This window comes from Dama dama, chromosome 19, assembly GCF_033118175.1.
Source record: "Dama dama isolate Ldn47 chromosome 19, ASM3311817v1, whole genome shotgun sequence".
Lineage (NCBI taxonomy): Eukaryota > Metazoa > Chordata > Mammalia > Artiodactyla > Cervidae > Dama > Dama dama.
In genome coordinates, this window is record NC_083699.1 from 75046429 (window position 1) to 75167873 (window position 121445).

General features: G+C 48.5%; 2 protein-coding genes across 4 annotated transcripts; one reads left to right on the plus strand and one right to left on the minus strand.

Moving 5' to 3' along the window:
• Window positions 1-1917: 1917 nt before the first annotated feature.
• Window positions 1918-73674, minus strand: SLC37A1 (solute carrier family 37 member 1). Of its 3 annotated transcripts, none has more exons than XM_061167525.1 (21): window positions 73606-73674; window positions 68536-68724; window positions 57222-57303; window positions 48460-48592; window positions 47265-47343; window positions 47052-47150; window positions 43772-43907; window positions 41943-42019; window positions 40198-40364; window positions 35168-35205; window positions 28519-28590; window positions 22744-22875; window positions 19784-19874; window positions 16566-16628; window positions 16113-16198; window positions 15015-15063; window positions 13771-13844; window positions 11669-11747; window positions 7232-7329; window positions 2450-2514; window positions 1918-2025 (listed from the first exon to the last, which is right to left on the minus strand). In XM_061167525.1, the coding sequence occupies exons 2-21, from the start codon at window positions 68589-68591 to the stop codon at window positions 2010-2012; spliced, it is 1692 nt and encodes a 563-aa protein (XP_061023508.1). In that variant the 5' UTR covers window positions 68592-68724; window positions 73606-73674; the 3' UTR covers window positions 1918-2009. The 3 variants fall into 3 exon arrangements, with proteins under 3 accessions (XP_061023508.1, XP_061023507.1, XP_061023509.1); XM_061167524.1 differs by lacking the exon at window positions 73606-73674 and adding an exon at window positions 72881-73157; XM_061167526.1 differs by lacking the exons at window positions 47052-47150; window positions 73606-73674 and adding an exon at window positions 72881-73151.
• Window positions 73675-96942: 23268 nt separating this feature from the next.
• RSPH1 (radial spoke head component 1) lies at window positions 96943-110488 on the plus strand. The gene is made up of 9 exons (XM_061167987.1): window positions 96943-97190; window positions 98947-99060; window positions 99163-99268; window positions 100683-100773; window positions 101253-101388; window positions 105320-105391; window positions 108376-108535; window positions 109484-109618; window positions 110412-110488. Exons 1-9 carry the CDS (start codon window positions 97137-97139, stop codon window positions 110462-110464), a joined length of 921 nt encoding a protein of 306 aa, XP_061023970.1. The 5' UTR covers window positions 96943-97136; the 3' UTR covers window positions 110465-110488.
• Window positions 110489-121445: the final 10957 nt, after the last annotated feature.

Sequence of the window (121445 nt, forward strand, 5' to 3'; positions counted from 1 at the left end):
CTCCTGGAGTTGCCTCAAATTCACGTCCACTGGGTCTGTGAGGCTATCCAACCGTCTCATCCTCTGTCATCCCCTTCTCCTCCTGCCTTCAATCTTTCTCAGCAGCAGCGTCTTTCCCAATGAATCAGCTCTTTGCATCAGGTGGCCAAAGTAATGGAGCTTCAGCTTCAGCATCAGTCCTTCCAAAGAATATTCAGGACTGATTTCCTTTAGGATGGACTGGTTTGATCTCCTTGCAGCCCAAGGGACTCTCAAGAGTCTTCTCCAACATTTTAACAAATGGGAATGTTATCTTTAGTAGAAGGAAACCTACCAAGTGTGTAAGTTTTGTTAATAAAATAGCAAACCTCCTTGTGAGGACTTCTGCATTCAGAAGAACCCTCACCTTGCCTCCCTTCCCTGGAGAGTGGGGACCATGTGCAGACTGGGGGCTGTCCCCGAGCAGGGTTGATACTGACCAGGGTTCTTGGCCTCCCATGATCAATACAAATTGACTAGAGGCCAGACAAGAAACTCAGGCAAGGCTTTATTGGAGCTCCTGCTACAGCAGTGGGAAGTGAGAACAGTTAACATGTTCCCTGATTGCTTGCTGCTTTCTTATTTGGGGTGAGGGGAGGGGGACAGGTGTGTCCGAGGCTTAGGCTAGAGGGGCGGCTTAGGTGGCTTGCTCAGCCCTTAGGTGGTGTTGAGTGCAGGGGCATGCTCAATCCTCCTTTGGCTCCCTGCTCTTCAGAAGTGGCGATTGGGTTTTTTGGTCTTTTTTTATCTTTTGTCCAGAATTTGCCCCAGCTGCACACGCACACAGTTACTTTTAGTTCCTTATAGTTTCTCTGTGTTGTTTCTGGAGGAGAGGTTCGCCCAGGTGCAAGCTCTGCAGCAAAGGGTCCCAGGTCCCAGCCCGTCTCTGGATGACCCCTTCTCTGCTGGAAATGGCCTCCACTTCCAGCTGCAAAACCACAGACTGAATCCAACCCTGAGAAAACCAAGGAAACGCGCTCTCCCTGGAAGTTTTCTTTTTTGAATATAACGGCGATGTGAGTAGAAATAACCAACATTCTGCTTGAGGTTTTGTTTTTTTTTAAACATTTTATTTCAAAGGGCAACAACTGAGGAAACAAGTGGCCAGAGAACAACCGGAGTTTGTCTTAATAAATAACAAGGCGCCACTTGCATCTCCTAAGCTTCTATAATACCTCACACATTTCAATAAATAAATCCGCTCCAGTGCTGAGTCTCCGAGGACAGGCCCAGGTCTGCAGTGTGGGGGGGACAGAGGGCTGGGCGGAGGGACCGGCCAGTTCCAGCCCCAGGCCTGACCTCATGTGTCCTTCTGGCAATCCCTCATGGGGCCAGTGGAGTCATGGCCTTTGGGGCTCCAGCGACAGGAACCTCTGGGGTTCCGTGGTGGCCCATCTGCCCTCCAGCCTGTCCGAAGTCTTTGATGATTTCACCGTAGTCCACCCTGGACCGTTTCCGGGTGGGCGAAGAGCAGGAAGAAGTGCTGGGGACATCCTTGGTCTGAGCTCCGCGTTGGTGTGAACGCAGGTGTCAGCTCTGTCCTTGCAGAGGCGTCTCTGCTGCCTGCTCTCCCACCACGTGCAGCGTCCCTACTGTCCCCCGGCGTGTTCCTGTTGTCAGAGCTCCACCTGCTCCGACATCAGTGCTGTAATACCTGAGAGAGACCAGGGCTGGCCTGGCTGCCACACCAGTCCTGGCCGCTGTCACTCTGGACGCGGAGCGGCCGCCCAGCGCCTGGGAGGTGTCTGCTTGAGAGACTCAGTGGGTGGCAGCCAGCACTGCCCATGGGCTCCCCTCCCGTGGCCCGAACCCCACGGCCCAGCTGACACGGTACCAGGAATTCTCAAGGTAGCTTGTGTGTCTTTTCCAGGTTAATGTGCAAAAGGCAAGGGTAAATCATTCTTTTCAACACAGGATCCTTTATTTGAACTTTTTCTTGAAAAACAGTTTGTGAAGGATGGGCCCAGCCTTCCTTCATGGGACTCGAGGGCTCAGTGCTCCTTAAACCTGGAAGAGGAGGAAGAAAAAGCAGCTGATTACCCGGCCCGCGGCACTCAATTCACCGCCAAAGCGCAGAGCCCAGGTGCCCGCTTCTCCCCCTCTGCCAGGGACTCCTGAGGCCTCCCATTCCCCCGGCCTTGGGGAGAGGGGAGGGGACAGGACACAGGAAGGGGGGCAGAGCCAGACAGAGCCCGGGAGCTGCCGTTTGTCCCAAAGCTGCAGCCCAGAGACAAGAACAACTGAATCAACTCCCCATACCTTTCACTCTATTTTGAGAAAAGCTTTACCTGGATCGCACCCCCACCAGGTATTTATTAGGAAAGGAGAAATGAGAGTGAGTGAAGTATAGAGTGCCAGGGACCATGGGTGAGGTGTGGCAGTGGGCAGTAAGCGATGGGCATGGGTGGGGTGCGAGTGGGGGGACACTTACGGAACCTGGTCTCCTGTCGCCGACCCTGGGCAGCTCAGCTCCTTGTGTATGAGGCGAATCAGAAACTGCACGTGCCCAAAGCAAAGAGAAGACCACATTATTGCTGGGAGACCCTGGGCGGGCGCCCTGCTGTCACTCTGCCAGTCCCCTCTGCCCAACAAGCTCGGCATTCAAGTTCCAGTTCGTCATGTCTGCGGTTCCCTATGTCACATGATGGGGAAGGGGGGCTGCCCCGTGCCTCTGAATGTAAAATTCTAAAGGAGTGCAGTGGGCGTCCCCGACCCCCACTTCAGGCACAGCTGCCTGCAGGCCTGGTCTCAGGGCAGGGCAGATGATCACACAGTCCCGTGCGTCATGGTGGAGGCCGTGCTCCTGGGCATAAGGCCCTTAGGCCAGATTTCAGCCAGAAGGATGCCTGTTTAAATGAAACCAGACCAGTCATAAAATATCCAAGGGAAAAAAAGGACAAGGCGACCCATCGTCACAGTGACACTGGGGGGACTGGGGGGAGTCTGAGGCCAGGCGAGTGCTCACTGGCCACTGTCATCAGAGGCCCCTGCCGCCCCTGGGGAAGCTCCCGGGACAGCTGGGCCCCAGCCCCAGGCCTGTGCTTACCCCGCGGTCTCAGGGTAGACCCAGAACAGCTCTGCCTTCGTCTCCCTCACGGCCCTCGCCTGCCAAGACGACGGACTCCGTGTATACATCCCAACCTGCGGTGAGGTCTTGCCCTCAGTCTGCAGGTGCAGACCTAGTCTTTCTCTAAGTGCTGTGCACCCCCCACCCCCCTGGAGGAACCCCCACGATGTGAGTTGCTCACGGCTGCGAGAGGGGCTCCCGAGGAAGTCCTGGCTCTCCTGGCCCCTTCTCTAGGGAAGCTGCAGGCGCCCCGAGCTCAGGAGGCCCTGGCAGTGGGGAGGCTGGAGGAGCATTTGAGGGGCTCCTTCAATAAAACATGAGCTGCTAAGTGCCAAGTCTACCGGCAGACTCTGGGAGCAGAAACGTTTGTTTTCTTAGACTCAGAAGATTCAGGAAGGAGCTTAGTCGTGCCTCGTATGGTGGCCGTGCAGGTTGAAGACAACGGGTGTTTCTCCTTGAGGACTGACCTACACGCGGGGCTCCTGGGATCTCGGTGGCCGAGCCAGAGGGTGGGGACTTGACAGATGCTCCAAGCAGTCTGGGTGGCTACGTCACACTCCGGCTAAAGACACCGATCCTGTGAACTTGAACCTCTAGACCCCACGGTTTAGCACTGCCTTGCTGAGTTTGAGCTGGAGTCTCCTCAATACGAATTCAAATATGTGCAATATGTCCAATATGTGCAAAACTGTAGCAGGGAGGGCCCGTGACCACAGAAAGCAGATCCTTAAGAGGACGGAGATGAGGAAGGACAAGCGAGTGTTTGCTCTGGGCCAGGGTGCCTGTGAGCCACAGTGACAATTCTGAAGGGTAAACACCACCTTCTCAGACAGGACGAAAGTGGCCTCTGTGTGCAATGCCTGCAGTGAGTGGACCTGCCAGGCCCAGAGCCCACCTGGGTGGCCACAGTTCCATGGGACCAAAGTTGGAGACTGAGGAGCAGGCCCGAGGCTTGGGGAGCATGGCCCCCAGGTGTGAGTGCGGCTGGACAGTCCTCAGGTCCCCAGGGTGACCTGCTGGATCCACTGCGGTCCAGCCTCAGACCTGCAAGGAGGGGAAACTGGCCTGTGGCCCCGCAAAGAAAGGAGGCATGTCTGATCTTTCAGGCTGAAGACGTGTCCTCGGTGACCCGCTGAGCCGCCTGCTGAAGCCCTCTCTCTCTCCTGCAGTGATTGTGGCTTTCTCATCTAACCTGGCTGGTCCCTCGGTCTCAAAGTTATTATTTGCCTGTCGTGTGTGTGTGAGTCTTCCCTTTCGTCCTCTCTGTTTTGACATTTCAGGTGTGTCTGTTGTAGTTGGGGTCCGGGTTTCCAAGCCCGTCTTCTGTCAGCTGGTAGGGGTCCATCAGCCAGCCTGCACATCTGCTTGGATCCTCCCCCAGCGTCCTTGGCACCCAGTCCATGTCTGCACATCGCCGCAGGGGCTGCTTTTGTTCTCAGCTCTTTTCAGAGTCCTGGCCTCTGCAGTCTCCTCCTTTAGAGTTCCTCCCAGGTGGCACAGGGCCTCCAGGCTCTGTCTGCTCTCCAGTGTTTTCCATCTCTTTCTGGGCTGCATTCTGGATGATCTCCTTACACCTGCATCTCACCAGCTCTGCCTTCTTTAGCTCTTGTTCTTTTGAATGAATTTGGTTTCTTCTTTGCCATCTTTAGTAATGTTTTCTTGTTTTTCTCATCTTTTAAAAATTGAAGTATGATCCCTGGGTCAGGAAGATCCCCTGGAGGAGGGCATGGCAACTCACTCCAGTATTCTTGCCTGGACAATCCCATGGACAGAGGAGCCTGGAGGGCTAAAGTCGGACACTACTGAAGCGACTGAGCACGCGCGCATGTAGCTGGTTTACAATGTTGTGCCGGTCTCTGATGTGCAGTAAAGTGACTCAGTTTATACACATATATTCTTTTTTAATATTCTTCTCCATTATGGCTTGTCCCAGAAGACTGAATACAGTTCCCTGTGCTATACGGTAGGACCTTGTTGTTTATCTGTCTTCTACATAAGAGTTTGCCTCTGCTAATCCCAGACTCCCAATCCTTGCCTCCCACCACTGCTCCTTGGCAACCACATGTCTGTTCTCTGTGTCTGTGAGTCCATTTCTGTTTCATAGATAGGTCATTTATGTTGTATTTTAGATTCCACATATAAATGATATCATATGGTATCTATCCTTCTCTTTCTGACTTACTTCAAACTCGGTATGATAATCCTAGTGGTTTAGTTGCTAAGTCGTATCCGACTCTTTGCGACCCCACTGACTGTAACCCGCTAGGTTCCTCTGTCAAGGGATTTCCCAGGCAAGAATACCGGAGTGGGCTGCCATTCCCTTTTTCAGGGGATCTTTCTGACCCAGGGATTGAACCTAGGTCTCCTGCATTGCAGGCAGATTCTTTACCAAATGAGCCACCAGGGAAATGCTAAGTATGTTTATTTTTATATTATCTGGTGACCCTTTTACCCGTGTATTTTTTGCGGGGGGTCTGTCGTGCCTGTCACCCCATCACAGCAGACTGTTTCCTACTGTTTCCTGATTTGGGGTGTGAGCCTGTCTGCAGCGGGGTGACAGCTGTGGGACCCCGGGCCACTGGGGCGAGGTTTGTCTTTCTCAGTTGACTTGGGATTTGCTTCTGCCAAAGAACCGGGTATATCAGCATTCCGGGACCAATTTTACTCATTCTTTGTAATACTCATTTTTTGAGTATTTTAATACACAGTTTTTACTCATTTTTTGGTAATATTACATACTCATTGTGTAATATTTACACAATATAAGTTAAAAAGTTGAAGGTTACTATAGGCAGGCCTGTGGCTAAAAGTTCTCCAGGATTTCCCCCCAGTCTGGGGAGCAGGCTAAGAAGTCACAGATCCCGGTTCTGTTCTGGGCCAGTGTGCATGTGTGTTTATGCTTTCACTGCACCCAGAGGTCCCTGAGGGTTCACGCTTGAGGAGGGGGTCTCCACTTCCAGCTCCCCATCCTGGGCCAGCCCAGCACCTGGGGGTAGGGACCGTGGTGGGGGAGGTATAACCACCCAGCATCAGTTTGGGTACATATTTCATGTAATCTCTACATTTCTGGGTCCTGGGGATGTCCCTTCCTTTCTAACGAGTTTAGTTGTGCAGTAAAAGGAAGTTTGATGTATGTATGTGTACATATATATATATATGTATGTATATATATGCACACACATCATTTCTGAAATAGAAGAATATTCTGTCTTTAAATAGCCATAATTATGGAAGTTTCACTGCTACCTGGCAGAAATGATCTAGGGGCTTAACTGAGGAACTGCTTTGCATACCTCACAGGTTCATAAGCTGAGAGCTGGTATCTGATTGTGTATAAAGTTGGGGAGCTGTGACTTAGGGCTTCTGGGAATGAAAATATAAACTTCCAAGGTGTTCAACTCATTTGTGCTGGGGTAAATGTTCACTTATCCAGGTGACTTGAGAGGAGACGGTGGCTTCAGGTCTGGACCTGGTGTGGGGTGAGCGGTAAGGGTGAGCGTGGTGGCCGCTCTAACAGGTAGCCCCCGCAGGACTGTGCTGTGGGGACGGGTCTTTGCCATCCCCAGGAAACCCTCCGATCTTCTCACGCAGGAGTGGACAGGTCATGGGGCCCAGAGAGCGGAATGCTCAGTGCTGCCTGAGCAGCCCCGGTTCCTCTTCTGACCAGAGGTCCTCTGGGTGCGGGAATCAGGCGCTTCCCCAGCACAGCTGATCGCGGGCAGGAGGGATGTGGGAATGGCCAGGGTACCGGGTGGGACTTTAATCCCCACAGTAACACAGTGATCCTGTCCCTGGTGTCCCCCTGCCGGCCACTTCACAGGCGGACGCTTGGGAGCAGAGGGGCTCAGGGACCACCAAGTCATACACGAACCCAACCACTCACAGCTGACGGGCTCAGGATCCGAGGCCAGGGAGCCCCTGCTCTTGACCTCTCGCCCATCCTGCTGGAAACTACCTGCTGCTACTCTGGATGCATCAAAACCAGAGGGAGAAAAAGCCCTGGGCCAGGAACACTGAGGGACACATCACCGGCCCAAAGTCCCCCGGGAGTGGCAGGAATCCGCAGGAAAAAGTGTCCCCAGCGTTTGACTGTGACAACCACAGAGACACTTGTGAAAGCCTTGGAGGAAAAGCTAGGCGACTCACCAGTAAGGCACAGGCGTCTGCGAACATGAGCATGTAGAACACGTTGTTCCATCCTGATGGGGAGATGAGCCCTGCCAGCAGCGGGCCCAGCGCTGCTCCTGGAATGAGGAAATGGACACGTGTGGTGCTGTGTGCAGAGGACGCTGGACCGCGACCACCCAAATACCCAGGCCCAGTAAACACAAGGGAGTCCCCAGCACCTTACTCGTAATTAACACACACACACACACACACACACACACACACACACACACATTAAGGGGACTTCCCTGTGGTCCTGTGGTTAAGACTCTATGTTTCCATTGCAGGGGCATAGGTTCGATCCCTGGTTGGAGAACTAAGATCCTTCACACCGTCCCCTCCCTCACAACAGCAGGAATGCTGGGGCACACCCCCAGGGGTACTGGGGGTCTCCTCCTCCAGACCCCACTCAGACCCCAAAGACCAACAGTTTACACACTCCCCCATGCCTGCTGCGCAGAAAAGCCTTTTAATGAGTGATTAAGCTCTGTCTTAAACATGAATACACGAGGGGACAGCCAAGGTTCACTCGTATCAGAGGAAAGCCTCGACAAGAAAGAAAACAATCTGGTTTGAGGGGAACCTGGAGGAAATAAACAAACCGGGGAGAAAAACATTCCTAGGAAAGTGTGTCACACCCATGAGAACCACAGAGAATGAAGTTGAAACGTGTGAAACCCCCGTGTCTATGTCTGAAAACCATCTAACACCAGCAACTGCCCAGGATTCAATCTCATAGCACCGCATCCAAGAAGAAAGAACAGGAGGGATTAAAAGGGCAGAATGACACCAACGAATAGAACACTGTGACGGTGAAGATAAAAAGTCAGTGAGGAAGCGGGAAAGGAAAGCCAAGAGGCTCTCTGAGAAGATGGAGGAAAAGAACAAAGACACAGGCAAAGAAAAGAGAACTGAAGGATGACCCCAGAAAGCTAAACATTGTCCGCTATGTTTTCCAGGAAGACAGTGGAGGAAACTTGTCAAAAACACACCACAGTTTCCCAGGGATCAAGGGCATCTGTTTCCAGGCTGGGTGGGAGCAGGGATGCAGAGAGGCTACAGAGATACAGGGAGCTGGGGACCTCTGAGGGGGAAGACCAGAGGTCAGAGATGGAGTTCTTGCTAAGGGTGACAAGAGGCTTTCCTGTGGTGATGACAGAGCTAAAAGACCCTGACTCTGGAGACAATTCTGGAGGGTGGCGTGGGCAGGCAACTATCATTTTAAATTTAGTGCAGTTTCTAAGTTCAGATATTTTCTTAGATAGTTTCCAAGTTTAGACTGAGGATAGTTTCTAAGGCTATCTGGTTTCTCAAGTGACATCATGTGTTACTTCGAGAAAATGAAAATGAACTTGAAGAACGTCAGGGCTCTAATGAATTGCATAAACATATAGAAAGAACCAGCTTGCAGCCCCTGGGGTGCAGTGCTCAGCACTATGAACACATCATACACATCCCTGGAACCGTCAGCTCCGGTAAACTGCAAGAAGGCGTTCCGCTCATGAGGCTTCCCCGATGGTTCAGCGGGTAAAGAGACCGAAGGTGATGCAGGCGACACAGTGGACCCGGGTTCGATCCCTGGGTCGGGAATATCTCCTGGAGGAGGAACTGGAAACCCACTCTAGTATTTTTGCCTGGAAAATTCCATGGACAGAGGAGCCTGGTGGCTACAGTCCATGTGGCCGCAAAGAGTCAGACATGACTGGGCAGGCTAGCACTTTTGGCTCATTTATAATCAATCAAACTCTGCCTCCAAAGGAACCAACATTTACGACATTTAACAAACATATCTGGGCATATGCCCTTGAGAACCGGAATTTTGCTGAAACTGTGTGTTCCCACTTGAGCCTTGCTCGGCTTGGGTGTCCTTGGGCAGCACTTGAGCAGAGAAACGACGAGGCAGACGCAGTGGTGGACGAGCCTGCGTGCCGTTTCCATGGCGACCACCTCCAGGGTCCTTGTGCACTGGGGCTGGCACAGCCTGGGGGAGTTCGAGTCCAGCCAGACCCTGACACACGGGTGGGAGTGATGGCTCTGGATGGTCAGCACTGAACACAGAGGAGCGTAGAGGTTGAGGTGGTCTGAGTCGCCCCCTGCCGTCCTTCCGTGGGGGTGGGAGGAGTTCACAGCTGGGCTTTGGTTTCTCCTGCGGCTCAGAGCTGCCCCAGTGCATGGATGCTGAGCCTCCACCCTGGGCCAAGGACTTCTGCTTCCCTCTTGTTTTGGGAAGGAAATCAAGAAATACGTGGCCTTCCAGCTGCTTCATCATTTCCTCTTTTTCAACCCTTCATCTCCTGCTTTAAAATCAGTCAGCACCGCCAGCTGAGCTCTGTCTGCTTTCAGAAAAGGGTGTCACAGTGGCAGCAGGAGCTGGACTCAGACAGAGGGCTCTGCAGATGAAGCAGGGAGGATGCTGCGGGGTTGCTCAGCCCCCGAGAACCACGCTCGGCCCACGAGTCTCCTGATGACCTCATGTCTTCCAGCATGCAGAAGCTTTTCGTGTGCTGCGTGAGCCGGGATAGCAGGCTCGTGGGTCACGGACATCTGTCACATGACACGGCCCCGCCCCCACAGCGCTTTCCTCAGACTCCTCCCAAAGGCTGCAAGAGGAGCCCCCAAAGGGAATGGTCTCCGGGCAAACACTGGAGTGGTGACCATTGTCACAGTGTGGCAGGAGTAGGAGCTGGGGGGCCCTGTCCCCATGAGCAGTGAGGGCTGAGGGGGGCCCAGGCCTCTGTCCCCTGAGCCCTCACTTGCAAACCCAGCAGCCTGGATGGGAGACCTTCTCCCCACCCCCCAGACCTGCCTGTGATCTCCTGCCTTAGAGCCACCCAGCAATGCCCTCCTTGACCACTCTGAGCGCCCGCTCCATCCTGGGCACCGCCTGGGGGTTGAGAACACAGCAGAAAACGAAACCAGCCCCTGTCCTGGGGCTTCCCACCAGGAGCGGGGAGAGGACAGTCCAGAACAGACAGTGGATGGGCCCCGGAGGAGGGTAGGCCACGAGAGAGGCCCTGAGCCTGCGTGGGAAGGGGTCTGCAGGCCCCAGACAAGGAGGGCCGAAGAGAGGCCAGTGTTTGGCAGAGCTATGCTCACAGAGCCACCTTTATCCAGCAAAGGCTTGTTTTACTGCTAGAGGGTGTTTCAGGCCCCCAGGGCCTGCCCCACCTGGCCTGCCCTCTCTCTCACTGCCCCTTGGCATCAGGCACTAGTGGTGGGAAGGGACACGCCAGGATGCAACCTGAGACCTCCCGGAGAAGCCGTGCGGGCCACACCAGCCCACCTCCCGCCTCCAGTTCCAGGCTCCGCAGAGCACAGGCAGCTTCGGGGTCTTGGCAGGAGTGGTCCCAGAGCACGTGCTCCCCAACTGAGCCTCGGGAAGGTTCAAGGACATCGCTGTCAGCTTCCTGACTCTCGGATCAGGACAGGCTTGCTGTCACGAGGTCACGTGGGCCCAGCTCACAGAGGCCAGGGGCTTGCTTCACCCACTTTCTTTCCTCAGAACACGCTGCTGTGTTCTCTCCAAGACCCCTGATGGGGCTGGTGACACTTGTCTCATGAGCTTTGGGACCCACAGCTCACCTGTCATTTACCTTTCAGTAAGATTCTATCTGAGCTTTCCAGGTGGCGCTAGTGGTAAAGAACCTGCTTGTCAATGCAGGACATGTAAGAGAAAGATGCAGATTGGATTCCTGGATTGGGAAGATCCCCTAGAGGAGGGCAGGCTACCCACTCCAGTATTCTTGCTTGGAGAATCCCCATGGACAGAGGAGCCTGGCGGGCTATAATCTATAGGGTCGCAAAGAGTTGGACACAACTGAAGCGGCTTAGCCCACATGCACTCATGCAAGAATTCTATCCCCCTTGAAACGGCAGTGATAAACAGTCAGCAGACCAGTGGCCTGTGGGCCAGTGTTCCCACTGCTGGCTTGGAGGAAAACCTGGGGCCATGTCCTCTCATGCTGAAGAAACCTTGACCTGCCAGCCACACACCACGTCTCCTCTGGCAGCCTCCCACCAAAGACGATTGGCAGGGCCAGCGGCTCACTTTCCAGGGCTGGCATGTGCTTTGCATCTGCTCACGTTTTAAGAAGGACTGGGACTTTCCTGGTGGTCCAGTGGTTAAAACGCCACACTCCCAATGCAGAAGGCCCAAGTTCAATTCCTGGTCAGGGAACCAGATCCCACAGCTAAATGCCACAATTAGATGCTGCGACTAAAGACCCTGCATGCCACAGCTAACACCTGGCACAGCCAAACAAATAAATATTAAAAAAATAAGAGAAAAGAAAAGAAGGCCAGCTGATCCTGATAACACAAAAGCAATTGGAATCCTGGGTGTCTCCTAGCTAGATGTGATGACATGATTTCCCCTTGGACCATGATGAATCTCCTTGGGCTAAAACATCCACGTACCTACAGACCCGGTTCCATCGATGATGGCGGTCACGGTGGCCAGGGCATGGGAGTTTCCCTTCAGGCTTTTGTGCGTCCCCTGGAGAAGAAGGAACATCAGTGTGAAACACACCCCAGCAATGGCAGAGTGCAAAATAAACTTACGCCTCCTGCACGACAATCCACCCAAATCACTGTGCAAAGCAAAACGTGGGGTCTTTCCATTAGGAGATTGAAGCTCTACTCCATCCCATACTCATCTTGGAAAAGCATGCAAAGCTTCAAATGTTTTTAATAGTAAAAAACCATCAGAGATATTACTTGTCCAAGTGCATTCTGGTTTCCCTGGTAGTTCAGACAGTAAAGAATCTGACTGTAATACAGGAGACCCAGGTTTGACCCCTGGTTCGTGAAGATCCCCGGTCCCCACTCCAGTATTCTTGCCTGGACAATCCCATGGACAGAGGAGCCTGGTGGGCTACAGTCAGTGGGGGTCACAAAGAGTTGGACATGACTGACAGACTAACACTTTCAAGTGTATTTTAGTTAAAAGAACTCTTAGAATTCTCTTCAATAAACAAGTCTTTCCTTGGCACCATCACTGAGGCACCGTATCATCCAACATGGAAAATGAAAAGATGATTGGTGCTCGTCCTATCCCCAAGCTAACCACTGGAGCTGGCAGAAAAGATCGAGGGTGCTCGGGAGCTGGTGTGGGGAAGGGATGCTGGACAGACGGCTGAGAAGCCTGGCCTCCCTCCCACAAGTCTGTACACATGCAGGGAACTGCTTGTGGTTTTAAATAAGCTTTTAATTTAGAACAATCTTAGATTCACAGAAAATGTGCACAGAGATGACAGAGCTGTTACAAGCTCTGCACCCACTTTGCCCTGTGTTAACACCTTGCACTGTTGGGCTACATTTAGCATGATGAACGACCTGATACTGATGCCTCACTCACGAAAATCCATGCTTTTTTCAGACCCCTGGCTTTTTATCTAGTGTCTAACTGAATCTGTGTCCCAGGAGCCCACCCAGGACATTTAGTCCATGTGTCTCCCAGGGCTCCTCTTGGCTGTGACAGCTTCGCAGATGTTGTTTCTGGGACTTTCCTTGTTTCCCGTGATTGGATGGATGTGGGTTCTGGGAGGGAGACCACGGAGGTGACGGACTGTGGGCATCACCTCTCACCCTGCATCCATGCATCAGCTTGATGCCTCCCTGCTGGTGCTGACTGTGACCCTGGTGGAAGGGGGGGCTGTTGGCTTTCTCCCCTGAGAAGTTACTTGATCCCCTCTCCCCACACTGTTCTCTGCAGGAGGACATCTCTGCTCAGCCCGCCCCTGAGGACAGGGGAGGTGGGCTCCCTGCCCCCGGGCAGAGGACCTGCCTACGCCCTTCTGTACAGGACACTGCCTCTCCTCTCCCAGTTATTTATGGACACTACTTCCTATCAGGGGACTTTGTACTTCAGTGCAGTGCGTGTATCCTGTGATGTCCACACGTGGCTCCCATGTGACATGTCTTGTCTTTCCTGTCAGGTAGATGAGACGGCCCTGTCGCCTCTGGGTCCCTCTGGCCTGGAGTCAAAGCCCATCTGTCAGCAGTGCTTCCTCCTGGAGCCCCCGTGGATCCCTAGGCCCGGGACGGCCCCACATGGAATTCAGCACCCTGTGCAGTAAACATTTCTTTACTATGCTGGCCTCCTCTCTGGAGCACATCCTCCCAGAGCCAGGACGCCGCCTGGCTTGTCCCTGCAGTCCCCAGGACCAGCAGAGGGCTAGGCACAGTGGGACACTCACGACGGGCTGGACTCGGCTGAGGCTCTAAGGGAGGTCTCCAGGGGTCACGGCCACTGGCTTCCAGGGCTGCCAGAGTGGCTCAGAGAAGCAAGCTAGATGCTGGCATCAGGCCTTGGGCCACTGGTTTATAGGACAGGGCGGCCATGTTCCCTTATCTGCTTCAGAAGACTCTTAGCATCCTTACTGGCCGTCTGGACAAGAGTGCTCAAAGGAACAGACCATCTCACTATCACAGACCACCCATCACAACAGTTGTGATGGAAGAGGTGGCTGCCCCGCCAGCGTCTGGCCCCGGCTCTGTGACGAGCTTCGTGTACTCACCAGGTCGGCAGACACGGCAGTCGTGATGAGCGCGTACGGCCCGCTGACCAGGGCCCCGCTGAGGAGCAGCATGGCTGCAGGAAGCAGAGACCAAGAGGGGGAATCAGCGAGCAGAACAGACCCCTGGGGGAGCTTCCGCCATCTAAGCTTCTCCCTTTTGGGCATCCTGGCATTGCACGCTGGCCCTGCCCTGAGCTGGACACGGGCCGGTCCTGGGAAGATGCCCACACCACCAGGGAGTGGCCACGGCTGGAGCAAGCGTCATAAACATCTTCCGTTAAACTTGCCCCGAGATGGCTGTAGGTCTAATCACACTTTCCCAAAGACTCAAACCATGTTCAGAGAACCTGGCCCCTGTTTCCTTGAACCTGGAGAGCAGAAGCCGTGCTGAGAGGAAGTGAGAACCCCGACATTTGAGCACAGACGTGACCACAGGCGTGATGTGTGTGACCACCTGATGCTGCCACCACCACAGCCTCGCCTGCAGCAGACAGGACATCCTCTCTTTGCCCACAGCCGCTGACAGCCACTCCCAGGAAACCTGGGGCCCCAGCACAGCTCAGTCCCCGATGGGTGGGACCACTGTGCCCACTCCAGAAATGGTCTCCTAACCTGACCCCAGGTTCACTTTCCCGAACCACCCTCTGGGTCACATTGCTCTGTGTGGAAGCTCCTGGACTAATGGGTCACTTCATGGGCCCCTTGCATCTAGAATTTGCCCTCTGGGTAACTTTTAATGGCATCCCCATCAATCCCCTCTGCTGGGTTGTGAGACCAAAAGCAGCATTTACTCAGTGTCAGAGCCTTAATGTGATAGAGCTGCTTGTGGAAAGTTAAAAACAGAGACTGTGCCGAGTGGCAGCTGACAGCAGCTCAGAGGGGAGGCCGCACCCGGGCTTGTGATGCTGGGGGTGCAGGACTTGGGGACCACAGCTCCGCCTGCTGCCTTCCAGGGGATGTGGGCTTCTCTGAGTGGCTCCTGCACTGGGCACCCAGGACTTCTCACGGGCCAGCCCCGGGACCTGCACTCTCCCTCACTGGCCCTTAAGCCTGCGGCCTCAGTTCTGCAGGCAGGATCCCCATGGGCTCCTCTGAAAGTACCCCCTCTAAGGAGGAACACAGGGATGATTTTAGCCACAGTGCACAAGCTGCATCTTTGCTTCTTTGCTGATTTTTCAGTTCATCTTACAAAGCTGTGTGGACCAAAAAAATGTCTGAAGGAAAGACAGACCTCATAGACTCACCTATGGTGGCTTCCAGCCCCATTTTGCTGATGGAGGAGAACGTGTAGAGCTGTGAATGGTGTCAAAACAGGAGAGGAACAAAGGTTTACTATGAGTAGCTGAGAGATTTTCCAGGAACGTGTATTTCTGAAAAGTGACTCTTGGGCAGCAACCAGACAGTGGAAGGAAGGCCATGCTGCCCTGGCAGGCTGTCCAAAGACAGGTGTCCAGATGCTTGCAAACTGTCCCCAGGCTGGACACAGACATGTAGGGTCTGATTGCCCAGTGAGCTGGAAACCCAGGAGCACCCCACCCTGAGCTCCTGGGGGAGGACCCTGGGTTTGGGGCAACTCTCCTTGAGCCCCATGTCCTCTCCTGGGCCATAATCCCTGAACGTCAGGGCCTGGTGAGGGGCCCTGGTGAGGAGATCCCAGTCAGTGCTTCTGCGTCAAGGTTCTTGGAGTGTCTGTGCTGGGCAGTGTCCAGGGCCCCAGGACAACTGAAGACTGGGTTCTGTTCGGCCCAGTGGGGTGGCAGATGGGCAAAGGAGTTAGTGCAAGTTGATGAGCAATAATACTATGTATGATGTTGTTGTGGAAACAGTGATGGTATAACCATGTTCCCCTTGACCCTCACCTTCACCCTGTGAGGAGCTGCTGCCGGCATCCTCATTTTTCAGATGAGGAAACTGGGGCTCAGAGGGAGAGTCATCTGCCCAAGGTCACACACAACTAAACACTTGAAAAGCAGTGGAACCTGGGTTATGGGGGGAGGGGTGGCGCTCCCTGGAAGCGGGTAGGGCAGCCACAGTGGGGGTGCTACAAGTGAGCAGGAGCCTGCTGGGGGGAGGGGAGCGGAGGGGGGGAAGGGCACCCCAAAGAGACCAGCCCACACACACGCACATGTGAAGGCAGGGAGGAGGTGTGCTGGTGCGCAGCGTGCAGGGGGCTGGGGGAGGGGGAGGCTGAGTGGGGGGCACTGAGCGGGCTGGAGGTGACACCAGGTCCCAGAGCCCTGAGAGGAGCTGCGCTGGCAGCTGCAGGTGTGCGGGTGGGAGGACAGGGGGGCTGTTCCGGAGGTGCGGGGGCTGTGATGAGGCGGAGGGGCTGCTGGGCTTACCGTCGGGGCCGCGAGCAGCAGCATCAGGCCGCAGGTGGAGGCCCTTTTCTCCAGGCGATCGGAGATCACACCTGCCAGGATCCCACCTGCAAGGCAGAGGGAGGGTCCTGAGGGGTGTACCTGCCCAGCGGGGCCCCATGGGGAGGAAGCAGGGCCCGCCCTGCTGCAGCAGCAAGGAGCGGAGGACCTCTTCCTTGGGCCCTTTCCACCCCTTGAGCAGGTTGGCCCCAAAGCCCCTTTGCCTGGGAGCATCCTAGCATCACCAGTCTGTCGCCCACCAGGTAGCCTGGTCCCCAGGGAGCCCAGGATGGGGAGGGACCTGCTATCAGAGGCCAGGCACCGGGGGCCTCCCAGTAGGAAGTCAAGTCAAACAGCGTCCAGGCTGAGGGTGTCCATGCATCACCTCGGTGGTGAAGGCTTTTGTCAAAGTAGGACAAGAGGAAACAAACTCACCGAAGATCCCACCCACGTCGAACAAGGTGGAGAGCTCCCCGGCCTTCTTGACATCAAGGTGATCTATTAGAATGACAGCAGGGTGTTTAAAGTGATAACCAAGAAGGACCTATTGTATAGCACAGGGAATGCGGCTCAATGTCCTGTGACAGCCTGGATAGGAGGGGAGTTTGGGGGAGAATGGATACAAGTGGCTGAGTCCCTTTGCTGTTCATCTGAAACTGTCACAGTATTGTTAATCGGCTATACTCCAATACAAAATTAAAAGTTTAAAAAAAAAAATGATGGCAGAATGTCACCGTGAGAAGGCCGCAGCAGTGTACAAGCCACACACAACATTCTTCTGTTTCACCAGCATGATTTAAACCAAGCAGCAATTATGAGATACATGATCAGATTAGCGGAGAAGGCAATGGCAACCCACTCCAGTACTCTTGCCTGGGAAATCCCATGGACGGAGGAGCCTGGCAGGCTACAGTCTATGGGGTCGCTAAGAGTCGGACACGACTGAGCAACTTCACTTTCACTTTTCACTTTCATGCACTGGAGAAGGAAATGGTAACCCACTCCAGTGTTCTTGCCTGGAGAATCCTAGGGACGGGGGAGCCTGGTGGGCTGCCGTCTCTGGGGTCACACAGAGTTGGACACAAGTGAAGTGACTTAGCAGCAGCAGCAGATCAGATTAGCATTAAAATAGTAATTATCAGAGTAGATGAAAAAAAAGGAGTGCCCTTTGTGGGCGGACACACAGGAAGTGTGAGAGATGAACCCTCCTAACCAAAAGGTAAGGGTTCACCTGGCTCTGCCTAGGTGTCACTCTGCCTTTGCTCGGGGTCCCCTCAGGGCAGCTGCGAGGTCAGACTCAGGGATGGGGGACATGGCCTGGGGGAAGGGCTGGCCGATGGGAGCCCCTCGACACAGACCATATGACTCCCCGGCTTTCAGACCTGGGAGGGGCTGGAACCTTCTCCCCCAGAGAAGGAGGCCGAGGTCTCAGGATGCTCAGCACAGGAGTCTGTGTCCCCAAACCCCACCTAGACTGGGTCTTGGCTGACGCTGGATGGTCCCCTCGCTGCCTCCGACTCCCATCCTGAGAAACTCTGCCCTCCGGCCTCGGGCTCACGTCCCTCTCTGCTGGTCCTTACAACACTGCTAGTGAAACGGAGCAGGGCCTTATGGTCCTTCCCCCACCCCGTGTCCTCCACCTGTCTTCTGTCTGCCGAAAAGCTTTAGCCAAAGAGTAAGTTTAATCTTACTTAAAGAGCAGTGAGAAAATTCAGAAACAAAAGAACACAGTCAAATGAGACCAAACAATAATAATGTAGCTATTAAGCAAAGTCAAGGACCTCCTCAAGGGCTATAGATAATATCGGGGCCATCTCCTGTGAGCTGTCTTATAGACACTGAAACCCCCACCAGGTGGAAGAAGTTAATTGCATGGTGACCAGGCTGTAGTTGTGACACAAGCTGCCACAGTTACAAGAACCGGCCTCAAGGACACGGGAACAAACTGATCCTGGAACTGAAGATTCAGTTTGGTTCAGTCACTCAGTCGTGTCTGACTCTTTGCGACCCCATGAACCGCAGCACGCCAGGCCTCCCTGTCCATCACCAACTCCCAGAGTCCACCCAAACCCATGCCCATTGAGTCGGTGATGCCATCCAACCATCTCATCCTCTGTCGTCCCCTTCTTCTCCTGCCCTCAATCTTTCCCAGCATCAGGGTCTTTTCAAATGAGTCAGCTCTTCACATCAGGTGGCCGAAGTATTGGAATTTCAGCTTCAACATCAGTCTTTTGAATGAACACCCAGGACTGATCTCCTTTAGGATGGACTGGTTGGAGCTCCTTGCAGTCCAAGGGACTCTCAAGAGTCTTCTCCAACACCACAGTTCAAAAGCATCAATTCTTCGGTGCTCAGCTTTCTTTATAGTCCCACTCTCACATCTATACATGACCACTGGAAAAACCATAGCCTTGACTAAATGGACCTTTAACTGAAGATTAACTGCACTGAAAACAATCAAGATGACCCTGGTCAGACCACCAATGACCAGTATCCAGATGACTGTCAGAGCTGACTGTGCTGTTTCTGCATGTAGCCCCTCCTCCATCTATAAAAACTCTTGCCCACTGGCTGGCCATCAATGGGGGGAAGTTGGCCTTTGGACAGGCAACTCCCCCACCCCACCCCTGTTGCCAGCATCCAAAATAGAACAAACTTTCCTTTCCACCAACCTTGCCTCTTTATTAGCTTTTGCACAGTGAGCATCCCCACTCCGCTTTCAGTTACACTGGGGACATGTGGTCTGTGCTCTGGAGCCCCCATGTCCCAAATTTCTCCTCTTTTCACATTCACTAGAGCACGCACCTCCCAGGGACCCTGGCTTCTTTGCTTTGTCCTCTAAATCCCTGACTCTGGGGCCCAGAGGCCCTCCTGCCTGTCTGGATCCCTGTTCAGTTGTGGCTGCAGCCCACACACAGGGACCTCTCCTCTGAGAACTGCTGGTCCTTCCCATCTTCTCCTGCAGTCAGCCCAGGACACAGGGGCTGTTACTACAAATGGGTCTGCTATGTAGCAACCTACAGCTTTAGGCCCTGCTGGACTTCTGAAATGCAGGACAAGCTGTCTGCTCCCCCAGAGTTAAAGCTCAGCTCCAGGAAGCGATTTCCAGGTCAGTCATGAAGGCTGTATTATCTGAGATCCCCACGGCCTCTCTCCCTGCTCACCAGCTGCTGTGACCAAGTCAGATGCAGCCTAAATTTAAAAGCAGGCTGCCCCAGATAGGAAGCCCCCTGGGTAACCAGTAGCCACAGCTGGGGTACACCATGTCAACCCTTTAAACTCCATCTAGGTTCTCATCATGGCAATAAAACATTCCTATATGAATTCTCTTTGTCTGTGCTGTTCAGTTGCTAAGTTGGGTCTGACTCTTCGCGGCCCCACAGACTGCAGCATGCCAGGCTCCTCTGTCCTCTACTTTCTCCCAGAGTTTGCTCAGATTCTTGTCCACTGAGTTGGTGATGCCATGTAGCCATCTCATTGTCTCCACATCTACCTCTCTTTGTCTACACATTTCTACTACTCATGCTATGTGATTCAAGAGCATCACGCATCTCTCTCCTTCCCAAGTTTATAGACACCGGTGGATAAAAGGGAGTCCTGGTCACAGCCCTTGCACAGAACTTCCCAGCTGTGCTGCTAGCAACGGTACTCACCTACATTTGTGATGTAGAGTGGAAGCCAGAAAAGGAACGTGTAGCTGACCAGTTTCGCAAACAGCAGACACAGAGAGAACTCTATCACGCCCTGAAAGAGAGGGAGGGACAGAAGACGGACCTTGGCCCATGACCCCATAGAACTGGAGTGATGTTCTGACAAGTGAGGATTTGTAAGCAGCTTTTGGCAGGGAGGAGCTCTCTGCAGGAGGCCCCTTTTGTCTTGTCCCTTTAGCAAAGCTATAACGTGTTGTTATTGGTGTTGTTCAGTCCTAAGTCATGTCCGACTCCTTGGACAGTAATCTGCCAGGCTTCCCTGTCCTTCACTATCTCCCAGAGTTTGCTCAAACTCATGTCCATTGAGTCAGTGATGCCATCCAACCATCTTATCCTCTGCTGCCCACTATTCCTCCTGCTCTCAACCTTTCCTAGCATCAGAATCTTTTCCAATGAGTCTGCTCTTCACATCAGGTGGCCAAAGGATTGGAGTTTCAGCTTCAACATCAGTCCTTACAATGAGTATTCAAGACTAATTTCCTTTAGGATGGACTGGTCCTTGCAATCCAAGGAATTCTCAAGAGTCTTCTCCAACACCACAATTCAAAAGCATCAATTCTTCAGCGCTCAGACTTCTTTATGGTCCAACTCTCACATCCACACATGACTACCAGGAAAACCATAGCTTTGACTATATGGACCTTTGTCAGCAAAGCAATGCGTCAGCTTTTTTAATATGCCGTCTAGGTTTGTCATAGCTTTTCTTCCAAGGAGCAAGCGTTTTTTAATTTCATGGCTGCAGTCACTGTCCACCACATTTTAACTAAACTTAAACCAGTTACTCGCATACTCTACTCATTTCTGGCCAGGGCCAGATCTTTCAAATCTTTTGCTCACACAATACTTTGCCTAATTGGTCAGTTCTTTCCTAGATCAAAGAAGTAAAAATGAAGAATAAATAATTAACAGATGACCAGATCTCCTCCTTGGCTTCCCCTTCAGTAATCTCACAAGCAAACTGTGTGAACAATACAGCATCTGGAGGAAGATCACGGAAAGTCGATAAGCCTGCAGGCAGTGGGAGTGATGATAGCCCTGATCCTTCATCTTGGTGATTAACCGAGATTACTCTTTTTCTCTTTAAAAACTTTTGTGGCCTCTTCGGAGTTGGTTTTGGGGACACAAGTCCTCCTCTCTGATTGCTGGTACTCTGGTTAAAGCAACTTTCCTTTCTATCAGCATTTGCTTCTCAAGTGTTGAATTCAAGCAGCAAGCAGCTGGACAGTGATACCCAGAAGAGAAATGTAGATTCTGATGAGGAAACTGAGGTTTGGGGTCTCGTGGCTATTGAGAAATGCTTATATGTTCCATTTTGTGTTTACGTTTAGAAAGAGGCGGCCCTTGTGAGATAGCAAGTCCAGGTGTCACTTGGGAAATGAGCGTGAGAAATCGGGTAACACTGAGGAACCGACCCCTTGACTGCTTCTCCCAGGCTATCACAGTGCATAGCTGTGAACACCCTTCAAATCCAAGCAGAGGACACAATATGCAATTCATGCCAGTGCTCTGGAAATTACACAACGTTTTCACAGTCACACCCAGTATGGGAGGTATGTATAATGTACTTCACGCTCACCAGGTGTGTGACCTTGTGCCTGTTGTGTAGCTAATGACCTCATTTGACCCCAAGAACAGCACTAGCTAGTTGTGCAGCCGCCGAGCCTGCACTACAGGTGAGGAAGCAGAGGCCTAGAGTGGTGACCACCTGCACCGGGCATGCCCAGCCCGCCTGTGGCAGGGCCAGACCAGGGCTCTGAAGCCTGTTCTCGCCTCCACCCAACTTCTACTAATGGTGGGCACCTTAATTTTAGCAACAGTATTTGACCCAGCTACACAATAAAGTAAGAACAGAAAAGTCACTACTTGTTATTAACAACATTTAAAAAATAACTTTTATTTAGAACTAGCATCTCCTCCAGGCCAAACCCCCAGAGATCTTTGTTAGGGACTCTGGAGAGTCCAGGCCGGACCTTCAATGTCTCTTCTGGCAGGAGACCGGCTCCTGGGTCCTCAGCAGCCCAGTTTCATTTGGGAGCTGGCAGAATTTTCTGTTTAAAGCAGCAGTTCTCAGTTCCTTCACTGTGTGCCATGATGCTGAGGTTCTGGGTGCACTGTTGGGTTTCGAGCTCAGCACAGTTGCTATGGAGCCTCTGGGTTCCCTCTTCCAATTCTCCCTGAGGCCAGCATGAGGGAAGTGCCCTTGCCTGCATCTATTCCCCTAAACAGGCACCCAACGGCAGGAGCCAGGTATTCTAGAGAGTGGCCCCCAGGGGCCAGTGTGCTCTCCCCCTCCTCCCCTCTCTGCTCTCGGCTCCCTGCCTTTGTCCCCCTCCACAGCTCCACGTCAGAGGAACACAGTTGCTCCCAGGCCTTTGCACAGCTCCCAGGATGCTCTGCTCTGGGAGCTCATGGATTTCACATCCATCACATACATATGTAATATATTTTATAACTATTAACAGGTGAACAAAACACTGCGGCCTTATTCAGCCTTGAGCTGATCTGCTTGCAATTCTGGTTCATGCTATGGATTTCTATGGGCTTCCCAAGTGGCTCAGTGGTAAGAACCTTCCTGCCAATGCAGGAGACACAGTTTCGATCCCTGAGTCAGGAAGATCCCTTGGAGGAGGAAATAGCAACCCACTCCAGTATGCTTGCCTGGAGAATCCCATGGACAGAGGAGCCTGGCGGGCTACATTCCATGGGGTCACAAAGAATTGAACAAAACTGAGCCACTTAGGACAGCACTTGGATTTCTAATGTATAGATAATATGATCATGGATTTCTCTTTTTAAACTTATCAATAGCCCACTGTCTGTTCACAGCAGTATGTGTAATTTGTAGTAAACAGACGCTGTTCACTGTTCACAAATACCCCCTTTTGAGAGGGTCATGTACTCACGGGAATCTTCAGGGCCCCTGTGAAGCTGATGGCTGCCATGCCGCCCCCACCATCTGCCGGGAGGATGACCACGTGGTTCTGGTGGCCAGAGTGTTTCCCATCCGACAGTAGTAGACGCTGCATCTCTGGGTCCTGGAGACAAACACCGCAGAAAAAGAGAAGGGAAGAGAAAAAACATGTTATCAGGCAGTCAATTTGGGAGGTGGGTATGCCTTGGATAATGTCCTCACATAGCCATTGCTTTACGGCCATTAGCATCCACGTGGTTTTGAGAAACAGTAATCAAAGATACACAAAATCTTTTGACTCAACTCTAGGACTCTATTTGTGAAAAATACTTTTCGAGGTGGAAAAATACTTATATGATAAAATTAATGTCACACCATTATTGAGAAAAATTGCTAAAGTACATCCACATAAAAGACATACTCTGCAGTTGTAGAAAAAAAAAGGTTGTGAGATTTGAAGACATGAGAAAGTGCTTATGATACATTAAGCAATAAAACATCATTCAAAAGCATTTTCATTATGCTCTCATCGAATGTTTAAATATAAACCTATTTTAGTGGTTAACTATTGGATTTATTTATAAGGAAAAAGAAGCTAAACTCTAAACTGACAGTGGTTATCACTCAGTGGTAGAATTATGTGTGAAAGTGAAAGTTACTCAGTCATGTCCGACTCTCTGCGAGCCCATGGACTCTACAGTCCATGGAATTCTCCAGGCCAGAATCCTGGAGTGGGTAGCCTTTCCCTTCTCCAGTGGATCTTCCTGACCCAGGAATCAAACTGGGGTGTCCTGCATTGCAGGCGGATTCTTTACCAACTGAGTTATCAGGGAAGCCCCAGAATTATGTGTAATTTGTATGAAACGTCAGTTAATTTTTTACACGATCCTGTATTTTTTAAGAAGTTCACAAAGGACATACATGATCACAAACAATATTATTTTAAACTTCATAAACTTCCAATATTTCATAAATTTTGATTCTGGACATCCTTAAAGTTTATCATCATTAAAGCAAAGAACTCAGGGTGGGACATCAAGTCAGAGCAAGGATGACTGACAAATGTCCTTCATAAAGGCACTATGAAGGTCGAAGATTTAAAAAGAGATGTTTCTATGTACTCCAGACTTTCCACATAATCAAACAGGTTTTATTGATTTATCTCACCCACTCCAGTATTCTTGCCTGGAGAATTCCATGGACAACGGAGCCTGCCAGGCTACAGTCCACTGGGTCACAAAGAGTCAGACATGACTGAGCGATTATCACTCACTCACACTATAAAATGTGCAAGCTATATTAAAAATGCAGTTAAATTGAAAAAAACAAGAAAATGACAAAGCATTGCCACATCTCTTTCTTGATATCAGAATTCTCTTCTGGTGGAGAACAGAAATTTGGAAAACAGGGTGGCAGGTTGCAGCACTGGCAGCCCCTCGGGCACTGAGCACCCAGCACCTCCCCTCTTGGCTGCGTCACTGAGAAGACTGCCTCCCGCCATGCATGGCTTGGACATGGAGAGCTGGCCTCTGGTGAGCATGGTCACAGTTAACCATGAGCTCTGATGTTCCAGGATGCAGATGACAAGCCCTGGTTTGGAACCAGAGCATCCTCCTGAAGACAATGCCACAGAGGTATATGAACACAGAGACCCTCTATTTGAGTTTGGAAATAAACTTCTCTCTTGGGAATTATAGCTGTCCTGTGTGTGTGTTAAGTCACTTCAGTCATGTCCGACTCTTTGAGACCCTATGGTCTGTAGCCCACCAGGCTCCTCTGTCCTTGGGATTCTCCAGGCAAGAGTACTGGGGTAGGTTGCCATTCCCTCCTCCAGGGATCTTCCCAACCCAGGGATTGAACCCGCATCTCTTACATCCCTTGCATTAGCAGGTGGGTTCTTTACCACTAGCACCAGCTGTCCTGTGTAGGAAATGAAATCAACTGTTCTCAACCCTGGCATCTCCTGGGGACTCTGAGAGACCCCAGTGCCCAGGCTGTACCCTAGATCCAATATAGCAGTTTTGGGGCAGGACCCCAGAGAGCCATTTGTGTCATTAGGCTGAGAACTGCAAGATAGACTTTTTTTTTTTTAACACTGAATGTTCTGACAGGTGGACCATGAAATGCAGCCAGATAATGAGAAAAAAGGAAGAGAAAAGACTGCTCAGCCAGGAGGGTAGTAATCACAGGTCCAGCACAGAAACCCACCTGGTTGCAGCCCAGGGTTGGCACTGACCCTTCCTTGTTCAGAGCACTGGGTACAGTATTCTGTATCCTGGGTTCAAAGCCCCAGTCCAGCCCCTCTGCCCTAAGCTGTGAGGAGCCCCTCAGGCCACTCGGGAAGCCCTGTCTTCATTTAAGATAGGCCTCCTGCCCACACCTGCTCATCTTCTATGTGGTTCCATCCTCCCAAGTCCAGTATTTTGCAGCGTCTGGAGGAAGGATCAGTGAGGTCATGGGGGAGGTTTCCAAAGCGAACCAGGAAAGCAACCTTCTGGGAACCAACAGAGACCCGCTGGGGGAACTGGGTACCGGGAGCGGTGTGCCTGGGGCCCCCAGGGCATCTGCTGGGACAGAGAGCCCTCAGTGGGCCGGGGGCTCATTCGGCCGAGGACCTGCACTCGGAGGTTTACACATTCACAGAGCAAAAGGGCTCCATGTGATGAAAGCAAAACACACATGGGAGTTTACATGAACGATGGCTCAGCCCAGCCTCAACCTGTGCTGGCCCCACGTGCAGTTGTCGGATGGAGTAACCTTTATTTCTGTTTTTATTAAAGAATTTCTTATTGGAGTATAAATGCTTTACAATGTTGTGCTAGTTCCTTCTGTATAACCAGGTGAATCAGTTGTGTGTATACGTATATATATCCCTTCCCACTTGGACCTCCTTCCCACCCCACCCACAGTACCATCGACCTAGGTCATTAACCTTTAGCATCTAAACACCCACTCAGCACTCTTTAAGTGGTTGCTGAGCCACAGCCCATCAGAAAGACCCTCAGAGGTGTAGGACAGAGTTGGATGGGAGTGTGGGATGAGCAGATGGAAACTGGAATATATAGAATGGATAAACAAGGTCCTGCTGGAAAGCACAGGGAACTATATCCAATATCCTGTGATAAAACACAATGGAGAAGAATATGAAAAAGACCGTGTTAATATATGTGTGCATAATGCAATTAACACAGCATTGAAACTCAACTATACTTCAATAAAAATAAAATTTAAAAAGATAAAAACAACAAAAAGTGGAAAGAATTGTTAAACAAAAGACCCTCAGAGAAGCCAAGGATGACAAAAAAGACACATAGCTATAAGGAGGACGAATGCCAACCATCCCCAACATGACATCATGAAAACCCGCAAGGTTGGACGCAGGTCACCACATGGCAAGTGATCCCAGAGCCTCTTTCTCTGTCCACATTCTCGTCCTTGCCCTACCCCCTTCTTTATGATTTTTCCATGAAGTCGTTAAGAACCACGCCTGGGGCAGAAAAGGATTAAGAAGTCCCGGCTGAAAAGCCATCATGGTCAGGGGCCTGGATAAGGCTCAACTCTGAGCTGGTCACTCTGTCAAAGGGGACACCAGGGCGTGCTGTCAAACCTGTGACACATCCTGCCTGCTGACCCGAGGGCCACCTCCAGTGCGTGAGCTCTTCCTACGACAGAAGGGAGGGGACCAAGCCTGATGAGTGCGCCGGGGCCAGCTGAAAGGAGACGCCCTTCCACCCTGGCCGATACCTGCCTGGTCACGGCCACGTCAAGGTCAGCCTGAAACAGGACCTACTGGGGCCTCGGAATATGTCACTGTCTCTTTGGTGACATGTTGGTAAATAGACTTTCGTAGAAGAAAAAGAAAAAGGAAGAGGAAGTCACATTTAGAAGACAGGGTTAGCTTTCCTGGCCAGTAACCACATTAGAGGGGCTTCCCAGGGGGCTCTAGTGGTAAAGAATCTGCCTGCCAGTGCAAAAGATGCAGGTTTGATCCCTGGGCTGGGAAGATCCCCTGGAGGAGGGCATGGCAACCCACTCCAGTATTCTTGCCTGGAGAATCCCATAGATAGAGGAGCCTGGTGGGCTACAGTCCATGAGGTCGTGAAGAGTCGGCCACAACTGAGCACACACACAAAACTACATTAGAACTCAGGGCCTGGCTCTCACCTCTAGAGAAAGGTAAGTCTTCAGCAACAGACAGAGAGGAATTAGAGCCACCTGGACATTGATTAAGGCCCGATGCTTTGTACAGGCATTTCTGTTCCCCATCAATGTGGATGTTGAACCTCTGTCTCTAACATGATGGAATTAGGAGGTGGGGCCTCCCGGAGGTGATTAGGCCACAAGGGTGGAGCTGGGTGAGGAGGTTAGTGCCCACACAGGAAGGGACAGCAGAGAGCTGGCTTCTCTCCCTGCTCCACCACGTGAGGGTTCCCGGTGAAGGGAGCCGCCCACCAGCCGGGAAGCAGGCTCTCTCCAGATGTTGGATCTGCTGGAGCCTTGATCTGGGACTTCCCAGCCTCCAGAAATACACGTTTGAAATGCGAGAAGTAAATGTTTATTGTTTTAGCCACCCAGTCTATGATATTTTTGTTACATCAGCCCAATCTGAGATACCTGATTTTGATGGAAACTCAGAAATGAGTAGAGATTTGAAAGCATTTCAGTTGAATTTCACTAAAATCCAAGCACCAAACTGTATGAGACACTATTTTTCCTTTTTCCACTATTTCAACCACCTGAAATCATTCCCTTGGGCAATAAAGAAAAAAAAAGTAGGAAGTCTGTTTAAAACACTTATCCTTTAAGCTAACTGACTTGAAAGGAGAATACCATACACTTTCAAGGATTATAACCAAATATAAAGCGGCCCTGCAGCTGGGTGTGGTCAGCCAGGCAGAAGTGATGCGAGGCATTTCTTGGGAGCACAGCCCTCCCTTGGTACCCGGGATCTGTAGGGGATTGGTATCAGGATTCCCCTAAGAGACTCAAATCCTCAGATACCCAAATCCCTCGCACACGATGGCTGAGAACAGTCGGCCCCCATATGGGCAGGTTTCACAGCCCTCTGGACACGGAGGGCTGACCGCATCCTAAGAGAAGACGGGCAGGTGAGGCCCAGGCCAGGGAACAGCCCTGGACTGCATCTAACCTCTTCACTTCTGAGGGGAACCTGGCAGGGAGCTCAGCCCATCTGTGCCTCAACTTCCTCTTCTGTATAATGGACAGTCAGTGAAGGGGCTGGAAGCTGACTTTCTATGTTGTCTCTGGGTCCCCCTCTTACTCCCAGCCCACCTTATGCTCTCCCCACCTGAAACCCCCTTGGGTCAGTATGTGCAGACTCAGCCCTCACCTCCTAGACACCTCTGTCCAAGGCCACTGGCTCAGGGAAGCTCCCAAGACCAGGCCTGAACTAGCGCCTGCTCAGTCCTCTCTGGGCAGCTCTGTCTGGTTGGTTTTCTCTCTGTACTCCATGCCTGCCCTCTTCCCCCCAGGATGTGAGGTCCACGGGGGTGATGGGATGTTGGGTGAGGGGTGAGGGGACGATGCCCCTGCCACAGTCTCACCTGGAGAGGGGCTGCAACCCCAAATGCTGCAGATGGCTGTCCAATGAATGAATCGCTCACAAATTTGAGTCACAAACTTAAAGTAAGCACAGCCCACCATCCAAACAAAATGAACAAATGTGAACTGAAGAAATACAACACCCTGGGTGTCTGCAACAGGTGTCACTGAGGCAGGACCCCAACTGCCTGCCTGCGGAACTCACCAGAGACTTCTCGGCTGGGACTGGCTTCTGCGGCCGGAACCTGTGCGCCCCATTCTCGCAGCCTCTTGGATGCTGAGGGAATAAAGTTAATTAGAGCAAATACTGAATCAACAACCAGAAATGACAGCCATGCTCACTGCAGCAAGAATACTGTCTTCATGAAAATGCTCCCAAGGGAGAAATAAGGCAAACGTTTAAAACAAAACAAAGGCTCCTCAGTTTATTCCCAAGACTCCAGACCCTCAGAGTAACAGAGGGTAAAAGTGAAAACCTTTCCTGAAGAGTCATCCAAGACCAAAGAACACTGCCGTTGTTGTTCAATCGCAAACTCATGTCCAACTCTTCGCAGCCCCACAGACTGCAGCACACCAGCCTCCTCTGTCCTCCACTATCTCCCAGAGTCTGTTCAAATTCACATCCATCGAGTTGGTGATGCCATCCAACCATCTCACCCTCTGCCGCTCCCTTCTCCTTTTGCCCTCAGTCTTTCCCAGCATCAGGAGCTTTTCCAGTGAGTTGGCTCTTCACATCAGGTGGCCAAAGTATTGGAGCTTCAGCATCAGTCTTTCCAATGAATATTCAGGGTTGATTTCCTTTAGGACTGACTGGTTTGATCTCCTTGCAGTCCAAGCGATTCTCAACAGTCTTCTGAAGCATCATAATTTGAAAACATCAGTTCTTCGGCCATCAGCTTTCTTTATGGTCCAATTCTCACATCCATACATGACTACTGGAAAACCATAGCTTTGATTATTCAGACTTTTGTCGGCAAAGTGACAAGACCGAAGGATAAGAAAATGTAAAAATGCTGGTTAAGGCAATTTAAGTTTACTGAATGACTTTGACATTTTTAAGACTGAAAGGCCTTCAGAAATAATATAGGCCAATGTTTTTCTCTAACAAGTGAAAAAAAAAGAGACCTCCTTACACCTGCAGACAGAAGGAAGAAAACACCCTCCGCATAGACTTGTCGGAGAAGATACAGCTCAACCACTGGGGTTATGGTGTGTGTGTGTGTGTGTGTGTGTGTGTGTGTGTGTGTGTGTGTGCATGCATGCACATGTGTGTGTGTGTGTGTACAGTAAATATGTTTTAATTTCTCTTGGTTCTCAGGTAGCATCAGTGGTAAAGAATCCACACGCAATGCAGGAGACCTGGGTTCTATCCCTGGATTAGGAAGATCCTTTGGAGGAGGGCGTGGCAGCCTACTCCAGTATTCTTGCCTGGAAAATTCCATTGACAGAGGAGCATGGTGGGCTACACTTCATGGAGTCGCAAAGAGTCAGACACAACTGGGTGCACATGCACCGCACTGCACTTAATTTCTCTTAGATGCACCTAGGAGTGAAATTGCTGGGTCATCTGGTAACTCTATGCTTAACATTTTGAGGAACTGCCAGACTGTTTTCCAAAGTGGTTGTACCATTTTAATATCCTCACCAGCAGTATAAGAGTGTTCCAATCTGCTATTATCTTCTTGATTCCAGCCACTGCAATGAGTATGAAGTAGTATCTCATTATGGTTTGGATTATACTTCCCTGATGACTAATGACATTAAACAGCTTTTCATGTGTTTATTGGCCATTTATTTATCTTATTTGGAGAAACATCTCTTCAGATTCTTTTAACCTTCTTAAACTAGGTTGTCTTCTATTACTGAGTTCCAAGTGTTCTTTATATAGTTCAGTTCAGTCACTCAGTCGTGTCCAACTCTTTGCGACCCCATGGACTGTAGCATTCCGGGCTTCCCTGTCCATCACCAACTTCCAGAGCTTGCTCAAACTCATGTCCATTGAGTCAGTGATGCCATCCAACCATCTCATCCTCTGTCGTCCCCTTCTCCTTCTGCCTTCAATCTTTCCCAGCATCAGGGTCTTTTCCAAAGAGTCAGTTATTTGCATCAGGTGGCCAAAGTATTGGAGCTTCAGCTTCAGCATCAGTCCTTCCAATGAACATTCAGGAGTGATTTCCTTTAGGATAGTTCCCGAAGAAATATGGACAGAGGTTCGCGACATTGTAGAGGAGGCAGTGATCAAGACCATCCCAAAGAAAAGGAAATGCAAAACACAAAATGGTTGTCTGAGGAGGCCTTACAGATAGCTGAGAAAAGAAAAGCTAAAGGCAAAGGAGAAACAGAAAGATATACTCTTCTGAATGCAGAGTTCTTTACATAATCTAGACACAAGTCTATGATCAGATATATGATTTGTGCATGTTTTCTACCATTCTTTGGGTTGTATTTTCACTTTTTTGATGGTATCCTTTGCCTAGAAGCTTTAAATTCAGTGAAGTACAATTTATCTGTTTTTACCTCCATGCTTTGTGGTTTTGGTGTGATATCCTAGGAGGCTGGCTTAATCCAAGATCATGAGGATTTCCTCCTGTATTTTCTTCTAAGAGTTTTATAGTTTTAGCTCCCACCTTTAGGTCTTTGGGGCTCCCTTGATAGCTCTGTTGGCAAAGAATCCGCCTGCAATGCAGGAGACCCTGGTTCGATCCCTGGGTCAGGAAGATCCCCTGGAGAAGGGAAAGGCTACCCTCTCCAGTGTTCTTGGGCTTCCCTTGTGGCTCAGCTGGTAAAGTATCTGCTTGCAATGCGAGAGACCTGGGTTTGATCCCTGGGTTAGGAAGATCCCCTGGAGAAGGGAAAGGCTACCCACTCCAGTATTCTGGCCTGGAGAATTCCATGGACTGTATAGTCTATGGGGTCACAAAGAGTTGGCTACGACTGAGCGACTTTCACTTTCATTTCAGGTCTTTAATCCATTTTAATTTTGTGTATGGTATGAGGAAGTGTTCCAAATTCATTCTTTGAATGTGGCTCTCCAGCTGTCTCAGCACCATGTGTTAAAAAGACTATCTTTTTCCCATTGAATGGTCTTGGCACCTTTGTCGAAAAACAATTGACCATACATGTGAGGGTTTGTTTCTGGACTCAGTTCTAGTCTATCGATCTATATGTCTAACCTTATGATAGTAACATAGACAGAGCCTTATTAGAGCAGCTTTGTAGTAAGTTTTGAAACTGGGACGTGTGAGTCCAACTTTGTTCTTTTTCAGGATTCTTTTGGCTACTCTAGATTCCTTGAATTTTCACAAGAAATCAAGGATAAATTTATCAATTTTTGCCAAGAAGCTAGCTGGGGCTTTGATATGGATTACACACAATCAGTAGGTCCATTTAGGGAAATACTGCCGTCTTGACAATATTCACTGAGTGTTTCTGGCAGTGAATACAGGATGTATTTTCATTTCTTAGGGCTTCAATTTCTTTCAACAATGTTTTGTATTTTTCAATGTATCAGTCTTGTCCTTGGTTAAATTTATTCCTGAGTATTTCATTCCTTTTGCTGTTGCTGTCAATAAAATTGCCTTCTCAATTTCATTTTTGGATTGTTCATTGCTAATGTATAGAAATACAACTGACTTTTATACACTGATTTTGTATCTTGCAACCTTGCTAATTTTTTAATTAGCTTGAATAGGTTTTTGGTGGATTCCTTGGGATTTCCTATAGACAAGATCACACCATCTACAAAGAGGCACTTTTGACTTATTCTTATCCAACCTAGATAGCATATTTAAAAGCAGAGACATTACTTTGCCAACAAAGGTTCGTCTAGTCAAGGCTATGGTTTTTCCAGTAGTCATGTATGGACGTAAGAGTTGGACGGTGAAGAAAACTGAGCGCCAAATAACTGATGCTTTTGAACTGTGGTGTTGGAGAAGACTCTTGAGAGTCCCTTGGACTACAAGGAGATCCAACCAGTCCATCCTAAAGGAGATCAGTCCTGGGTGTTCATTGGAAGGACTGATGTTGAAGCTGAAACTCCAATACTTTGGCCATCTCATGCAAAGAGTTGACTCATTGGAAAAGACCCTAATACTGGGAAGGCTTGGGGGCAGGATGAGAAGGGGACAACAGAGGATGAGATAGCTGGATGGCATCACCGACTCGATGGACATGGGTTTGGGTGGACTTCGGGAGTTGGTAATGGCCAGGGAGGCCTGGTGTGCTGCGGTTCATGGGGTCGCAAAGAGTTGGACATGACTGAGCGACCAAACTGTACTGAACTGTCCAATCTGCATGCCTCAAATTTCATTTTCTTGTTCAAATGCTCTGGCTAGAACTTCCTGTACATTAACTAGAAATGGCGAGAGCAGTCATCCTTGTTCTGTTCCTGATGTTACAGGGAAAGCATCCCATCTTTCATCATGAAGTGTGATATTAGCTGTGGATTTTCATAGACGCCCTTCATCTGGTTGAGGCAAGTCTCTCCTATGTCTAGTCTGCTGAGTGTTTCATCATTAAGGGATGCTGGATTTTGTTGAAGGCTTTCTCTGCTTCTATTGAAATGACCCCAGTTTCTGTCCTTTATTCTATTGAGGTAAGTATTACATTAATTGATATTCAGGTGTTAAACCAGGTGTATACTGGAATAAATCCCATTGAATCATGATGCTTAACCCTTTTTATATGCTGCTGGATTAGTATTTTGTTAAGTTTTGCATCTACACTCATGAGAGAACTTGGTCTGCAGTTTTCTGTTCTTGTGATGTCTTGTCTTCTTATATTATAGGATAATATAGAATACATGGGGAGTGTTTTCTTTTATTTCTTTGGAAGAGCTTGTGAATAGCTGGTATTAATTCTTTGAATGTTTGGTAGAATTCACCAGTGAAGTCATCTAGTCCTGGGGTTTTCTTTGTATTAATATTAAAACTTTTCATTAATAATTCAGTTTCTTTCCTTGTTATAGGTCTATTCAGATTCTCTCTCAAGTCAGTTCTGGCAATTTATATTTTTCTAGGAATTTTCCCATTTATTCTAAGCTATCTAACTTGTTAGTATACAGTTGTCCATAGAATTCCTTTATACTTCTTCTTTCTATAAAGTTGGTAGTAACATCCCCTCTCTCATTTCAGATTTTGGTAATGTGAATCTTCTGTCTTTTTCCTGATCAGTCTAAAGGATTCTCCATTTATAGATCTTTTCAAAGGACCAACTTTTGACTTATGGTCAAAAAATGTTGCCTCCCAGTTTCAGTAAACAAAGAATGCTGTTGCCACCAAGCCATCAGCCACTACAGACCCCTTCTAAGGTGTGCCCTGAGGGGTTTCAGGAAGATGAAAAAGGATCCTAGCCATAGATAGCTAGGATATCTAGGATGCTTATCTAAGGAATAATTTCAGTGAGCCCAGCCTCCTGCATCTTACTATACATATACATGCGATAAAGTCATTTACTTGAGATGTCTGGTTTTTTGTGATTAGCAATAATCTTTTGAAGTATGTGGCTTTTTTTTCAGCAAAAATGCCCATCCATCCTGGCCCCTCCCTTACCTCTTTGGAACACTTGCTCAGAGCCACTGAGAGGCTTCAGTCCTCAATGAGTTCTCTGAATAAAACATTACTCACAACTTACAGGTTGTGTTTTTTATGTTGACAAATTTAATTGATTTTCTCTACTGTTTTTCTGTTCTTTTCTGTTGTTGTTTGTTTCTAATAAAAGAGTCCTTATGGGACTGCCCTGGTGTCCACTGGTTAAGAATTTGCCTTGCAATGCAGAGGACATGAGTTCAATCCCTGGTTGGGGAACTAAGATCCCACATGACAAGAAGCAACTTAGCCTGCAAGTCACACCTTCTGAGACTGCATGACTCAAGAAGATTCTGCATGCTGCAACTAAAACTCAGAGCAGCCAAATAAATAAATTAAAAAAAAAAAAAGAATCCTTATATTTTATAAACATACACTGAAATAGTCAGAGACAAAATGTTATAATATGATGACCAGTATTTGAATACAAAATAAACCCTGAGGAGAAGGGGTGTCTTACAAGGGGTACTGATAACATGAGATGGGCAGGTAATGGGTACATGCACATCCATGATACTATTCTTTTTTTACTTTCTTACGTGTTTTAAAGTTTCTTTAACAAAAACTTTAAAGAACTGGAAAAACAAAAACTGCAAGCTGAAAAGAAGACCTTCAGATGGGAAATTCCCAGGACGGGGCTGTGCGCAGAAGCCAGCACCTGTGAAAGGCCTTGCAAATGCAGCTTTGCACGGAGCTCTGCTCATGATGAGGGGCAGGTGCGAAGGGACAGAGCGGATGGGGAAGCGGCCAAGCTCAGCCCCAGCCCCTGGCCTCGGGGGCCCCTCGGGAAGCCCTCCCTTCCCCCCACCCATGGGTCTCTCCAGGGTGGTGGATCTGATGAAATGTCCCCAGAAATCAGTCCAGTCTCTCCCTCTGACTGAATCCCTCTGAGAGTTGGAAAGAGGAAGGGGAGCCCCGATTCCCCATGAGACCTGGGGAAGCTGGCACCCCAGGGGCTCCTTGAGCTGTCAGGGGGACTGAGCAGGGGCAATGACTCAGCGTCGGCCCAGGTCACACACACAAGTGCAGGAACGCCTCCGGCATGGGGATGCTCTTCCGTAAGTCTGAGCTGTGCACAAGGACAATTACACACGAGGACAATGATGATCGGTCTCATTACAAGTAATCTTTTTCTAAAACTGCCAATATTTTGAGGGTGGGACTGGTGTGCACATTTGGTTACCCACTGACAGGACAGACAGGGTCAGGCTGGTGACAGTGACCAGATGTGGGCCTGGAAGACACGAGAAGCAGAGAGTATATCCTTACCATGGCCGGGGAGGAAGAGCAGGCAATGTCCTTCGGATCTGAAACACCAAACAGGAACAGCGTGAATCAGGGCTGGGTGCTTCCTCCAACACAAGAAATTAAACCAGAACAAGGCACCATCTGATACTTTTACTAACTTAACAACCATTAAAAAAAAAAAAAGGCAATGCGCAAGGCAGCATGTCTGGTGGGTGAGGGCAGAGGTTCGCCACCCCTGCACAAACCCACATGCACACACCCCTTCCCTCACTCAGGCTCCGAGCCTGCCTGATCCCTGTGAACTGAAGCGGGGAGAACAGGCAACCAATGCCAGCAAACGCAGGTCATCATGAATCTGAAGCCCGCTTTGCAAAATGGAAAATAGTTTACAAACAAAAACAAGCAGAGCATATGTGTACTGTAGAGACCAGCCTTGTGAGATACATTTAAAGGATAAGTGCCAGAAGGAAACAGAAAATATGACCAGTAGATCTGAGCAGTGGGACTCTGATAACATTTGGGATGAGTCATTTAATGTTATGGGATGAATAAGAAGGAAAGATTAGTGGGCACAAAACACCTATCTTGAAATAGAACAAAATGCCTTTTACTGAAATGCAAGGAGGTGTGAAATAAGTCATATTTCATAGCAAGCAAAGAAAATTTAAACATGAAGACTCTCCTCTGCCCTTTGGAGACCTCTCCTCCTCACTGTGCATTCTGTGTCTGGATTAGGTATGGACCAGACTTTCCCATCGGGGCTTCCCTGGTGGCTCCGAGGTAAAGAATCTACCTACAATGCAGGAGACTGAGCTTTGATCCTGGGTCGGGAGGATCCCCTGGAGGAGAGAATAGCAACCCACTCCAGTATTCTTGCCTGGAGAATCCCATGGACAGAGGACCCTGGTGGGCTATAGTCCATGGGGTCACAAAGAGCCGGACATGTCTGAGCGACTGACACTTTCACTTTTCAAACCTCCCCATTGGCAGGAACATCTGCTCAGCAAGGAAGAACAACATTCTCTCAGCATCCACAGAACAGTCCTTAAAGATCACATCCCTTCTGGGTCTGGTCAGGGGTCGCAGGACCCACTGTGATGCCACTCAGACCTGGATTTGTGATCTGTCAGTGACACGACATTTGATGTACAGTCCTCTGTCTCAAAAACCTGATCTGTGTCCTGATTTCTAACTGGCGGAACAGTTCTCAGAGTGTTCTATGACGCTCTGCCCAGGTAATAATAATCCTCAAAGTTGGCTCAAATAAAACTTTCCAATTCTTTCTTAGATCTACTGATTAATTTTTCATCGTAGGAGGGAAGGACATGAAAAGGAACAAAACCGGAAGCTAGGCTTTTTTCATTTTCCCAATTTAAGATCATGTCCATGTGATCTGGGAACGAGAGTTGACCTTATTGCCCTGAGTAGCTTTGGGAAGCAAACCCCACTTCTTGAGAATCCATAAAACCATCTTTCAACAGCTCTGCTCCCTCCCCAGCACCCAGAACCTGGGTCTTTTTATAGAAAGATGGTGAGACAGCTTCACTGCCTTGAAACAAACTAAGCCACAGGACTTTAAACTTCCCACAGCACAGTTCCCTCCTGCAAGACATAGAGGGGCACATGGTCTAGGGGTCCCCAGACCACATGCGATCCTGGGCTGCAGGCTCCTCTTGGCTCGCCCTCTGCTGAGGGGAGGCCCAGGGAGCCCTGGTGGGCCTGATGGCTCTGGCGATATGCACTGACATCAGCTCCCCTCAACGCTCAGCTTTCCCCCGCCCATATGCACCCCCTGGGGCAGTCCCAGTGGCTCATCCTTGTGGGCATGGCCAGTCCCCAGGATGTGTTTTTTCCTGGGCTTTCACCTGCAAGACATTGGCACATGTGACCCTTGGTGGGGTATGTCTGAGGGCACCTTCCCAGGCAGCCCTAGTGGGGCCAGAGGACAGGGTGCCCACGGGGTCCTTGGGCCCAGCTCTGGGCAGGAAGGACGAGCAGGGACGGCCTGTCCCTCACTGCTGGCCACAAGAAGGGGCACACCTCCAGCTTTGCCACCCACCCCAGAGTCAGGGATCCGGGACGATAAGGGGGCAGAAATAAATCACCAAGATGCACGTGGACCTGATCTTTCCTCTCTGCAGGTGCTCTGCCCTTGGACACAGGATGTGCTTACAGCTGCCTCCTGTCATTCATACAAACGCCACTTCCTTGTTACGGGGAAGAATACAGTACCGATCCCTTTGACAGAAAGGACCCCGTGGTCTTCTGTTCTGCTGCAGAGGACAGCCAGCAGCCTGTCAGCGTGACAATGTCGGTAGTGGACTTGGCTCACAGGTGACATTGGGACCAGGAGGAAAAGACTCATTCATGAGGCCCTGGCTCGGGTCGAGCCTGCCCACCTGCTTCTCTCTTTGTTGTGACTCGTGGACATGGGGCCCTGGTGCCCGGGTCCCAGTGTTGGGGCGGGGCATGGTCAGGGGGCCACAGAAACGCCTCCTCCCACGAGGCTGGCTACAGGGGCTGTCCCAGGGGGAGGTGTCAGGGGCACAACCAACTGGCCTCCTGTCAAAGCCGTGTGCAGAGAGCAGCGGCTCGAGAGCTCGATCTCAAAAGGAAGACGGTCAGTGGGAAGGTGGAGAAGCACCAAGTCCATGAGATAGGCCCTGGGGCCCTTGGCGGAGGCCAGGCGAGGCCTGAGCGAGCAGCCGAGGGTGGTCTTCAGTGGTCTTTAGACAAGCACGGCCACTCCTGTGCAGAGAAGAGCTGCCCAAGGCAGAGAGCGCGGGACCAGGTGACTGAGTGATGCTCGAGGGGAGGGGGGACCAGAGTGGGCAGAGACCCCTGCCCCAGCCGGGAGGAGTGCAGGGGAAGGGGCAGGTTCGGGCAGAGGAGGAGGAGCAGTGAGAGGACATTTCTGGGGGCCTTGTGAGGAATGGGGACCAGGAACTCAATGGATGGTCTTGCACAACCTTGAACTTATTTACCGGTAATGGTGAAAAGCTAAGACTGCATGTAAGGAGACCCTGCATCAACCAGACGAATGTGATGAAAGGAGGGGACTTCAGCCCCACAGCACCCTGCCCCCAGCCTGCAGCACCCCGAGACCCCTCTTAGTCTTCAGGGCCCACTGAGGGCCGCCTCCCCCCCCCCCCAGGCCAAGGAGTGGGGGACATGAGTGCCCATTGTGCCCCAAGTCAGCGTCAGTACATCTCCCAGCAACATCTTAGGGCCTTGGGGGACCTGGGCAGGTGCCTTTCATCCCAGAGTGGGCTGGGGGCGGGGGGCGGGAAGGGATGCAAAGCCCCTGGGTCACCATGGAAATAGTAGGGCGGGTGAGAGGATGGTGCGTAGGTAGGAAAGTGCCTCTGGGAGAACCCCCTCCCCCAGTCACTACCACACGGACCCTCTCAGCATCGCCCAGCCCCTCAGAAACCACAGAAGCTGCGGCTCTGGGGAGGATGCTCTCATTTTATTACAAAAGACAAAATCAGGACTTCCTTGTTCCTGGAAATCCTGTCCCATCTGGATGACTGAGCCCTGGCCAGGCCAGCAAACAACTCCTGCCCACTGCCACATATTCAGTCCCTCATCACCTCGTCTCTTTCCCCCGGAACTGCCCCTTTGTCAGTTAAGGAGCAGAACAAAGCCACTGTAGACTCTGGACGCTGGGCAGGAGGCACCGGGGGGCCCCTGTGAGTCACTGTCCAGGTGACGGAGTGGAAGGGGCCCCAGGAGAGTCCAGGTGAGCCGGCACCGGGTGCTGGGGACACAGCCTGGAGGAAAACAGGTGACGTGGTGGCCTTTCCCGGAACTTCGGTGACACGCAAGCTACAGCTAATTCCACAGGTCGGCAAGGAAGCCACAATACCCACCCTCCCCCGCCCATAAGCTGTTTAACAATTCACTTGTTCATTCGGGCCATTTCGAGATGCTGCTAAAAGCTTACTCAGCCCCTTGAGAAAACGGTGAAACTGGGAGGTAAACAGCTCCCCGCCCCTGCTTGCATGGGGTGGGGGTGTGGGGCTAGGACTGGGTGGGGGGAGGCTAGGACTAGGTGGGGCAGGGCAGTAATTCCATCTAACTTTCTGTCCTCACTGACAGGACAATGTTGGCCTGAGAGCCTCCTGTGTGCTCCACTAAATGGGTGGTTATTTTAAAAATGCAAAGCTTACCATTAGAAACAAGAAAAAAGAAGAAACTCCACATGCGTTAATCTTTTGGATGATGAAACTGCTCTGAATGCAAAGCTGAGGCTGCAATTAATGTTCCACAGGGATGAAGTCATTCGACTCCAGAGCATCTCTACCTGGGAGCTGACAGTGGGGCACTGTCTAGTACCATATGATTTTATTTAGCTTTAAACCAAATTAAAGATGTAAACGCCAAATATAACTCATCAGAATAGCTTGTGGGATTAGAACACCCTGACATAAAACAGCAAAAGCAGCCCTTGCGTCTCTATGGTTAGTGTAACTGTTAAGATCCTTGTCCTGTCAATCATAATTTTAAAAATTACTTTCAAATGCAGTTAAAACAGAAGTCTGGTATTGAGTCCAGGATGGAAAAAAGGATTGGATTTTTCTGGTAGAACATTCTTGTCTAATTAAGATACATGAGCTTAAGTCATGCCATGGTTTTAAAACATTGTCAAGGATATATCTTATCAGAGAGCAAACAACTGGCAAGACACGTTTCAGTTTGTGGCAGCAAGACGGGGGTGAGCGGGTACAGCCACATGGGCTGGGCCGTGAGCAACGTGGCAGGTGGAGGACGACCATGTATGCCTGATGCTGCAGAGCAGGGGAACAGGGCGGGAGGAGTTTCAACATCAGTTTACTCCAGAAATCAGAAAACAACAGAAAATCCAACCAGACCAGGAGAACAACAGTTCATCAGGGAAGCCTGTACCTAAGAAGGAAGTCTGCCTGGCCTGGGAGAGCTGGGCAACCCCATGCCTGCCTGGGATGAAGCCACAACAGCCTCCTCTCCTAAACTCGTCCCCCAGAAGCCACCACCCACCCCGGGAAGGGGTCATCATCCATGGTACTTACGTTCGATGAGAAACAGAAAGCACAGGATCCCCATGGCAGCCACGATGGCCCCGGGCACGATGAAGGACAGACCCCAGCATGTGGACACCCAGTAGCCAGCAATCAAGGAGCCCAGGATGTTGCCCACGGATGTGTGAGAGTTCCAGACTCCCATAATCAAACCTCGCCTGCAACACAGCAAGAGACAGCACATGAGGTCTCAGGGATTCAGTGGGTCAGCACGTGAGCTCACAACAGTGCCTGCACAGTGCATGAGCTGATGTAGAAATAAACGGGGCTTCCCAGGTGGTACAGTCGTAAAGAATCCACCTGCCAATGCAGGAGATGTGGGTTTGATTTCTGGGTTAGAAAGATCCCCTGGAGAAGGGAATGGCAACCCACTCCAATATTCTTGCCTGGGAAATCCCATGGATAGAGGAGCCTGAAAGGCTACTGTCCATGAGGTCACAAAGAGTCAGAAATGACTTAGCGACTGAGCACTCACCCAGAAATAAACAGGCGGTGCACACACCATCTCTGCAAGGCTCAGGACTGGGGTGTTTATGAGACGGCTGTATCTTCATTTACTCTGGCTGTATAATTACATCTCTCTTAGCTTATTCATTTTATGATTAAAAGAGGAAAGTGGCCTTTTCCTGAAATTCTTGGAAAGCCTGAAATTTAAATTTGTGCTTTTGCAATCTAAATACAAGGCTTCCCTTGTGGCTCAGCTGGTAAAGAATCCACCTGCAATGTGGGAGACCTGGGTTCAGAAGATCCCAGGGTTGGGATCTTCCCTGGGTTGGGAAGATCCCCTAGAGAAGGGAAAGGCTACCCACTCCAGTGTTCTGGGATTCTCCAGTGTTCTGGCCTGGAGAAGTACATGGGATTGCAAACAGTTGGACACGACTGAGCGATTTTTACTTCACTTCACTTTACTTCCCCAGTGGTGCTAGTGATAAAGAACCCGCTTGCAATGCAGGAGACATAAGAGACGTGGGTTAGATTCCTGCATGGCGAAGGTCCCCTGGAATTGGGCATGGCAACCCACTCCAGTATTCTCGAATGGAGAATCCCCATGGACAGAGGAGCCTGGAGGGCTACAGTCCATAAGGTCACAAAGCATTGGACACGACTGAGCAACTTAGCGAGCACGCAATCTGAATACAATCATCTGATGAAACATTTTGTTAACAAAAGTTCATGCTGATGAACCCGCCAGATGAACATGGCTAAATAAAGCTGGATGAGTGGGTCTCCTGTTTTAGCTTCCCTATGTTGTCCAATCACTTTCTAATCGTGGTCCTGGCTGTGTTGTGTGTCACACGGACATCAGGATGGCCTCTGACTGCAGTCAGGTCCAGAAGTGAGTACGGCTCTCCTACCAGGTGCGGGGTGACCTTGACAGGACCTGCTAACACTTCCCTGTACCTTCCAGTCTGTGCATATGCAGCTTCTGCTTCCCAAGGCCTGGGGCGAGGCCCTGACTGATTTCTTCCAGGTTCCCGGGAGGCCAGTAAAGCCCAGGCTGCTGGTGGGCCTGTGAGGGTGACTCAGACTCTACCCCGCCCACAACGAGGGGCATCTCCTGGGACCAAGGCCTATCTGAATTTCAGACCCTCAAGTCCCAGAGGTTTCAGGCATCTTATCTCATAGAGTAGACTAAGGTGATTTTTCTGTAATCAATCTGAAGAAAAACTAAAAATAAAGTGGTCTAGTTTTCATTAGAAGAATGAAAGCTGCTGGAAACAGGCTGCCTTCCTCACCTGCCTTTTCCAAACCAGTTCCCGAGGCAGGTGACAACGCTGGGCCAGCCTGTGGTCTGCACAAGTCCATTGATGATCTGCAACAGAGAGCAAAGGAGGAGGCCGCTGAGGGGGACACGCACACCGAGGGAGCCCGTGCCCAGGGCTTTGGGTGCACAGCAGGGACCCTCACAGGAAGAAGGGGCAGAAACCCATTCGATGGGAGCTTCAAAGCCAAACGTGTATTTTAACTATATATATGTATATGTGTGCTCAGGTGCTCAATCATGTCCGACTGTTTGTGACCTCATGGACTGTAGTCTGCCAGGCTCTTCTGTCCATGGGATTTCCCAGGCAAGAAAACTGGAGTGGACTGCCATTTCCTACTCCAGGGGGTCTTCCCAACCTAGGAAATGAACTCAGCTCTCCTGCATTACAGGCACATTCTTTACCACTGAGCCACCATGGAAGCCCTATATATATGTATATATATTGGAGAAGGAAACTACAACCCACTCTAGTATTCTTGCCTGGATAATCCCATGGACAGAGGAGCCTGGTTGGCTACAGTCCATAGGGTTGCAAAGAGTCAGACATGACTGAGCAACTGAGCATACATGTATATACCTTATTATGAGAGTAATGTGTGTCTACTATGAAAATTTTAGAATAAGCAGAGAGAAGAAAGAAAAGAAAATCTCTTGCTGAGAACAGCTTGGGGCCAAGCTTTCCAGTGTCTTTCCAACCTAAAACTTTATAAAAAGAGAAAAACCTTCTCCGTTTTATAGAACTGTGATGAAACCACAAATGTGGCTTATAAATTGCACATTTTCCCATCTTCCACTATCAAGAAGGTACAGTTGCTAAGGCTCCACTGAAATGAGCATAACTTTGACCTGGCAACTGGAGAAACATTTTCCACTTGCCAGGAGCGCCCTGAGTTTTTGTTGGAAGAAGGGACTTAAGAAGTGTATTGGCAACTGGCTTTGCTTTCATCTCAGTGGCCTCAGGGGCAGCTTTAGGAGGCAACATGAAGCAAGGTCCAACCTCCAGTCTCCTCCAACCTCTGCAGGCGAGGACCGGCCTCCGGGAGGTGGCCTGGGAGCCACTGGACTGGCCTCGGGGGCCACCAGGCTCAGCCTTCCCTCCAGGAACATTCTGCGACTCTGGGGAATTCTAATTTTCTGTATTACTATAAAGTGTGCATCACTTTGGTAACAAAAACAGCTGAACTCTTTGAAGTCCTGTGGTGAAAGTTGTAAGAGCAAATTACATATAATTTGCCCCATGATCTTAGAACATCCTCCTGGGCTCTCTGGAGAGCCTCAGAAGTTGAGCATCATTGCTTTGAGTCCTTTTCCATGTCTGGTCAGTATTATCCACAGGGCTGCTGGCAGGGGCAGAGCCGAGCGTTCCAGGCAGCATTGGGCCTGTTAGAAGGGGCCGGCCGTAGGCCCGTCTGGCCCTTGATCCCCTGCAGCTCTGTCAGGCCCTCACTTTTCATCCCCACTGACTGCCCCCAAGGCCCCTCAATCCTCTCCTCTTCTTGCCACACCCACATTCCCTAACTCTGGAGCAGTCAAATCTGTGACAGGACAGAGCATCTCAAACACATCCAAATTAAGGCAGAAGGACTCATGAGGCTTCAACACTTCGTGGCTGCTGGCATCTCAGAGCAGAGGCGAGAAAAGGGGCCGTGCGGTCCAGTGCCGACCCTGACTTCAGACAGGACACAGCTCTGCCCCCTCTCCCATCCTCTGCCGTCTTCTCTCTCGGCAGAGGTGACAGGAACACCCCATCCAGCTCATGGTAGAAACTCAACATGTGGTGAGCCATGGACCAGACCTCACCTGAGTTATCACGTAGAACCCGAAACTGTGGATGTTGTAGAAGTACCCTACCCCAAACAGGGCAGTAAAGGCACCGCTGGCCAGCATCCCAAAGGTTAGGTAATACCGGATGGGGAGGCGTTCCCCTATTATGCCACTGAGGATGGAGAAAAAAGAAAGACAAACATGAGAAAATAAACACACCCATAACGTAAATGACCTGGTCATGGCTTTCCGGATGCTTTCATGCTGTTCTCTGAGCTTTTAGAACTTGAAAGCACTCCAGTTTCCAGGAAGTTTTAATCACAATTATTTCTCAATGGAGCATTTATTCACCAGAAATCGGTGACATCCTTTAGGACTTTCTATTTAGAGTAGAAGTCACTGTCAAATAATAAAATTGAAACAGACAGAAAGGATGACTGCCAGTGGAAAAAACCAAAAAGCTTGTCCTACTGGCTTAATCCTGTTTTATATAAAAAGAATAGCCAGGGAATATATAGTGTTTTAAAGTTCCAACTGTTGGATTGTAGACAGGTGGCAGGAAAACGGACCACCTGTGACCTTGAGTAAGTTTCTCGACCCTCTGGCTGGCAGCAAGCCTGTGTGTGAGCAGCGAAAGGGGCTCTGCTGACAACCCTCCTGCTTTAACCACTGTGATCTGCTTTAAAGACTGACAGAGCCTTTTCTTTAAGGCAAAGCCTGAAACACGGGGGCAGAGCCTCCATGCTCCCTCTAAAAACAGGATGACTCAATAAAGAGCTAACCTTTCCGGAGAACTGCTTCCTAGAGCTGCCTAGGTGCGCAGACAAGTAAATTTGGTTAAGCACCTGGCAGGTGGTGGGTGTGCAATAAAATAGCTCTGGTGCTCCTGGGGAGGGTGAAAGTTTCCAGTTTCATACCAGGGTATATACATTTAACAGGTTTTTACCACCATCACACCACGCTGCCCAGTGCCATAGGAAACACTCTTTATTACTGCCCTGTAGGAAATGTCACCGTGGGACAACCTGATGTTGTGACTTATTAAGTGAATAAAAAAGCTGGAGAACAATCATTAACGATTATGAGCCTTTTGCACTCAACCCTGTGGGTCTCATTTTCCTCCATGCAATCATTCTATGAGTCAGATAAATATGAAACGTAATGAAGAGTGATACCTGCCTGCCCTGGGAACAAACTCCAAAATTCTGGTCTTTCATCTCAAGAACCAATACCCTAGAGAGCTTTTCCTTCTGAACTTACCAAAAAAAAAAAAAAAAGATCTACCCAGTATCATGTAAGTGACCTTTTAAACATGAAAACAGAGGAAGTGATTTAAAATTATAAACAGCATTCAGGTCAAATTTCAAGCTGAGTAGAAACCTGATCACGTACAAACTCGAGAGCACCCTAGAGCTAATGGAATTATCTACTTCATCTTGCTCACTTCAGAGAAGAGGAGACATGTCCCCAGGGTGGGGGTGGGGGACTGGCTGAGGTGTCCAAGGTCACAGAGCAAGTGTAGAGTCAGATGGGCCTCCAGAGAGTTACTGCTATTGCTGGGCTTTCAAACGTTCTCCAGTCTTGCTAGACAATACTGAGCCTCAATTTGGTCTCTGTTTAAAAGTATTTAAAAGAAAAGACCTAACAGAAGGGGCAGCATTCCATATTTTATCAGGCTCCTACAGGTAATGAAAGCCACACCACCCCTGCTTGAAGCTGCCAGCATCGAGCTGGGTCAATGCAGGTGCCACTGTGTCTGATTTATCTATTAAACCAGCACCACCCACATCACTAGCCATGTGCCGTGGGGTCACTGAAAGGCCACACAAGGAAGCAGGTACACCCTTGAGTCACGAGTCTACTGTGAATTTCACATTAGATCATTATGAAATAAATAGCAGTATTTCATAATAAAGTAACATTATTTCATAATAGCCTTTGTTGGCGAGGTGCATGAGGAACCGTCTTTGCCAATAAATAAGCAATGATAAAGCCACTTTATTCAAACCAGGCTTCTAAGCCTCAGCACCCCTGGCACCTTGGGTGGATAATTCTTTGTGGCGAGGGGCTGTCCTGGGTCCTGCCCCACACATAGCGGCACCCGGGTCTCTGCCACTGGATGCCAGCAGCGCCCCCCTTCTCCAGCTGAGAAAACCAGCAGTGGCTCCAGATGCTGCTGACTGTCTCCTAGGAGACAGTCACTCCCAGCTGAGAACCACATTTAAACACTGTTTTCCAGTAACAGAAAAACACACTCAACCTTTCGGTCTTTTTATATGATTGATTATTGGTGTCCAGGAAAACTGTAGTCTGTAGATCATAAACATTTGACCCCAGGGTAGGATATAGCTTGTTGGCTGGTTACAGTCAAGGCCCTCAGGAGCCTGAGGCTTACCCCGTCCTTCTCTGAGGCTGGGCTCACGTTCTGTCCTGCGTCTGCTATTGTTTGAGCCGCGCTCAGACACGCCCTGCTGCTCTACAGATGTGCAAGTTCAACATGGGGTTTCAGCAGAAACTGCCTGTCTGGGCACCAGACACCCAGCCACCCACAGGGTCCTGAGCTGGGGGAGTGGGGCCCAGGGTTGGATAATAACACAGTCCGGGTGGGTCTCAGCAAAGAAGGTAAACATTTATAAGGAAACCAGAGATCCTCAAAGCTCTAAAATCTCTCTCTCTGAACAAAAGTCTCTTTGGACTAAAGGCCTTGGTCCCTATAAGCCTTTTTTTTTTTTTTGTTAAACCTGGTTGGACTGACACAATAACCATTTTTAATTGGCCAATCACATATCCTAAACCCGCTAACATTTATCACCTTCTTAGGCCACTTCAGAACTGGATCAAGAATGGGGTAATGATGATCATATGTAACAGATGCCGGGAACACAGATGGGCCCTCTTCTGAGAATCCTACATATACTAACTTATTTAACTCTCATCACACCCCTGTGAGTTAAGAACTACTGGTTTCCCAGTTTTGTAAAGGGTAAACTGAGGCCCGAGGAGGTGCAGTGACTTGTCCAAAGCCTCCTGAACGAGTAGTCAAGCCGGGGTCGAATTCCAGCAATGTGTCCCTGGAGTCCACACCCCCAACTGCCAGGCAGGACGGCCTCTGGCAGGCAGGGGAGGCGCTGGTCCAGCTGAGCTGGGCATCCAGTGGACACGCCAGGCACACCCCGTGTGAACTGCTCTGACGCCAGGCAGGTTAGTAAACAGACGACAGCCCCTGAAAGCAGAGGACAGGGTGCTCTGCCGGGCTCGCGGAGTGGGGAGCTGCCAGCACCCTGCTCCAGAGTGACCAGGTCCCTGCAGGACTCACCCGTGCATCGAACCCCGGGCCAGGAGAAGCCATCTGAGGACAGTCTGCCTGGTCAGCAGGACGCCTGGGGCGTGCGTTGGCTCCCACCTCGCCTCACCTCTGAGAAGAGACGAGAGGACCACTACCTGTGGACCAGGCTGCATCTTCAGCATGCCTGAGCCTCGCTCTGCACCCAGCGGACCAGCTGGGTCGTGCGGTCCCAGCCAGACCTACCTCAGGTACATGCCGACGGCGTACGCGCACAGGAAGGAGTAGTCCAGGGCTCCGAGCAGCTGTTGATAGTTTTCCTGATCTGCATGGGTCGAGAAGCAATGGGAGAGCGAGAGTGTTGCTTAGCCTTTCATTAAATGTCCCTGGATGTCCAGGAGAGGGGCAGTGAAATACTGACTTCTGCTGGCTAGGGCTGGGTGGTGTCCTCAGATGGTAACACAGAAAATGCAGCAATGGGAAATAAAGTTGCCATGTGGCAACTTATTGCTACATAAATATCCTCCCATCAGGTCAAATCCCAATCGCTGGGATGAGCCTGCAGTTTATTCATTCTGTTTCACGTTACCCTGGCTTTGCTTCAGCACCACCACCCCCCAGTCCTGCCCCGGCCAGCCCTATAGCACAGCTTTCTTGTTTCCGCTCACAGCTTATGCCCTGTCAGTCCTGACTTCCAGCTTTGACAAATGCAACCTGCAAATGACCTTCACTAGTGCATGCATGCTAAGTTGCTTCAGTTGTGTCCGACTCTTGGTGACCCTATGGACCCTATGGACCACCAGGCTTCTCTGCCCATGGGATTCTCCAGGCAAGAAAGAATACTGGAGTGGGCAGCCAAGCCCTCCTCCAGGGGATCTTCCCAACCCAGGGATTGAAACCATATCTCATTATGTCTCCTGCTTTGCAGGAAGGTTCTTTACCACTAGCGCCACCTGGGAAGCCCGACCTTCAGTAGATCTAATCACTAACCCAGCATTCCCCAACCTTTTGGGTACCTGGGACTGGTTTCATGGAAGATAATTTCCCCACGTACCAGGATGGGGGGATGGTTTCAGGATGACTCAAGCGCATTACATTTATTGTGCCCTTTATCTCTATTATTATTATATCAGCTCCACCTCTGATCACCAGGCAGTAGATCCTGGAGGTTGGAAATCTCTGCACTAAGGGACAACCCTGCACATGGGCACTTGGAGACACAGCAGCAGCTGAAGGCGGGAGACTGGTTTGCTGGGAGGAGGGACCAGTTTGCAACTGGAGGCATGGCTGCATCTATCCAAGGGCATCGTTACCACTGCTAAGATGAGCTGGGCTAGGGGAGCCAGGCCAGCCAGCCAGCTCTGGTCTCCACCTGTGGAGGAAGCCTTTGGGGTGAGCACGGGGGCGGGGGTGGGGGCTGGGGAACAGATGGAGAACTTACCAAATGGGGCCCAGCCACAGTCAGTCCCATTGTCTGGGAGCTGGTAAGCAGGGGCATCTCTGGCTTTTTGGCTCTGGCTGCTGAATCTGACTTTCCCATCATTTGAAGCCGTGCAGTAGCTGTGCAATTCACCCTGGGACACCCGTGGGGTGGACAGAAGCCAGAGAAAGAGAGAGAGAGAGAGAGAACTCAGTGGGGTTCGGGGGTGTAGCGTAGGGACAGCCATCCTAGGGTGACTGCGTTCTCAGGGGATAAGGCACCCCTGGGGCAGTGTCTCTGCAGGACCCACTGCACATCTGCTGATGAGGACCTTTCCGGAGCTCCCCAGCGCCCAGCCCCTCCTGAGCACAGACACGGCCAGCATAGCCCGTATGGCCACCCAGAGACCACCGCTCGGAGCAGCCGGGCCGCACCCAGGACCACGTGCCCAAAACAGATGCATGGATCCATCTTGCTGTATTTATATCACTGAAACAAGTTTCAGGTCCACATGAGGCTGAATCTCAAAATAAGCCTGACACAGAGGAGCATGCTGGGAGGGCTCTGCTCACGAGCTCAGGAGGAGGGAAGAGAATCCAGGTGACACTGAGAGGATCGTGGTCATTTAGAGATGGTGGGGTGATGATGGGGGCCAGGCACAGGGAGCCCTCGAGAGCTGGACAGGGGCCAGACCTCGACCTGGGGGATGACTTCTGGGTGAGCATATAATATTTGTCAGGCCAGACACTGAGGTCTGTGGACTTTACTTTGTGCAAATTGTATCTCAAAAACATGCCTAAAACCAGCTGAGGGTGCTCCTTAGGGAGGAACACCCATGTTCAGAAAAGTGCCGTATGGCAGCCCGGGCCATCGTGGTATGGGGACCTGAAACACGTGACTTGTTCCTTGAAACACGAGGAGTGGCAGATAGGACTCCACGCATCTGCCGGGCAGCCTGGGGAATCACACAGCAGGTCCCTCCCCAGGTGGCCCCCAGCTCTCACTTCTTTCTTGCTGTGGGCTTTCTGGGGCTTTCGCTACACGTGGCTCAGATGAACCAATCAGTCAGGTATGAGTGAGGGTAGAAGGGAGGTGTCCTCAAGGCCAGAGAGGTGGCCCTCAGGGGGAGCAGAGGTCCTGAAGGGGCCAGGCCTGGGGGATGTCAGAAAGAGGGCCCCGGCAGGGGCATCTACCCTGGGGTCAAGACCCACAGCAGCAGGACTGCAGCTGGCTGGACCCCAGTCCACCAGATGGGGGCAGCCAGGAGGCCGGCCCACCGCCTCCGCTTCGTGGACACCCTACCTCTTCAGAAGGGAGTCACCAAAGAGGCTGATGTCCTTTAAAAGGCCGCCTGGCCAGGGCCGTGGTTAGCCAGAGCGGACACCTCCTGATTTTACACGGACACACACCCCTGAGACCTGGCCTGGCCCACAGGACCCAGAGACTCTGGTCACATGGCTTTGTCGTCATCACTGGGCTGTCCTGTTATAATATAAACATGGCCCTAAAACCAGCCAAGGTTCTGCTTTTCAAACTCAAGGTAACACTCAGCAAAGAGCTTTCCTTAGCTGAGGTCATCCTCCCGGTAGTGGGGGTGGGGCACCATCACCATAGGGTCCTTGGGCACCCTTGGGCCACTTGAGAAACTGGTGGTGTGACTGTGAACTCAGGACGGGGCCTGGAGAGCCTGCAGCCCTGCCTTTCTCCGTGAAGTTGGATTTCAGCACCTCCCCACCCACCTGATATAAGCATCTTCTGTCTTTGCCCTCAGGAGCTGGGTGTGTCTGCCCACCTTCCCCTGATGCTTCTCTCAGAAGCCAGAAGCCATCAGGGCCAGGCCCACAGATGCCACCGTTGGTCTACTCACCTTTCACTGAAGGAGCCCCAGGCAGGACGCGAGGACCCCATAGGCTGTGTGTGTGTGTGTTGAGGGGGGGAGAACCTGTGAGCAAGGCTGGCATGGGGTTCCTAACACCCGCCTCTCATGGAAGTCTGCGAAGAGGACCACTGTAGACGCAGCTCCCACTGCAGGTCCACACCCTCTTTCACCATCCACAGGGGATGGAAAGGATTAGAAAACACCCATTTTTGTTTCATCAACAAGCAGGAGAGGGTTCCTGTTTTGATTTGGTGTTGCTGGTCAGGGGCACAGCCTCTGAGCCGGGATCTGGGTGCCACTGTTCCGGCTTCCAGCCTCGGCCGAGTCACGGGAGGTGAAATCCCACCGTCTGTTATGGAGCCAGCACAGTGCAGCCCACCCCAGCGCTGCTGGAAAGCTGAGCAGGTGGAGGTGTGTGTGGAGAGCTCGGTCCTCGGAAGCACTCAGAAACTGGCTGAGCTGTGAGTGTTGGGGTCCACCCGCACTGAGGCATCCTGACACCTCCAGCTGCCCCCCTCTCATTCAGCTCCCTTCTCCCCCGGCTCCTTCACATGAGAAGTGCAATCTCCACCCCATCCCATGGAAAGGCTGCAGCAAAAGCAAGAAAAGATTGAAGATTACTTGAGAATAATGAGTTCTGAGGATATTCCCAAAACTTGGTGTTTGCAGGAAGATAAGGATTAATAAAACTAAGATTATCTTAGTTTGTAAAAACAAAACAAACTCACGAGGTGAACTGATTCTTACCGTATTATCAAATCATTTGGGTGGAGGGGGGGAGCTAGTCTTCTGTTTTCATAAAGGCAGTCTCCTTTGCAAATTTTTTACACATAAAATTAATCAAAACACAGCAGGCAGTTATTAAAAGTCAATCAATCAGAAGACAACATGGCAAACAAGAAATAAGAGTTGTGAGATGCCACGGGAGGAGGAGCAGAATGGAATGTTCTTGGTACTCAGGGCTCGTGACTGTTTAGTAAATGTCTGTGTGATACACAATGGAACGGGAACAGCAAAATAAACCACAAAACGAAATGAACTGCCACAGTGATTGGCAGGTGGGGGGTGGGGAGCAAGAGAAGACATGTTATCAACATGATGGAAGGAGGCAGAGAACAGCCATGACATCACAAAGCACTTTGTGTGGGGGAGGGGCAGGGACAAGCGTGGGTGACATGCACCGGCCCATCAGCCATTTAGGCATAATTGTCTTTTATATAAATGTACATTAATGAAGACTCTGTGCTTTAAACTCCGAACCTGAGCAACTACACTCTGAGAAACTGTTTGCTCATTCATTCCAGAAACATGGGTTTGCTCTTGGGTTCTCTGACCAAGGCCTCCTTGAAGCTGCTCATTCTAATGGAGGAGGTAACCCGGGGGGAATTAGGAAGGGGTCCAGAAGATGCTGACAGGTGACAATGGGGTGGAGGGGTGGCAGGAATCAAGCAGGGGACTAGGGCCTCATCAGGGAGATGGGGTTGTGTCAGCTTCATTCCACCTTTGGATCACACATGGAGTTTAGTATGTGTGAGTACACAGATGCATGCATGTGCACATACAAGTGTGTACATAATTTATACCGAGTGCATATGTTTAGAAAACTTTCTAGAGTTCGTTAGGTTGTGTGGGTCCATTTATTTTAACTAGTCCTTCATGCTCCTTTTATAAAGCTCTGGGTTAAGAGAACTCTTGGAAGCATTATCCAAAAGCAGTCCTAGAAGAAAAGTGAAAGTTCTGGTGCCCGCTCTGCTCTGAGTATTGGTGTCCCACCAAATCCACATGTTGAAACCTAATCCTGAGGTGATGGTGTTAGGAGGGGAGGCTTGTAGGAGGTGATTAGGTCATGAGGGTGGAGCCCTCATAAATGGGGTTAGTGCCCTTTTAAAGGAATCCCATGCTACTCTAGCATGGAAACATATACATTACCCTATGTAAAATAGATAACCAGTGGGAATTTGTTGTATGACTCATGGAGCTCAAACCAGTGCTCCATGACAACCTAGAGGGGTGGGATATCGGAGGTGGGAGGGAGGTTCAAGAGGGAGGGAACATATGTCTGATTCATGTAGATATAGGCAGAACCAACAAAATATTGTAAAGCAGTTACCTTTCAATTAAAAATAAATAAGATTAAAATATTATCTATGGTGAAACATATCACCAGCCCAGGTTGGATGCATGAGACAAGTGCTCGGGCCTGGTGCAATGGGAAGACCCAGAGGGATTGGGTAGAGAGGGAGGTGGGAGCGGGGATCGGGATGGGGAATACATGTAAATCCATGGCTGATTCATGTCAATGCATGACAAAAACCACTACAGTATTGTAAAGTAATTAGCCTCCAACTAATAAAAATAAATGAAAATAAATAAATAAATAAATAAGATTAAAAAAAGAAAAAAGGACCCCAGAGAGCTCCGCAGCCTTCCAGCATATGAAGCTACGAGGTGGCTGTCTGCTGGCTGAAAGAAACTGAGGATGCTGGCACCATGACTGGGGAAGTCCAGACTCCAGGACCATGAGAAAGAAACGCCTGCAGTTTGCAGCCATCCAGTCTGTGGGGTTTTGTTACAGCAGCAAGAGTGGACGGGATGTGCTCAGAGCGGGGAGAACAGACACGCGGAGCCCCCTTTACAACAGCACCTGGGGGCGGTCGGCTCACCTGTGTCACAGGCGCCACATGAAAACACATCTGCATATGCAGACACACGCCCACTTACACAGGTGTTCAGAAATACACAGAGAGGCCTTGGCGTCACTGCCTATTTTTTAATGGGATCATTCTACATGGACTTACGTACACTTTCACTCTTCTTACTCAAAAATACCTCTGAGGAATTTTTCTGCATCAACTGATTTTGCTCTAATTAATTTTTAAAGTAGTTGTACATATCGGAATATGAAGTTACTATAATTTGTTCAAACTTTCATCTGCTGATTAAGTTCACATAACAGCCAGGGTTTTTCCTACCCCCTTTTACCTTTTTTTTTTTTTTATTGCCAGTAAAGCTACAATAAAGATGCTTATTCCTAAGTGCTTTTATTTTTATCGACAAAGTTCCCAGAAGCAGGAACTGAAGGACAAGCATTTTTAATGTCAACAGGTGTTACCCAGACACTTTCCAAAAGGTTGTAGACCCTTCACATCTCGCAAGGGCTGTCACTGTCTTGTATGCTTTGCCCATTAGTGGGTGTAAAGTGATGCATTGTTACTTGAACTTGCACTTGTAAATATCAGCAAGCTTGCACACAGTTAGTACGGCTCCTGAAACTCAGATCCCTTGTCTGTGAACTGCCTCCTCAACCCCTCTGTTCATCATGGCTTTGGGTGTCCCCACATTACACCCCTAAAACGGACATGATCTTGTTCTTGGATTTGTACTTTTTATTTTTCACGTTTAAACCTTTAATTCATCCATCTATTTTGTACGGTAGAGGTTCAATATTATGAAGCTTCCAGATGAATCCCCACTTATTAGCTGAATTCTCCTTTCCCATCACCTCTGTCTCCATGCTACTGTGTTTCTACGGTGTTTTCTATCCCACTGAGCGCCTTGTTTGTTTTCAGGCAATTCCATAATAATTTGATCACAGTGGCTTAAAAATGTTTCCTTTTCACACTTTGGTCATTAATTCTTGGACACTGTTTTCATGCTGGAGTGGGCTGCTGCGCCTCCTCCAGGCGATCCTCTCACCCCAGGGCTCGAACCCGCGTCTCTTCCTTCCCCTGCGCTGGCAGGCAGGTCCTTTACCACCAGGGCCACCTGGGAAGCCCATATAAACGCTGAGATTACTTAATTCCATTGACAAAGACACTGCTGAGACTCTCTCTGGAGTTGCATCCTATTTAAATACAAATACTAGGAAGAATGGAACTTTCCAGATAGCAAGTTTCCCTCCAAAGCCAAGGCGTGCACTTCCAGTCCCTCAGGCTTTGCTTTCTGTCCGTCTCTGGACTTCAGAGCTTTCCTCTCCTGCTCCCGTGTGTGCAGAGACAGCTGAACGTTCACACTCAGATCGGTCAGTGTCACCACCCCCCTGGAGAACCTGGATCCCAGCAGCTCTCCGGAGAACCCCCTGCTTTCCGGCTTTGGTTCTGGCACAGCCCAGGGCAGGGGGCGGCAGGGAAGAGTCCCTTACAGAGTGTCCCTCCAGCCTCTAGGCAGGAGGCGGGGCTAGATCTAGAGCAGCTGAAAAAAGAATGAGGTTGTAACCCCACCTCCTCCCAGACCTGTTTTCATCTTTATCACCTATTTTTCCTTTTTGCTGTCTACTAAAATCAGAGAAAATGACAGATATCAGCAGTAAGTCTAAACAGAGTAGCCTCATGCTGACATGACATGTCAGGTTACTATAAATGACATGAAAATATGTGAATCACTATATAATTCGCCACCCCTGGTGATCAAAATTCTAGGGAAGCAAATATATTTTTATTCGTTCATAATGTGTTAATAAATATGGGTGAGAGATAATTCAAACTGTCCCGTGGGTCAACAGGATCATTACTACTTCTAGATTTATAAATAAGATGAGCTAAATCAGGCATGTGAAAGCCTTGTAAGGCATTACAAAGGAAGGTATCACATGTAGTGGGACATGTCATCCATCTCAGAAGACCAAGAAGCCCCTGGGTTCTGACTAGGCTAATCCACAACCAGGCGCACTGAAGGTGCTAAGTCAGACCATCTGTGTGTTGAGGAAAACCTGGGGGTGACGCTGTGAATGTACTCGGGTATTGGCTCCCGCATTGCAGACAGACGCTTTACCGTCTGAGCCACCAGGGAAGAGGCCCTGAAATCCTGAATGTTCACTGGAAGGACTGATGCTGAAAGGGAAGCTCCAATCCTTTGGTCACCTGATGGGAAGAATTGACTCATTGGAAAAGACCCTGATGCTGGGAAAGATTGAGGGCAGGAGGAGAAGGGGGTGACAGAGGATGAAATGGTTGGATGGCATTATCCACTCAATCGACATGAGTTTGAGCAAGCTCTGGGAGTTGGTGAAGGACAGGGAAGCCTGGCATGCTGCAGTCCATGGGGTCACAAAAAGTCAGGCAAAACTGAGCAACTGGGCAACAGAGACCCTGAGCCAGCGAGGTTAAGAGCAGGGACCCTGAAGTCAGCCAACACCCATGGAATTCACCTGGCGTGGCCCCAGCCTTCATGGAGGAATTAGGCTCCAGAGCCTCAATTTCCTCAAAGGGACACTCTCAGGACAACTGTGATGATGATATTAAACAAGGGGCACGTGCACCTGGTCAGGCTGGGGGCTCAGGCAGTGGTCGTTGCTGTGACTGATGAAAATGCAACTAAGCTGCTCACAGGACCGCCTCATCATTAAGCCCCAAGCCCCCATCAGGGAAGCCGGGAGAGTGGCCTGGAACAATCCCTCCCTGGCTACACGGGGATGCGCGTGACCATCAGAAGGAGACCCTCTGGTATCCAGCCCACCCCAGTCCCAACACAGGCCCTTCCCCCATCACTGCTGCTGCAGGGTGACAGCTGCCCTCCAGCTAGCACGTCAGGCGCTGGCCCCAGGATCCAAACCCAACTTTTTGGGATGGAACCTGGACCTCAGGAAAGCTCCAGACCTCTCTAGCTCCTTCTCTAGCTCTAGACCTCCTCTAGCTCAGCACTCACTAAGGCCCCTTCAACCGTCTCTCCCATTTTCATAACTTGCCTTTTTCTTGAGTCATATGTTTATTTCTCTAACCAGGAAGACAGGAAGGAGTTGTATTTAAGTTTCCAGGGGTGGTTGGTCCTTGGTACTGGTTTTAGAGATGCTGGTAGAGTGGATAAAGGCCCATCTCTTGCCCTGTCCCTTTCTCTCTTTTGAAAGCCACATTTTAAGGTCTGCAAACATTTCCATAGTTATTAAAACTTGGCATATCAAAAAAAGGGAGAATATTAAAAGTGACTTGAAGGGCTGGGGAAATTCCTGCTTACTAGAGCTCAAGGAGGGACTGCAGAATCCTTGGGGTGAATGGACTGTGTTTCACATCCTGTGGGAATTGCTAGAGAGCAGGGAGCACAGAACTGTCCAGAGAAGCACCAGCCTTGGCGCTGCCACTGGCCTGTAGACCACGAGGGCAGCTGCCCAGCACTCGGGCCCCTGGGGAAGCAGAGGATGCACGACCACAAAGGTCAGAGGAATTACAGTCCTGGCCCAGCACCCCTGTCAGCGAGGAGAAACTGGGGGTGGGGGGGCGGGGAGGGTTGCGCGGTGGAGGTGGGCGGTCGAGCTGTAAATGAACTATCTTTGGCCCTGGATGAGTTCCTTGTCCTTCTATAATAAAGAGTAAAAAGTCATTCAAGCCTGCTGACAGTCTGCAGGCAAAATGATGCCTTTCCAATTCCTGCTTTTCCCCCAAGTTATAACTGGCTATTATGTAGGAATGTCTACTTTAATCTCCTTTTCTTCAAGTCGAGTTAAATGCCTGCTTAATAACTCCTGCCCACCCATCATTCACCCAGAAACCCAGTGTTCTAAGAATAATGGAGAAGCAGAACCACTGTCAGACTTAGAATGAAAACCTAATGACTGCAGAAGCAATTTGGGGAGCAATTTTAGATCAGATATATTTGGAGAGAAAATTCATATAAGACAGAATAGATATTTAACTAAGATCTAGAATTCTGGAACGGTCAATGAATATAACTGAAAATATACTACCCCTGAAATTATAAATCCTAAAACCATTTTAGAGATTTTAAATTCAGGAGAAAGAGAAACCAAAAAGCAGAGCAGCAGAAGAGCTTGCTTCTCCAACAATCCATTTCCTCCATTTATCTCATGACTCTCTCCCACACTCCCCTCCCCCACAAGTGGCTCTTAAAGTAACTTGCTCCTTATAGAGATTACAGGCAGGAAATGAACCGAGTGCTTTGAATGATTTCTTACCTTAACTATGCTGATAGGCTTTCGAGATAAGTGAAAACTTGCATACAGCAAAAATGTCAAAATAAAAATGAAGGCTCTGTACCTGAAACACAAAACAGTGGCAGGGATGACATAAAATAAGATAAGATGCCATGTGATACAGCAGTCCCACTCCTGGGCATATGCCCAGACAAAAACAGAATTCACAAAGGTCCATGCACCCCTATGTTCGCAGCAGCACTAGTCACAATAATCAAGACATGGAAACCTAAACATCCATCGACAGATGAATGGATAAAGAAGGTATGGTGTGTACACACACACACACACACACACACACACACAGTAGAATATTACTCAACCATTAAAAAGAAGGAAATGATGCCATTTGCAGCAACACAGACGGACCTAGAGATGTCCTACAAAGCAAAATAGGTCAGAAAGAGAAAGACAAATACACATGATATCACTTATACATGGAATCTAAAATATGACACAAATGAGCTTATCTACAAAATGCAGACAGATTCACAGACACAGAGAACAGACCTATGGTTGCCATGGCAGTAACCACAAGGGGGAGAGATAGAGTGAGGGCTTGGGATTACCAGATACAAACTATTACATACAGAATGGATAAACAACAACATCTTACTGTATAGCACAGGGAACTATATTTAATATCCCGTGATAAACCATAAAGGATAAGCATGTGAAAATGAACATAAATATGTATCATGAACATATATCACTTTGCTGTACAGAAATTAAATGCAACATTGTAAATCAACTATACTTAAAAAGATGCATTAAGAATACATTGCAACTGTATTCTTAAATTTCCTTATGTTGTATGCTATTTATTCAGTCCTATATCAAAGATGAATCCTATATATCATATCACTACAATAGTATATTTAAAACATGTGCCACTTTTACTTTGTAAATTGAAATTAAACATTCATGGGAAAAACTAATCAAAGAGGAATCTAGGACCCAGACGTACACATGTGTTTAAAAAGCAGACAAAAAAAAAAAAAAAAGATCATTTAGTTTGTAACAAAATTAACTGCAAGTGACTTACAAGCCTGCTATCCTGGGCATTTAAGATCATATTTATTCTTTTTTTACTTTTTAGCTTCTCTGCAACTTTTTAGCAGGACACAAGAAATAAAGAAATATAAATACTTCACTGACCTCAGTGAGACCAACTCAGTGATGCCAACAAGCTATGAATAAGGTCAATGACATAAAAACTATTGGCCAAAAGCCCTGGTTTATGAGAAAAGCAGTTTGAGAGGAAGTGCTGAGCTGTATGGAGCGACAGACAAGATGCTCTAGCAAGAAGATGAAAGTTTATTCTAGTCTGAACGTTTGAACCATGCTATAGAAAAACAACCCTTCAGGGAAGAAAATAGGTCAGGAGGAAAAAGTCCTTGGCAAGAGATGACAAGGGGCTCCAGCCAGGAAGGCAGGCCCTCTGCATCTTGAGGCCCAGCCCCCAGCCCTGAAGAATCCATCCTGTGCTGTTCTGGAAATGCCAATGAACTTCAAACCCTGTGCAGGCTTCACTTGGTTGTTACCCAAGGTGAAGGCAGGGGCCACAGAACCCAGAGGGGACCCCTCTCTCTTTCTCTGCAGGGGAGCCACAACCCCAGGAGGGCGGCTCATTCTAAGGCCCTCGATATGGAAGGACGCTTGGGAGAAGTGGGTGGCAGAGGAAGAGATGGTTGGATAGCATCACTGACTCAATAGACATGAATCTGAGTAAACTCTGGGAGACTAGCATGCTGCAGTCCATGCGGTCTCAAAGAGTCATGACTTAGCTACTGAAAAACAACTTCCTCCTATCTCTACCCACATTTCCAGTGTCATGATTTAGTTCTCAAGGCCAGCTTCCTATACTAACATAAAGACTCCTAGGGGTATCTGCCTCTCTGGCCGCCAGAAAAGTAAGTAAGTGGAGTTGCTCAGTCATGTCTGAGACTTCACAACCCCATGGACTGTAGCCTGCCAGGCTCCTCTGTCCATGGGATTCTCCAGGCAAGAATACTGGAGTGGGTTGCCATTTTCTTCTCCACGGGATTTTCCCGATCCAGGGATCAAACCCGGGTCTCCTGCTTTGCAGGCAGACTCTTTACCATCTGAATCACCAGGGAAGCCCTGACTCCAGAAAAGTTAGGAGTTGAATATTTCCAGATTAAAAAAAAAAGTCATATTTCAGATGGGGAAAAAAGACTTGGTAGTACAATAGGACTCAAAACTTCAACCTCTGGAACACCTGTGCTCATCGAGTACGCACACACGCACCACACTGACTTGCCAGCTATTCAATAAACACTTGTAAAATGAATGCCCCCAGGCTCTATTCTTCAGCAAGGAAATACTTGCTGATGAGTTTCTTAGGATTCTTTGCTCTTCAAGTCCCTGTCAATGAGCAGATAGGAAAAATGTGCAACTATAACAAAATGACCTTGTCATCTACCCCAGAGAACACAGACTGCAGGTTCAGTGGGTTTGTGACCAAAGTCCAGCCTTTGTCCTTGTGTTTCTGAAAGCTGTCATCCTGCTAGGGAGTGGGGGGCTCTCACTTCTTTGCTGGTAGCTCTCCATGATCCCACCCACTGCTCTCTGTGCTAACTTAGGAAGGTTCTGGACCACTGGAACTGTCAACACTTGACTCTCCAACCCACAGCTAGATCCATTGGTCACCCAGATGACCACTTGCTAGGGCTGGTGCAGGCTGGGGGCGACCCTGATCAGAGTTCCCTTTTCTCACCTCCACAAGGAGTAAGAAAACGTTCTCAGACTGAGTCACCTCCAGCCCCTCCCGAACCAGAGCCTGAGAGGAAGATCTGGAGCCGTCTGGGATGCTATGTACCACCAGCTTACAGGTGTGCAACCCACCAGGCGAATCTCACAATCACCTAGCCCAGAAGGATGCGGAGAGAGCAGCTCTACTTAAATGGGCCTTGGGCTCGTGTTTGCCACGCTCTACCCAGAACTTTCCACTTATAAACATTCTAGTCTTATTAAGAATGTTTAAAATATAAATATTATTATTAAAATATATTTGATATATCAGAAATAAAGAGTTTGTCTTGTGTCCAGGTCTGAAGAGCCCTGGGGCCCTAATACACCTGCATTCATATCTAGGCTCTCTCAGCTGTACAGGTTATTGAAAACTAGCCAGTCATCCCGGGCCCCTGCTTCCTTCTCCAGGGTCCCTGCCTCCTTCTCTGGGGCCCCGCCTCCTTCCCTGGGACCTCTTTCTCCTTCTCTGGGGCCCCTTCCTCCTTCTCCAGGGTCCCTGTTTCCTTCTCTAGGGCCCCTGTCTCCTTCTCTAGGGCCCCTGCCTCCTTCTCTAGGGCCCCTGCCGCCTTCTCTGGGACCTTTGCCTCCTTCTCTAGGGCCCCTGCCTCCTTCTCTGGGGCCTCTGCTCCTTCCCTGGACCCCTGCCTCCTTCCCTGGGACCCCTGTCTCCTTCCCTGGGACCCCTTTCTCCTTCTCTGGGACCCCTGCTTCCTTCTCTAGGGCCCCTGCCTCCTTCTCTGGGACCCCTGCTTCCTTCTCTAGGGCCCCTGCCTCCTTCTCTGGGACCCCTGCCTCCTTCTCTAGGGCCCCTGTCTCCTTCTCTGGGATCCCTGCCTCCTTCTCTGGGGCCCCTGCCTCCTTCTCTGGGACCCCTGCCTCCTTCCCTGGGACCCCTTTCTCCTTCTCAGGGACCCCTGCCTCGTTCTCTGGGACCCCTGCCTCCTTCCCTGGGACCCCTTTCTCCTTCTCAGGGACCCCTGCCTCCTTCTCTGGGACCCCTGCCTCCTTCCCTGGGACCCCTTTCTCCTTCTCTGGGGCCCCTGCCTCCTTCTCTGGGGCCCCTGTCTCCTTCTCTAGGGCCCCTGTCTCCTTCTCTAGAGTCCCTGCCTCTTTGTTGGGGCCCCTGCCTCCTTCTCTCATGGGTGGTTCTGCAAGTGAAGCTCACTTGCACAGAGCCTGCAGGGCGGATGGAGTTCCCAGGACCGCCCCATGCATGGTGATGTGGACCGGAGCACAGTCATCGGGGACTACAGAGTGGAGAACTTGCCTCTGGATGTTTTCAGTTCAGTTTTGTGTGGAAGTGAAACAGCCTAACGCATCAGCCCCTCTGGGAAGAGCACAAGCCGTGCCTGCCATGCTAAGCCCCTTCAGTCATGTCCGACTTTGCAACTCCATGGACTGTAGCCCGCCAGGCTCCTCTGTCCATGGGATTCTCCAGGCAACAGTACAGGAGTGGGTTGCCATGCCCTCCTCCAGGGGGTCTTCCCGACCCAGAGATTGAATCTGAGTCTCTTATGTCCCCTGCACTAGCAAGTGGGTTCTTTACCACTAGCGCCACCTGGGAAGCCCCAAGAGTACCAGAAAGTGAAAGTGAGAGACCCTCAGTCATGTCTGACCCTTTGTGACCCCATGGATTGTAGTCTGTCAGGCTCCTCAGTCCATGGAATTCTCCAGGCCAGAATACTGGAGTGGGTAGTCATTCCCTCCTCCAGGGGATCTTCCCAACCCAGGGATGGAACCCAGGTCTCCCGCATTGCAGGCAGTTCCTTTACCAGCTGAGGTGGCCCAATATTGTCTAGGAAGATCAGGGGATGTTTGTAAGCCCGGCCGATAGCACTAGCTCTTAGGAGGCCCATCAGGCTCTGCCACTTGCTCCGTAACCTTAGCAGGATACTCAGAGGCAACCTGCCCTGAAGAATCAGGGCAAAGGTCAACTTACACTGCACACCAGGTGTTTCCTAGAGACAGAATATGTGTCTCCTGAAGAGGAACCCCTATCGTTTATTTAGAAACCATCAGATCAACTCTATTCCCTCTGTTTCCAAGTCTATCCTTCCTCTTTCTGCATCTTCTTAAGTAGAACTCTGGGAAGATGAGAAAGGCCGGCCACCAGAGGCTGAGTTTTCCCTTCCAGAAGGTCTGAACATGGCCCCACTGATCACTTTTAAATCACAGCAGCCATGCTGTGGGGCTGGTACCTTCCTAAGTGGCCATGGCAACACCCTTGTCCTGGAAGGCAAGCAGACATCTCACTTCTGGGGTTATCCTGGAGTATGGGGATGAAAGGCCTAACCAGCCCTCTTGAAGTTCTTTCCCATTTTGTAATTCTATCCTCACCTACTTTCTTCTTTCATCATTTATGAAGTAAGGACTTTGGATAATATTTGTTTTATCCATCTTGTAGTGGATTTAATGCTGTTTCCCCAAAACAGAAAGTGAAAGTGAAAGCTGCTCAGTCGTGTCTGACTTTTTGTGACTCCCAAAACTGATGTCCACTACAAATCTTAGAATGTGACCTTATTTTGGAAATCAGGTCTTGCAGAGGTAATTAGCTGAGGTCATACTCAATTCCTATAAAGAAAGTTAAGCGTCGAAGAATTGATGCTTTTGAACTGTGGTGTTGGAGAAGACACTTGAGAGTCTCTTGGACTGCAAGAAGATCCAACCAGTCAGTCCTAAAGGAAATCAGTCCTGAATATTCATTGGAAGGACTGATGCTGAAGCTGAAACTCCAATACTTTGGCCACCTGATGTGAAGAACCGACTCATTGGAAAAGAAGCTGATGCCAGGAAAGATTGAAGGTGGGAGGAGAAGGGGACAGCAGAGGATGAGATGGTTGGATGGCATCACCGACACGATGGACATGAGTTTGAGTAGGCTCTGGGAGTTGGTGATGGACAGGGAAGCCTGGCGTGCTGCAGTCCATGGGGTCGTAAAGAGTCGCACATGACTGAGCAACTGAACTGAACTGAATACTCAACTCCAGGTGGCGCTAGTGGTAAAGAACCTTCTGGCCAATGCAGGAGACCTAAGAGACGCAGGTTCAGTCCCTGGGTGGGAAGATCCCTGGAAGGAGGAAATGGCAACCCACTCCAGTATTCTTGCCTGGAAAAATCACATTGACAGAGGAGCCTAGCCAGCTACGGTCCATAGGGTCATAAAGAGTCAGACACGACTGAAGCGACTTAGCATGCATATGACATCATATAACTCACATATGATGTCAAATCCACTGAGATTCTAAATCCAGCTATGGGTCTTCATAGAAGGCCATGGGGAGACAGAGACAGACAGGCAGGAAAGGCCACGTGGCAATGAGGGCAGAGCAGGACAGATACTGCCATGGACAGCCAGCAGCCGCCAGAAATGGGAAGAAGCAAGAAAGTGTTCTTCCCTCACGCCTTCTGTGAGAGCACAGTCCTGTGACACATGGATCTCAGGCTCCTCCTTCCAGATCCACGAGAAATTAATTTCTGTTCTCTTAAGCCACCCAGCTTGTGGACTTGTTACAGCACCCCCAGGAAACTAATATAATCCAATACTTTGATTCCTGTTTTGTGTTACATTTAGGCTTGTGAACATTAAGCAAGTACAATTAAAAATGAATAATTTTATCCTTAATTTCATCAGTGTTCCACTTACTATTCCGTAGATATATCTGACAATAGGCAGCATTCTTTGTATCTAGCAATACTACAAGACTAGCGTTTGGGTTAACCACAAGTTTCTAGCGATAAAGCCTCTTCCAGCAATGCTCCTTCGAAGCATCCTCAGAAATGTCCTAGACACTGCCTGCATTCCCAGATAAATGGCAGCCTGCTCCCAGTTCAGAGACTCAAGGAAGAATACAGCTTCCTTCCTTGAGTGTTATTTATCTAGGTAATAGGCAAATAAGAAGTTAAAAAAAAGAAATATTCTAGATGAGAATAACTGAACAGTATGACCTGGCACAGAAATGAGTAAGAAGACATTTTACTTTCAGTTCAGTTCAGTTCAGTTGCTCAGTCGTGTCTGACTCTTTGCGAACCCATGAACCACAGCAGGCCAGGCCTCCCTTTCCATCACCAACTCCTGGAGTCTACCCAAACCCATGTCCATTGAGTCAGTAATGCCATCCAACCATCTCATTCTCTGTTGTCCCCTTCTCCTCCCACCTTCAATCTTTCCCAGCATCAAGGTCTTTTCCAATGAGTCAGTTCTTCACATCAGGTTGCCAAAGTATTGGAGCTTCAGCTTCAATATCAGTCCTTCCAATGAATATTCAGGACTGATTTCCTTTAGGATTGACTGGCTGGATCTCCTTGCAGTCCAAGGGACTCTCAAGAGTCTTCTCCAACACCACAGTTCAAAAGCATCAATTCTTCAGCGCATCTCACTTTAGGAACAAGGAACCCATGCATACCGTGATAGGAGTCCCTCCAGAGCACCCTAAAGGGGGCCGTGATGTCAGTGATGTTAAGTACTGACCACCTGGTTTGGGCACTCCTTGCATCATTGCCCCTCAGAGAAGATACTATTTTCTCTCTAGTAATTAATAACCAATTTGTGGGAAAACACTCTGAGGTTAGGTAGCTAACCCAGTTGTTCACCCAACTTTCTCCCAATTTTGTGTGTCTGCTGATGCTCCTTACCTAAACCAAGCACTCCTGATGGTTTCAGAGGGTGACAATCCAGCTTGGACACGCCTGCTGCTCTGCTCAGTGGCTGGCATCCCACTGTGGGAAAGAGCTTTCCCTCCTCCCATTGATGCTTATTCGGTTATAGGAGCATGGACTCGCTAGATTCTTGTTTTAGTCAAAGGGCTATAATCCATTACTAGTATTGTTTATTTGAAATATTATCCCAGGGACCTCCCTGGTGGTCCAGTGGTTAAGAATCTATCTGTCAGTGCAGGGAATACGGGTTCAATCCCTGGTCTGGAAACTAAGATCCCACATGTCACAGTGCAACTAAACCCATTCACTTTAACTACTGAAGCCTGTGTGCTCTGGAGCCCCAAAACAAGAGTAGCTGCAGCAGTGAGAAGCCTGTGAACCACAACTAGAAAGTAGCCCCCACTCGCTGCAACTAGAGAAAGGCTGCATGCAGCAACGAAGAGCCTGTGGGTTGCAAAGAAGGACCAGCACAGCCAAAAATAATCTCATCTTATATTTGGCCAGTGAGAGTCGCTTCATTTTTAAGCACTGTCTTATTTTTTGACATCAGATATTCCCGGCTCATCTCACTTTCCCTGGCCCAGTGGTGACACCATCCCAGTCTCCAGGGATGCCTGCCTGGCTCCTTCAGTAGGAAATGGTATACAGAAACCAAGATCTAGCCCCAGGTGTGCTCACTGCTGCTGGGATGCTGCTGTTTCCAGGGCCTGTCTCCAGCAGAGAGAAGGCATTTTATACACATGCACACACACATAGCATACACACACACCCCTACACATACACACACATTACACACACACATTTCTCTGCTTACCGTCTCTCCAGTTTTTCTTGATATCTTTAATTTCAACCTAGCACCACAAGATTCATCCAGTCCCCTCAGCCCTACCAATATCTGTAACTCCATTATCGTTAGTGAGAAGCTGTCTCCTTTCTGTGCTATATCTGACAAAAATGCATAATCTGAATCTAACCATGAGGAAACAACAGACACGTCCAAAAGAAGAAAGCCTATAAAATAAATAGCTTGTACCCTCCAAAAATGACAAGCTTACAGGAGACAAAAAAGGTCAAGATACGGTTCCAAATGAAAGGAAACTAAACACACAGGACGACTAAATGCAGAGTGTGACCACACACTAGATCCTGGCCCAGGGAAAAATCTATAAAAGAATAAGAAAAGTCTATAGAAAGATTTTTAAAATCTATAGAAAAAATCTATAAAAGACATTACTGGACTTTTGAACATGGACTGTGGATTAGACAATAGCATTACAGCCGTGTTAAACTTCCTGATTTTGATCTTTGTGTGCAGTTATATGTGCTTAGTTGCTAAGTTGTGTCTGACTCTTTGCGACCCCATGGACTATAGATACCACCAGGCTCCTCTGTCCTTGGGGATTCTCCAGGCAAGAATACTGGAGTGGGTTGCCATGCCCTCCTCCAGGGGATCTTTATAACCCAGGGATAGAACCCAGGTCTCCCTCATTGTGGGCAGATCATTTACCATGAGATACCAGGGAAGCGGTTACACGAGAATATCTTATTTACAGGAAATACACACTAACGTATTTAGAAATAAAAGGGTATAATGTTTGCAACTTGCTCTCAAATGGTTCATGAGAAAGTGTGTGAGTGTGTGTGTGAGTGTGTGTGTGTATGTACATACATCTGCACACACACATAGGTGAGAGAAGGTGAAGGGAGAAGCAAACGAGGATGGATGTTAAGAATCTGACCAGGGCTTCCCTGGCGGCTCAGAGGTTAAAGCGTCTGCCTCCAATGCGGGAGACCCGGGTTCGATCCCTGGGTCGGGAAGATCCCCTGGAGAAGCAAATGGCAACCTGCTCCAGTATTCTTGCCTGGAGAATCCCATGGACAGAGGAGCCCAATGGGCTACAGTCCATGGGGTCACAAAAGAATCGGACATGACTTAGCACACAGCACAGCTGGACCAGACACACCTCACCATTTCCTCTGCCCTAGGTTCATTCTACTCTAGATTCAAAGCCCCAGGACAGAGAGGCTGGTTCGCCCACCTTAGGTCCTCTCCTGCCTCCTGCTGGACCTGGGCTATGGCAGAAGGTCGGCGGGATGGAGACTCAGGGGTCTCTACTGGCTTCCGTAATGGGACAGAAGGTCCTGAGACTCCCCTGCTGGTCACAGCCGCACACAAGGGACAGAAGTCAGCTCCCCGGAGATCAGAGTGCTGCTAAAAAATATAAAAAATGTCCTTTGCAGGAATGTTGACATTGATTCTCTTTTTTTACAGCCAAGGAAGCTGAGGTCTAGAAAGGTTAAATAACCTTTCAAGGTCAAAGAGCAAGTTTGAGGTAGAGATGGAACAGAAATGAAGACAAATGTGCCATCTCTGTGCTACTCAAAGAATGGTCTGTGGACCCACAGTATCACATCACCTGGGAAATGTAGGTTCTCAGGTGCCACCCCAGGTCTATGAGTCAGGATCTGCATTTTAACAAGTTTTGAATGATTCCCAAGCACATTACAGTGTGAGAAGCAATGCTCTATCTCTGAGGTTTTAACCTAAAAAAAAAAAAGGGAGGGGGGGATTTGTGGTTACCAGAGTTCTATGTAACATTCTTATCATTTTCTCCTGGGAGTTTGAAAAATTGTATCCAAATAAAGTTACAAAAGAAAACAAAAATAAATATCCACTAAAAAAGGAAGTGTTGAACCACTTCTGTCTAGACTGGCACTAGATGAGAAATGAATCGACAAGCAAACTGTTCCAGGAAGAGCCAGATGTCTGAAGTCACATCTGAGACCCTGTGGGCACAGCAGCCACCAGCCTGGGCCAGAGAAGCTGCAAAGGATGTGTAGGCGGCACATGGCCGGGAGATGGAACCTAAGGGACCCAGAACACACGCTGCGGCATAAACATTACTGTAAGCAGAAGGCATTTGAGTTTCTGAAATCTCTCATCTGCCTAAAAACAGAGCCTCCAAAACAACTCAACTGTCATCACTCCTCCCCGGGAGCAACCAGGAGAGACTGAGTCTTAGTACCAGAGGTGGGAAGCACCCACCTCACACCCAAACAGACACTGTCACAACTGTATCTTGGCCCCCTGCTAGTCTCCCAAGGGCCTGTTTACCTTTCCAAAAAGGCATTTGCTTTCCCAAACATGCCCTCCTCCTTCTCTTCCCCTACTAAGGTGGTATATACACCCCAAATTCTAAGGCCCCCAGGAGTCACCTTTTTCTGTGAACTCCCACACACATATAGCTGAATCTGTCTTCTCTCTTGTGCATCTGTCTTTTGTCAGTTTAATTCACATGCCCCCAATCATTCAACCTAACAGGGTGGAGGGAAAACACTTCTCTTCCCGACAGAGATTAGCAGGAGAGAGTGTGGCTTAGAGCCCAGACAGCCCAGCTCTAGACTCCACCCTCACCTTCAGCCTCCTCCAAGGAGTGTGTGTGGGATTCACACGTCTCCTGTGAGAAGGACTCTCAGAGAGCACACCAGATGCTCTCGGAACAGAAAGGGGTGTTTTGGTCTGTGCTTAACTTGTTCAGATTTCATTTTCTCTTCCAAAGTCCCGGCTCAGCAAGACCACTCATTAAGTTCAGAGTTAATACACTTATTTCACCCACAACCATTTACTCATCCTACCAGGATGATATTCAGTGGACCAGAAACCACTGAGAACCTCAGAGGTTTTCAGTCTGTCTGTCACTGCAGAACCAAAGGTGGACAACTCAACAGAATTCCTGGTCACCACTTCCACCACGGATAAACCATTCAACAGTTATGGGGAGGGCGGGCATCCACATGTATCTTATCGGGAAATGCGGTGTGGGGGACCTGCTGGCTGCAGGGTGGCACAGTGTCCCCAACTTACCACTGATCCCTGGAGAATGAGACGATGAAGCGAATGCCAGGGGGAAGCTGGGCCATTGATGTCTCCCTGGATGTGGAGCTTCAGTCATAAAATAAGATGCTTCATAAATAGGTTCTTAATCCCAGGAAGTGAGTAAGGATGCTCGTGGGGACTCGCCTCCTCTCTTCCCTCCAGCAGAGGCTCGGCTGTCTACAAGGAGAAGGAGGGGTGGAAAGGTCAGGCATTGTGCGAGGCCCTGGCGGAAGGAACTGCATGCAGTGTGGTCACCCAGCCCAGAGCAGAGCCAGATGAGACAGGGCGCTCCCACCACAAGAGCCACCTGGCGGGGGTGGAGTGTCTGCCCTGGGGGAGCAGCTTATTCAACCATCACTGAAAGGAACTTCACATGATGTTCTGAGGGTGCATGAAGAGAGAAGGGCTGAATTTATCTCCATCCGGGAGGCGTCCAGAGATCAACCACTCACTCTTCACCACCACACTCAACAGAGCCGACGTTCATGCTCACAGGAGACCAGAAGGAGCCCAGAGGTCACACCAGGTACTCAGTCCCCAGAGGGCCGCCAACCAGCTGGTCCTGATTCCCCCGCTGGGGCCAGGCCACGTCTGAGCTGCAGTAACAGAGAGGAACGTAGGCCTAGACCAGGTGGCGGGTCATCAAGCCCATCATTTGACTGTGGCTTTGCAATGGAGTCTAAATACATGTATTGCCATGGGGATGAACACCTCAAATCAGCCTCTTCATTTCTCACTCCTGTGGTCACTGCAGGGGCCTTGGAAAATGGCCCCTTTCTGAGCAAGACAGGAAGAAAGGGGCAGGGAGGCCTGGCTGCCCATCCCAAAGCCAACCTCACCACGTGTGTTGTCTTCCAGTTTTTCTCCTATGTTCGCTGGGTGAGGAAGGATCTTGGGGACCCATGCATTACATCACAGAGCACACCACACACTCGGGAGCACGTACGGTTCCATCTTAGTGCTTATAGAAAAGTCATAGGTTATATGGTGTTTTTAAAGAAGGCTACTTTTGATGGAACATTGATTTTGATTTAAAGCTTAGAGATGTATTCAATGTCTTTAAACAACTTTCTTGAGATAACAGACAAGTAACAGCCAATAGTTCTAACTTAGAGGATCTAAAATACTCCTAAGGGCCTCAGGATCCCCATGTTCACTCCTGCCTTCCCTCTAGAGTGAGCTTTCAAAATGCACCTTGGCAAGTCATCACACAGCTATGAAATTAAAAGATGCTTGCCCCTTAGAAGAAAAGCTATGACAAACCTAGACAGTGTATTAAAAAGCAGAGACATCACTTTGCCAACACAGGTACGTGTAGTCAAAGCTATGGTTTTTTCAGGAGTCATGTATGAATGTGAGAGTTGGACCATAAAGAAGGCTGAGTGCTGAGGAATTGATGCTTTTGAACCATGGAGCTGAAGAAGACTCTTGAGAGACCCTTGGACTGCAAGGAGATCAAACCAGTCAATCCTGGAGAAAATCAGTACTGAATATTCATTGGAAGGACTGATGCTGAAGCTGAAACTCCAATTCTTTGGCCACCTGATGGGAAGAGACAACTCACTGGAAAAGACCCTGATGCTGGGAAAGATAGAGGGCAGGAAAAGGGGCTGACAGAGGATGAGATGGTTGCATGGCATCACCAACTCAAAGGACAAGAGTTTGAGCAAACTCAGGGAGATAGTGAAGGACAAGGAAGTCTGGTGTGCTGCAGTCCATGGGGTTGCAAAGAGTCAGACATGACTGCTGCGATGCTGAGCAACAGGCTGTCATACCTGTTCCCCAACCCCCATCTCCTCTCAGAGAGGCAATGAGGCCCCTCCTTCTGCTTCAGCCAGGAGAACTACACCTTTGCTCCTACAAGCTCATCATCCCATCTAGAGTGCTACCTGCCCTCATGGCTGGCCCTGGGCTGGGTAATCCCAGGCATGTCACAAACTTCCTGCTCCCTCACTTGCCCCAGCTAAAAAACAGGGATGGTGGCACCTACATTTTTGGGTTGCTATTAAAAATGAGATGTGCGATCTGTGGACAGCCCTGAGCACAGAGCCTGGTGTGGAGGAGATGCCCAGTCAAGAGGAGCTGGTTCTGTTCTCAGCAGACATCATGAGAGGCATCAAGGGACTGCAGGCAGCTGCCCAGCCCCATTCCCTGGTCCAGCACAGAACCAGCGCCCAAGGGATGCGTGGAACCAAGCTCCGCAAGTGTTTCAACACTGTTGTTGCTCCTATCTCTAGATTTTAAAAAGATTTTTACTAAAATTCTGCTACTTCAACCTAAAGGGGCTTCTCAGCTGGTGCTAGAGGTGAAGAACCCGCCTGCCAATGCAGGAGACATAAGAGAACAGGGCTCCATCCCTGGGTTGGGAAGAACCCTTGGAGGAGGGCAGGGCGACCCACTCCAGTATTCTTGCCTGGAGAATCCCATGGACACAGAAGCCAGGTGGGCTATGGTCCATAGGGTCGCAAAGAGTTGCACACGACTGAAGTGACTGCACCCATACACTGAGAACCAATTTTTGGGTGATGACTTTAAAGTAAAGGATTTGGTCTGAATTTTACAGCACCCGGAAATGGATGGTCAGAAGCAAATGTCCACCTCTGTCCAGACACTGCTTCTCTAGGTACAGCTTATCTGGAAGTATCCTACTGCATCTACTACACCCACTAAGGGGCTGCCCTGGTGGCTCAGAGGTAAAGAATCTGCCTGCAGTGCAGGACATGTGGGTTCAATCCTTGGGTTGGGAAGATCACATGAAGGAGGAAATGGCAACCCACTCCAGTATTCTTGCCTGGAGAATCCCATGGACAGAGAAGCCGGGCTACAGTCCAAAGGGTAGCAAAGAGTCACATATGACTGAGCGACTAAGCACACATGAACACATCAACTAATCAATAAACCTCAATTCAAGGCTGGTAAAACTTGGAACTTTAAAACAAAATCCAGAAGACATTGGAAAAGTCAGCAGGGAAAAAAAAAAAATCTCGATTTCCTTTGAAAACCATGGTTCTTCCTCCTCCTATAAAATGGGTGAACTCCAGTGCTGTAAATTCTCACCGTTGGTGCAATTAAGATGTGTAAACATAGTGATTTTACATGTTGGACGTTAAGAGCTCGATTTAATTAGGCCCTTTCCTCCAAAGTCTGACCGGTGACCACTGATCATTCCAGCGAGGGCGGGTCAAGATCTCCGAGGACACTGCTGACAACTCTGTGCTTTCCTGTCAGCTCCATGGCCACTCTGAGAAAGAAGCCCAGAGGCTGGCCTGGGGCGCTGGACACCTGAGGCAAATTCAGGTTGGTTCAGTTTTCCTCAGTCCCCTCCCCCACCTCGCTTCCTCTGGGCAGGTCCTCTCCAAAGAGAGAACAGTAGAACTGGAGCTAATCACTTGGTTTAAGCCTTGTTTTTGACACACAACCCAAGTACATAAAAAGAACATGCACTTTAAAAAAAATGGCTCTTAATAGACACCTGGAACTCACCACCACAGTAGGGAAAAGTGTAAGAATATCCAGTTTCAAAGATAACAACTTCAGAAGCACCCCACCACAGCATCTCTGTTACAATCCAAAAAGCATGTTTTTATACCCATCATGTGAAAGAGCCCAACTTCGTCTACAAACTGTAAAACGATGAAATGGAATGACCTGAAGGCAATATTAATTCTGGAGCTCCACCTTTGGCCTCACCACTTGGGGAAGAGTCCTGTGTACTCACTGGAGGTGAAAAAGAGACTCAAAGGCAAGCAGTGAAGAGAATAACACAGAAAGGGTCTTCCCACAACTGAAGCTCTGTCGTCAGTAATCAAAGCAATCCCATGCATGCCTTAAATAATCTACCTAAAGGCAAAGTTTTTAAGCTGGGTCTTATTTTAAGGCAAACAAGTTTTCATACATTTTTCTTTTATGAGGGAGAGAAAGAATGAGTGAGGGAAACTTGTCCAGAGAAAACACTTTCTATGGTCTGTGCTTTAAAGGCTGTCAGCAATATTAAAGATTAATGACAATAGCCAGGATCTCTTTCCTGGGCTTCAATACAAAGCGAACCCTGCACCTCTGCCGCTTTCTCCCATCAACAAGCAGCGCCCCAGGTGGTGTGCACAGCACAGAGCCTGCAAAGGCGCCTCCAAAACCACGAGGTGAGACTCGGGGGGCTCCAGTCCTAGGTTCTCAGGGTTGATTTTGAAAGGCCTTAAAGAAGGAGCAACGGGGAAATTTAATCTAGTTGCCAACTCAGACATCCTCAGACGACTGAAATTCAAGGGCAGGTGGGCACTCTCCAGGCGGGCAGCCCAGGGAGAGGAAAGGAAAGACGGGCTAGAGAAATTCAAACCTGACGGTGGGGCGAGGGGCCTCCAGCACTGGGGTCGCAGTCCCGGGTTGCCAGGTCACCGGGATCAGCAGGGCGGCTGCGGAGGCTGGGACGGCAGGAGGAAATATAAGCCAGACGGTGGGTGCCCCGAGGCCGGGTGACTTTCCAGGGCTCTGAGTCCTGTAAATCACTCCCGGAGGCTCCGGGCTCTGGGGACCAGCCGCTCACAAGACAAACAACCCGAAGGCCCCGGGTGCGGGCGCCGGCTCCTCCCCGCGGTCGGTCCCGGAGGAGGACAGGCGGGCACGCCCCCGTCTCCGCCGCACAACGGCCCCGCGCCCTGCTCCCCGCCCGACCTCCGGCATAGCTGTCATCGCGGCCCGGCGGCCCGGGAGGGGCCCCGGAGGACTGCTCGGCTCGCCCGCGCCCGGAGCTCCAATGGGCGGCTGCCGGCCCGGCACCGGCTCCGCGCCTCCGCTCCCGGGTCCCGGGGCGCCCGGGTGATTCCCCCGACCCACCCCCCTCCGGCTGCATCCGCCGCCCTGGGCCCGGGGGGCGCCCGCCCCCGGACCAGCACAAAGACGCGCGCCCGGCGCAGGGACCCCGGCTCCCCGCGCGTCGCCAGCGCTGGCAGGTGTCACTCGGCCCCGGCGCCCGAGTCCCCAGGCCCGGCCGGCGCGGGCGGTGGGCATGGGTCCGCGCATTGCAAACCGTCTCCCCGCCCCGTCCGGGTCCCCAAGCCTCACCTGCGCCCCCAGGCCCGCGCCGCGCCGCCCGGCCCGGCCGCCGCGGGCGCTTCCTGTCGCGACTTCCTGGGGCGGCGCGGAGGCCCCGGCGGCCCTTTCACTTTCAGCGACAGCGGGGCGCCGGCTCGGGCCCCTCCCCTCCGGCTCATCCCCCACCCGTCCTCCCGCGGCCCCGGAGCCGCCCGGGGGCCCTGATAGCCCGGGGACGTTGAGCGGGGCGCCCCCACGCGGAGCCCGCGGCATTGCCGCGCAGGAGCCCTCCCCGAGGCCCCGGGTCCCACCAACACCTGCCTGCGCGCGCCCCGGCTTGAGTTCCCACTGACCGAAGAGGCGCTCCCCAAGGACGCTTTGTCCTCAAGGCAGGTCCTACCCAGAGCGCAGCTTCCAAGAAAGGTTGGCACTAAAGGGGCAGCCTTGCCGCTGCCACCTGCCCCCAACATTATTCCTATTACCTCCTCTCAGGGGTCAGACTTAGACTGATGTTGTATTAAATGAAAATGGGGCCCATGATAGCTGTGTTGACCCATCTTTGATCACACCTGTGTGTGACACACGGCTCACCTCACCTGCTCTAGACCAACCTCCCCTGTGCAGTCAGACATCCCCTCTCCTAATCCCATGCTCATTTTGTGCCAAAAATGGGCCCTTGGCACCGCCCCCTCCCCACCCAAGCCTGATTATTTTCCTGGGGGACCCGCAGAGCACCCAGGGTGGACACATGACATCCAAAACCAGCCCAGGTGCCTGCCCTCAGGAAAGCAGCTCCCGGGAAAGGCCCCATGAGACAGAAAAGAAACTCCAGGCAGAAGTGTCCGCATGGTTAAACCAATGCTGGAAGCTAAAACAAATTCAAGGCCTGGCGGTAAATGCCCGAGAGGTCTGTAGGAGACAGAGGGCACTTCGGCCTCTGGGCAGGCACCCACGTGCACGGCCAGGCACCCACCTGCTCAGCCAGGCCTCCCAGGGTCTCAGAGGCCCTGCTGTGCCTGAGGAACTCCGTGTCATTCTTCCCCGCTGGCTGAACTGGGTGTCAAATACCCCACCTCTGTTGGCTTTTGAGACGCCTCCTCCATGTGGGAAGGAGAACTGCCACTTCACTAAAGCCCGAGGTTCAGCCGCAGGATGACTGCTGCTCACTCTGCGAGGGAGGCGGCCCCTGTCTCCTGATTTCTGCCTCCCCTTGGTGAGGTCTCCTTCCCCAGACCTCCGCTCTCAGACAGTTCTCCCTTCCCTAACTCTCCATTCCTGCTGATCCAAGCCTGCCCAGACTGGCTTCCCTGTCCCTCCAAGTCACCCTGCACTATCACCTGCCCAGGGCTCTGCTCAGGGCTCCTCAGGCTCCCAGCCTCCAAGCCCTCCCTCCCCAAATCCACTTCTCCAGCACCTCAAACTGCCCTCCCGAAGCAGATCGAATCCTGGCGTTCCTGATGAAAACCTTTCAAGACCCTCTCTTTGGATCAGGAATGAGCCCCAGTCCTTAGTAGCAAGAAAGCAAGACCCAAAGCCACCCGTGACTTCAGGACCAAAGCTCAGACCGTTCTTTAGTTTCCAAGACTTTCTCACACGTCAAGTTGCTATTTCCACCTTGGCCCTCCAGACCAGCCTTTTCTACTGAGCTCAAACTTCAAGACCCAGGTCAAGTATTTGCCTGTTTACTGCTTTCCCAGGACGCCACGGAAACCTCTGGGTCCTGACTTCTCTATCACAATGAACTGCTACTGCTGAGTCACTTCAGTCGTGTCCGACTCTGTGCGACCCCATCCCTGGGATTCTCCAGGCAAGGACACTGGAGTGGGTTGCCATTTCCTTCTCCATCACAATGAACTAGTACTGGTTGTTTCTAAACCTGTTTCCTGGCCCCTAGCCTCAGGGTCCTGCCCAACTCAGAAGGCCTCATCCATACTTGCCAACAGCGTGAAAAGATGCGGGAGAACTCAGCACAGGGAGGCCCTCCATTTCTACACCATTTCTCACCTAGAAAGTGATGATACTTGTTTGGCACACTGGGGAACACCAGCAGAACCTCAGCTGGTCTGTATAATATTCGCCAAAAATATTCATCTATCAATTTTGCTGTTGTTGTTTTAGTCACTCAGTAGTGTCTAACTCTTGTGACTCCATCGACTGTGGCCCACCAGGTTCCTCTGTCCGTGGAATTTCCCAGGCAAGAATATGGGAGCTGGTTACCATTTCCTTCTCTGGGGGATCTTCCAAACCCAGGGAACAAACCTACAGCTCCTGCATCTCCTGCATTGGCAGGAGTGTTCTTACCACTGAGCCACCAGGGAAGCCCCTATTAATTTTACAAAGATTAAAATAGTAATATTTACAAAATATGGTTTTTGTGTTATTATTTTGTATGATTGTAAGAAACATTTAAAAAGTATTAGGGAGACAGTAAATTTGTATGAAATTTCCAAATAAAACAGTTCACATTTTGAAATGAAAACATGTAATTGCTCCAGTGGACATACCAGGTCTTATGCTTGACGTGGCTGCACATAAGCTCAGGACGGGAGACAGCTGGGATGTTACCACAGGGACACTTTCTTGGTTAAAACAGATGATAACCTGAAAGTCTTTTTTACAATCACACACATTTCCCAAAAGTTGAAATTATATTTAAGAATCTGACACTCTTCCTTTTCTTTCAACTTGTTATATTGACATTTCTTATGTGAATCAACAGATAAATTTCCAGTCCAGTTGACATTTCATATCCAGCATTTCAAACTCATGAGAAAGCATGTGGGTCAGCACTGCAGTGCCTGCAGGCTGCTGGTGCCAAAGCCGATGGCCGGGCTTCCAGAGAGATGAACCCAGGGTGCCCAGACCTGGGGCAGCCTCTGAACACACCTGCCTGGGTGGTCCTCAGCTTTCACCTCAAACTTCCAAGTTGAGTTTGAATTTATTTTGATTTTATTTCAGAAAAAGAGGAACGGACCCAATGAGAGGTACAAACACTCTGGCCCAACAGACTTGTCTTGGGTGCCTACTGGAGCCAGCCCCGAGCCAGGCACAGAGGCATCAGTCAACAGGGGCCTTGCTTTCGCAGAATTCATAGAGCAAAGGCGTGTGGCAGGAACAGGCTGGTCCTCTCAGAGGGAAACTGTTGTGAGCGTGAGGGAGGACTCAGGTTCATTTCCTGGGGTGACCATAACAAGGGACCTCAAACTGGGTGACTTAAGATAATAGACTTTCACGGTCTCTCGGTTCTGGAGGCCAAAAGGCCTAGCTCAAGATAAGGGCAGGGGACTTCTCTGGCGGTCCGGTGGTTAAGGATTCACCTCCCAGTGCGTGGGGTGCAGGCTTGATTCCTGGCCAGGGAGCTAGGATCACACATGCCTCTCAGCCAAAAAAAAAAAAAAAAAAAAAAACCCACCATAAAAACAAAACCAATATTGCAGCAAATTCAATAAAGACTTTAAAAATGGCCCACATTAAGGGGGAAAAAAATCTAATAAAAAGAAAAAAGATGTCGGTAGGTCTGTGCTCCCTCCAAAGTCTCCAGGGAAGTTTCTGTTTCACGTCCTTTTCTCAGCTTCTGATGTCACTGGCCATCCCAGGTGTTTTTGACCTTGTTGGGGTGTGTGTGTGTGTGTGTGTGTGTGTTAGCCACTCAGTTGTGTCCAACTCTTTGCAACCCCATGGACTGTAGCCCTCCAGGTTCCTCTGTCCATGGGATTCTCCAGGCAAGATTACTGGAGTGGGTTGCCACTTCCTTCCCCGTGTAGGTACATGGCTCTAATCAGCCTCTGTTTTTACCTTCTCCCGGCTTGTCTGCATTCACATTGTCTTCTCTCCCTCTGTCTGTATCTCTGTGCTTCCCTCTGATAAGGACACCAAGTATGCTGGATTTATGCTCCCAACTCCAGGAGGACTTCAACTAAACTCATTATATCTGCCGTGATCCTATTTCCACTAAGCCACATTCAGAGCTTCAGGGAAGAACATGAATGTGTGGGGCGGGGCAGGGCAGGAGGGGAACATCCTTTAGCCCAGAACAAGGCTGTAAGGTTCTATATGAACCTGAACAGGGCTAGGGAGGGCATTCTCAGGTGAGCAGCATCAGGAAGTGGGCACCTGAGGCCCGCGGAGGTCAGGGGAGTGGGCTGTCACTGGGATCCAGGCCGCTGAGGCTGCGGAGGGACCTGTTGGATTGAGAAGGACTTTGGTAGAGGAGCAGCAGGGGGAAGATTCAGAGAATCCACAGCCCCAGCTCCACTCTGGACCTCCCACTGCCTGGCCTCGGAGGGGGCGGAGGCCAGGGGAGCCTGCTGGACACAGTGCAGCACCGGACAGATGTGGTTCCTTCCTTGCCAAGAGCTTCCAGCTAGCGGAGGCGTCAGGTCACCAGCGATCACACCAACTCACGTTATAATGGGAGACACTGTTGTTGCTGTTTAGTCACTATGCCTTGTCTGACTCTCTGTGACCCCACGGACTGTAGCCCACCAGGCTCCTCTGTCCATGGCATTTCCCAGGCAAGAATACTGGAGTGGGCTGCCATTTCCTCCTCCAGGGGATCTTCCTGACCCAGGGATCAAACCCAAGTCTCTGAGGCACAAGTCATATAGGAAAGGCAGGATAAAGGTGAAATTCCATATTCATCAGCTGTCCAAATAATGAGCTGATTTTCTAGTATTCTTCAAAAGGGAGCCATGAGTTTTTCTGTGCTCTGCGTTTTCATGCTCAGCATTAGCGGGCAGAGCCACAGTCACTGTGTTTGCATCTACTCCCTTTGTTACTCTCCTCCCTGAATCTCACTGGACCACACTGGCCACCCCTTGGCCAGCGGGAGCCTCTTCTAACGGACTCCTCGGTCCTTCTGCTGTGAGCCAGGCACTGTTTTCTAGGGTGACACTCTGTCCTAGGGAGCTCAGCTCATGCATAACCTGCCCAGACTGGAGTCAGCCCCTCCGCCAGGAGGCCAGGTCCTGGAGCAGCCAGAAGGGAAGGTGGGGGTGGGCAGGAAAGGGAGCTCCAAGCTTGAATGACACAAGTGCCACTCCAGGAAGAAAGACCAGGGACCCAGAGCATGTGAGGAGGAGCGAGCCTCCGGCTGGAGAAGGGGTGAAGGAAAAGGGCGGGTGCGGGGAGCAGTCCCTCTGCAGGCGAGAAGGCATGAGGGGCGGAGTCTTACCTCTGTCCCCTCTGTTGCAGAGAGGAGTCAGGTGTGAAAGTGAAGAGGGAGGTCTCCGGGGGAATATCCAGAGAGTTCTGGGGAACCACTGGGAACCCTGGGGAGGGGACAGCAGGTGCAGCTGGGAAACCAGAAGGACGGTCATGAGATGAACGTCTCTTGGTGCCAATCTGTGAGGCAGTGCAAATGTGTCCGAGAGTCCAGTGGCACTGAGAGAGGACATACCAGTGGACAGCTCCACATGGAAGGCTCGGCTTTCACCACCCTCTAGTCACTGTTCCTCAGGGAACATTCACTCCTTTGCCCTGATCTTAAGAAAGAGGCAATTTCAACCCTGCTGGAAGGTGGGGTCATCCATGTAAGAGAGGAACCAAAAATGAGCACCTACTCTGTACCCAAAGAACTATGGACATGTCATAGTTCATGACATTGTACAGGAGGCAGTGATCAAGACCATCCCCAAGAAAAAGAAATGCAAAAAGGCAAAATGGTTGTTTGAGGAGGCCTTACAAACAGCTTCCCTGGTAGGGCTTCCCTTGTAGTTCAGTCGGTAAAGAATCCGCCTGCAGTGCAGGAGACCCGGGTTTGATCCCTGGCTCAGAAAGATCCCCTGGAGAAGGAAATGGCAACCCACTCCTTGCCTGGGAAATCTCAGGGACACAGGAGCCTGGTGGGCTGCAGTCCATGGGGTCACAGTCGGGTACGACTGAGCGACTAACACTTACTTACTTACAAACAGCTGAGAAAAGAAGAGAAGCAAAAGGCAAAGGAGAAAAGGAAAGATATACCCATCTGAATACAGAGTCCCAAAGAATAGCAAGGAGAGATAAGAAAACTTTCCTCAGTGATCGATGCAAAGAAATAAAGGAAAACAACAGAATGGGAAAGACTAGAGATCTCTTCAAGAAAATTAGAGAAAGCAAGGAAACTTTTCATGCAAAGGTGGGCAAAATAAAGGACAGAAATGATATGGATCTGACAGAAGCAGAAGATATTAAGAAGATGTGGCAAGAATACACAGAAGAACTATACAAAAATATCTTAATGACCCAGATAACCACTCACCAAGCCAGACATCCTGGAGTCTGAAGTCAGGTGGGACTTAGGAAGTATCACTATGAACAAAGCTAGTGGAGGTGATGGGATTCCAGCTGAGCTATTTCAAATCTTAAAAGATGATACTGTGAAAGTGCTGCACTCAATATGCCAGCAAATTTGGAAAACTCAGCAGTGGCCACAGGACTGGAAAAGGTCAGTTTTCATGCCAATCCCAAAGGAAGGCAATGCCAAAGAATGTTCAAACCACCACACAACTGCACTCATCTCACACACTAGCAAAGTAATGCTCAAAATTCTCCAAGCCAGGCTTCAACAGTACATGAACAGTAAACTTCCAGATGTTCAAGCTGGATTTAGAAAAGGAAGAGGAACCAGAAATCAAATTGCCAACATCTGTTGGATCATCGAAAAAGAGAGTTCCAGAAAAACATCTACTTTTGCTTTACTGACTATGGCAAAGCCCTTGACTGTGTGGATCACAAAAAACTGTGGAAAATTCTGAAAGAGATGGGAATACCAGACCACCTTACCTGCCTCCTGAGAAATCTGTATGCAGGTCAAGAAGCAACAGTTAGAACTGGACACGGAACAACAGACTGGTTCCAAATAGGGAAAGGAGGACGTCAAGGCTGTATGTTGTCACCCTGCTTATCTAAATTATATGCAGAGTACATCATGTGAAATGCCAGAGTGGATGAAGCACAAGCTGGAATCAAGATTGCTGGGAGAAATGTCAATAATCTCAGATATGCAGTAACACCACCCTTATGGCAGAAAGCAAAGAGGAGCTAAAGAGCCTCTTGATGAAAGTGAAAGAGGAGAGTGGAAAAGTTGGCTTAAAACTCAACATTCAGAAAACGAAGGTCATGGCATCTGGTTCCATCACTTCATGGCAAATAGATGGGGAAACAATGGAAACAGTGACAGACTTTATTTTAGGGGGCTCCAAAATCACTGCAGATAGTGACAGCCATAAAATTAAAAGATGTTTGCTGCTTGGAAGCGAAGCTAGGACCAACCTAGACAGCATATTAAAAAGCAGAGACAATACTTTGCCAACAAAGTCTGTCTAGTCAAAGCTATGATTTTTCCAGTAGTCATGTATGGATGTGAGAGTTGGACCATGAAGAAAGCTGAGCGCCAAAGAACTGATGCTTTGAACTGGGGTGTCAGAGAAGACTCTTGAGAGTCCCTTGGACTGCAAGGAGATCAAACCATTCAATTCTAAAGGAAATCAGTCCTGAATATTCATTGGAAGGACTGATGTTGAAGCTGAAACTCCAATACTTTGGCCACTTGATGCAAAGAATTGACTCATTGGAAGAGAGCCTGATGCTAGGAAAGATTGAAGGTAGGAACAGAAGGGGCTGACAGAGGATGAGATGATTGGATGGCACCAATGACTCAATGAACATGAGTCTGAGCAAGTTCTGAGAGTTGGTGATGAACAGTGAAGCCTGGCATGCTGCAGTCCATGGGGTTGCAAAAAGTTGGACACGGCTGAGCGACTGAACTTAACTACGTGCACAATGAGCTCTGTGTAGAAGCAGGGGTTGCCATGAGAAATAAGATTGAAAAAAAAAAAAGGACCTTCCACCCAGAAGCTCTGTCTCTGCAGGGAAACCATGAGACATGGCAGGTGCAAATCCAGAGAGGGCAGATATTGCCTGGGGAGGACAGAGGGGGGCAAGGGCCCCAGCAGGGAGCCTTGAGGAAGCTGGGCTTCAGAGCACAAGAAAATGCCTCCAGCTTCGAGGCATGGAAAGCATGAAATATTGTTGGAGAGATAAGGAAAGGTGACATCAGAACATATTTACTTACTGTGAAGGCATCTCATTTTATCTCTACTGATCAAAAAGCAAGAATTCTAGCAGCATGGGGTGGTCAACCAGTGCACCAGGGGGGTTTTTGGTTCAGTTAGTAATGTTGTTGGTAAAGAACAGAATGAAAAGCCTCCCACTAGAAGCACGTCCTGTATTGCAGGCAGATAAGAGTCCACATGCCAAGGAGTGGTGGCCCCACCAAGGCTGGAGAAGCAGGCCTGCGAGGTCCCCGGGGGCCCAGAGAGAAGATGGCCAGGTCTTCAGGCTTGCCTGGTGGCTCAGTGGTGAAGAATTCACCCACTAACGCAGAAGACGCAGGTTCGACCCCTGATTCCACAAGACTCACAGCAACTAAGCCATGGCATCACAATGACTGAGCCTGTGTGCTACAGCCTAGCAGCTGCAACTACTGAAGTCCTTCACCCAGGATCCTGTGCTAGGCAACAAAAGAAGCTACTGCAGTAAGAAGCCTGCACACTGCAACTAGAGAGTAGCCCTCGCTCTCTGCAGCTAGAGAAAGTCTGAGCGGTAACGAAGACCCAGCACAGACAAAGATAAATAAATAAAAAGAAGGCCAGGCCTTGGGGTGCTGCAAGCTGCCAGCCTCTTGACTCAACCCTAGCTGACTCACTCTGTCCCCACCCGAGGCTCTCGTCTGCATGGGAAGGGCCCAGGCAGCAGGGTTTAACAGTATTAGAAACATTCTCAGGGAATGTCAGAGACTGAGGTCAGCTCCAAAACAAGAGTGCGGAGAAGAGTAGACCTCTTCTGGACAGAACAATCTCAGGGAACTCATAGTTTCTTTAGAAACAGAGAAACGGGTCAGAGTGGAGAGTTGCTGCTTCTGGGCTGTGAGAAGAGGCACAAAAAGGACCAAGCCATGTTTTTTCAAATAGAATAATAATAATAATAAGATTAATGTAAAAAAAAAAAAAGATAGAAGGCACACACACACATGCTTAGCCTAGGCCATGACTCATTAGTGGTAGGATTTTAGACCTCCTGATACTATGGCTCAGCTGGTAAAGAATCTGCCTGCAATGTGAGAGACCTGGGTTTGATCCCCGGGTTGGGAAGATCCCCTGGAGAAGGGAAAGGCTACCCACTCCAGTAGTCTGGCCTGGAGAATTCCATGGACTGTATCCTCACGGGGTTGCAAAGAGTCAGACATAACTAAACAACTTTCACATCCTGCATTAGGACGCATTTTGTGGAGAGGAGCTTTGCAAATCCTGGGATAACACCTAACATGGAGGCACCTGCCCATATGCAAGGGTGTGTGTTTTAGTCACTCAGTTGTGAATGACTCTCTGCGACCCCATGGACTGCAGCCCACCAGGCTGCTCTGTCCATGGGATTCTCCAGGCAAGAATACTGGAGTAGGTAGTCAATCCTTTCTCCAGGGGATCTTTCCAGCCCAGGGATCAAATACGCATCTCCTGCTCTGGCAGGCAGATTCTTTACTGTCCTAGCTGTCCTGTGATAACATCTAACACTGAGGCACCTGCCTATTTGCAAGGGTGGCCCTCGGCAAACCGCCTGGGTAAGACAGGGTCAAATGTCCCTGCTCCCAGCCCCTGGTGATGTTTCTTGCTTTTCTTCTGTGCTGTAATGAGGGGAGTGGTCCCTGGAAAATGCCTGAGAGCCCTGGAAGTAGCCAGACCCTGGCTCCACAGGGGCTGCTAGATACTTGCACAGATCTACGCTTTCAGCCAGGAACCCCCCACCCCCACACCAGGGCTAACTTGTTGCTGGAGCCCATCTGTTCTAATTCCTCCTAGTTTTAAGCCTATAGGTAGTAGGTCAGGGAGAGGAAAATAGGAATCTGGGTCATCAACAAAGGAGTGGAGTCATACCTCACCCCCCTCCCCCTCCCAGCTGAGCTAGTGCAGATAAACAGGATAGGAAAGCTGGAATCTTTCTTTCTTTTTTTTTTTTAAAGATATTTTGATGTGGATCATTTTAAAGTCTTTATTGAATCTGTTACAGTATTGCTTCTGTTTTTTTATGTTTTGGTTTTTTGATCCCAAGACATGGGGGACCTTAACCTCCCTGCCAGAGATTGAACCTGTGCCCCTTGCATTGGAAGGTGAAGCCTTAATGCACTGGACCACCAGGGGAGTCTGTAAGTTGGAATTTTTTTTATAAGGTCTTCCACAAAGCTCGACACTTTTCAGTCTAGGTGTGGTTTGGTAAAATGTGTGTTATAAATCACGGGGTTGTGCTTTAAATTTCCCTCTGGGCCTGTATTTCGTGATTTATGAAGAGGGGGTACTTTTATTTGAAACAGTATGTTAACAGCCTGGTGAGAGAATGCGGCTATAGTGGGCCCTGTTCACCTTTGGATTCTGCATCTGTAGATTCAACCAACCTGTGGATGGAAAATATTTAAAAAAAAAAAAATTCAAGAAAGCCCCAAAAAACAAAACTTGAATTTGCTACACATCAACAACTATTGACATAGCATTGACATTGTATTAGGTATTAGAAGTCATCTAGAGATAACCTGACTTCAAGCTAGGCTTCAACAGTATGTGAACCAAGAACTTCCAAATGTACAAGCTGGGTTCAGAAAAGGCAGAGGAACCAGAGATGAAATTGCCAACATCCGCTGGATCATAGAGAAAGCAACATAATTTCAGAAAAACATCTACTTCTCTTTTATTGACTATGCAAAAGGCTTTGACAGTGTGGATCACAACAAACTGAAAATTTCTTTTTTTCTTTTTTTTTGAAAATTCTTAAAAAGGTGAGAATACCAGACCACCTTACCTGGTTCTTGAGAAACCTGTATTTGGGTAAAGAAGCAACAGTTAGAACTGGATATGGAACAACGGACTAGTTCAAAACTGGGGAAGGAATACGTCAAGGATGTATATTGTCACCCTGCTTATTTAACTTATATATAGAGTACATCATGCGAAATGCTGGACTGGATGAATCACAAGCTGGAATCAAGACTGCCAGGAGAAATACCAACAACCTCATATATGTATATGATACCACTTTAATGGCAGAAAGTGAAGGGGAACTAAAGAGCCTCTTAAAGAAAGTGGAAGAGGAGAGTGAAAAAGCTGGCCTGAAAATCAACATTCAAAAAACTAAAATAATGGCATCTGGTCCCATTACTTCATAGCAAATAGAGGGGGAAAAGTGGCAGCAGTGACAGACTTTATCTTCTTGGGCTCCAAAATCACTGCAGATGGTGACTGTAGCTATGAAATTAGAAGACGCTTGTTCCTTGGAAGGAAAGGTATGACAAACTTAGACAGTGTATTAAAAAGCAGACACATCACTTTGCCAACAAAGGTCAGTAGAATCAAAGATATGGTCTTCCCAGTAGTCATGTATGGATGCAGGAGTTGGACCATAAAGAAGGCTGGATGCTAAAGAACTGATGTTTTTGAACTGTGGTATTGGAGAAGATTCTTGATAGTCCCTTGGGCTGCAAGGAGATCCAACCAGTCAAACCTAAAGGAAACCAACCCTGAATATTCATTGGAAGGACTGATGCTGAAGCTGAGGTTCCAATACTTTGGCCACATGATGTGAAGAGCCAACTCATTGGAAAAGACCCTGATGCTGGGAAAGATTGAGAGCAGGAGGAGAAGCCAGTGGCTGAGGATGGGATGGTTAGATAATCTAACCATAATCTAAACAACAACAGAGATAAAGTATATGGGAGGATGAGTGTGGGTTCTTTACCAGCTGAGCCACAAGGGAAGCCCTAAATGCAGATAGGATACCATATAAAGGACTTGCGCATACTTAACTTTGGTGTCTGCTGGAGGTGGGGTTCTAGACCTGACTTCCCACAGAAACCGAGGGGCAATTGTACTCATGTTCTCTCTACCAAACCCATCTTTTCCCAGCCAACATGGAGCCTGGGAAAGTCTGGCTGTGCACGGGAGGCTCTCTTCTGCCCAGGCAGCTGAATCCACCTTGCTCACCCCGGGCATGACAGTGCCAGCTCCCACCACAGCTTCCAATGATGACCTCGGCACTCACTGTGGCCACTGGAAGACTTGGCCCTGGGCTCCGCCACATGCTACCTTTTCTAGATTACTCACTGAACTAGGACATAGTTCACTCCAGTCACTTCCTGACTCTCCTCTTTGTGGAGGGAGAGGGGAATGACTTGTTTATGTCTTCTGATGACTGCATTTGCTTTACTGCCTAGAGGCTTGTCCTAGCAGCTAGAGCATCAAAAACCAGACCTGAGGAAGACAGAGAGACATACAGACAAGCAGGGATGCCAGAACCATAGAGAACAGGCCAGAACCTAGAGCTGAGAAAGGGCTTTTGAGGGTCATTCCAGAGTGGGGGGGAAGCAGGTACCCAGAGAAGACACGTGAAACAGTGTTTTCTTAGGAACACACTAGAGTACAGTTTCCTCAAGTACCAACTCTACATCCTTCAAAGTGTATTGAACATTTCCACTCATTCTTTTATCAAATCTTGATTGAGTCAAAATAATTTTAAGAGGAGCGTGGAAAAAAGCCGGCTTAAAATTCAACATTCAAAAAACTAAGATCATGGCATCCAGTCCCATCACTTCATGGCAAATAGATGGGGAAAGAGTGACAGACTTTATTTTCTTGGGCTCCAAAATCATTGCAAATGGTGACTGCAGCCATGAAATCAAAAGATGCTTGTTCCCTGGAAGAAAAGCTATGACTGACCTAGACAGCATATTAAAAAGCAAAGACATTACTTTGCCAACAGGGTCGGTCTAGTCAAAGCTATGGTTTTTCCAGTATCATGTATGGATGTGAGAGTTGGACAATAAAGAAAGCTGAGCTCTGAAGAATTGATGCTTTTGAACTGGGGTGTTGGAGAAGACTTGAGAGTCCCAGGGACTGCAAGGAGATCAAACCAGTCAATTCTAAAGGAAATCAGTCCTGAATATTCATTGGAAGGACTGATGCTGAAGCCGAAACTCCAATACTTTGGCCACCTGATTCGAAGGAGCTGACTGACTGGAAAAGACCCTGATGCTGGGAGGAATTGAAGGCAGGAGGAAAAGGAGACGACAGAAGATGAGATGGTTGGATGGCATCACCGACTCGATGAGTCTGAGCAAACTCTGGGAGTTGGTGATGGACAGGGAAGGCTGGCATGCTGCAGTCCGTGCAGTCACAAAGAGTCAGACAAAACTGAGCGACTGAACTGAAGTGAACTGAACTAAGGTGAAATGCCTCCCCCATGATTCAGTGGTAGAGAATCTGCCTGCCAATGTGGGAAGCACAGGAGGTGCAGGTTCAGTCCTTGGGTAGGGAAAATCCCCTGGAGGAGGAAATGACAACCCACTCCAGTATTCCTGCCTGGAAAATTCCACTGAAAGCGGAGCCTGGTGGGCTACAGTCCATGGGGTCACAAAGAATCAGACGGGATTGAGCATGGACACGGACAGGAACTTTTAAGATGAAATACCATTGTTTTTGAAAACACCTTTGAAGACATTTGGGTGTGTCACCCCATAATCCTAAGTGAAAAATAAAACGACTCCAATTAAATACAAATACATCTCCATTCAAGAAGGCTGGGAGGATAAGCGGAGGATACGAGACGTCTTTGGGAGGCAGGGTTAGTGGTCATCTTTTCCTTACCTCTTTATACTTTACTGTATTTTCCCAATTTGCTGAGAGCATTTAGTAACTTTAATAATCCAAGTCTAGGCTCTGTGCTAGACGCAGGGGTCAAGGCCCTATCCCCCTAGGGAGGTTGACCCAGAAACACAAGTCACAACTAGGCGAGGTGGGGGGAGGCGGGCAACAACCACAGCCAGAGGGGTGTCAGAAGGAGCCAGAGAGGCGTCTCACCATCAGGAGAGGCGGCCCCCAGAGGTGACATCTAGGTAAAGTACAGTAAGTCCCCTATGTATGAATGAGTTCCATTCCAAGTCCGGTTTGTTCCTAAGTACAATAAATTCAGCCTAGATACCCAAGGAACACAATCAGCTATATAGTACTGTACTGCGATAGATTTATAATACTTTTCACACAAATAATCCATTAAAAAAAACCAAACATAAAAAATAAAGAAAAGAAATGTTAATATTATAGAATAGTACCTTGAAAAGTACAAGTAGTCCAGTACAACAGCTGACATACGGGGGCTAGCACTGAGTGAACAGGCAAGAAGAGTTACTGACTGGAGGAGGGACAGGAGGTAGGAGATGGTAGAGCTGAAGGGTCATCAGCAATGGGAGACAGAGGGCAAGCTGCAGTTTCAATCACGCCTGACATTGACGGAATGCACGTTTTCATCTTTGACAGTTCACAACTTGAAGATTCGTATGCAGGGGACTTCCTGTATTAAAGCTGAAGAACTATTCCCCAGGTAGAGAACATGGGTCTTGTGTTTCAGAGAACAAAGGAACAAGATACAGGGATCCATGAGGGTGTCATGGAGAAATGTGATCTGAATAGTTAGCAATAGCTAATGTTGAGGGAGAAGGGGCCCTGGGGTGGGACAGGGAGGGTCCTTATCTCCACAAATAATCAAGGAAATACAAAGGAAAGGCACTTCTGAGACGCTGCTCTGCCCAGAAAATGAGCAGAGAAGAGAAATGACTTACAGCAGGCGAGGGAGCAGCATCGATCAGTCACTCTGCTGGAATGGGCAGGACTGGACCGGCTGTTCTAGAAGGCAATGTGGGAATAGGTGTTTATAGTCTTAAGGCTCCTTGCCATCACCCAGTAACCCCCCATCCAATATAACTGAATTCTACAGTAGAGTCAGATTTGAGATGTGGACAGAGACCTATGCGCTCAGAGGGTTATGATTTTCCTCATTTCTTCATTCATTTCTTTAGTTGGGGGAGAGGTTCCCAGGTGTTCACTGAGTGACTTTGTGACGTCATTGACATTTCTGAATATTTATTCTTCTGTACGCATCAAATATTATACAATCAATTACTTCAAAAGGTCAGTTAAACGTACACATTACATTTCCCCAGCATCTGGTGTTTCTAGAGCATTCTCATCCTCAACATCTTATTTGACCTTACAACCTCTGGCAAGTAGGGCAGCCTGATTCTGAGAAGTGTGGACGTCTCACTCAGCTTGCAGCCTCCTCCTCTGCTCCTTACTCAGAGAGACTCGTCTCCCCCTGAAAGGTGCAGCCCCTTGTCCCATGGGGTCTCCCACCACCATCACTGCTAGTCATAGCAAGGTCACAGGTAACATCAGACACAGAACCAACCTTTTTATCTGCTAGTTGGGAAGGACATTCATTTTAGAATAAGGCATTAACATGTAGCCATCAGATATTATAGCTTCAGTAAATTTTTTAATAGCATGGATTGATGCCAAATTTGTCCCAAATGAGCCTGTAATTTTTTTTTTTTTCTCATTTCCTCATAACCCCTAGTATTTGACTAGGGACCCAGCACACACTCAGTAATAGTTATTTAACTGATATACTGAGAGAGCCCCTTGAAAATGAAATCTGATTTAAGGAGAATTAAAAACAACAACAACAACAAGATATGAACTAGAAGAAAAAAAGAATGTAAAGTTGATATATTTTACCTTTTGTTTCCTTTCCAAGTGTTGCATAAAGTACAATTCTGTTGCAAAATGCTAACTAACACAGCTGTGATAAGCTTCTTCGATTGAGGGCTTACTGTGTGCCTGGCACTGCTATCAGGTGGGGGAGGGGAGCACAGTCTGTATCCTCAAGCTGCAGCCCAACATGAAATATCTGTCCAGCTTCCTGATGTTTCCCGTCTCCACCCTGGCTGACTCCACTGTGATGAATTACTGCATAATCCCACGACCTGAGTGGAAAAGAATTTATTTCCTCTCTGAACCACAGTTTTCTCAATATCCTTCCATTAAACTGCATAACTTGGGTAGGTGTGTAGGGATGTGTATTTCCTTCTTGTCAACTGCCACTCTTATGAGAGTGATAATCATAGATTATAGCCCGCCAGGCTCCTCTGTCCACGGGATTCTACAGGCAAGAATCCTGTAGTGGGTAGCCATTCCCTTCTCCAGGGGATCTTCCCGAGCCATGGATTGAACCCAGGTTTCCAGTATGGCAGTCATATTCTCTACCATCTGAGCCACCAGCGAGCTGTACTCATTTAAGAGACATAACCTCAAACAGTTAAAAGAGCTCCTTACACATAGAAACCTACTTCTCTGTATATTTCCAGAAACTTCTGTCTCTTTCCACCCTTACAGGTATTAGTGGTATTGAATATAAGCATTAAACATCATCTGCTGTTCACAGAGTAAGTTCTGACTGTCACAATTACCTGGCTGAACCATCTTTGGCAGCTTGATCCTTTCCAGGAAGACACAATTGAAAATGACCAAGATAATCTGGAGTCAAAATTTACCCAAAGACCTGTTGATGAATAGAATGTGTTTGTCTCCACATGAGTAACCAAAGTGTAGTTATTAACAATAATGGTGGACATTTACTATTACTGTTGAGCAACAACAATGTAATTATTAATGATAATAGCTAGTATTTACCAGGTGCTTTACTGTGTGCTGGGCACACACTAAGCTCATTATAAACATCTTATTTAGACCTCACAACAACCCTAAAAGGACAGTGAACTATTATCTCCATTTTACTCAGAAGGAAGCAAACAAAGTTAAGATTTCAAATTTGGGTCTGACTCCTACCCACTAAATGCCATAAAAACTATTTTTTTAAAAAAAGCAACTGCAGTGCCTGTGTTTTTATACTTATCTGTAGGTACACCTCTAAGTGTGTGTTTGTGCATATATAGGAGTTCAATTTTCCTGGGCTCCAAAATCACTGCAGATGGTGACTGCAGCCATGAAATTAAAAGATGCTTGCTCCTTGGAAGAAAAGCTATGAACAACCTAGACAGCATACTAAAAAAGCAGAGACATTACTTTGCTGACAAAGGTTCATCTAGTCAAAGCTATGGTTTTTCCAGTAGTCATGTATGGATGTGAGGTATGGGTGTGAGACCATAAAGAAAGCTTAGCGCTGAAGAATTGATGCTTTTGAACTGGGGGGTTGGAGAAGACTCTTGAGAGTCCCTTGGACAGCAAGGAAGTCAAACCAGTCAATCCTAAAGGAAATCCATCCTGAATGTTCACTGGAAGGACTTTTGTTAAAGGTGAAACTCCAATATTATGGCTACCTGATGAGAAGAACTGACTCATTGGAAAAGACCCTGATCCTGGGAAAGACTGAAGGTAGGAGAAGGGGATGACAGAGGATGAGACAGTTGGATGCCATCACCCACTTGATGGACATGAGTTTGAGCGTGCTCGGGGAGTTGGTGATGGACAGGGAAGCCTGGCATGCCGCAGTCCATGGGGTTGCAAAGAGTCAGACAAGACTGAGTGAATGAACTGAACTGAACTGAACTAAGGAGTTCAATTCCCAAGAATACAAGTATTTTAATAAACAACCTTCCATTTCCACAGTGAAGATGGGCCTGAATTCATTATGTTGAAAAGTCTCTGGTTTTTATCTGAGCAGTTTGTAAACAAACAGGGAACCAACCATATTTGCATCAGTCCTCAGGGACTTTTCTCTGCCTCCACGGTCCCTGGAGGCTCAGTCAGTAAGGAATCCGCCCATAATGTGGGAGACTTGGGTTTGATCCCTGGGTTGGGAAGATCCCCTGGAGAAGGAAATAGCAACCCAGTCCAGTATTCTTGCCGGGAGAATCCCATGAACAGAGGAGCCTGGCGGACTGCTGCCCATGGGGTCGCAAAGTCGGACACCACTGAGTGACTTAGCCATCACAGCTCTCTTAAGTAGGGACGAGCTTCAACTCGGCCAGTCGCCATGGCAACTGCCAGGCAGCCCGACCCCCGCTAGGAGGCGAGTCAGAAAGGTGTGGAAGACTGGAAGCGGGCCCCTGGGAGGCCTCCAGGACACTTTCCTCCTCCCCCGGGGCAGCCCCACCCTATAAGCACAAGGCACCCTCCTCAGCTCCTCAGCGCTGAACCTTCGACGGGGTTTCCTTCACTCCTTTTCGCTGGGGGTGGGGGAGGTAGAGAGAAGAGGGTCTCTCATTCATATTTAAGAAAAGCAAAAAGATAACTTCTGCCTGGGGGAACGGAGCTCAGAGAAACCGTGGTCGCGGCCTTCTCCACTCACCTGAGGCCCCGCCACCGCCGCGCCCCTCCCTTCTCCCGCGGAGGCCTTATCTGCGCAAGGGTGGGGCGGGGGGAAGGGGAGAGGACTGGACCCCCTCCCGGGGGCTGATGGGAAGGGCCGGCTGCCTGGGGGTTATGGAAGTGCCTCCAGGGCCAGGGGAGGAAGTGGAAGAGGACTTCCTCCTTTTTCCAGGGAAGAAACTCCTCCTAGTGATGGCCTCACCTTTTCTCCAGTCTTCCTGTGAGCCCTCTGCAGGCCTCCAGAGTTGCAAAGCTCTGCTTCTCTGATCACCAAATGCTTGCCTGTCACCTGGGGGTTAAGCGTCACATAGGCCGGGGCTGCCCGGTGTCCCGTTGACCTAATGAGGCCTTTTCTGGTCTCGCCCAGGGAGAGGGTGGATGGGGCTCTCAACCTGACCTGAGCGACAGCATCCTTTTTTCTGGAAGCAATCTCTGGGCTAGTTGCTGCTGCAGGAGGCTGGGGGTCCAGTCCTGAAGTTTACCTCACTTTGCCTTATTTGGACAGCTGCTAAACCTGCAGGATAATGAAATTACTATAGATTGACTGAAAGATATTTTTGAGGGATGCTGGTGATTTAGTCAGTAAGTCATGTCTGACTCTTGTTAACCCATGGACTGTAGCCCCTCAAGCTCCTCTGTCCATGGGATTCTCCAGGCAAGAATACTGGAGTGGGTTGCCTTTTCCTTCTCCAGGGGGTCTACCCAACCCAGGGATCAAACCTGGGTCTCCTGCATTGCAGGCGAATTCTTTACCAATAGAGCCACAAAGGACTTTAGGGAGCAGGGGGACTCTGATTTATTTGCCTAAGACATAAATTAAATTGTAAGTTTTAGGATCTAATAACTCAATGGCTAGACATCCAGCTGCTTATGGTGTGATCCAGAGTAGGGTGTGTTTAAAAAACTTTCTGGTTTTTTTAATCAAAGGATCTTTGAGCCAGTGGTTCTCCACTTGGTAGATGGTTAAGGTCACTTCCAGAAACCATAGTTATTCCTTTAAATCAGAGATCTGGGGGGAGGGCAGTAGAATACAGTAATTAACAGTAATAGCTTAAGTCAGGTGGCATGGTTTGAATCCCATTGGCTGCGTGATTTTGAGCAATGTCTTTACCTCTCTGTGGCTTCTTTTCCTTAGCTGTACAATGGGGAAATGACAGTGATTATTTAAGAAGACAATTCCTATAAAACTCTTCAAACACTGCCAGCACAGTCAGAACATTATTACTTCCTGGCATTGTGAGAGGAAATTTGAATTTCTGACATTTTTTTTTTTTTTTATGTGCAGAAAAGTTAACATCTAGTTGCACATTCTTGATTGTATTTCCATTTCATTCCAGATTTCTAATATTTAAAATGTTTTGAGGTTTTATTATAAAAAGACATGATCCACTGTATTAAATGTGGCATCTGTCAGATATAAAGAAGAAAATCACAATCATCTGTCCTTCTAAAGTCCCCACTTTTTCCCACAAGAAGTACTGTTCATTTGGGGTGTTTACAATGTTTTTAACGTTGCAGCTAACAAACAATATAATTGTACGGTCTCATGTGTTAATCTGCTTGTGCATTGTTTCTTTTTTCGAAGAGTGATGGATTTGGGTCTGAGATGTGGTAAAGACTGCAACCTTTTTCAGAAGGAAAGGTCTGTGTGTTCTGGAAGACCTGGGGATTATCTGGATATCTGCCTCGTGGACTTGGGCTCTGTAATGCTTCCAGTAAGAGCAAACTCTGTGTTTCCTCAGTCACTGCTTCCTTCCCCAGCAACATCCCACAACATGCCTTTAGGGGGAGGTGGGTATGAGAACTTTCTATTAATAATGTGCGATTCTTTTGTAATATCTTTGTTGATAGCATTGTATAGCTGTCAAAATAAATAATGTACTAATAAAATGTCATCTTTGTTCCCCAGGGCAGCTGTTTGAGTTGGGAAGGGTTTATTCCCCTCAGTTAACAGGATAGGGATGTGAGAGTTGGACCATAAAGAAGGCTTTATGACCCATAAAGAAGGGTTAAAGAATTGATACTTTTGAACTGTGGTGCTGGAGAAGACTCTTGAGAGTCCCTTGGACAGCAATGAGATCAAATCAGTCAGTCTTAAAGGAAATCAACCCTTACTGTTCAATGGAAGGACTGATGCTAAAGCTGAAGCTCCAACACTTTGGCCACCTGATGTGAAGAGCCAACTCATTGGAAAAGACCCTGATGCTGGGAAAGATTGGGGGCAAGAGAAGAAGGGAGCAACAGAAGATGAGATGGTTGGATGGCATCAATAATTCAATGGACATTAGTTTGAGCAAATTCTGGGAGATAGTGAAGGACAGGGAAGCCTGGCGTGCTGCAGTTCATGGGGTCACAAAGAGTTGGACATAACTTAGCAACTGAACAACAACAGCAGGATAGGAAACTGAGGCTCAGAGGACCAGTGAGTTCCCTGAGGTCACCAAAGCTAATAGGCTGTGGGATCCCAGACTTGAAAGTTGGGCATTTTGGCTCTAGGTGAGTAATGTTTCCACTAAATGAAGATGACTTTAAGATCTGTTTTCCCTCCATTTAGATCAATTTTTTAAAGTATTAGATTTAAATAAGTAGAAATTGGGAATATTATTATTATAGAAGGTATTAAACCTTAAAAGCCACTAAGAGTACCATGCAATATTTAGATTTAAGGTAAAACACAGTTATTTGTATAATTTGCAAAAACACATTAAGAATTAGATATACAGATGTACAGTGGCCAAACCATAATTAAAAACTGAATTTTGATCCACAACTTGCAGCAGCAAGCCCAGGAAACCAACCCACTATCTACAGTAAACTTCCCAGGAAACCACCCTACTGTAGGCCAGACTCGCAGGAAGTCAGTTCTTTTCTAACAGATCCAGGGGCAAACAAGAACCCCTTTAACAATAGGCTCCAAATGGGGCTTCCCAGGTGACTCAGTGGTAAAGAATATGCCTGCCAATGCAGGAGACACAGGAGATGATCTCTGGGTAGAGAAGATCCCCTGGAGGAAGAAATGGAAAACCACTCCAGTATTCTTCTTGCCTGGAGAACCCCACAGACGGAGGATCCTGGCAGGCTACAGTCCATGGGGTCACAAAGAGTCAGACACGACTGAGCACACATGCACCACCAAATGGCCAGGACTTGATTAACAGCTGAGAGTTTACCTAATTTTTGCCCCCATTTCCACCTTAGGACCAATCAGAGAAAGCTGAATTTCTACCCTCACCAATCACCTAGGATGCCTGCATTCTCCTGAGCCCTCCAGCAGCTTCCCCATACTCTCAGCCTCCAGTCAGGATACTAAATTCTTACCTTTTTTTCCACTATAAAGTTTTCCCACTCCTCTGCCTGCTTTTTAGTCTCTTTCAAAATATGCGTGATCGTGACTGACCCTCTTGCTAGAGCAAGCCCCAAATAAAAGTCTTTGCTTTCTCTCATTGGGTGGTCTTTGTTTATTTCCACATGCAAAATAGAGATGCTTTCAAGTATACATGATAAAGGAAGAACATATTTGTATCTCACTAGGGGATCTAAAGGCTCATGTGGACTGGATTTTCCTGGCTTGGTTGATCATCCATTGTGTGCAAAACACTTTGCTAGGTGCTGTGGGGAGACAGAGATGAGGGCAGTGTGGCTTCTGAGTGTCCAATAATCAGACAACCACCTGGATGACTGTGACGTGAGATAGAGCTTGCCCTGTGTGTATGATAAAGATGGCTAAAGGTACAATGGGAATTAAGAGAAAGACAGTGAGAACAACTCACTTGAAGGATCAGAAGAAGCTGCAGGTGAAAGGTGTTCAATATTTAGAGTAAAAAATTAAAAATGCAGAGAAATATAGTTACTATATACTAATAAAAACTCACTACTTTAAATTTTGCATGTTGTCACACTCAGACCTTTAAACTAGATAGACAGATGGATAGATAGATAATAGACAGATGACACAGAGAGGGGAAGTCCTTTCCTCTTTCTCTAGCCCTGTTACCCTCTTCCTCCCGGGGGGCATCCTTATCATGAATTTGGAGCTTTTTCTGGAAGTGGTTCCTTAGCCAGTCTTTGAAGAATGGCTCTGACTACAGGCAAGGCCATCAGAAGGAAGACTTCCAGGGGAAGCATCTGGCACAGGCAAAGACACAGACGTGGGGAAGTGAAGGATGTACTGGGGACAGTGCTCATGGTTTGCTTTTATCTGAATCACGTAACAAGTATAGGAAGGTGTTGATGGACCAGGAGGCTGAGAGGATGACTTGGGGTTTGAACATGGAGATAGTGAATACAGTGGTCTGCATGCAGTCTGGTCTGCACGTGAGTTCCTGAGTAGAGGAGGAGGGTGAGGTGGTTAAGAGTGCCTAAGTCTGGAGACAAACAGGATGAATCAGAGCCTATTGCCAGAGTTAATAAGGGGAGGAAGAAGGCCTGGATTGGGGTGGTGACAGAGGAACTGGGAAAGAGATCATGAGGGGTCCTGGGCAGACCGAGTGTCAGATAACTGGAGGGAAGATAGGAGGAGAGGCCCATTTAAGAGTGGGAATGAGTGTGAGTGTGTGTGTGTGTGTGTGTGTGTGTGTGTGTGTGTGTGTGTGTGAGGGAGCGAGCTCCACTGGGGACTCCCAGGAGACTGGTCTCACATCTGGGGTGAAGGAGGGGTGTCAAACCCTGACGAGCATCAGGGTAGAAGGTAGACTTGCATCTGCTAATGAGTCGGAGCTGACTCCTTGAGTCAGAATATGCTTACAAACACAAGAAAAGATATCGAAGAACGCATCTCTGTGGACCGCCAACATGGAAGGGTCGGAAGAGCCCAGAAAGGTGATGAGGGGCAGGCAGGGCCTATGGAGACACCCAAGGAATCAAGGGCCAGGGCTGAGAAGGGTCAGTGTCCACCTCTACGAGGGGCGAAGCCCTTTCCAGAGCTGGTCCTATGAGCTTCCTCCATCCCTTCTCGTTTCATCACCCAGCCGCCGGTTAAAGGGGGGCAGCCACGTGGTGTCCAGGTAAGAGAGCAGGTGGGTACCCAATACGCCTCAGGCCCCGCCCTTCCCTCCTCCCTGGGTGACGATTGGCCGAAGCTCTCCTTACGTTGTTATGACAGCACCTGAAGGCAGCCATTGGCTCCTTCCCAAGCCGTCCCGCCCCAGGCCCCGCCCCTCTTTCTTCCCGGAAGGCGACAGGCGGTTGCGTCCCGTTGCTATGACAGCATCCGAAGGTTAACGGCTACTCCTCCCCTGCCTCCCAGGTTCTCCGCATGGGCTGGGAGGGAGAGAGCCTGGCCGCGTCTCCATGGCGACGGCGGACGCGTGGTGCAGGCAGCTGGTACCTACCGACTAGAAAGGCGCAAGCGGCAGCGGGCATCCAGACTGGGGCGAAGCCATGTCGGACCTGGGCTCGGAGGAGTTGGAAGAGGAGGGAGAGAATGATCTTGGGGTGAGAGTTTCGGGTAAGGGAGGAGCTCCCAGGGTTGCGTGAACCCTTGGAAACCGGGTTCAGAGAGTGGGGCGGCCTGGAGGCCCGCCACAGTCCCTCCGGGAGGCCCAGACAAGGACAAGGACCATGCTGGCCACAGCGGGCGCTGCGTCCTGCAAGTTGGCTCTGAAAGGTGAAACGTTATGACGTCCGCTTGCCACATCCCTTCTCGCTCCCCCCTCCCCCATTCCTCCTCCCATTAAAGGCAAAGATTTCCAAATAGAAGGCTTTGGAAACGTCCTGCTGTTACCCTCCATGGAGGCAGTTTCCTTGAATGGCTGGTCATCCCAAGCTGGGCTCTTCCGACCCTTCCATGATGCCCTCTTCTCCTCTGCCCTCAATCTGTCCCAGCATCAGGGACTTTTCCAATGCTGTTCACATCAAATGACCAAAATCCTAGAATTTCAATTTCAGCATCAGTCCTTCCAATGAATATTCAGGATTGATTTCCCTTAAGATTGACTGGTTTGATCTCCTTGTTGTCCAGGGGACTGAGAAAGGTGCCAACCTTGCTGCTCGTTTTGGATATATTTGGGAGTCTCTGGGGCAGGAAGAGGAGTCATTTGTACATTTTGATTTAGACTAACCCTGAAACATTTGTAAGATTATAAAAGTTTGCCTTATATTCTGAGCGTGAATTTCTGAACCACACACTGCTAGAAAAGCACAAAAACTGCAAAAATGTTTTTTCCCCAAAGCCCTTGATTTAACGTGTCTGAATTTGTGCTAATGTCTATCCAGGTCAGATCATGCTCTGTGCCCCTGCCATTTCATTGTTTATTATTTACATGCTACACCCATGTAATTAGGTGCTTGAGAAACATGTCTTTTATGAAGGATAGAGACAATAGGGAAATGAGAAGCTAATATTGTTTTTTATTGATTTACTTTAAAGATGTGTGTGTGTGTATGTGTGTATTAGTCGCTCAGTCATGTCCAATTCTTTGCAACCCCATGGACTATAGCTCTCCAGGTTCCTTTGTCCATGGAATTCTCCTGGCAAGAATACTGGAATGGGTTGCCGTTTTCTTCTCCAGAGCATCTTCCCAACCCAGGGATCAAACCCAGGTCTCCTGCATTGCAGGCAGATTCTTTACCATCTGAGTCACTAGGGAAGCCCACTAAAAAGATAGATATGACATTATTTCCCTACTGGGCTATGAGTGTTTGAACCTTAAGTCTCTTGAGTTTAAAAATAAGTTAAACTGAATTGAGTTTGGAAACTCAAGTTGACCATTGAGCCTGGTTTATTCCTCAGCTCCTCCTGTTCCTCTTCTGACATCAGAGCTTTCCTCAAGCTCAAAGCTGTCTTCAGGCCACGGACACCCAGGGGTGATTTGTGTTTTAAATTATGGATTATTGGAGGAAGGTGGGTTCAGGACCCGCTCCACCTGCAAATGCTATTAATACTTCAGACATGTCGTCGTAGAGAACACAACTTGGACCATCTTGCATTTTCTCCCAAGTGGTTGGTTTTGTTTACAGTGTAAAGGATCGTCATAATAAAGTGGAAGGAGAAAGTCAAAGTCCACCATGGACAGGTTACCACCTGTGTGAACTTGGACTGATGCTCCATGTCACCCAGGCCTGGAGCCTACCTCACCTGTAAGACAAGGTTAAGGGTTGGGAGAATTCAGTGGAATACTGTTGAAGTTATGAAATGCTTAGCACATGGTTAATGCTTAATAAAGAGTAGCTGTGATTATCTTCTGTCCAGGAGTATGAAGGGGAACGGAATGAGGCAGGTGAACGGCACGGACACGGGAAAGCGAGACTGCCCAATGGGGACATATATGAAGGGGACTATGAGCATGGTAAAAGACATGGCCAGGTCAGAATTGGTGACTTGAGTGGGTGGTTTTCCTGATTTAATGCTGTCTTAGCAATCATTAAATTCAGGAGTGATATAAATTATATCATCACTGTGTTTCAGGGGATCTACAAATTTAAAAATGGTGCTCGGTACATCGGAGAATATGTTAGAAACAAAAAGCATGGCCAAGGCACGTTCATCTACCCAGATGGATCGAGATATGAAGGTGAAGTGTTACCATGAAGCAAACCTTCTTGCTGTGGGGTAGGGTGTAGGGAAGCCGCGGGGTGAGGGTAGACCCAGGATAGCAGGGTGGACCCAGGCCATGTGGTGCTTGGTGGTATTCTTCTCCTTGGAGTTGTTCTTGCTGTTTTCCATTTCTGACCAGCCCCTCTTCTGATGAACACAGTGTCTGGTTAGATGATGATTCTTTCCCTGAGGGCTTCTGCTCTGGGAGGCATTCTCACCTCTGCTGTAGTGTGTTACATGACAGAGTCATGTCTCAGGAAGACTCTTGCCCCCTAACATGAACCTCACTGTTGCTCCCCGACCACTGTCACCTGTGTGATGACTGCTGCTGCTGCTGCTAAGTCGCTTCAGTCGTGTCTGACTCTGTGCGACCCCATAGGTGGCAGCCCCCGCCCCTGGGATTCTCCAGGCAAGAACACTGGAGTGGGTTGCCATTTCCTTCTCCAATGCATGAAAGTGAAAAGTGAAAGTAAAGTCGCTCAGTCGTGCCTGACTCTTAGCAACCCCATGGACTGCAGCCTACCACACTCCTGCGTCCATGGGGTTTTCCAGGCAAGAGTACTGGAGTGGGGTGCCATTGCCTTCTCCTGTGTGAAGACAGTGCTGGTCTAATCCCAACAACAGATGAAGGCAGTTCCGACAGGCAGGGGTGGGTGGTGAGCTTCTCAAACCATGTGCAAAGGTTAGGCTCTGGGCTACCTTTCTGGGCAGAAATTGTCTAGTTTTCATCAGATTTCCAAAAAGGTCTGTGAGCCCAACCCTGGAGCTGGGGTGACAATAAGTGTGACCTTATTCAGGGGACCTCATTCCTTCTTGCTTCTGCCTCCTCCTCTTCAGTGTGAGGACCAGATGGATTCACACAGGTGAGATGCTCAGGGCTAATCGATGGTACTTGTTCAGTAAATGCAGGCGAGGGACAATGTCACTTGTGTGACAGCAGCGTGTCTTAGCTTGGATGCCACCTTCTCAGGGGGCAGGCTGGAGCAGGCTGTCTGGTGGCCACATAAAACCAGAGCCGAGGCTGCCTCGGGACTTCTGCTGGAACCCAAGACCATAGTGGAGAGTATCGCTGCTCTTCCTACTAGAGATGGGATTTCTCTCTTGTTTTATTTCATGAATCTTAGAAAACTGGCTCCAGACATAGCTCCATCTGCTTTTTAAATCAACTCAAAGCAATTTAATTTAGGAATTTAATTTAATTCTTTCAAATCCTCATGAGCCTAATCTCATTGTGGTCATTTTGATTTCAGTGTAGATGTTAATCTAATTTGAACAACATTTCTATTTGTATATGTTATTATGTATGACAAGATATATGTTATGTATGATAAAATGTGTGCATATGTGGAGATACATATGTACATACACACACACGTGTGTGATCCCTCCAGGTGAGTGGGCAGACGACCTGCGGCATGGCCACGGCGTGTACTACTACGTCAACAATGACACCTACACCGGAGAATGGTTTGCCCACCAAAGGTTCGATTCCCTCCTCGGACCCACAGCGCGGTTCACGTCGTGAGCACACGACCATGATTAAGCAACAGAATCACCACCGCAGCCCACTGGGCAGCGTGGCGCTGCAGTTCATAGCTTTAGGGCGAGCCTGTGGGCAATGCTCTGTCGGGCAGGTGCGTTCCCCCGGAAACAGGCCCAAGGACCCCAGGCCATGGAGGACACAGGACAACCTGCTGGGGCTGAACCACAGCTCCCGGGAGCCCTGCCCCTTGCCTGAGCCAACCAGCTGATGGGCAGGAGGTTGCCACTGCCCAGCAAGGGTGCCCAGCCATGCCTGGACTGTGAGCAGGATGTGTTTTGAATGAGCCCAGATATAGAAGCAATTTTGCTTGTGAGCCACATCAGCCTAGGCCCCCCTGAATTTAAATTTCTGTCTCATAAACCTGGAAGGGTTTTCACTGCAGCAGAACCAACGGTGTTGTGCTCCTTGTCTTCACCAGGCACGGGCAGGGCACCTACTTCTATGCAGAGACGGGCAGCAAGTACGTGGGTGCCTGGGTGAACGGCCAACAGGAGGGTGCAGCTGAGCTCATCCACCTGAACCACAGGTACCAGGGCAAGTTCTTGAACAAAAACGTAAGTCAATGGGCAGTGACATTTGCCAGTGAAATAAGCAACACCCTCCGTGCCCCATCCCCCGCCCTGTTTGTGACTATGTGTGAGCAGAAAAGAGGACAAACCCAGGCAAACCGTCCACCCACTCCAGACAAGGAGACAGAGCTGAGCCTCTCAGCTACCCACAGAGGACAGAGCGGGCGCGGGGGAGGCTTGGCTGGTCTCTGCATCTCAGTAACATTCATACCAGCCTCCCAGCAGTGGGAATCCTTATAGCATTGGGGCATCTTGACCTTGGTCTCATAAGTAAATTGGATATGAAATACTTACTTGTTTGAATGACTGAGCAGTTGGGCATGTGATGTTTTGACTTTCTTTCTCCTGAGAGGCCCACAGCCTGAGCCTGGGAAGGAAGACCCCATGAGTTCCTCCCTTGAGCTCTGAGCCAGCCCACCCACTCCAGGCTGCGGTGGGGTTGGAGGGCTGCTCCTGGCCTTGGGCCTGGAGATTTTCCGTTCACAGTACCCACGATGGATCATCTCTGTTTGGAGGATTCTGTGGCCTTGCTTGTCCTATTTCCCGAGCCCTGGTGGGATGCAGAGAAACCCTGAATCATTTGGAACCTACCTACCACCCTGCATTTGCTGTAGCTTTGATCAGGGGTTGAACAGACACTTTCCACAAAAAGAGAGTTTTTGGAGCAAATGAAAGGTGTTAGATGTTGACATAGGGAACATCCAACTGATTTAATAAAGTCGCCCCAGATTCCAGTTTTCATTCCCGTATAATTCACACCGTTATTACAGATTCTACTTGTAGTCTCTGTAGTGCAGGCAGCTTTTCCTCAAATCTATACATTAAATGTGTTTGTTGTTTTAGTTATTCAGTTGTGTCTGACTCTTTATGATCCCATGGACTATAGCCTGCCAGGCTCCGCTGTCCATGGGATGTCCCAAGCAGCAGTACTAGAGTGGGTTGCCATTTCCTTCTCCACTGAATATGTCATTCTTGCAAAATTCTCCTGGGATATTTTTTTTTGTCGCAGGGAGGTGGGTGGAGGAAAGAGAATTTAACACAGGTTGGTTGAGAGGAATCAATGAATATGGTGAACCTAAACCAACCTGAGGAATGAGAATGAAAGTGAGACTTTGTTCTGCCAGCTAGTAAAAGGTTTAAAGTTGCACAGGTAACACACCAGGATGTTCCACTTGTAAAACACTCTGCCTCTGGACTCTTCCCCACCCACCTCAAGCGGCCTGGAGGTATAGACTTACACACACAGCTCATACAGAAGTAGAGTGGGGATTTTAACTACACAAATAGGACCACTCTGTTATCAGGACACAAAAATATACCCAGAGAAACATCTTCTATCTTTGTGCACATTTGGAAGTTCTTTTTTTTTTTTTTTTTTTTTTATTTTTTTTTTTGGAAGTTCTTATGTTGGTTAGCTACTGGAATTGGGGAATCTACAAGTATTGATTTTTTTTTCTTACAGATGCTGGTGATTTATTGATGATTAGATGCAGTAAATGTTGCATATAACTTAGTTTCATTCTACTTTAATAATATTGCATCATTTTTTGAGTAATTACTATGTGCCAGGCACTGTTCTAAGTATTTTACATGTATTAACTCATATAGTTTAAAATAAAAGTGTACCCATTTATGTATGAAGATACCAAAAACAAAAACAAGTTAAGCTGAGGCACCCAAAGTTGTTCTGTTAAGTGATGGAGCTAGGATTCAAATGCCAGCAGCCTACTGTTGGAGCCTGTGTTCCTAGATTTGATCTTTTTTTCAAACTGTTGATGTTTTAAATGAGGCCAGATACTGCCGATTGTCCTGAAAAGCTGAGCCAGTTTATACTCTGACCAACAGAATATGGGAGTCTCTTCATCACATGTTCTTACCAACACTGGATTTTATTAGTCTTTAATTTTTTTTTTCAAACCTTATTCGGTAAAAAATGTTATCTCATAGTTTTAACGTGCAGTTCACTGATTACTGGTGAGGCCCAGCATCTTCAAATACTTCTCCTGTTAGTTTGACTTTCTTCCTTCAGAGATTTACCTGTTCACATGCTTGTTGGCAAGTTGTGAAATATACTATAAAGCTTCAATAACGAAAACGGTGTGCTCCTAGGTTAGAGATATACATAGTTAGTGACGTAGGTTAAAGAGTAGACAGATTCAAGTATATATAATAATTTAGCACTTGAAAGGATGTCATTTCCAGTTAAAAGAAATGGTGGGGAGAAATCAAGAAATGGTGCTGGGACAGCTTGATGACAATTTGGGAGAAAAAATGAAACCAGAGTTTGTCTTTCAGCATTTAGGTGAAGATACTGGGTTGGCCAAAAAGTTCATTTGGGGTTTTCCATCTGATGTCATGAAAAATCCAAGCACGTGTTTTGGCCAATCATACTTGCTAGAAGAAATAAATATTTAAATGCAAACAGAAAGTCACAGACAGAAAAATAAGCATTTTTGCTTGGTTAAGAGATTCCACTTGACAAACATAATCTCATATAGATTAGAAAACACCATAAAGAAAATTTAAAACCTATATGACAAATGGGGTTGGGATATTTGTAACATGTAATATGTAAAGCACTTATGTAAATCAACATAATTTAAATTTCAAAAATGTTGAAAAAAATTAAACCTTGCCAATAATTTAAAAGCTGTGACTTAAAATGCTGAGGTCCTATTTTTTTACATATAAGAATGTAAAAATAGAACAAATGTTAATGCCCAGAAAAAAATAAGGGTTTGAGGATAAAGGGATCTTAAGTGCTGTTGTGGGAGTGAAAATTACTAGAGACTCATTCTGATAAAATCTATCTATCAGATTATCTATCTATCTACCTATACATATTTTTGTCCAGAAATTCAATTTCTATAAACTTACTTTGAGGAAATTATCAAGACTGTACATAAAGATTTAGCTCAGAATATGTTTACATAGTGTTTTTTGTCAAAGTATCAGCATAACAAATATTAATAATAGTGAGTAAATAGATGATGATTCCTTGATGAAATAGCATACCACGTTGACTACTGATGTTATGGAAGAATATCTCTAAATATGTTCATACTCTCAGTTCAGTTCAGTCGCTCAGTCATGTCTGACTCTGTGACCCCATGGACTGCAGCATGCCAGGCTTCCCTATTCATCACCAACTCCTGGAGCTTGCTCAAATTCACGTCCATTGAGTCGGTGATGCCATCCAACCATCTCACCCTCTGTTGTCCCCTCCTCTTACTGCCTTCAATCTTTCCCAGCATCAGGATCTTTTCCAGAGAGTCGGTTCTTCACACCAGGTAGCCAAAGTATTGGAGCTTCAGCTTCAGCGTCAGTCCTTCCAATGAATATTCAGGACAGATTTCCTTTAGGATTGACTGGTCTAATCTCCTTGCTGTCCAAGGGATTCTCAAGAGTCTTCTTCAACACCACAGTTCAAAAGCATCAATTCTTGGGGCTCAGCTTTCTTTATTGTCCAACTCTCACATCCATACATGACTACTGGGAAAACCGTAGTTTTGACTAGATGGACCTTTGTTGGCAAAGTAATGTCTCTGCTTTTTAAATCAACTATATTTCCATAAATATTTTAAAATTATTTATTAGTAGTCCTCTTCTAGCTAGTTTGACTGTGGGTGTTGACTAAGTAAAATTTCTGTCGTAAATACTTTTGTAAAGAAATAAAATGTAGTTTTTTTTTTTTTTTTTGACAAATGTAAGGGGACCTACACTTTGCATTCTATTAGCCGTTAGTTTACAAAAGCATCTTTAATTTGTTTTGGATTTCCCCCAGTTCCATGATTTTGGGTAGAGTTTATGAAGGTCACATTTATACTTTATGTACTTTGTGTACACATTTACACATTTTGTACTTTCTATCGGGTGTAGACACTCGAGAATGAAGTTGGTTTCTCTTTGCTCATAGCCTGTTGGCCCTGGAAAATACGTTTTTGATATTGGATGTGAACAGCACGGGGAGTATCGCTTGACTGACGTGGTAAGTTGCAGAGTCTGTATCTTTTCCAATATTCACAGGCAAATAAACTGTTCGATGATGCTGACCCTGTAGATCTGTGTTGGGATCGCCCTGAGGCAGTATAGGAAATGGAGTCGGGCAGAAGGGAAAGTTGGGTTGTGATGGGACCCTATGGGAGCTCTGAAATGGGATAACCCTTTAAAATATCCTGATCAGGGCATCCCTGGTGGCCCAGTGGTAAGGAATCTGCCTGCCAGTATAGGAGACAAGGGTTCGATCCCTAATATGAGAAGATTCCACAAGCCCCAGAGCAACTAAGCCCATGCGCCCCAACTATTGAGCCTTTGCTCTCAGGTCCAGGAGCCACAACTATGGAAACCTGCATGCCCTAGAGCTGGTGCTCTGCAATAAGAGAAGTGTCGACAGTGAGAAGCCCGCGCACCCCAAGGAAGAGTAGCCCCCGCTCACTGCAACTAGAGAAAGTCAGAGCAGCAACGAAGACCCAGCATAGCCAAAAATAAATAAAATAATTTTAAAAAATGTTCTGAACCAAGGCCAGGTACCTTAGACTCCCATGTGGACCAGTCACTGGCTGTGGGCTGCCCGTGGACATGGCGGGGGGGAGCCGGGAGCATGAAACCTAGGTTGTGTGGCTTCCTTTGGCCAAGGGCAGTTCATGGGAGGGACTTTGCTATGAGTGACCGGCCACCCACCCTCCAGCAGCTGGAAGAAGGAGGGCCTGAACCATGGGGGGAGAGCACGTGAGCACCTCCGAGTGATGAGACAGCAGACACCCCCTAGACAGTAGTTCTGCAGTGCAGTCCCCGGGCCTGCAGCTTTGGCAACACCTGGAAATCTGTTCCACGTGCAGGTTACTGGACCTCACCCCAGACCTCCTGAATCAGAAGCCCTGGAGCTGGGCCAGCAATCTGTACATTAACAACCTCTCCAGGGGATTGTGGTACAACTGAAGTCGGCGCCACTGTCCTAGAGCACTGGTGTCACCCTTCCTGGGGGACAAATCTCAGAAAATTTTAAACCAAGGAGAGCAGTTAATTTCTGAGTGACTCAGGGGAAGTATTAGGCAGGGATCTGTCACTCTGTGTGTTAGATATTATCATGTTTGTGACAGTGAAGTTTTCCATATTTATAGGACTGATGTTCAAATCTTTGGAATTTTCTGATGGGTACAAATCTGAGAAGTAGACCAATATGCTTGGCAACATCGACATATGTGGCTGTTAACCACTGTTGGAGTTATACATTGTGATGGTGAGGGACGGGGAGGCCTGGCATGGTGCAGTCCATAGGGTTGCGAAGAGTTGGACATGACTTGGCAACTGCTGCTGCTGCTGCTGCTAAGTCGCTTCAGTCGTGTCCGACTCTGTGCGACCCCATAAATGGCAGCCCACCAGGCTCCCCCGTCCCTGGGATTCTCCAGGCAAGAACACTGGAGTGGGTTGCCATTTCCTTCTCCAATGCATGACTTCCCTGGTGGCTCAGATGGTAAAGCGTCTGCCTACAATGTGGGAGACCCAGGTTCAAACCCTGGGTTGGGAAGATCTCCTGGAAAAGGAAATGGCAACCCACTCTAGTACTCTTGCCTGGAAAATCCCATGGATGGAGGAGCCTGGTAGGCTACAGTCCATGAGGTTGCAAAGAGTCAGGCACGACTAAGTGACTTCACTTTCTCTCTTTTCTTTCTTTCTTCAATGCATGAAAGTGAAAAGTGAAAATGAAGTCTCTCGGCCGTGTCTGACTCTTAGTGACCCCGTGGACTGTAGCCTACCAGGCTCCTCCGTCCATGGGATTTTCCAGGCAAGAGTACTGGAGTGGGCTGCCATTGCCTTCTCCGGACTTGGCAACTGAACTACAACAAATAAACTATTCCACGTTTAGAGCTGATGGACTTTGTTTACTTTCACTGCGTTTTATTTTTCTCTCCATTATCCTTAAGACTAGAACTTAAGAGTTCATGCCCTCGCCCGTCCTTACGTTATGTCTTTGGGTGTTTTTAGGTTATTGCTTGCAGCGATGTTCATGCTGAATCTTAACCTCTGTCCACTCATGCAGAATTGAATCTCAGAGACAAAGTTTTTGGTGAAAAGAATAACTTTACTGGTTTGCCAGGCAAAGGAGGACATAGCGAGCTAATGGCTTCCATAGTGTGTCCCAAGGCGGGAGGGGCCGGGGGATTTGGTGAGGAGTCTTATAGCAATGGTTCAAGGGCAGGGTTTTGACAAGGATGGGGTGCCTGCAGGTCCTGCAGTCCTTTAACCTGGCCTCAGGCGTTCTCCTGATGAGTTCTGTGGTTCTTCAGGTTACCAAACTATGACCTTTTCTCCAGAATGAAGAACGTTTCATCACGTAGTTAACATCTTCCACTTGTTGGGGTTTCATTTCTGCAGAAGTGCTCAAAGATATAGTTCTGTGTGCCTTTTGAAGCAGAATCAGGACCCTGCCGCAAGGCTGCTCTGTTGTTTCTTGTCTGCCCCTCCCTCGTCTCTGCATCCCTTCCCTTCCTTGGTTAGCAAGTGCCTGAACCTGCCCTTGGGAACTCAGGGAAGGTCCTAAAGGCTGGAGCCTGTTTCCTACAAACAAGAAATGGGGGACACAGAAAGGCTTCCATGCCCAGGAGCCCCACAGGGCCCTGCTTGGTTTCAGTGTCTGTTTCGTTACGTTTGAAGAATCTTAGAGCTGAAATGTAGCTGAATGATTGCAAGGAGTCATTAGCTCTGGCCATTTCTCAACTGGAAACGTTAGTCTGAAAAACTCTTGCACTGTCACCGAAATGAGTGCAGGAGCTGTATTGATTCCACTTTTGTTTCTCATTCTTGTTGTTTTAAGCTCCATTTTCAGCTCTCGGATTACACCAATGACACTGGCAATTACTCTGATCACTGAATCCTGTTATAGAAATGTTAAAGCACCTTTCAAAACCTGTCCCATCTACCCGCACAGTAAACATCCCATGCATGTTGGTCAATTTACATTTGTTAACTTAGGAAAGAGGAGAAGAGGAGGAAGAGGAGGAGACACTGATAACTGTCGTTCCGAAATGGAAAGCCACCAAAATCACAGAGTTGGCTTTGTGGACCCCGACCCTCCCCCAGGAGCAGCCCGCTGCAAACAGACCAGGCCAGGAGGAGGCCTCAGGAGCTGAGGGTATTGAGGTCTAGGGGGGTGAGTGGAATGGGGCTCTCCGGGGAGCAGGCTCTGAGTCCTTCCTCCTTGGCCTGTGACTGGCTGTGGGCATGACCTGGGCAAGGCTTCGACTGCAACTGGAGTTCAGCACCTCTCTGTGACCATCACAGGGAACTTCCTGGCAAGTCTTCAGGGGGCTGTGGGGGATCGAAGGTTACAATGGGCAGGAGCCTTTCTGTTGCATGATTGAAAGTGTTAGTTGCCCCGTCGTGTCCAGCTCTTTGTGACCCCCATGGACTGTAGCCCACCAGGCTCCTCTGTCCATGGGATTCTCCAGGCAAGAACACTGAAGTGCATTGCCAGGCCCTTCTCCAGGGGATCTTCCTGATCCAGGGTCTCCTGCATTGCTGGCAAATTCTTTACCGTCTGAGCCACCAAGGAAACCCTAAGGGATTGAAGATCAACTCCAATTGGCCTAAGTGGAATAATACTGATACTAATTCATTGGTTCATACCACTGGAGCAGTCGGGTAGGATGACCTCAGGTCTGGCTGGATCAGGCGTCTTCTCTCTGGTCTCCACTTTCCCATGTACGGGCTCTACTTGGTGGTACCCACTTCCCTTTGGAGACCAAAGCTCAGTGACTTTATTAGATTGTCACCCAATCTGCTCAAGAACCCTGGAAAACAGAGAGCTTCTTTCTCCATATGCTCATCAAAACCCTTGGGATATATACTGTACACTTAAAACAAACAAACAAAAATCCCCCTTGTTAATTAGATTATCAGACAAAGGATGCCCATCCCTAAACCCATCAGTGTGATGGGGACAGGGGACCAGACATCAGGCCTGGGTGGAGCTGGCAGGAGAGGCAGCTCCCTGATGGAGAGGCAGGTGCTGCTGTCAGCAGGAGGCAGGAGTGGGTGCTGAAAGGCGCCTGCTGACACCGATTCCTTTTGTCCACCTCAGGTGGGGGCGAGATGGTGGAGGAGGTCCAGCCTCTGACCGATGTGTCAGAGGGGGAGTTAGAGTCGATGCGGCCTGGAGATGAGGAGGGAGACGCCAGCAGAGAGGACCGAGAGGAATATGATGGCTTGGACCAGGGTGAGCCTGTGCTTTGGTGACCGAGGAGGGGCAGCGGGGGAGGAGGCACTAGCACCCGTTTTCTCTGCCTTTGCTGGAGGCTGTCCTCGGGTCAGGCCCGGGGAACGGGATGCTTCAGGGGACCCACCCTGGGAATGTCTCTCCTTCTTAGCTGTCCTGCACAAGGACAGCTGTGTGACATGTGTTCTCTCTGATTCTGTCCTTGCTAGTCTCCATTTCACCAAACATTCATAACTTGGGTGTCCCTGTAGATTGTGATGTGGCTTTATTTTATGACATGGTTTTCACCTTTATCACACTTTATAATAATGCTCTGTCTAGAAATATATAGCGTATACCTTCAAAATGTAAACCCCTTCAACATTTAATTTTTCATCATTAATTCACATAAACACTATTATGGGGGTGGGGAAGGAGGGTGGGAATTGTGGATTACAGTCTCTATAGAGATCAGAGTTTCAACAGTGTTGTTTATAAATTATAGTCCATCAGTTTCATTACTGATCAGTGCACATAGGCAAAAGATAACGATGAACCTTACTCTCACTGACATGCATGTTCTTGTCTTAGGATTTACTCTGAAAATATTTTTTGCCTACTTTATTACTGGTACCAATACAAAACTGTATAAACCAAAAACAAAAACTATATAAGTCTGTCTAAGATAAAAGTTAACATTCCATGACTTTGCCTGATAATGTGTTTAATATTTATTACAAAAGATCTGCAAGCAAATCAACAGTTTCTAAATAGAAATAAGGTTAATACACTCACGTTTCCTTTTTCTTCTCAGGAAACGTTAGTTTTGAAGAAGAGGAAGGCAGACAGTCAGAACTGCTAGAATAAGAAGCAAAGCCAGGATGGTAGGAGATGGATCAGAAAGATGCTCTGATACCAGGGTAGTAATTACTGATGTATCACTAATCTTTCTTACTTAGTTGTTTGTTAAAATGTTTTATGATTGCAAATAAACTTCTTTATTTTCCTTTGTTTATGAAATAGCCTCTGCTTCAAGTTCTCAAGTTCTTTAAAAGTTACCAAGTTATTTTGCCATGATTTTTTAAAAGATTATTTTCTTTTAATGTGGACCATTTTTAAAGTTTTGATTGAATTTGTTACCATATTATTTCTGTTTTCTGTTTCTGGTTTTTTGACTGTGAGGCATGTGATAGCTCTCTGACCAGGGATCAAACCCATACCTCCTGCATTGGAAGGTGGTCTTCACCAGTGAACTGCCAGGGAAGTCCTGCCAGGATTTTATTTTTAGTGCTGATTTTTCCTAGGATAAAGAAAAATATCCTACTACTGGGACTGTGCTGAAGATGGCTAATGGAAATGGATTTTGGCTGAGTTAGTAGAGTGACGATATATGGAGATTTCTCTCTCAAACTTCCCTCAAGCTAGCCAGGAAAACACCTAGAAAATAAAGAATTCTTGTGTGCAATGCTCATAAGACACAATGTAATAAAAACACGTCAGGCTCAGGTCAGAAGGAAACCATCAGCTCCCATCTGTTCTGTGCATCCGTTCAGCATCTCAAATGTGGGCTTTGGGTTTCCTGGCCAGGAGTCCCCGCAGAAGGCTGAGGGGCAGGGGTGCCCACAGGTGTGGCTTTGCTTGTATGTACACTCTTCTGGGCTGCTGGTGGGCGGGGGCTGACACCTAGGTCACATTCGAATTCCTTGAGTAACAGGCACACCTTGTTTTATTGTGTTTTGCTTTATTGCATTTTGCAGGCATTGTATTATTATTCAGTTCAGTCGCTCAGTCATGTCTGACTCTTTGTGACCACATGGACTGCAGCACGTCAGGCTTCCCTGTCCATCGCCAACTCCCAGAGCTTGCTCAAACTCATGTCCATTGAGTCGGTGATGCCATCCAACCATCTCATCCTCTGTCATCCCCTTCTCCTTCCTTCAATCTTTCCCAGCATCAGGGTCTTTTCTAATGAGTTGGTTCTTCACATCAGGTGGCCAAAGTATTGGAGCTTCAGCTTCAGCATCAGTCCTTCCAATGAATATTTAGGACCACTAGAACTGTCTCCATGTCAGCAATAAGCCAAAGCCTACTCTAGAGCCAGGCCCTAACCCTCTCCAATTCTGTGAAGGCCAAAGGAGATAAGGAAGCTGCAGAAGAACAGTTTGAAGCTAGCAGAGGTTGGTTCGTGAGGTTTAAGGAAGATGCCACCTCCATAACATAAAAATACAAGGTGAAGCAGTAAATGCTGATGTGGAAACAGAAGTAACTTATCAGAAGGTCTAGCTAAGTAATTAACAAAGGTGGCTTCTGTTGTTCAGTGTAGACAGCACAGCCTACATTGCAAGAAGACGCCATCTAGGACTTTCATACTAGAGAGAAGAAGTCAATGCATTGCAGTCAGAGGATAGGCTGATTCTCTCATTAGAGACTAACGCAGCTGATTGCTTGAAGTTGAAGCCCTTGTTCATTTACCATTCTGAAAATCCTAGGACCCTTAAGAATTATGCTGTACAAATTACACAAACTGGGTGGCTTTAAACAACTAAAAGGGCTTCCCAGGTGGCGCAGTGGAAAAGAATCTGCCTGCCAATGCAGGAAATGCAAGAGACTCGGGTTCGATCCCTGGGTCAGGAAGATCCCCTGGAGGAGGACATGGCAACCCACTCCAGTATTCTTGCCTGGAGAATCCCACAGACAGAGGTGCCTGGAGGGTTACGAGAGAGATAATTCTTAGGTAGGTTGATAAGAAGTCTGGGGCCCTCAAGGAGGAAGGGGTCCAGGGTCCTCGAGAGAGGGGTCTGGGGCTCTCGAGGAGGAGATAGAGGCCTGAAGTTCTCAAGAAGGAGAAAAGGACAAAGGTTTTTTCCTTTATTGGTTTGTCTTAGTCAATATAGTATCTTGCTTGAGGACATGTTTTTCCTTCTTAAGACCCTTCTGAATAATCCTGTCATCTTAAAATGTATATTGTGGGAGTGGGTCTGGTAAGATATTTCTATTTTTAGTTTTAATTCTGTCATCTTAAAATGTAAATTGTGGGAGTAGGTCTGGTAAGATCTTTACAACCTTGAGACATTCTTTTGACTTATTGTTAATAAAGATTGAGGTGCCAATTGAATTACCAATTCAATTGAAAAGTATATAGCTCCCTTGCTAAGACTAGCAGCAAGGGGGGCACTCTCCGTCCCCCTTCTGATGTCTATGTCAGAAGCTTTCTCACTTTAATAAAACTCTGCTACACAAAAGCTCTTGAGTGATCAAGCCTGATCCCGAAGCTAATCTTCAGAGATCATGAATCCGACATCATTAACATAAGCTATCAGCTACAGTCCATGAAGTCCCAAAAAGTCAGACACAACTGAGCACATCCTCACTCACAAACAACTAAAATGCATTATCCCATAGCCCTGGAGGTGAGACATCCCAAACTGAGGTCTCAGCAGGGCTGTGCCCCCTCAGAGGCTCTGGGAGGTGGTGGTGGTGGGGGGGGGGGGGTGGACATCTTTCCTGCTGCTTCAGCTCCTGGTGCCTCCCGTGTCCTTTGATTTGTGGCCACATCACCGTGCTAATGCTGCATCAAACCTTCCTTTGTCTGTCTTATAAGGACATGTGTGATTAGATTTGGGGCTCTCAAATTAGACCCAGGATCAGGATCCAGGATCATCTTCCCAGCTCAAAATCTTAAATGACATCTGCATAGATCCTGTTCCGAATAAGATACCATTCACAGATTCCAGGGATTATCTTGCTGCTGTTCAGTCATGTCTGACTCTTTGTGACCCCATGGACTGCGGCATGCCAGGCTCCCCTGTCCTTCATTATCTCCTGGAGTTTGCTCAAATTCATGTCTATTGTGTCTGTGGTACTATCTAACCACCTCATTCTCTGTTGGCCGCTTCTGCTCCTGCCCTCAGTCTTTTCCAGCATCAAGGTCTTTTTCAATGAACTGGCTCCTCAAATCAGGTGGCCAAAGTACTGGAGCTTCAGCTTCAGCATCGGTCCTTCCAATGAACAGTCCTTGCAGGGATTAGGACCTGCTGTCTTTGGGGCCACCATTCAGCCCTCTCCAGTTAGTTTAAAAAATGGTTTTTATAACTCAACTGATCCTTCTGCATTTATCAGGCTGTGAAATATGCATTTATTTGGTTTCCAATACAGTCATCCTGGGAAGACAGGGTAAATATTCAATTTTTCCCTTTGAATTACCAATTAAAATAAAAAGACATTAGTTTAAAAGATGGTAGTTTAATAAATGCTTTAAATGGTAACAGACTGGTTTGTTCTCGACCTCTCTTTTTGAGCAGTCATCAAAGACTCGTGGATTTTCACGGATATGATGTATTTATCTGCTACAGTTCTTATTCTTTATCATGATGAAACCGATGCAACTTTGGCCAGGAATAGTTCTGCATGCTAAATAACTTCTGGTCCTTCGGACACAACTCCATTAGTCCTCAAAAATTTCAGTATACTTTCCTCCATGTTTTTATAGTTTATTTTGGTATAATTTTGAATTTGCAAAAACACTGCGAGAATAGTAAAAGGAACTCCTGGATACTCCTTACCCAAGTTCAGCAATTACTTACACCTTGCTCTACTTGTTTTAGAGATAGAAAAAGAGAGAAAATAGTATGTATATAAATGTACATACACATGTGTGAATATATGTATAAGTGTTTATTTTTTCAGAACCATTTGAATGTAAGATATACCTAAGTATTTCAGTGTATTCTGTAAAAGCAAGGACATTCTCTTACATAACCACAGTATAAAGATCCTAATCAGGAAATTTCACCTGGATATAATTTGACATGATTCCCCCAATCCACACTCCTTATGTAAATTTCATCAATTTTCCCCCTTTTAGTTAATATTAACAATGTCTGTGTGTGTTAGTTGCTCAATCGTGTCTGACTCTTTGTGATCCCATGAACTGTGGCCTGCCAGGCTTTTCTGTCCATGGAATGCTCCAGGCAAGAATACTGGAGTGGACAGCCATTCCCTTCTCTAGGGGAATCTTCCTGATCCAGGGATTGAACCCAGGTCTCCCACACTGTAGGCAGATTCTTTACCATCTGAGATACTGGGCATTTATTCATGGGTTTATTGGATATTTACATATCGCTCTTTGTTAAATGTTTGTTCAATATTTCCCCAGTTTTTTAAATTGGCTTATCTCATTTTTTTTTTATTTTTAAAAGTTCTTATCTCTTTGGATATACCCCTTCATCAGACATGTTTTCTTTCAGTCTGTGGCTTGCTTCTTTGTTTTCCTGACTGTCCTTGATGAGAAGTTCAAAATTCTGATGGATCCAATTTGGGCAGATGTATCCACAGAATTTGAGGCTCCTCCTTTCTGGCTTTTTCTGCTCCTGGATTCTCTGCTCACCTTCCAGCAGCTGTGGTGGCTCTGAACTTGGTCCTCTGGCTCTTCAGATCAGAGGAGTGCTGTTTGGCATTGAGTCACTCTGTGTGGCTACTACTGCCCTGGGCTAAAGTCATCATCTCCTACCAGGAGACAGCATCCGATCCCACAGGTTAAGGACTCAGTTCCATGAGATGCCCAACCCTCCAACAGATGCCAAAGGCCAGGAGTGGGTCCCCAGGTGACCCACAACTTCTGTCTGACGTTGCTACAAATCAGAGGTATCCATAACCACCTCCCTTCTGGATGCAATAACTTCCAAGAACTACTCACAGGACTCAGGGAAGCACATTTACCAATTTATTAAAGGACAAGATAAGAGAAGCAGATAAACACCCAGAGGAGCAGGTACAGAGGCTTCTGAACCCATGGAATTGGGGTGCATCATCCTCCAGAAGAACCAGCTGGAACAGCCTCAAACTTCATCCTGTTGGGATTTTATGGAGGCTTCCTCACATAAGCTCCATCAATCATTAGCTCCATTTCCAGCCCCTGCCCCATCTCTGGAGAACAGCAAGGAGCAGGGGCTGAAAACTCCAAGCTTCTCATCCTGGCTGGTCTTTCTGGTAAGATCAGCTCTCATTCAGGAGCCACCGAGAGTCATCTCATTGGAACAAAAGACCCTCCCATCACCCAGGAAATTCCAAGGGATTTAAGAGCTCTGTGTCAAGAACTGGAGTCAAGGACCAAACATTAGAACAATGATGTTCCTAGTTGTATTATCACCTAGAAAATGACTAGGGTTTCAGGAACCCTGTGCGTGGAACAGAGACCAATTTATATATTTTCTACTATTTCACCTTTACCTTCCACCTCTTCACAAAGGCCTCCTTTGACCTACTTTCTTCTAGACCCCTCCTTGATGTCCTGTCTCTTAGCCCCCTTTTGTTTTTCTTTATGACTTTCCCATAATTTTCAATTCATTCATCCCGCAAGTATTTCCTGAAAGCCAGTTGCCTGCCAGGCAGTGTGCTGGAGGTGGGGCTTGGAGTGGGGCGCTTGTTCCTAGGATCCCCTGTTACACAGTGAAGCAAGAGCAGTCTGGCTTCCTTGGCAGTGTTAGCCAATGCACTGGCCACCGAAAGAAGGCTTCCTCACTCAACATCAAGCCCTGGGCACTGCTAGCACCTTTCAGTCTTTGACCATCATGCCCACACTTCTGGCAGTCAGTTTTTCTGACTGTCAAATTTTCTCCAATACAATACAAGCCTACTGCCAACAGATGCCAAAGCAAAAATTCCAGTCTTGCAAAAGACATAAGATTTCATGGAATTGATTAATGTTGCAGGACTGCTCAAATCACAAACAAAACTACTGGGAGAGATGCTGGCAAAGTCGGACTGAATTACAAATTGGGTGTAAGACAGCCTGGAAGAGGGCATGGCAACCTACTCCAGTATTCTTGCCTGGAGAATTCCATGGACAGAGGAGCCTGGCAGGCTACAGTCCATGGGGTTGCAAACAGTCAGACATGACGGAAGGCACTTAGCATGCACGGGAGACCATCAACAAAGGAGACATAACAAGGCCTTCAAAACACAGCAGGTTAATTAAAAGGAGAATGAAGAGCTCTTGGGACAATCACAGGCCAAATATTTCTGCTAAAAGGATCACCTTGGTGCACGCACTCTTGGTCAGTCACAGGATCTATGATGACGTGATGCCCTCATGAAACTTTGCCAGAACCATTATGAGCACTCCACTGCCACCGATCGCTTTGGCTTATTCCTTATTCCAAGAATTTGAGTAGAAATGCAATTTTGCCTAATTTACCTTTAGGTAAAAACCAGATAAGACTAACCCACGTTCATAATTGTTAGTTTATCAAGCCAGAGTCTAACTCAAAACCCATTTTTTTTCACTCCTTACTTGAATTTTGGTTTCTGTTTCAGCTGGCTTGTCTTTGTGGTCAGGAGAACTTCCTGATGAATTTTTAAATAATTGCTTGTGGAATGACCATCAGCCCCACTGAGATGAAAGGCCATGAGTGCGCAACCCTCTGAGATCAGGATCCCAGAAAGAAACAGATGGTTCTTTCAAAACAAGGTCATTGGAGGGCAGACCTAACAAAGGACCATCCTGAGGGGTGCAGGGGACTGCCTGAGGGCCAGGAACTGGGCTGCAGTCCTGGGATTTCCAAGCCTTAATCTGCTGAGCAGGACTTAGCAGGCAGGCATCTCTTTCCTGTCCAGGGACCCTACAAGCAAGGAGTCAGCAACACAGTTGCCCTGCTGTCCCTGGGCCTCCTCCCTGGTGGCTGGGCACTGCTCTCTTCCTGGGGGCCCCATTATTCCCACCAAGATGGGGAATTCAGCCCCAACTTCACTTCCAGCTTGGAGAGGACAGACCCCCCCCCAAAGCTCCTTAAGGATGCATTAAAAAAATTTTTTTTTTTTTTTTTTTTTGCCATCTGGCCTTTTCTGGGGAGAGGGCTGCAATTAGGGGCTGGCTGAGTCAGCTGCAAACAGCAGACCCATTTCCACAGTTCTATGTCCCTGAGCCTTTGGCCTCTGTTCTGCTCAGCAGGCCAGGGATTTCAAGGAGTTTTACTCATTAATTCTAAACCACCCATGTTCAGGCTTCAGTGAGTCAACCTGGTAGATTATTAAACACCCTCTCAGGGCTTGGGCCAAATGTAAACCCCAGATGAGAGAACCTGTGTCAAATATTCCAGCCAAATCTAGGTGTTTTTCCATCCAATTGGTCCAGTAGTCTGACTCCACGTCCATGTGGCCCCCCAGGCTCTGCTGGCGGCACCAGGTGGACCTGTAATCCTCTCCCTGGGGGCGTCATCTCCCGCCCCCGCTCCAGTGTGTATATGGGGGTGTCCTGTGCTTCATCCCCTGGGCTGTGCTGGCCTCAGGTCTCTTCTAGGTCTGTGGGGTGTGAGAGGTGGTGGGTGGGTCCTGGGCAGAACCGGCATCAGAATGCAAAGCCACCTGCCCCCAGCAAGTGTTCAAAGGGTTTAATAACAGAGGTTGGCTTCCCTAAGGGAGGGACACGAAGGAGTGGAGGAGAAAGGAGAGGAGGGGCGAGGCTGGGGGGGAGGAGAAGGGGAGTGGACCTTCCAGCAGGGTCCACACAGGTCAGAAGACACCCAGCTCTGCATCTGCGAATCCAGCCCTCACCACAGACTCTGGCACCACGTGGACACGCAAGAGTCAACCTTGCAAGAAAGTGAGGTTTGGTCAAGAGTTGTTTTAGGAGTCCCCACCAAGCAGGCGCCGCCCCATCTACCCAGGCCGGCCCGAAAGCGGCGTTGCGCATGCGTTTTTCAGGCTCGTTGCTGCTAGTTGCGTTCCACTTGGTCGTCTGTCCTTCTGTCTTCTTCCTCCGACATCTGGAGGAAGATAAGAAAATGACCATTAGTTGAAATGCTGTCTATGTCTCTAGCTTCTCTAAATTCAGTCTTCTTTTACTGAGAGTTAAAGAAAAAAAGGAATAAGTGGTTTGCTTAAGACACCACCCAAACAGCCCCACTTTCCGTTGGGTCCCTGGGAGTCCCATCCGGGAGCCAAAATCTGTGCACCCTTCCCCTCTGCCCGGGGGCAGTCCCCAGGGGGCCTCTCGCCCTGGGGAGACCACGTGTTGATCCTGGTCCTGTGAAAACAAAGCTGGCCGCCTGCAGGCTCATCAAACACTGCTTTTACAATTCCAGTATTGTAATTGTAATTACAATTATTGTAATCCGGGTAATTATGCAGTAATTTATTTTCCCACAAGTGAATTTTGGCAGGAAGAACTTACTGGTCAGTCCTTACTGAGCTCCTGGGAGTATCCGCAAACACTCAGGAACCCCCATGAAGGATGGATGGGGTCCCAGGAGCTTCTCTGGGGAGAGGTTCTTTGCAGTACAGAGCCTCACACTGCAAGGTGGTGTGTGCATTTTTTAATTTCTGTGTAGTGAAGACCTTGTTATTTCTTCATCAAAATTGTAAGAAGGAACAAATATGCACATATATAAAAACATGATATACATGACGAATGCATATGTCTGTATGCATATATATGTCACGTCATGAGATCATCTTCTTGTCATACAGTGTCTTGCCTGTGAGCAAATCTGAGCTGCTGGCCTCAGTTCTCTTCTAGGGCTGGGGGTGTGAGAGGTGGTGGGTGGGTCCTGGGCAGAATGGGACATGAACACTTGATCACCAACCTCAAAGGGCCAGCCTTCCTAATGGACTTGCAATGGGATTCTTATACAAAGCTAAGTTCCCTCACTGCAGTGGTTCTCAAACTTAACTGTGGACTGGAATCTCTTGGAGGGTTGTGAAAACAGATTACTCTTCTCCACCCCAGAGTTTCTGATTCACTGAGTCTGTGGTGGGCCCCAGTGTGTTTGTTTGTTACAAGTTCTCAGGGGATGCAGGTGCTGTTGGTCTAGGTGTTGCAGGAAGGGGGACCGCTGCCAGGGCCCGAAAGGTGGCTCTTGTCTAACACTCAGAAATGAATTGTCTGAGGAGACACACATGCTGATGAAGCAAGAGACTTTATTGGGAAGGGGCACCCAGGTGGCGAGTGGTAGGGTAAGGGAACCCAGGAGCACTGCTCTGCCACATGACTGACAGTCTTGGTGTATTGCTGATACTGGTCACAGTGCCGACTGTCTTGGGGTCCACACTGTTTGCTGAACCCAGGGTAGGCAAGGTGTGAGCTAAGAGGCTGGAAGGAGACTCGAGGAGCCGTAGGAATTGCAGACACATTTATTCTCTCCTGGCTGACGCAGCAGTCATAGCAGTAGACATGCTATCGTCTCTCCTCTTGTGGCTGACCCAACAGACACAGCTGTGATGCAGCATCAATTGCCTCCGCTTTCTAGGTAGAGCTCACACAGGCATACAGCACAACGGTGTCTGTAACCAAGCGGGTACATTGTGACATGCATTCCCAGTGCTATAAGTGATCTCTGCTGTTACATAATCATTATTTACAAAATGGGGGCAAAAGTGAGAGGCCATGGGACAAGAGGGCCTGACCATGCCATCTTGGCTAATTTGCTTGGGTTTTATGGTGATGGGATTCATTTCCGGGTTGTCTCTGGCCAGTCATTCTGACCCAGGGTGCTTCCTGGTGGTCCATGCATTGCTCAGCCAAGATGGATGCCAGCGAGGAGGATTCTGGGAGGTGGTGGGACACGAGGTGTCTCCTTTTGACCTTTCCCCAATTTTTCCAGTTTGTGGTGGCTTATTAATTCCACGTTCCTTACCAGTACTGCCTGTCATAAAATAACTTATGCAAATGGTTACTGTGGTGCCTGGGCAGGGTGGGCAGTTTCTGTCAGTGTGCTTCTCCTAACACAGGGACCAACTTTGAGAACCACTGTCTTAGGGCACTTATAACATGGTTCAACACTGAAATCAGATTGATTATATTCTCTGCAGCCAAATATGAGAAGCTCTATACAGTCAGCAAAAACAAGACCGGGAGCTGACTGGGGCTCAGATCATGAACTCCTTATTGCCAAATTCAGACTAAAATTGAAGAAAGTGGAGAAAACCAGTAGACCATTCAGGTATGACCTAAATCAAATCCCTTATGACTGACTATACAGTGGAAGTGAGAAATAGATTTAAGGGACTAGATCTGATAGACAGAGTGCCTAATGAACTATGGATGGAGGTTCGTGACATTGTACAGGAGACAGGGATCAAGACCATCCCCAAGAAAAAGAAATGCAAAAAAGCAAAATGGCTGTCTCAGGAGGCCTTACAAATAGCTGTGAAAAGAAGGGAAGCCAAAAGCAAAGGAGAAAAGGAAAGATATACCCATTTGAATGCAGAATTCCAAAGAATGGCAAGGAGAAATAAGAAAGTCTTCCTCAGTGATCAGTGCAAAGAAATAGAGGAAAACAATAGAATGGGAAAGACTAGAGATCTCTTCAAGAAAATTAGAGATACCAAAGGAACATTTTATGCAAAGATGGGCTCAATAAAGGACAGAAATGATATGGATCTAACAGAAGCAGAAGATATTAAGAAGAGGTGGCAAGAATACACAGAAGAACCGTACAAAAAAGATCTTCATGACCCAGATAATCACAATGGTGTGATCACTCACGTAGAGCCAGACATCCTGGAATGTGAAGTCAAGTGGGCCTTAGGAAGCATCACTACGAGCAAAGCTAGTGGATGTGATGGAATTCCAGTGGAGCTATTTCAAATCCTTAAAGATGATGCTGTGAAAGTGCTGCACTCAATATGCCAGCAAATTTGGAAAAGTCAGCAGTGGTCACAGGACTGGAAAAGGTCAGTTTTCATTCCAATTCCGAAAAAAGGCAACGTCAAAGAATGCTCAAACTACTGCACAATTGCACTCATCTCACACGCTAGTAAAGTAATGCTTAAAATTCTGAAAGCCAGGCTTCAGCAATATGTGAACCGTGAACTTCCAGATGTTCAAGCTGGTTTTAGAAAAGGCAAAGGA

Bases quoted from the DNA above. Each gene is read 5' to 3' on its own strand.
- SLC37A1 (XM_061167525.1), bottom strand. From the start codon at position 68,591: ATGGCCCAGCTTCCCCCTGGCATTCGCTTCATCGTCTCATTCTCCAGG. The intron at 16,199-16,565 runs GTGAGTTTGTTT...TCTGCCTTGCAG, and splicing joins CGACGTGGGTGGGATCTTCG to GTGGGATCCTGGCAGGTGTG. The intron at 13,845-15,014 runs GTGAGTCTATGA...TGCTTCCTGCAG, and splicing joins GGGGCTGGAAGCCACCATAG to CCATGCTGCTCCTCAGCGGG.
- RSPH1 (XM_061167987.1), top strand. From the start codon at position 97,137: ATGTCGGACCTGGGCTCGGAGGAGTTGGAAGAGGAGGGAGAGAATGAT. The intron at 99,269-100,682 runs GTGAAGTGTTAC...TGATCCCTCCAG, and splicing joins AGATGGATCGAGATATGAAG to GTGAGTGGGCAGACGACCTG. The intron at 105,392-108,375 runs GTAAGTTGCAGA...TTGTTAACTTAG, and splicing joins AGTATCGCTTGACTGACGTG to GAAAGAGGAGAAGAGGAGGA.